Source organism: Dipodomys spectabilis, unplaced genomic scaffold, assembly GCF_019054845.1.
Source record: "Dipodomys spectabilis isolate Male_0828 unplaced genomic scaffold, ASM1905484v1 ptg000075l, whole genome shotgun sequence".
NCBI classification, from domain to species: Eukaryota; Metazoa; Chordata; class Mammalia; order Rodentia; family Heteromyidae; genus Dipodomys; species Dipodomys spectabilis.
In genome coordinates this window covers 6,519,498-6,663,676 of record NW_024870752.1, presented here as the reverse complement: position 1 = coordinate 6,663,676, position 144,179 = coordinate 6,519,498, and positions in this window count along the sequence as shown.

Below are 144,179 nucleotides of genomic sequence, written 5' to 3'. Positions count from 1 at the left end.
GTTGGTTCCATTTCCTCTCTTCCCATGCAGTCTTTTGCTTTAAAAAGGGGATGCTCCCTGTTAATAAACGAGTTCCTGCTTGGTTTGACTCCCGGCTGTGTCTGATTGTCTCCTGGGCTACTGGGCTAAGGGAGGCTGAGGAACAGGTGAGCAGCCGCACTTCACTTCGCACTTACCTCTCCTCGGACCCCGTCCATCCAAAGACGGACGAAGACCCAACATCTGGCGCCCAACGTGGGGCTCGAAAGGAGAAGATACCGGCCGAGGCTAAGCGGTCTCTCAGGGTAAGTGAAACCCTAAATATGAGTAATGTTATATCACAGAAGAAGGAGGAGGAGGCAACATTAGGCCTAGAAAGAGTACAGGAAGACTTGGAAAGTGAAAAGGAAAAGAAACAGGTCAAATTTGACCGGGAACGCACTATCTGTGCATGCAGGGGCGGAGGCAGCTACTCAGGTGCCCCGGAAGGTCCTAGGCCCCCTCCCTATTCCCCTGATTGGAAGGGAAGTACGGCGGCCTATGAGACCTGTGAGAGGGGCTTGCAAAACCCAGACCCCTACCCCATGGAGGGGCCAAGGGCTGGGGAAGTAACCTACTCGGAGACCTCCTCTGGAAAGGAAGGGCCACCCAAGAGCCCTGGAAAAGAAGGGCCACCCAAGAGCCCTGGAAAGGAAGGGCCACCCAAGAGCCCAGACTCTCGGCCACAGGATTTGCTTCCCCAAGTGTATCCGGTCAATGTGGCATCAGGGGCTAACAGGCCCTTGGAATGGTATCCATGGGAAGCTAAGGATCTTAAAGAGCTCCGCCAGGCAGTGGCGGATGGCCCAAACTCTCCCTGGGCCACAGCACATATAGGAGAAAGGACTAAACATTCGCAAGCACATTTTCTTCAATGCTTTACCACCTTAGGTCTACTAGCACAAGTTAAAACCTATAATGGACCCTGTTTTGTCAGTAAAGCAATGTCAGAGTTTTTGACAAATGGCATATTAATCATAGTACAGGAATTCCCTATAATCCCCAAGACCAAGCAATCATAAAAAGAAATCACCAAAGTCTTAAGGAGCAATTAAAACAAAAAGGGGGAGTTAGCCCCCTATATACAGTTAACATTTTCAATTTTTCAAAAGAGGCAACTGACTGGGGACAACTAAACCCTAATCCCCAAGTGAAAGTCAGGTAGAAGGACTCCCTGACACAACAATGGAGAGGACCTGACCCCCTAGTTACTGTGGGCAGGGGATTTGGATGAATTTTTCCCATAGGGGAGACAGCCCCCATTTGGATTCCTGCCAGGAACCTTAAATTTTTACCCATTTCTTCTATACAGGAGGATGCCTAAGGATAAACTAACCATCCCCAAGGGCAACCAGCCCTTGAGAAGCTCTTGTGTTCTTTAACAATGCAGATGGTGATACTCTAGCTGATGGCTGTCCTGACCTTCCCAGTCCCTGCAATGGCTACGGAATCCACATCAACCTCAACGGGTGACCTGGGCAGGGATCAGCACTGGCAATCAATAGCACCACAAGAGAAGCTGTCCCTTCGACCTGGTGGCCTGACCTTCATTTTGATCGTCACCCTATGTCATTACTTATGGACTGTTTAAAACATATTTTTGTAGGAGCTATCTATTTTAATGTTACCTGTTCTAATTGTTCTTTTACTAATTGCTTGTACAACCACCTTTTGTTATGCATCCTGTAAATATGTCTGAAACCTGCTCTAAAACAAGCCCCACCTCTGGACTCTAAAGTGGCAAAGACTGCTATCCCATCCCTAAAGTTAAAGGGCTAATGACATTGCTTGACCTGGGAATGCTTTTGCTGATGTTTTTTCTAGGCCTTCCTTACATTATACGTGCACTACAAAACTCTTATGAGCAGCCAGTTACATAAGATCAAGCTCCAAGTGAATAAACTTCCCCGGAGAGGAACCGCAGCCAGAGACGGGTAAGAGGGGGTGCCAGTCTGACCAACCTAAGACAGGGCCTTCAGCTTTGCTCTGAAGAAGTTCCCGATGACGGGTAAGACAGACAAGGCGATCTACCCAACCTGAGACAGGCGGGTTCCCTTCTTTAGACAAAGATGGGGTGTTGGGAGCTGTCAGTAAAGTTTAAAGGTCATCTTGACCTCTGTGCTCCCTTGAAGGCACGTACAAGGAACTGGCTTACTTGAAAGACATCAGGTGCCCGGGATTGCTTTGCTATGTCTGCACAGTTTGTTTTAAATTTTACTGCTTGGGACATTTCTAACTGTGGTGGAGCTGATGTTTATTATTGTGCTAGGTGGGGATGAGAGGTAACTGGGATGGGCCCTTCCAGACTTGCCTCCAACCTTGTGCATGGCCAAATGTAATCCTGTTAAAAAAATAACCTTTATGGAGGAGGGGAAAGAGATAACTAACTGGGAAGTGGATCTGCCATTAAAACAAAAAGGGTGAATATGTGGGGGATAGCAAAGATGGCCCTGAGAGGAAGTTGAGTGGGCAGAGCTGGATTTGTTTAGGTTCAGTGTGTAAACATCTCATGGAAGCTTAGGTGCATGATAAGGTGTGGCCTTTCAGTGATTGGTTGGTTCCATTTCCTCCCCTCCCACGCAGTCTTTTGCTTTAAAAAGGGGATGCTCCCTGTTAATAAATGAGTTCCTTCTTGGTTTGACTCCCGGCTGCGTCTGATTGTCTCCTGGGCTACTGGGCTAAGGGAGGCTGGGGAACGGGTGAGCAGCCACACTTCACTTCCCACTTACCTGTCCTCGGACCCCGTCCGTCCAAAGACGGACGAAGACCCAACATTTGCCAGCAGTGTTTGTAGAGCTATTTGGGAACTCTCCTCTGGATTATTCATTATCTGTTCTGTCCCCTGATTATCAAGATTGGGAATTGAGATACCCGGACTTGCCATTTTTCTTGTGTTTTTCCGGCTTACTCTGCCCATTTGAGATGAATATAGCACCAGTTTTGTGCTATTTTAAGGCAATCATCAACTATCTTAAGGCAAGCATCAACCAAAGTCTGAATTTGCACAGTCAATAGTCTACAGATACAATCTAGTTCAACAGATACATCTATTCAACATCAAACAACTATATGTTAATGGGCTACAAACCACAAAGAAGAATTTGGAAAACCAGAAATTATTTGGGTTAGGGAGAGATGTGGGTAAAAAATAGGAATAGATTAATGTGGGAAGGCACAGGGAGAGTTAACTAAGTCCTAATCTCAAAGCAGGAAGTAGGTTGGGTAGGATGAAAGTAGAGAGAGAGAAAAAAAGAAGAAAGGGAAAGGGAAAAGAAAAGAGACCAGAAAAAATAGAGAAGTAAAAATTAATAATATTATGCAGATTGAAAACAATCTATTTAGAGAAGAACGTGAATTTATTGAGAGAAGGAGAGGGATATAAAGGAGATGTGAAAAACTTAAAAATAAAAATGCTTAAAATATTATATAGGTATAAAGAGGTAGTACTGCTATTAAGGAATTTATGTCTCAGAGGTTTTGACTTGTGTAGTAAATTTGTGGATTAAGTGTGTACACAATGGGGGATAGGGTCTAATAGTCAACTACGGGTTTATCTGAGGATGTGCAGGACAAGAATTAAGTCACATAAAGAAGAACGAAAGAGAGGAAAAGGTGAAAAGGATAAGAAAGGAAGAAAAAACGATCAGACGTTCAGTGGAGCTAAACAAAAAACAAAAAGATAATTAAAAAAGAAAAAAAAAGAGAAAACAAAAAAAAAAGTAAGAAAAACGCACACTCACGTATCCCTAAAATAAAAATTATAAGAGGAAAAAAAGTTACTGGAAACAGTTTTTTTTCAAAAAAGGCAAAAATTAAAGATTAAAAAAAGTTTTAGAAAAGGAAAAAAATTTTTTTATATAAGGAGGAGAAGAAGAAGAAGAAGAAGAAGAAGAAGAAGAAGAAGAAGAAGAAGAAGAAGAAGAAGAAGAAGAAGAAGAAGAAGAAGAAGAAGAAGAAGAAGAAGAAGAAGAAGAAGAAGAAGAAGAAGAAGAAGAAGAAGAAGAAGAAGAAGAAGAAGAAGAAGAAGAAGAAGAAGAAGAAGAAGAAGAAGAAGAAGAAGAAGAAGAGTTTCTTGATTTTTTTGGGAGGGGTGGGAAAAATCCTGTATTTCCCTTGTGTCTGTAACCAGCCTCTCTTGGAGTCTCTGGTCTACTTGTGGTCCTCTGGCTTGGTTGGTTTCTTAAGTCAGTTTGTTTGAACAGGCAGAAAAATGCTCTGCTTTACCCAGGATTTTGCAATCCTTCTCCCAGGCTAGTTCAATGGGAGGCAGATCTGCTTTGAGTATCACAAAAGAGGGAGATGCAGTGATGAGGCTAGGTTCTGGGTAGAGTTGAGGCCTTTCAACAAACTGGCTTTTCCCGGGGGCTAGTTTATGAAAAACTCACAGAGCCCAGCCTGGAGCCATTCTCAGGGTTTCTGTTTACTGAATTTCAATTGATTGTGGAGGCTGCTAGAGGGAGGGACAGCCTCTGGCTCTGATTACCCAGTGAAGAAAGCCACTCCTAGGGCTGGCGCCCGAGCTGGGTGACTTTTCCCTGTGTGGAGCTGAGTCTGGCAGGTCACACCACCGTTAAGTTCTTGTGACCTGCTAAATGACTCGTTTTATTCCAAGGCTTGGGTTGGAGCTAGCAGCTCCGCTGAGCTTTGTTGGTATCCAAGATGGAGATCTCTGGAACTGGGGGGGGGAGGGGTGGCCTTCCCTCCTCTGCTCCCTGAGAAGGAGTGAGGACGTCAGGCTTCTACTCATGCCGAGTCTTGGTTCCTGGGTCGTCTCTGGTCTGCGAACTGCAGGATGAAGATGTCGGCTCCTTGTCGGTTCTTGCTGGTGTTGAGTAGAATCCGCATGCCGGCTGCATCTGGCTCCTTAGTCCTGGACTCTTTGTGGATCAGGTATGGCGCCTGCGGTCGTCACCACCACCGCTGCCGCCGTGGCGGCTGCTGGCGGCTCCTTGCCTGGATTTTCCCTCTCTGGCCTGACTCTGTCCTGTGATGGCACACTTGGTGTGATTCTCTGGCTTAGCACTGTTCACTGGAACTCTAAAACTGCTTTCTATTGCGAGAGCTTGTTTAGACTACAGCTTCTCCTCAGCCATCTTCCCGGAACCTGGAATACCATTTTTAACTGGACAAAATACCTTCAGATTTTCCATTTCAGATGCATAAGAGACAGTTGTGTTATGAGTAAAACATTCTCACTGTGGATAGGGCAAGGCATTCTTCAGTCTATGTCTCCCAGAAGCTCTCAGATTCTTATATTAAGCCATACTAATCACGGAACAAGTTGATAAAAATATCCTACATATAGATAAAACAACATAGTTCCATACAGGAAATAAATTCTAGCTACACAATGTAGATTTTATTCATTGATTGAGATGCAAATTTGCAGAAAACTCAGCTAGAAACTTAGAAACTAATACATACTAAATGCTAATTAAACAAAGTCATTAAATTTATTTGCCATAACTCAAAACATCCCTTAATTTAAATTGAGTGACAAAATAGTATCCAATATTTTCATTTTGCACTGAATAAAATGTCATATTAATTAAATCTCAATGGGAATCTTCGTTAACTATTTTGAATAGTTATCTGTATATCTGTATATATATATATATATGTATATTCTGAATGTATTTACCTACTTTCTGAACAATAACACTAATTTATTAGTGGAATAATGCTTAGCCTTTATTTACCACAATTTATATATAGAAATATAATATTTTAATTTTGTTGATTTCATACCCAGCTATTCAATTGCCAAAACAATTAACAATGTTTAATAGGGTAATAAAATTGTATACTTCATAATTCATTTTAGTTTACTTCATTTTGGTATACAAATGCTTGGAATTTTCCATTGTATCTTAAATTTTAACTAGATCTAAAAATAAGAAATTAAAGATAGGTCTAAAATATTAAAATAATTATTTTATTTAAAGGTAATGAACAGAAGGGTAACAGTTACATAAGCAAGGTCATGAGTACATTTCTTGTTGAACACTGTGACCCCCTTCCTCATTTTCTCTCACTTCCCCTCCCACTGAAACCCCTTCCCCAGTTATAAAGTTTATTTCCAACATAGGGTCTTGTGAGAATTGTTGCATTGGTTCACCGTTTGTCCTTTATCTCATTGTTTTGTTGCTCTCCTTCCCTTCCCCAAATCACATAAACATATATACAAGAGAAAAGGTACTAAAATCAAAACCAGTGACAAGAGGGGATATACCAAAGGGAGAAAAATGAAAACAGGATAGTAGGGAAAAAAACAAAGTAGGGAATAACAATGCTTAATAGGAAATGTATGCATTGCCTTACTCATGCAACTGTAAACCTTCTGTACAGTATTTTCACAATAAAAATATATATATTAAAAATGAAAGAAAAAGAATTCACAACAACAACAACAACAACCTCTTGTTTCCATATCTTGGAGTTCATTTTGATTAGTATCATTTTATATGGTCATACGTACAGAGCTATTGAGATCCTCTTCTAGGACTATCCTAGACATAAATTAATTATTACAAATAAGTGAAACCACAGTGGCAATGTTTCTTTGGATCTGGCTTAATTTTTTCCAAGTTTTTCTATAATCTTATGAATGGAGCTATGTCATTCTTCCTGATGGAAGCGTAGAATTCCATGGTGTATATATAACACAATTTCTTGATCCATTCATCTACTGAGGGGCAGCTGAGTTGATTCTATATCTTATCTATGGTAAATAATACTACAATGAACATAGTTATGCTGGTAGCTTTATTATTATTATTATTTTATGGCTTCTGGGGCTCAAAGTCAGGCTTTGGACACTGTCCCTGAACCTCTTTGTGCACAAGGCTAATACTCTACCACTTGAGGCACAAGGCCACGTCTGGTTTTTGAGTGATTAATTGGAGTTAAGTGTCTCAAGGGGATTTTTTTTGCCCGGGCTGGCTTCTAAACAGGATCCTCAGATCTGAGTAACTAGCAGGCATTAGCCACCAACACCCAGCAATGGTAGCTTTAGTTGGCCTTGTTTGTGTTTATTGGGTAAATGCTCAGGAGTGGGGTTGTTAGAACATAGGGAGCTCAATCTTTTAGGGGACCTCCATACTGCTTTCCAAGTGGTTGAACCAGCTTACATTCCTACAAACCATGTAGTAGAGTTTCCTTTGTTCACATCCCCTCCATCCAGCATATACTATTATTTGTTTTCTTGATAATGGCCATTCTAACTGGGGTGAGATGAAATTTCAGTGTGGCTTTGATTTGCATTTTTTATGACCAGAAATGTTGAACATTTCTTCATGTATCTATTGGCTACTCTTATTTTCTCTCCACAAAAGTCCCTTTTTTAAATTCTTTAGCTCATTTATTAATAGGGTGGTTGTTTCTTTGAAAATTTTTTATTGGGGGGTTTAATTTTTTGAGCACTAGGTATATCTTTGATATGAGGCCCTTTCCTGTTGCATACCTAGTGAAGATCTTCTCTCAATCTGTGGGCTTTCTATTGGTCTTGTTAGCTATGTCCTTTACCATGCAGAAGCTCTGCAGTTTAATATGATTTCACTTATCCAGCCTTTCTTTGATGCATATTAAAATTTTTACCATATAAGTGTTTCTTTAAAATAATTCTTTGCCAAAATTTTTTTGTCCTTACATGGTTGAGAGTTACTTAGAAATGAAACAAATAGCATGTAAATTACTTAAACACAATGAGACAAAATGAGGTCTCAATATCATCTGACACAAGAATGTATTGCACATTTCCTTTATCTATCTATTATGTGTTCTTGCTGTGTTCACACAGCAATATTTCAAGCAGATAAAACAATTTATTATAAAATTTTCAGAATTTGGTTGCTGAGTTTCCAGAAAAATTCTTAATTATCATAATCTCATATTATACATTTAGACAAATTGACACTTAACTTCATTTAAGCCTCTATTACTCAAACAGAATTGGTTCTCTTGGCTTGTGTTAAATCTCTATATAATGGATCTGCTCTTTTACATGACAGAACCTCTGCTCACCTGAGCACAGGCTTTCTATGGAAAAGCCAGTGTCCTCGCTTGTGTTACTATGCTTTGTTCTTGCTACTCATGAGTAGGACTTACCTTGTAATGTGTTCTTTTCAAATTATATTGTAGTTGTTAGATATTTACTTAATCATTTAGGATATCAATCGTATTTCTTATTTCGTGCCTTTGCTCACACAGTGATCTTTGAAGATAACCTTTCTCTCAATCTCTGACTTGTATGAATCCTATATCTTTTATTTCTCTTAAATGAGGGAAAGGTAGGACTGTTACAAACAATAGCAACAGCAAATTAAAAAAAAAAACAGGTGAGTGCTAATGATAACAACTTGTTGGTTTTTTTGCCTTTAGAATTGCTTTGTCTTTCTAAGCCTATGCTAAAGACAGTTAACATTGGTGCCTGCCTACTTAAGGGGGAAGTCTTATCTCAAAAGTTGTCTGAGTCCTCCCTTTTCCCCTCTCTTTTTGGTTTAGGATGAATTGTTCAGGGTGTTTACAAGTCTGAGAATTGTATGGTGGGATATGGCTGGTGAGGACCTGAATGGCTTCCCTTGAATTTAAACCAGCTCTAGGTAAGAAAAAAAAATGCCTAATCTCTTCATTTGCTTTTTCAGTTGGTAGTCCATATGAGATGGGCTTTTTAAAGCAAGGGGTGCCTTGCTTTAAAAAAATAGCAGTTACTGTATAATTATGTGAAGGCTTTATGGACAAAGTTGTGTTCCTTTCACACTGTAGCATTGCCTTCTGCTTTGATATTAAACAGATTGATATTTAAATATAGGACATAATCAGGCTTCAAAATGTAGTTGTTAATAAAGTTAACTTCATGTGCACCTCTGTAGGAGGATCAAAGTCCTTGCCTTCTTCCTGTTTGAGGATGACAGCTGCCACCAGAGTTGCAATTCTAGGTCTTAAAATGGAATTTTCTGAGATTTTGGAGAAGTGATACATGGAAGAAAGATTACTACTTCTCTCAATTTAAAACCATCTTTGACTACCAGCTAAAATATGAAATCAGCTGGGTACCAGTGGCTCATGCCTATAATCCTAGCTACTCAGGAGGCCGAGATCTGAGGATCTTTGTTCAAAGCCAGCCCAGAGATGAAAGTACGTGAGATTTATTTCCAATAAACCACCAGAAAACTGGAAGTGGTGCTGTGGCTGAAGTGGTAGAGCACTTGCCTTGAGCTGAAGAGCTCAGGGACAGGGCCAAAGCCCAGGGTTCAAGCCCCATGACTGGAAAAAAACAAAAAAGAAAAAACAAATGAAATCACTGTGCTGTAACTAGTAAGTAGTGAATAAATGAAGGATTGTTTCAGGCTGAAGATGATATAAGAGTATGTATAATTGGAACATGTGACTCATCTGAGTATATTTATAATATCTAGTCCTGGTATATTAATATAAGAAGAAATAGATAAATTTCAGTTTCATTAAAAATACTAGAATATAATTTAGCCAGCTTAACACTTGTACTACCTAGATGAAAATGTTTCATTTATGGTTGAATGTACTGAGTTATGGGAACTTATATTCAGAGTCATGAAATGTTATGGTGGGATCGTTTTTCTTCCTTTCACAGTTGGTATCAAATTTGCTGTGGGAGAGACCTGAAGATTCTGTTGGAACTGGGGTTGGGAAGAACTCATTTGAAAGTAATTGATTTTCAGTTGATGAGTGGCATCACATGTCTTTGGGAAGAGAATCAGAGCTAAAGTAATTAAAATGTTTTGTTACAGGTTAAAAGAAAAAGATGGAAAAGTATACACTCTTCTCATTATAAAAACATAAAACTTGTTCACACAAATCTAGACAAAAGAAGACCTATCATTTGTATTTCATTTTGTTTCCCATAGTAGGAGAAACCTGTTGAAAATTTACTTACATATAATTGTTACAGTTCTCAAAGTACTGTACAAGAAAATATAAAGGTCACACAAGTCTAAATAAACTTAAATATATAAAAGTATATTTACTCTAAAATAATGCTGCATTTTCACTTGTGCTTATACACCCAAATAATCCCAGTACATGGGAGACAGAGAGTGGTGGAGTCTAAGACCTGTCTTGGCTCCATAGCAAGTCAATGCCAGTTTGGTCTTTGTAGTGAAACACCGTCATAAACAAGACAAAATAATAATAACAACCACAACAAAATAACACAAAGTATTGTTTCCACTCTCATTCTCATCTAACTGTATAGTTAAATATCCCAGTTGATAAAGATGAACTGATATCACTGTCTAACAACGTAGGCTATACATTTGTATATCACCGTTTGGAATTTTCCAGTTTCAAATGAACATATCATGTATGTGTGTAATGTGTCTCAAAGAAACAAAAAGGGTCATCCCTTCTTTTAAATGTTAAATGGGTACAAAAACAAAATCCCAAGATAAGATTCTCTATGGGATATCTTTTGCTTCTGGATTTTAAAATTTGCAAGTTGTATTTCATTCTCTACATCAGTTGAGGTGTCAAGAATGATATATGTAGCAATTTGTAGAGTAGTAGACCAAACACTGATGAACTGACAGGTGTTAGGTATGTGCTATCTTTGTAAAGATACCTTATTGCCTCTGACTAAATTCAAATTTCTACTTCATCAGAATGTATGCCTACAAGGAGGGGAATGGAATATAGAATCGATATATTGAGAACTTAAAGTCTGTGAGCTCTGAGGTTGTCATTGCAGAGATGGAACGAGATTGGCTTTAAGAAATTATTCAGGGAAAGCAAAAACAAAACTGAGCTTATATTCAACATTACCACAGTTACCAAGTTGGGCTCAGTGATCTGCAAGCCAGAACACAGTGAAAGTTGTTTTTCATGTGTTCAGTCAGAATTGCAAACATGTTATTTATTGCAAAAATTCTGTGAATAGAGAAGGATGTGGGTGGTACTCAAAGCAACTTTTCAGTTGATTATGGAATAATGCCCTCCCTTCCTGCCTTCTGTCATGGTTGTCCTAAGCACAGACCCCATCTCTGTTAAGTAACATTATGGGACATGTTACAGTAAATGAATGTTTCCTCTAGTTCCTAGGTTTATTCGAACTTTACTGTCAGCTTATTTTGCTCATAATATCTTCATATTTTTATTTATAACTTGCTCACTGCCATCTCCAGATTCATACACTCACAGTTTAACAATGTAGGTGTGCATGCATGTCTCCTGGAATGTGAATTTACTCCCTTCATGGAGTTAATTATCTATAGTGTTTTCAGTTAGTTACCATGTCTTAAATTTTAGTAATATTTCATCAGAAATGTCTAATAAAAAAATTAAGGAGGTATTTTCTTTTCTAATTCTATGCCTATAATCTGTGTCTCTCCCATTAAATACTCTCCCATATAGTACTATTGATTAGTTCATCTTACATTGTTATACTACATAATGTAAGTTTATTCATTTATATTTTTATTGGTAATGACTTATTTTTATTTTGCTACAGTTCTAGATAATATATGACAATTATAACAAAAACCTACTTTGGAAGTTTCCATAAAGTTATTGTTGGATAAGTTCTTCAGAAGAAGGATACATTATCAATAATTGTGTAATAAAAGTTTCAGCTTTTTAGGTATCAGAGAAATGAAAATTAAAAGTACATTGATTATGACTTACCTCTACAGAATAGCCATAAAGAAATCCAAAGTTTGGTGAGAATTCCAGAAATAAGAAATTTTATAATTTTATAATCTGTATAGGAAAACTGCTATGAAAATCAGTAAAGAGGGTTCTCCTCTGGTGGCTTATGCCTGTAATCCTAGCTTTTTCAGGACACTGAGATCTGAACATGGTGGTTCTAACTAGCCCACACAGGAAAGCCCATGAGTCTCTTTTCTCCAATTAATCACACAAAATGCTGGAAGTGACCCTGTGACTCAGTCATAGAACACTAGCTCTAGAGGTCAGGGACAGCACCCAGGCCCAAAGTTTAAGATCCAGAACTAAAATTTTTTTAAAAAGACTTCAAAAACTAGAAATTGAACTACTGTAGTTCCAACTGTTTCACTTCTGAAAAAACTCCTGGAAGAATAAGTTTGCATATATTTGAAGAACCAGCCTATCTATGTTTATAGCCCTACTCCTAATACCTAAGTTATGGATCAATGTAGGTGTCCATCAACAGGTGATGTATAAAGAAAATGTTTATATTTACACAATGGACCATTATTTACCAATAAAAATAATTACTGGATCTAGTGAAACATCTGTAATTTCAGTTGCCTTGGAGCTGAAGATAATTGGATTTCTTTCTGAATGCAGCCAAAATTAGAAAGATCTTATCTTAAAAATTACAAGCCAGGCACTGGTGGCTCATGCCTGTAATCCTAGCTACTCAGGAGTCTGAGATCTGAGGATCATGGTTCAAAGCCAGCCTTGAGACTCTTTTTTTATATTAATATGTTTTTATTATTGTGAAAATACAACTACACAAGCAAGATAATGAGTACATTTCTTATCAAGCATTGTTGCCTCCTCCTTAGTTTCCCCTTAGCATCGCTGCCCTCCCCCCCCCCCACCAATGCTGTAAAGTTCGTTTTTCAACATAGCATTTTGTGCATCTCATTGTTGCAATGGGTCCACCTGTATCTCTATTCAAACGATTCCCCTCCACAAATTATACCATCAAATACAGTGAAAACAGGGGTTATACCATGGGGGAAGGACATACAAAGCAACAAAGAAATCATCTTATAAATAGTTAGAAACAATTGCATGAAAGAAAAAAAATTGAATAATTATCTTGGGGTTCATTTCACCTAACATTGAGAAGGAAAGAAAGAAGAAAGAAAGAAAGAAAGAAAGAAAGAAAGAAAGAAAGAAAGAAAGAAAGAAAGGAAGAAAGGAAGGAAGGAAGGAAGGAAGGAAGGAAGGAAGGAAGGAAGGAAGGAAGGAAGGAAGGAAGGAAGGAAGGAAAAAGGAAGGAAAGAAAATATGCTTGAAATTGTGGCCTAAGTTTCTGTGGCTCTGGCTACTTAAAATGTGCTAGAAAGGACATTAAATCTTACATGAGAAAAATGGAATGGGAGAGGTCAGGGGTGTGTAAGATTAGCACTACAAATTTGTTTGGTAGTAAACTACATGGGCCTAGAGAAACATTTAGAAGCAACTCAGCTTTTGTATTGGAACAACTGTGGGTAATATTCTACTGCATAGTTACAGTCAGAAAGCCTAGTATTAAACCAGCAGCACTGAATACTACCCTTGACCAGCACTGGAATATACTTCTCCTTGGTGAGAAAATTATCTCAGTATCTATCCTCCACTAGTACAGGGCATTGGGCCAAAACCCTCACAAAAGCCAAAGTTTGTGACTGCATTTTCTTAATTGTTTATTCTTCCTCTTTCTGGCTCTCTTCTCATTTTCATATTCTTATTTATACAAAAGCTAAAGATCACTGTTGTTTTGCTGTCCTAGTAAGACATGGGAGTAGTGTTTATTACAAAATTCACCTAAGTGCTATTAGATTCTTAGAGAATTGCCAGGAAAGTAAGTATGCCATTAATGTTTAGTTAGATTTCATTAACCTTTAGCTAAATAAATCAATTTTAAAAATTATTTATTTTATCTTTATATAGTTATAGAGTTCACTGCCATTAAATAAAATAATACATGAGTACAATGCATAAGAATACAATGAATCTTGATCAATATCATTCTTTCTTTCTTTTTGTTGGTCATGGGTGCTTGAATTCAGAGCCTGGGCGCTGTCCCTGAGCCTTTTTGCTCAAGGATAGCATTCTACCACTTTGAACCACAGTGTTATCTTTAGTTTTCTGGTGGCTAATTTGAGATAGGTGTCTCACAGACTTTCCTGCCCCAGTTGACTTCAAACTGATCCTCAGATCTCAGTCTCCTGAGTAGATAAGACTGTAGACATGAGCCACTGGCATCCAGCTAATGACATGCTTTCACCAGGTTCCTCACATCCTTCTGAATCCCACCTCTCCTGTCAGTTTTTTAATTTTACAAGATATACATTGAATTTTATATATTCCCATTTCCTCCCTTCGTAGAATTTTTGTATAGTTAGAACATGAAAATGAGAAGATAGCCAGAAAGAGAAAGAAAAATCAATTAAGGAAAATGCAGTCATAAACAAAAGCAGCACTGAACTTATTACTATAGAGATTTATGTGTATCAGGAATATAGAGATATATGTGTACATATACCACATATATCTAATTGATACATTGGTATGTAGTCCTGTATGTTAAACATATCCAGGTGACAAAATAGACATGTATATTTACATTCAAAGACATTATTATCGCAAAAAGAGAAAAAGCAGGAAAAATTATAATAGGTGATAATGTTATAATAAGTTAACAATCTGGAGAATACTATTTGTTCCCATGATCCCTAACATATTCATAACTTACAAAAATCTTTATTAAAACTGAAATCGTTAGTTCATCATATTTTCATTGTTCTCTTATTTCAGATAGTCATACATATATAACCACAGTTGTATACATCTGAAAATAAAAAAATATGTCTGTGTGTGTACAGACAAATATAGAGAGATGGACATGGGTTAATAAACACTGTGATCCTATTTCCTCTTTGAAGAGTACTTCTTTCTTCACTTACAGCATAAGGACTTTGTTCATGTTGAGTTATTCTATCCAGGGAGCAGCATGAATACATGGGCGGGGGCAGCCTTATTTCTCATGATCAGGGGGTTATGCTTCATGGCTTCCCACTGTGGCAAACTGTTCTCAGCACTGTGCACCAGACTCTGGCTTGCTGACTCAGTTTTATTCTCATATCACTAAGGTTTTTGTGTGGTTGTCCATTCTTTCCCACACCCTCAGAGTGCTTCAAGGGCATCTTGGAAGCCTGTGGACTGGCTACACAGAAAACAACCTATAGATTACCCTTCTCATGTGTTCATTATTAACGAAGTTAGCATGACATGTCAATGTTAAAATTATAACTGATATCTATCTATCTGTCTGCCTATATAAACACATATATGTACAAATATACATATATTTCCACATATAGGTATGTATGAATATATCTTGGTAAATATGATAAGAACAAGATAAAATGGTTCTATCAGTTTATCTCTGATTGTTTTTAACTTAGTCACTTTTACCTTTCATTTTGCTTTTGTACTTGACATCTTCCATTTTCCAAGAAGTTGTTAGGAGAAAGCAAAAGTAAATGATTATTTTTTCCATACAGTATTTGCATGCAAACCTTTAATAACACCACCTCACCTATCGCTATGGTTTTACCAGTGTAGTTAATTTTTTTTTTGCAGACTAAGTAGTCTGTCAATTATGTGTATAATATGCATGTAATGGGTAAAAATGATTGTGTGTAAAATATATTGTGTTCATCCCTCACTTTTTTTTTTGTCAGTCATGGGGCCTGAACTCTGGGCCTGAGCGCTGTCCCTCAGCTGTTCAGCTCAAGGCTTGCACTCTACCACTTGAATCACAGAACTACTTCTGGTTTTTTTCTACTTATGTGGTGCTGATTGAACCCAGGGCCTCATGCATGCAAGGCAAGCACTCTACCACTGAGCCACCTTCCCAGGCCATCTCTTTCTTTTTTTATAGGATGCATTTATTAAAGTTTCAGTTCCATGTACTCTGTTATCAGATAATTTCTAGTTGTATAAATATACATGCCAACTGTTAAATAAGAATACTAATAATGGTAAAGATAATAAAACCAGATGAATATTGAATCCACAATTGGTTTTAATATTTTAATGTATATTCTGACTCAGTGCTCCATAAATGTAGCTAATTATTGTTTATTGTGTTTCTGGCATTATTTAAACTTCATGTCTTCTAAAGTTCATTTCTACTCTTCCTCTACATTATATTGGCTTTTTGCCTTCATCAGTAAGCACACATACTATAAAAGTACTCAACAATCCTTTTAGCTCTGAAATGTTTCCATGATCAATTTCAAGAGCATTTCAGCACAAATCACTCTATTGAAAGTTCACCTATGACCTGAACAGTTCTAAATCAAATTGACTGTTTTTTTGCCATGTTTGATGACATATCTTATCTAACACTGTTACATTTGAGTTAACCTTTCAGGCCCATAATAGCTAGAAATCTTGAAACTAGGAAAATGTGAAGTCAGAGCTTCAATTTCTAGTCTACAATACACATAGGGATTTGACACAGTCTGTTGCTGCTTGAATTACAATCCTATTTCTTTTAGCTGCAAAGCCATGGTTTTTGTGAATCAAGCACAAAATTAAATGAGGTAACTAACTGAATTAGGGTACTCAAATTAGTATAATACAGAATATATTGTACAAGCAGAAGCATGGACCTGAAGTAATTTGAATACAGTTAGACAAGCTAAGTAAGATTGTTGAACAACTTGAACCCTTAATTATCCCCACAGCCTTCCTTGTAGAAGGAAGTTTTCCACTTATATTTGATAAGGATTTTCTAAGGTTTCTTGAGTCTCCTCAGGATCTGTTTCCATTATTCTATGGAATTTAGGATGGTATGTAACATACAATATAAAGTTAAATGGCTTCAGCATTGGTTTTTTGTTTTTGTTTTCTGTTTTTTTTTTTCCAACAGAGCCCTGAAGAGCATGTGATGGGAAAAGTAGAAGGAATATAAATATATATTGCCCACTATTATTTCTTCTTCAGAGAAATCTCTCTCTAAGTCTTTAGCTGATTTATTAATTGAGTTGTTGTTTCACTGAGATTTTCTTTTGGGGAGGTTTAATTTTTTTTGAGCTCTGAGTATATTTTAGATATGAGGCCCTTGTCTGATGGAAAGCTACTAAAGACTTCTCCAAAGAAGAAATAAGATTGGCCAATAGACACATGAAGAGATGTTCAACATCTCTGACCATACAAGAAATGCAAATATAAACAACATTGAAATTCTACCTCACCCCAGTTAGAATGTCCATTATCATGAAAACTAACAATAACAGATGCTGGCAGGGATGTGGCTAAAAGGGAATGCTACTACAATGTTGGTGGGAATATAAACTTGTTCAACTATTCTGAGAAGCAGTCTGGTGGTTCCTCCAAAAATTAAATATAGAGCTTTCCTATAACCCAGCAATTCAACACCTGGGCATTTATTCAATGACCACAAACCATTTAGCTACATAAAGCCATCATCATGGCCATGTTCACTGCAGCTTTGTTTATCATAGGAAAGATATGGAATCAACCTAGATGCCCCTCAGTGGAAAAGTGGATCAGTAAAATGTGGTATATATACACAATGGGAATGTATGCTTCCACCAGAAAGAATGACATTGCACCCTTTGCAGGGAAATGGAAAGACTTGGAAAAACATTATAGTAAGTGAAGTAAGCCAGGCCCAAAGAAACATAGGGTACATGTTTTCCCTCATTTATAATAATTAGAATGTGCCTTTAAATCTACAAATAAACCTAGTGGATAGTAAAAGACAAATAATTATACCTGGACATGGTTAATTAAACAGAAATATAAATATTCACGCGATGAGAACAAAGGAAGATATTCTTATGAGAGAATAGCAAGGGTTCAATAGCTTTGTGCATAAGATCATATAAAATGATGCTTATAGAAACAAAGTCCCCAGAAATGTTAGTAAGAGGCTTTTATTAAACTGTTTGTGGTTCTTTTTTCTCTCTTCTTCTTTCCCTTTTTAATGGTTAATTCCCTTCTGTTGCTATTTGTGATTTCTCTACCTTTGTCTAGTATATAAGTGTATCTGATTTGGGGAGGAAATTGGGAAGCACAGAAATGGTGAGACAAAGGGTAAAAACCGACTCAGAAATGAAAACCACTAGCCATTATGTTGGAAATGAACTATACAACTTTCGGGGAGAGAAACTGAAATCAAAAGGTAGTCTAATTTTAATGGAAGTCTCGGGTCAAAACCTCTCTAAACTACTGAAAAGAAAGACATCTTGTAGCCTAGAAAGGCATGAGATCACTTTATTGAGATTGTGATAAATACATTCAAGAAGAAAGCCAAAACATCAAAAAGTTTTGTGCTTATTCTTTATATCTTGAGAATATTTGTGAAATATACTACCCTTGACCTGGGCTTTAGAATTTAGTATGTCAAAGATGAATAACACCTATGACAAAATGATCATCATTATTGTAACAGACTTCACTGTCAAAACACCACCCACAGATTTCACCCACAGATATCATGTTGATAGATAATGATGATGATGATGATGATACTGATGATGATCTGGTGGACGTATTGAAGTGAAAAATTTCTAGGTTCAGCAAACACAAATATGTCTTAAATAATGTCATTAAAAAGTTGTGATACTTCCATCAGTCCTTGATTTTGTCAGTTCTGGAATCTGAAGCTTCATAAATGAAGAGAAGGCTATATACCTTTCTCAAAGAATCTATTAAAATGTGACACATTTAAATGGATAACTTTCTGATAGTAATTTCCAGGGAATATGAAGACATTCATTGAGGATTATAATGGGTTACACAAGGGAAAATAGACTTTAGATGAGAAACGGAACACTGACTTTAAACTAACCCTAATGCCTGATGATGTAGCATGACTGTATTCTACAACCTAATGAAAATGTAGTCTTAGAGCAACTGGAAAGATGTATGCGGGCAGTAAGGACTTGAAAGATTTAAATAAGATTAGTTCTAATATATAACTACTAAATCACCTACATAATCATGTACTGAAACAGATTTTAATAGTTATAATGGATTCTTCTAACAGTATGGCAATAACTGAAGATATATGGTTTTATAGAATTATTTGAATTTCTAAATCAAGTTAACAGATTTGGATACTACCTCATATGCAACTATTGATCTAGAAGCATCTTAAATTTTTGTTTACTATTTTACCTCTTATTAGTGGCTGTCGGCAGAAGGTAGTCTTCAACAGGAAAGGTCAAGAAAACAATTACTATCTTTTATCTGCATGAGTATTAACACTATAGCTTTATGAAGAAATCAAGTAAAAAAGGAATGGATGCTTTTCTACTTCATAAGCCAATGCAGTTTTCCAATAATTATCACAGAATATGATGAAGTATTAGAAACAACTACTGTAGGCATGGCCATAAGACATATGCCAAGTAAATCTCACAACACCTAGACACTGATTATTACAAATACATTTCTATAAACTCATGTCATAGTAATATACCAATTCCATAGAAAACAAAAATAAACAAACAAAAATGTCCCCATTGGTTCCTCAGTCCTTTTAATACAACTTAGAAAGCAGTACATTTCACAGTCTGTGGATTTTGGTAATAAAATGTTTTTCATTTGAGCAATCTATTGCTCTATTTCATTTGAGAAAATTTAGTCATTCTATTATTTCATTTTACTTTTATTTTGTGGCATTCATAATTAAAACTAGATGCTTACATATAACATGTAATCTTTGTTCTACTTGAACAGCATTCTATGTCCTTTATTTATATTTTGTTTTGGTTTTTGAGGCATAGCCTTATTAGCTTTGTCAGAGTAGGCTTTGAATTCAAACTCCTTCTGTCTCTGACTCCCTAGTAGATAAGAAAGACTACAAGTGTTTCAACACACCTCATTTTAGACAGCTATTTTATCAAAGATTTCCAGATTTGTGTAGGCACAGAAGAAGATAAGTCTCTTTATAAAAGGTCTGAGAAGGCAGGAAGTTTGTTCTACCACTGGGACCATGTAACTAAGCCAATCTGATCATGTGTGATGATGTCTAGGATTTTTTAACAGCCACATAGCACAAGGCAGAAATACTGAGTTTGGATTTCAGAATTTGAAAGCTGAGATGCCACACTAAACTCTTGTTCTGTCTCAATTTCTGCCAACAGCTCAGAACAAGGATACATTTTGAACCCAAATAAGAAACATGAGTTCCCACACACCACAACTGATATGACCACTGCCACTGTAAAGTGTCCTATCTGTGAACAGCAGTTATCAACCCTGAGACAGAGTTCCTGTGTCTACTGGCCAGATGCATGTTGGCAGGTTGATATATTAGACCAGCTCCATCATGGAAACTTTCTTCTGAATTAAAATTATTATCACTGAGATAGACACATTCCAGAAAAGAATTTGTCTTCCTTTCCTCAATGCTTCTGTCAAATAACTATTTGTGGGCACACAAAGTGACTTATCTCTTATCATTTTGTTATACACAGCATTGCTTCAAAACATGAGAGTCATTTTTCAGCAAATGGATTGGAGAAATGAACTCAGACTTATGAAACTCACTGGTTTTACCTTGTTTCCCATCATCCTGAAATGGCTTGGCTAATAGAATTCTCAAATGGCCCTTCCAAGGCTCACTTACAGCGACAACTTGATACCAGTAGCTTGTGCAATTGGGTCAGTGTTGCCCAAAATAGGATGCATGCACTAAAGCAGTGATAGATACAAGATAGATAGATAGATACATACATACATACATACATATATACTATGTAACATTATAAAGAACATATATAGATAGAAAAAATTGATATATGATATCCATATACATCATTTACCAAATATATGCCAACAGCTCAGATGTGATGTATATATGATATATATTATTTGTCTTCTATCATATCTACTTTTCATAGGCTTGGAAATCAAGAGGCAAAAAAAAAATTTTGTTGTGAAAATACAGTACAGAGGGGTTACATTTACATGGGCAAGATAATGAGTACATTTCTTATCAAGCATGGTAGCCTCTTCCTTTATTTCCCCTTCCCATCCCTTCCCATCCCCCCCCCCCGCCCCCACCCAATTCTCCCCGTGTCGCCCCCCCAAAGTTGTAAAGTTCATTTTCGACATAACGACTTGTACATCTCAGTGTTGCAATGGGTCCACGATTTGTTTTTCCCCTTCCCCTCCACAAATTATACTGACATCAAATACAGTGAAAGCAGGGGTTATACTGTGGGGGAGGGACATACAAAGCAACAAAGAAATAATCTTATAAATGTGTTAGAAATAATCACATGAAAGAAAAAAAATTGAATACATATCTTAGGGTTCATTTCCCTAACAACACCTTATCTAAACTTTTCTGCTTGACTCAGACATATACTAGATATTGCAAATAAGGGAAACCATGGGACCTATGTTTCTTTGGGCCTGGCTTACTTCACTTAATATAACTTTTTCCAAGACTTTTCATTTCCCAACAAATGGGGCAATGTCATTCTTTCTGATAGAGGCATAGAATTCCGTTGTTATACATACCACATTTTCTTGATCCATTCATCTACTGAGAGGCATCTGGGTTGGTTCCATATCTTAGCTATGGTAAATAATGCTGCAATAAACATAGTTGTGCTGGTAGCTTTAGTTTGGCCTTGTTTGTGATCATTGGGTAAATGCTCAAAAGTGGGATAGGGGTCATAGGGGAGCTCTATGTGGAGTCTTTTGAGGAACCTCCATACTACTTTCCAAAGTGGTTGAACAAGTTTACACTCCCACCAACAATGCAGTAGGGTTCCCTTCTGTCCACATCCCCTCCAGCATCTGTTGTTATTAGAGTTCTTGATTTTAGCCATTCTAACTGGAGTGAGGTGGTATCTCAATGTCGTTTTGATTTACATTTCTTTTATAGCTAGGGAGGTTGATCATTTCTTCATATGTCTTTGGGCCATCCTTCTTTCCTCTTCAGAGAAGTTTCTTTTTAAGTCTTTAGCTCACTTATTTATTGGGCAATTGTTTGAAGATTTGTTGTTGGTGGATTTAATTTTTTGAGTTCAAGGTATATTTTAGGTATGAGACCCTTTTCCGTTGTATGGCTAGTGAAGATCTTCTCCCAATCCGTGGGCTTTCTATTGATCTTGCTAGCTATGTCCTTTGCCATGCAGAAGCTCTGTAATTTCATGCAATCTCATTTGTCCAACCTTTCTTTGATTTGTTGTGTTTCTGGGTCTCTATTAAGAAAATCTCAGCCTGTGCCAACAAGACCTAGGGTTTCTCCTATTCTATCCTGTAATGTTTTCAGGATGCTTTGCTCCAGGGTCTTTGATCCATTTGGAGTTGATTCTGGTGCAGGGTGATATATAAGGATCTAGCTTTAGTTTTCTACAAGTAGTTAATCAATCTTGCCTGCTCCATTTACTGAAGAGGCTGTCTTTCTTCCATTCTATTTTTTTTAGCTCGCTTATCAAATATTAGATGGCTCTAGGTCTGTAGGTTCATTTCTGGGTTTTCAATTCTATTCCATTGGTCCTGAGGTCTGTGCCAGTACCAAGCTGTTTTGATTACTATGGCTTTATAGTAGATTTTGAAATTTGGTATTGATATTCCTCCAGCAGCGTTCTTTCTGTTGAGGATCATTTTTGCTATTCGGAGTCTTTTATTGTTCCATATGAATTTTTGGATAAGAGGCAAAAAAGTTTTATTTGTCACTCAATAATCACACACAACAATGTATGAATTTTGTACCTTTAAAGTGATATAGACACTGTTATTTCCAAAGTGAAAATATATTGTGGGAATCTAAGGGATTTTGACAATTTAGGTAAACTTCAAATCGTTCCCATGCAATAGGGTTAAGGCAATATGTAAGATGTAAAAAAAATATTTGCCACTTAATGTTTTCATATACTGTGTCTGAAATCAATGGACATCATAATATCTGAGTTTGACAGAATGTGGATTTGGCTCTATGGATTAGACTTGGGTTATCTTAGTAGGTAGCAGACTACATACTAAGATTCTCTCTAAGGACAAAAATATGCAGAATGGGTCATAGTAGGAGCTAGTTTAAAAAAACTTTATTGCAACCAGAACCACAATAGTTTAGCTCTTTTGATAAGAATGTCTGCCTGTATGTGAATATATGTTTAAGAATTTCCTTTTCTCTTCCTCTTACCAACATTTAAAAAAACAAATTAATCATAGTTGTTTTCTGTCTCATATATAAGTTTAAAATAGGATACTGTGATTCACATAGAAATAAAATAACAACAACAATGACAACAACAATAAAAACACAACCAAAGTCAGAAAAGGGATTTATTGTTTTCTCTTTGGAAAACATGAACTTGTTTTCAGTTGTATATAAGATATTTGCAACATATCTGTTAGAAGAATGAGTCTAACATGATCTTCATTTAGAAGTGAGAACATCCTGTTTGCATGCAGTATTTATGAGAATTGTGCTGGGTGGACTTCCTATACAGACAATATTGGTTGCTATTACAGTTCGAGAATGCAGACAACCATCTATTTGCTCAGCTCATTGACATGACAAGGTCATCCTTTCCTCAAAATCAGTTCTGAGGCACACTTCAGATTTTGATAACGTTCACTATATTTGTTTTATTTTGCAGCTTATTTTTTTTTAATTTTGCTCAGTTATTTAATTATTCGTAGTGTAAAACTGATGTACAGAGAGGTTACAGTTACATAGATCATCTAAGAAACATTTTTCTTTTGAAACAGTATTACATCTTCCCTCATTTTCCACCCCCCAGGCTTTCCCTCCCTCCCCTCCTCTCCCACAGATTGTATAGGTCATTTTCAATAAAGGGTCTAGTGAGTACCGCTGCTGAATTAGTTCACACTGTCTCCCACTATGTGCTTCCCCTTACGGGCCTCAAACCAGATAAACTTACATTCAGATAAACTTACATTCTATAATATCTATCTATCTATCTATCTATCTATCTATCTATCTATCTATATATCTTCCACATTCTCTTGATCCATTTTTCCACTGAGGGACATCTGGGTTGATTCCATATCTTGACTATGATAAACAACTCTGAATTGAACATGGTTGTGTTGGTGGCTTTAGTGAGGTCTGGTTTGGCTCTATTGGATAAATGCCCAGGATGGGGATTGCTGGGTCACAGAGGAGCTCTATGTTTAGTCTTTTGAGGAACCTCCTTGCTGCTTTACAGAGTGGTTGAAAAGTTTACAATCCCACCAACATGCAGTAGCATTTCCTTTTGGCGACATTCCTGCCAATATCTGTTATTGTTAGTTTTTTTGATAATGCCCATTCTAACTAGAGTGAGGTAGAATTTCACTGTTGTTTATTTTTGCATTTCTTTTATGGCAAGAGATGTTGAACAAATCTTCAGGTGTCTATTGGCTGGTCTTACGAAAATATCATACCTTATGATCAAAAGGGATTCATTCCAAGTTTGAAAAACTGGTTAAATATAGTCAAGTCAATTAATGTAGTGCATGATATCAATAGAAGCAAGGACAAGAACCAGATGATCATCTCAATAGATGCAGGAAACAATGTCTGACAAAATTCAACACCCCTTTATGATGAAAGCTTTGGAGAAGCTAGGAATCCATGTTACATTCCTCAGTAAGATAAAGGCTATATATGACAAATGTAGAGCCAGCATTATACTTAATGATGAAAATTTAAAACCATTTTATTTATGATAAGGAATGAGACAAGGATGTCCAATATCTCCACTACTCTGCATTACAGTACTGGAATTCCCAGCAAGAGCAATAAGGCAAGGAAAAAACAAAAAGGTGATCCAAATAAGGAAAGAAGTAAAACTCTCCCTCTTTGCAAATGACATGATCCTGTATTTAAAGAGCCCCATAGACTCCTCTCCCAAGTTGCTTGAGCTGATCCAAAACTTGCAAAGTAGCAAGTTATAAAGTTAACCTAAAAACATCAGTAGCACTGGGCACTGGTGGCTCACACTGTAATCCTAGCTACAGGAGGCTGAGATATGAGGATCACGGTTCAAAGCCAACCGGGGCAGAAAAGTCTTTGAGATTCTTATCTGCAATTAACCACTAGAAAACCGAAAGTGGTGCTGTGGCTCAAGCGGTAGAGTGCTCGCCTTGAGCTGAAGAGCACAGAGATGGTGCCCAAGCCCAGGTTCAAGCATCACGACTGAGAAAAAAAAAAAAAAAAAAGAAAAAAAATCAGTAGCTTTTCTGTATGCCAATAATGAGAAGAGTGAGACTAAAATCAGGTAAGCAACTCCAATTGTAACAGTGTCAAAATAAAATAAAAGACTTAGGAATTAACCCAAAATGTGAAGGACATCTAAGTGGGTTTAAAAAATGGAAAAACCTTCCATGCTCTTGGATTAGAAGGATTATTATTATGATGATGTCAATACTGTCCAAAGCTGTTCAATGCAATACCCATCAAAATCCCTACAACATTCTTCAATGATATAGAAGAAGCAGTACAAAAATTCACATGGAATAAAAGAAGATGCAGAATAGCAAAAAAATTATATATATATACACATACACACACACACACACACACACACACACACACACACACACACACACATATAAAAAAATCTCCTTAGCAGGAAGACAGTCTTGGAATAATATCAATACCACACTTCAAACTCTACAAAACTATAGTAATAAAAAAAAAAGCGTGGTACTGGCACAAGGGTAGGCCTGAGGACCAAGGATTAGAATAGACGACCCAGAAATGAATCCACAGATCTATGACCACCTGATATTTGATAAGAGAGCCCAAAATACAGGATGGAAAAAAGACTCTTTCTTCAACAATTGGTACTGCCAGAAATGGCTATACACTTGTAGAAAACTGCAGTTAGATCCTTATATATCACCAGTATTGATTACAAAAAGATCAAAGACCTCAATGTAAGGCCATATACCATCTAGCAGGAAGGGATGGGAGAAAGCTAGGGTTCCTTGGCACAGATTGAAACTTCCTAAAAATCCAGATAAATGAGATTGGATCAAACTGAAGAATTTCTGCATAGCAAAGGACATATCTAGCAAGATAAATAGAAAGCACATAGAATGAGAGATATTTTTTTAGCTATACATCAGACAACAGGCTCAGATCTAAAATATACTTAGAGTTCAAAAAATTAAAATCCTCAATGAACAATAACCCAATTGGTAAAAGGGCTAAAGGCTTAAAAGGAGACTTCTAAGAAGTAAGAATGGCCTTGATCCCTTATATTCATCTTCATTTCCTAACTACAGCCTTCAAGATTCAGCACCACATGAACATAAAATCAAAACATTACTGATTTTTGTACGTTTTTTATTGTTAACATACTGCACAGAGGGGTTACAGTTACATGAGCAAGGTAACGAGAACGTTTCCTATCAAGCATTGTTGCCTCCCTCTTTCCCTCCCACCTACACAACTACTCGTCCCCTTCTCCTCCCACCCCCCCCAACGAAGTTCTAAAGAGTTCATTTTCAACATAGTGTCTTGTACATCGCATTGTTACAATGGGCCAACCTGTATCATTATTTAAGCATTTTGTTTGTTCCCTTCCCCTCTCTGAATTAGAGAAGTGTATACACAAGATGCAGGGCACCAACATCAAATACAGTAAGAACAAGGTGATACCGTGGGGGAGGAACATACAAAGAAACAAAAAAAAAATCACATGGTACATTATAAATGTTAGAAACAATAGCAAGAAAGACAAAAAGAATATTTGTGTCCCTATCTTGGAGTTCATTTCACTTAACATCATCTTATATGGTCATATATGCAAAGCTTTTGACCTTTTCTGCTTGTCCTACACATGTGCTGGTTATTGCAAATAAGGGAACCATGGCTTATGTTTCTTTGGGCCTGGCTTACTTCACTTCATATAATTTTTTCCAAGTCCTTACATTTCCTAACATATGGAGCAATGATTACTGATTTTTTTATAATAATAAATTGTTGAATCTCTGCAATCATACCTCTATGCACTATTCTGCTTTTCTACTAGAATCTTGATTGGTATATAGACTTTTCAATAATTGGTCCACATTATAAAACTTATACATTTTACATAGAAATGTACAAGTTCATGTGTAGAAATTGGTCCATAGTTGAAACTTTGCATATGGAAGTGGTTATTTACATATGGAAATTCAATATGGATTAGAAGTATCATTTCAAATTAGTAGAGAATTTAAAACATACTGTGATGAGGTAACTGGTTAGCTATTTAGGAAATAAACTAAAACCAGATTTATATGGTATGCTATATACCATAATTAAATTACAAATTGACTGGGAACTTAAATTTGAATGAACAAGTTATAAAAATACTGGAAAAAATACATATATAAACTGAGTTATTTTCATGGTAATATCACAGGAATAGAAAATGATTTCTAAATCTGTATTAAAAATCCATTATCTATGAGACAGTAGTTAAATAGATACAAATAAATAAATATAGTGCCTTATTTGAAATCTTTGGAATCAGTACTGTTTCAAATCTTCTTGGATGTTGGAATACTACTTACAGTATTTTTAATGGATTGTTTTGAAATATCACCTAAATTAATTTTGTATTAACTATCTTACAAGTATAGCTTCAAGTGGCAATGTAAGATAAAATCATGCAACTGAATTTTGGCTGCAACCCCATGCATGAGGTCCTCTGTGGATTTTTTCCTATGGCATAACATTATTTTAAAGTTTGAAGCCTATTGACTTTTATACTTTCAAATAAGGGATGCAAATCTTATATGGAGGTGTCCAAGAATTTTAGTCTGAGGAGAACTGAGTGAATATACAAGTGAAAAAAAATCTGTCATTAAAAACCATGACTGGGAAAGGCATAAACATATCTGCTTTGAAAAATGACTAGTAGCTGAGGGGCCTATATGGATTGTCAAATAAAAATCAAAGATTTATAATAAACTGTGATAACATTTTGAAAGACATTGAGTAGCTTTATGAAAAGTAGTTAATTATAGCCACTCAATGGAAGATCCACATTTTTAAAAACATAATTTAAATTCTCTAGTAATGGCACATATGCTAATTAAACCACAAGTGATATCATTTAACTCTCCTGTTAATCAACCACACTTTTCCTATTTTAATTATAAATGTTTCATATATCCATCAACAAAACAAATTATACTTTTGAGCTTAGTGACGTGTACAAATTTGAAGTTAACATACTTTCTTAAACAAGTTTAATGAAGATATATCATTTCTAATCTCACCAACATTCTACTATGTTGTAAAAGTACACTAAGGAAAAATACATTACATTCTCTCCTTCAAAATGATGGTATAGCCAGGCGCTTGTGGTTCACAAAGCCTGTAATCCTTTTCTACCCAGGAGGCTGAGATCTGAGGACCACAGTTCAAAGCCAGCCCGGGCAGGAAAAGTGTGAAACTCTTATCTCCAATAAACTACCAGAAAACCGGAAGTGGAGCCGTGGCTCAAATGGTAGAGCGCTAGCCTTGAGCTGAAGAGCTGAGGGACAGAGCTCAGGACAGAGCTTAGGGCAGAGGTCATGCCCCATGACAGAAAAAAAAAAATGATGGTATAGTTGCAAGTTTTCCACCTAAACATGTAAACTATTACAGACAAATATAGACATGCTTCTCATAATTAATCTCTGAAAAGGGACTTAAAAACAATGAAGGGAAACAAATAATATATTGCTTCATATAAAGTATCATAAAATCCTGAAGAACTCCACAAGGTAACATACCATATTTTGAGGGTTTTGTGTGTCAAAATTTTGAGTTGGATTTTTATTTTTCATATCTATTTTTAATAATATAAATAATTTCAAAGTACATTTATCTACAATGATTTGTTTAATTTAATTGCTATATCAAACACTGCTTTTTAGAATTGTGTATCAAATGATTATGAACATGATAATTTTACTTGAAATGATATATCAGCTTTATGCTATTCAATAAGAGCTTACAAGCAGTTGGTGGAGAAGAGTTTCATAGATTTGGAAACAATGGACATAGTTCAAGTTACTTTAGTGTATTTTGGAATAAGTCTTAGGTTGATAAAGTTTGATTAACCAAATATCATGTATTCTCTATTTAAAGTATCAGTATATATTAATCCTTAAAATAGACAATTATATTATAAAAATTGGTTTTATTAAAAAATAGTTTTCTATATCTATAAATTTTTCTATTTCTAGTCAAGACCTTTCACAGAAAGGATACTTTTGATATAAATTCTCCCTGAGAATATGGTTGAGATTTGTCTACTTCCCTTGAAGGAGTTAGAATTTTCTGAAAATATGGGAAATCTTTTCTGAGACATCAAGAGTTGTACATATTTCCTTCATCTACTTGTGAGAGCCTAACTTATTAGCATATAGCTTTATTTATTTATTCTATCTGGTTATAACCAGAATCTGGATGAATTAAACTTTGTATTTAAAATCATTTGAAGTAAGAAACAGACATTTTGCTATTTAATGTTTCCAGAAGTTTCATATTCCATTAAAACCATTTTATAATTACACACTAAATACAAAACAGCTATATGGTTACAATGACTTTCCTATAAAATACTTCCCCTGTGTTAAAACTTCAAACAACTAAAAGAAAAAAAATGAACACCCGTAAGTCATTTTAATTTGTAAACATTCAACTAAAAATATCATTTTTCACTTATAGCAATTAAAAACAGATTAATTTTATAACGCATATTAAAGAACATTATACCTGTTCTTTTATTCTAAATTATTTTGCTATTTTATACATAACATTTTTAGTTGTAATGTATTTCCAACACTTCTACATCTTTTATGTATAGCTAGATGCACAGAGAGAGATAACATAAGTTTCTCTTATTTAATGAGCAACTTCAAAAGTATAGAGTTGATTTATATTTGGACACACACAAATGATGTGTATAATATTGTTTCAGGAGAACATAATTCAAAAATAATTTCAGAGTTTGATATTAGTAAAGGATAGTAATTATGTAATAATATATTTAAGAAAATACAAAATATACAAGTGAAACATTTAATTTTTTCTAGGAACTGGTGAACATGAGTTTTGGAAGCTAAGTATTTCAGATTTATTCTGATTTCAGGAAGGTTGCTTTTAGCTGCCTTCGCACTGTTTCTCTGTGCTAGATTAACTGTCTTATAGGTTAGCTTATTTCATACATAAAGCTATCTATGAAAATCTCTGTTGTTAGTGAGGGGTGTGGTCATGTGTGAGATTGCCTATCAAGCACCAGGCTTTATGCTCCAAACATCGTGGCAAAACAATACAAAAACAAAGCAAAACAAACAAAAAAGGCTTTACATTCGTTTTAGAGCACCATTGGCTGAAACTGTCTTCCAATCCATTTCAAGATCTTTCTGGAGAAATGAAGTCCAATGATATGCCTGTTTCAGAACAGACAAAGGACAGAAATGGTGACAAATACACAGCCATTCCTCAGAAAGCCTTATAGGGGAAAAAATGTTCTCAGGGAGGATTTTCTTTCACAAAAAATAACAGCCTCAACAACAGTGTATGCGGCACATAGTTAATTCAGTTTTAACACGAAGTGGACAGTTATACAAATCTTCTCAAATTATTTAATCTGCTCACACCCATTTTGATACAATCCACTCAAGTACGAGTGATGACATTCCCACTGACAAAAATTTAACGACTTTGTGAGGAAGCTCACGGAAAAAGAAAAAGGAGTGAAGAAAATGCCAGCTTGTTTTCTGGGCTGTCACTGTTTTCATTCCCTAACACATTTGCTGACAGCCAAAATTGAAAACATACTGAGTGTTCTCAGCACCTGATGTTCCAGAGATACCACATGTCACAAGCCCAGATCCTATACAGCCAAGTGGATAGTGGTGTGGGAAATAGAACAGAGACATCTGAACCCAACACGACTTGTCTAATGCTGGGAATATTAAACAAAGGTGCTGAAGACCATCCATCTGACCTAGAATGCGGGACCCTCAGCAATCAGTCCCTGTGATATAACATGCAAATCAGAGGAGAGCACTACCAAAGCAAAGCATGGTAGTTTTCAGATTTGTCATGGGCAACAAAAGGGGTAGGTGGGATTGACTATAAGTAAGTAAGTAAATAAATAAATAAATTGTAGAAAAGGTATTTGGAAATTAGTAATTCTAAATATTTGGGGAGTGTTGTCCAGATATAGGATATTGTCAATGCTATTGAATTATACATTAAAGAACATCAATTTTTATATTTTTTCCAAATATATACTAAAAATAAAAAATATAAACTTTTGGGGAAAGCTAGAGGTCATGCTATCTGTGCCTCAAGGTCATTGTTACACATGAAACAGATGCGGGGAAATTATTTTTCAGAAAAAAAAGATAATTTGATTTACCACAAGCCAAAGTTGTACCAAAGTACAGAGGGCCTCTTCATTTGCAGAACTAAGTCCCCTAAGGATCAATTCCCTGACAGTAACTATTTAAGGAGTTTCTGAAATGTGTGGGTTGGAATGCCTATGCAGGTTCTGCATTTCTTTCCACGAGGAACTTGTAGAAAATCAGGGAGAAGTTGTCAGCTTGATCAAAAAGAAGAAAAGGCTAATTTAAAAGCCGGGCGCTGGTGGCTCACACCTGTAATCCTAGCTACCCAGGAGGCTGAGATCTGAGGATCGCAGATCAAAGCCAGCCCGGGCAGAAAAGTCTGTGAAACTCTTTTTTTTTTAAAATTTATTTTTATTTATTTACTTATTTATTTTAAATTGTGAAACTACTGTACAGAAGGGTTACAATTATATGGGCAAGATAATGAGTACATTTCTTATCAAGCATTGCAGCCTCCTCCTTTGTTTCCCCTTCCCATTCAATCTTGCCCCTGCCCCCCCCTCCAATCCTCCCCCACCCACCAAACAAACGACTTGTACATCTCATGTTATATGTGTAAATCACATATTATACCAACATCAAATACAGATTATTTCTTTGTTGCTTTGTAAGTCTGTGAAACTCTTATCTCCGATAAACCACCAGAAAACCAGAAGTGGCACTGTAGCTCAAGTGGTAGAGCGCTGGCCTTGAGCTGAAGAGCAGAGGGACAGCGCTCAGGCCCAGAGTTCAAGCCCCATGACCCACCAAAAAAACACCAAAAAAACAAAAACAAGGAAAAGAGAAAAATCTGTTTGAAAACAAGGAGAAAAGCAACCAAATGTGTAATCTCTAGATGGATTTTAAACATCACAATTGTGATGCTTCTGAACCCATCAGATGATGGCCAAGATGGTTGTAATAGAACCCCACTTTCTTTCCCCATTTTAGACTAGATACTGGAAAAGACAATGAATGTGTTCTCTACTTCATTTCTAAAGGCTGTTTGTGGCATATCTTCATCAGCATACTTCTGTTCAAGTCTTATTGCAGCACTAAGAAAGCAGTTGCTACAAAGTTGTAGGATCCCTGGTCAGAATCTCTACTGTCACAACTCAAGGGTGATATCAAAGTGCCTGCAGAAGGGAAACATAAAATGATTTAATTTTAGCAGATCCTTCTATTTATATTGTACATACGTGCTGCTCCACCAAAAGATGCATGTTAAAATAATTTGGAATGCGTCATTGAGTCCCTAGTCTCAAATGCTAAAACTATTTTCTAGCTTACTATAAAAAGAATTATGTGTAATGTTCAAGAGGCTGACTATTTAAATATCCTTCTAATGAATGAAATTAAGGAAGGTGTTTGAGACAGAAATATATTTTTTTGCTATCACAAGCCCATATGTAGTTCTAGCCTTTCTATCATGAGAAATAATGGTTAAAACATTTGCAAAGATGGTTGTCTACTATTGGTTTTGTTTCTTTCTTTCATCATGAAAATAAATCAATCATAACAATAAAATGATTTGCATCTAAAGGTAATTGTTAATAGTTTATAAATATTAATGTTTTGACAAAGTTCTGTTGACTCGCTTATGTTCTGCTTGCCAAGCAGGATAGATGGAGGTTTCTGATACATATATTTTGAGAGCGGGGGAAAAACTTGTAAAGGCTTGCTTCTATATTCATGTTTGAACCTCATACTCATTATTCTTTATGAAACTTAGAAAGCAAAAGGAAACTCTTCAGGGGGAAATGGTCAGATCACACATGTACAAGGCCAAGTGTAAACCACACAGCAGAAAACCCATTCTTCAAGAAATGTTAAGCTAAATAAAATACTCAGATGTTGAAGATGGCAAAAAGCAAAGGTTATTGCTTTGTGGAGGCACATTTCTTAGTGGATGTGACAAGGGCTTGCCAAGTGTAGAAATATTGATGTTTGTAACATCAGTACTTAGTGCCATTATTGAAACCTAAACAATTTAGTGTTAGTTTTGGATTATTTCAGCTCACATTTGTGAAGTTTTTTTATTTGTGTCGGTTAGACATTTAGCTTATCTCACTTATTAGGATTTGGGCTTTTAGCTCTCTGTTCAAAGGAATATTTACTGGAAGAAAGAGGTATGTGTTAATACTAAGTGAGTTGGCTTTTTTCTGGCTTATTTTATTCTGGCTTTCTGAACATTGAGAGAGGCTGAGCACAGACCTCTTCAAGTCTAAAAACCTCATTAAAACCTTCTCACTTGAACTCAAACCAAAGTACTCTCATTGCTTCTTTTCCAAAAGTTCAGAAAAATATAGCATCAGTTCACACTTTTAATAATGAGAGAGGAACATTTGCCTGTTCTATAATAACTGGATTCAGTGCTTATTCTTTAATGGTATTTCAAATGGAGTATGTTACAATAATGGATATGATACTTTTCATGGACACTGTATTCATAATTCATATTCATAATTATTAAGTACACATTCAACATTATTAAAATTTTCTTCCTGAAATTGAAGACTTGCATGTTCTGCTCTATCAAATGCATAGCCTTTGAGCTGTATCATAAGGGTCTCTGTGTATGCAAAGAGGTACAGAAGCAGGAAAAAAATAAATACATATGTAATGAAATATATAAAATAGAAAATCTCTCCTTCTCTCTCTATATGTGTATATGTATGTATAAATGCAAAAATGCATGTAGCTCTCCACTTTCTACTTTATGTGCGTATGTGTATATATATATATATATATGGTAAAATATACATACACATGTGGAGAGAAAGAGAGTCAGAAATCTACAGATACATATGCTTTTTATACTAAGGTATGCTTTTTATACTAAGGCAGGCATGAATTCTAAATGAAACTGGTGCACAAGGAACTTGGAGTACTCATGTTTTAGTAACTGATCTGTCCTCTTTCGATACAGTACAAGTTATGTTTTGGCAGTCAACCAGTATTATCTCTTTGCTAACATCTTACAGACTCTGAATTTTACTTCTTAATAGTAATTCTTAATATCCATTTTTTTATACTTCTTGTACTTGGACTCAAGGAAGGTCAACTATATTCATTCAGCAAAATGAATTGAGCCAAAGACCTGTGTTCATGGTGTCTAAATAAAAAATTACCATTTATAACTTAAAATAGTTGAAATAAGGAAAACATGTCAATAATAACTGACACATTTACCATTTGATCTTGGAAAACAGAAACTTGTCATGTTAGCTTTAATTATGATCTACATTTCTGACTTGAGCTTCCATCCTATGAGAAAAAAATTCAAGGATAAAATTTTGGAATTTTCTCAATAAAATCATATATTCTAAAATTTCTTCAAATGCTATATTTAAAAAATAAGTCTTTCCTAAAAACTCTTTCCTGCTATTTTTGTTGACCTTATACGTCTGCCCTTGAAATATGTATAAAAATCCAGGTTAAAAAACCAGAGGGAAATACGTCTTCAGGGCTGATAAACATTACCATTCTAATAAAGTTACCTGTTAACAAATACAAAAGCAAACATAAAAACAATGTGAGGACACTAATTTAATAGGCAAAATCTACTTGTTTTGGAAAAACATTGTTTGCATCATTATTGTGATTTTTATATAGCAAGGATTACTGGAATGAGTTAGTGTATTTCTGTATTTGATATCAATCATGTGTACCTTATTTTCCCCCTAGAATTTTGTTAAACTTTGCTTAGCTTATTTTGAAGTTACTTGGAATTCAATTTGATTGCCTGTGACATTATATGTTGTTTGTAATATATGTATCTTTTTCTTCTTTGCCTCTAATAATTGCAATATGTTCATAAAGCAATAAAAATGTGGATGAAAATGAATGAATGGATCAAGAAAATTTATATATTGTATCTCTTTCTCACACACACATACACATACACACATGTACACACACACAAACACACATGAATTCTATGTTTCCATCAGAAAGAATGATACTGCCCCATTTGTAAGGAAATGGAAGTACTGGGAAAAAATCATATTGAGTAAAATAAGCCAGACCCAAAGAAACATAGGTCCCTGGTTTCTGTTATTTGTAATAATTAGTATTCATGCAGGACAGTATTAACAGATGAGTGATAGCTCAATAGCTATGTACATATTACCGTACAGGATGATACTAAGTGAAATGAACTCTAAGTCATAGACATGAGAGGTTTTTCTATGTTGTTGTTATTTTTAATGTACTACATCATTTCTTTTTCCTTTTGTGTTCTCCCCCTGCCCCATGATATATCCTCTGTTATCTCTGTATTTGATTTTAGTGCCCTGTGTATTATATGGGCATTTACCTGAATTAGGGAAGGGATGGGGAATAAAAGATGGTGAGACAAATGACAAACTGAAAGCCAATTCAACAGAGATTCTCACAGACATTATGTTGGAAATGATATGTACAACTTGGGGGGAGGTGAAGTGGGGGGTAGGGAAAGAGGAAGAAAAATGAAGGAGTGGGTAACAAGTTTGGCAAGAAATGTACTTACTACTTTACTTATGGAACTGTAACCCCTTTGTACATCACCTTGACAATAAAATTGTAATTAAAATAAAAAAATGAACTCCATCTGGTGTGCCTCACCCCCCCCCCTTTACAGAAAACACCAAATATGTAGTAATGGTTCTGAAGACAAACTAGTTTTTGATTATATCATTATGAGAATTTAAATATTTTCTATAATATATACATATATATATGCATGTGTAGGCATAGTTAAATATTACATACCATATATGATTGAGCTTGCAAAATATTTTAATTCATTTTAGAAAGACCTAAACAATTATGTAAGCTGAAAATAAAAAGCTATTGAATATTATGATTTCCTAATGAATTTCTAAAACCTGCTCACTTTCTGCATTAGATGGTCTGTCAAAACATTTTCCTATGAACAGTGGAAAGAAAACAAAGAGAAACAATATTTGTTAAATCAATCATAAATAAAGCTTGTGGCAAAAGTAGAAATATAAAGTTTTCTAAATGGCTTGAGGCTACATCTTTCATTGGATTTGAGTGTTTAACATGTATGGTAGAACCCAAGATTTGGTATGTATTGATTACTTATTTTAAATAAATATCAAAAAACTTTGATACTGGCATTCTCATACTTAGGAAGGATAACTCTGCTTATAACTATGTACTTTTTAAAGATAAAAAGTACAACCCATCTCATTATCTTGTAAATAGATTCTGAACCTCAAGATAGTAGGGTTTTGTTTTAACAATAACTATTCTATTCCTCATCCTTCCCACAAATAAGTATTCACAAAGCATGTTTCTATGCATTCCAGTACACCTTCATCTAGAAGTGCATGCTGCCACATTGTTGCCGTAAGAGAAATGTTCCACTTTCTCTTCTTGGACTCTGGAAACTTGCATTCTGCAAGGGGCTCTCTGATCCTTTTCACTGATGATGAGGTATATCTTGTCTTGTTGGGTAAGAATGTAAGTCACTAGGCTTTGTCATAGCCCATGGAAAATAAAGGACTAGGCCTTGTCAGATGGGAATAAATATGCAGTGAGCTGGTGGTGGACATGTACTTGTGTGTCAAACGCGGGGGATGCCCAGGCTACTTGGCCTTCTCCAGTACCACACAGCAGAGAAGCCTGAGCTCATCAAAGTCCTGAGACATCCCATTTGACCTTTGCTTGTGTGGCTAAGAATACGGCCTCCAGTTTTCATGCTACTTTTCTATAATAAAGTCTTTATTTCCCAGAAATCTTTTTGTCTTAAGGTTCTTTTTTTCCAGTCTTTTGGTTTGTATTGAAGCTTTTCCTTTCTTCTCGGGCTCTCTGTATTTGCTGGTGTCTCTGGATTTATAGGTTCTGCAGTTCCAAGGACCTGTGAGGCAAACCAGGAAAATTTCCAGAATTTCGCCTTAGATTCTAAGCTCTCAGAGTTTTCACCTGCACTAAGAAAAAAAAAAAAGGAAAAAATATAGATGTCTGCGTTATCATTGTGGAAGCAGACATCTCAATGAGCAGAGCCTTTAGACAGGTCCTGGCTTAAGCTAGGACACAGCATGCAGGCCGGCACTCTTCACAGGAATGCAATTGTATTTATGGCACTGCCAGTGCAGCGAGAGATGTACAAAATATTCCCTTGGCATTGCTTGCAGCACTGTGCCTCTTCTGAACTGAACGGTAGCAATGCAAGTAAATCAGGAGTTTAGGATTGCATGAGTCATATGTATGTGTATGTGTGTGTGTGTGTGTGAATATATGGGTGTTTGTGTGTGTGAATGTTAACACAACAATGTTAAAGGATGCAAGTAATCAGGAGATGGTTACTGTAGAGGCAGAAATTTGTGGTCCTGGGAAAAGTCAAAACATGGAATTCTGTAGTGAGCATGTAAGATAGGTAGAGTCCACATAACATTTCACAGGCCAAAAATAGAGAAGGAGGGATTCTATGATGAGTTAGGACAAATGAATTCCACAATGTGAAGACTGAAGTACGGACTTTGAGATTGTAACATAGAAACCAATGTTTATTTCAAGAAAAAAAAATCATTTTCATCCCTAGTCTTTTGCCATTCTGAGAGGACATGAGCAAACGTGACAAACAGACAGAAAGGTAAATGAGGATAGTCAGTCAGGCATCATGTGAGGAGAGCCTGGAGAATCAAAACTAATATGATCAAAGACCTCGAAGTCAAAGCAGACACTCTGAAAACATTACAGGATGGAATAGGAGAAACCCTAGGTCTCCTTGGCTCAGGCCAAAATTTTCTGAATAGAGACCCGGAAACACAACAAATCAAAGATAGGTTGGAAAAATGGGATTGCATGAAGTTGCAGAGCTTCTGCATGGCAAAGGACATAGCTAGCAAGATCAATAGAAAGCCCATGGATTGGGAGAAGATCTTTACTAGCCATTCAATGGACAAGGGTCTCATATCTAAAATATACCTGGAACTCAAAAAATTAAACCACCCAACAACAAATCCTCAAAGAAACAACTGCCCAATAAATAAGTGGGCAAAAGACTTAAAGAGAAACTTCTCTGAAGAAGAAAGAAGGATGGCCAATAGACACATGAAGAAATGCTCAACATCCCTAGCCATAAAAGAAATGCAAATCAAAACAACATTGAGATACCACCTCACTCCAGTTAGAATGGCAAAAATCAAGAACTCTAACAACAACAGATGCTGGAGGGGATGTGGACAGAAGGGAACCTTACTTCATTGTTGGTGGGAATGTAAACTTGTCCAACCACTTTGGAAAGCAGTATGGAGGTTCCTCAAAAGACTTCACATAGAGCTCCCCTATGACCCAGCAATCCCACTTTTGGGCATTTACCCAAATGTTTACAAACAAGACCACACTAAAGCTACCAGCACAACTATGTTTATTGCAGCATTATTTACCATAGCTAAGATATGAAACCAACCCAAATGCCCCTCAGTAGATGAATGGATCAAGAAAATGTGGAATATATACACAATGGAATTCTATGCCTCCATCAGAAAGAATGACATTGCCCCATTTGTTAGAAAATGGAAAAACTTGAAAAAAAATATATTAAGTGAAGTAAGCCAGGCCCAAAAAACATAGGTCCCATGGTTTCCCTTATTTGCAATATCTACTATATGTATGAGTTAAGCGGAAAAGGTCAGATAATATGATGTTAGGAAAATGAACCCTTAGATATGCATTTTAATGTTTTTTTCTTTCATGCATTTGTTACTAATGCATTTATAAGATTATCTCTTTGTTGCTTTGTATGTCTCTCCCCCACTGTATAACCCCTGCTTTCACAATATTTGATGTCAGTATAACTTGTGGAGGAGATGGGGAATAACTAGTCGTTTAAGGATACAGGTGGACCTGTTGCAACAATGAGAAGTACAAGTTGTCATGTCGAAAACGGAAAACGAGCTTTACAATGTTGGTGTGGGTGGGGGGTGGGGCTGAGGTGGGGGGTGTGGGGATGGGGGGAGTGCGGGGTTAGGGGGGAAGATTGGGTGAGGGGGTAGGGGGGGAGGCTGGGAAGGGATGTGAAGGGTAAACAAAGGAGGAGGCTGCAATGCTTGATAAGAAATGTACGCATTATCCTGCCCATGTAATTGTAACCCCTCTGTACAGTATGTTCACAAAAAATAAAATTAAATTAAAAAAAAGAAAGTTTTGTTTTCAGGCAGTTTACTTTTGTTTTGTAAAATAATAGAATGAGTAGTTGCTGACAGAAAAGATACAATAGGTAAAGTGTTTAAGACATACATACAGAAAAAGTATTCATGGAAGGTGCTAAATATGTGAAAAAGTAGCTGAAGCCCTGGAAGCTAAGCCTATGGCAAAAAAACAAAAACAAAAACTTTCCATTCATCATAAGGGAATTAGGAATATAGGATGTAAAACCATTTAATGATGGATGAATACACTACCATATTTTATTTTCCCAGTGAGTGATGCGATAGCTCAACTTCTGAAAATAAGAGCAAAACCAAAAGTGTATGAGAAAGTCAGGTAGAAATTAAGATGTGTGACCTGACATAGTAGCTCATATCTGCAACCCCAAGGGAGGGAGGGGCCGGGAACCATGAAGCCAAGGATGAGTTTGAGGCTAGCCCCTGCATTATAGAGAGACCTCAGATCAGCAAAAATTGGAAGAAAACGGGGAGAAATATAAAAGCGGTGATTTACATGTTTTGTACTAAATCTTTTTTCCTTTTCTAACTTTTTAATTGATGTTCTTGTATATTATATATATATATACATATATATTTTCTTTTGGACTACTGTTTGAACTGATATATTAGGTAAGTGCTCAACAACATGAGCCACTTCTGAAGCCATTTCTGCTTTCGTTATTTTTCTCATAAGTTTAGATGTTTTGTTCCACGACTGGCTTAAGACAATAGACAAATGTCAAATGCCACTATATTATTTTATGTTTCAAATAGCAACCATAGTAGCATATAAGTTTTAATAATTATTATATTTATATTATGGTAGCCTCTGGTGTCTGGTTCATTAATGGTATAACAGATATGCTTTGCTAACTTGTTACAAATCACACTTAATGATCCTCTGTGTTAGTCTTTGCATACCAGCAATAATAGTTATGAACTCAGTAATATGTATTGAGATAATAAGTATAGAAACCTCCTTTCAGTGTAGAAATCTGTTGTTTTAAGATCTTGCTTGACCTCCTACAACATGTGTTTGCAAATCTCTGAATACAGGTTTTGTTTTCCATAAGCTTTTGCATTCCAACAAGAACAGCTGGTGAAATTAAGGGTACTGTCCTAAATTTCAATTAGGATCTATTGGAGTAAAGCTATTTTCAGGATCATTTGCTTGGTTGTGGAATGAGTTTCTTTTAGCTAGAGATGCATTCTTACTTTGTTAATGTGCATATTACAGATGAAAATAATCATAGTTCTGATGCATAAGGTATACACAAGGGTATTTGTTAACTTTCTTCATAGAAATTTGTGCAGCAATAATTTTGGTAGTGTTATCTGTTAGACTATAGGTCTACTTTTTATTATTGTTGTTGGTGGTGGTATTCATGGCCTGAATGCTGTCCCTCAGATTTTTTGTTCAAGGCTAGCACTCTGTCACTTTAAGCCACACCTCCACTTCTGCTTTTTTTGTTTGTTTGTTTGTTTGTTTTGAGGTTAATGGAAGATAAGAATCTCACAGACTTTCCTGCCTGGGCTTCCTTTGAACCAAGATCCTCAGATCTCAGCCTCTTGAATAGCATGAGCCACTGGTGAGCAAAAGAATGTAGGTTTTTAAAAAAATATTTATTTGTTGTTTGCTTAATTATTTATTTAATATCTACTGTGGGGTATGGCTTGACTTTATTTTCATTTTTAGGAAAGGCTTTTATTGAGATTTGTATAAAATGTCACAAATAAAATGAACTACATACAGTGGTCATCTGATCTACCCCTTCATTTTACATATAGATGTTGGATAATATAATAATTAGTAAATATAAGTTATATGTGGCTAGTGGTCAAACTTCATGGTGACAAACTCTACACTAGAATTTGGTTTTGACCATAATAATATTTGCCTTTTCCAATATGATATGGCTTCTTTTAAAATTAAAATTAAGAAAGTAACTATCATGTAAGTAAATACATATGCATATACATGCACGTACACATGCATTCAGAGTAACACAATTTTCATTTATTTCTTATTTCTACCACAGTTTACTTTAGTTTTGACAAACTATTGTATATTTGATTTTTTCCTATACAAACCATCAAATTTTTAATTTAAGAGCATTATTTAAATTAAAAGTCATGAGTCAATGTTATTATTTTCAATTGAAATAAAAACTATATCATAGTTTGATTCTAAAGTACAGTTGAAGAATGACATTAAAATTTGGAGCACATATGTTGTTTATTGATTGGATAATGTTGCAAAACTTCTTTTAATGTTTGATCATTTCATTGAGTAACATGAATTCTCAGAAGCTTTTAATCTTTCTAAAAATAATTCAGTAAGTCAGTTGCATATTGAATAAACTGAAATTGAGTTTATTGACTAAATCAAGTTCTTTCCTGGAGTTCAAAATATTCTTACTTTCTCTTCATTTGTTATCTATAGTATGAATTTCATAACTCCTTAGAATTGTCTTTCTTTTTGATATAGTATTATGAATTCTTAGGTTTTCAAATATGTTTGAAGTTATGGTCAAGAATCTTTTCCATAAAAGTAATGTTTAGCCAGGCACCAGGTGGCTCATGATTATAATCCACACTACTGAAGAGACTGAGATCTGAGAATAGCAGTTTGAAAACAGCAATCTGCAAATTGCTTCACATTTATCTCCCCATTGGCTATAGCAAGAATCTAAAATGAGTAAGTTAATACTTATATTTCCAATACATAGCAACTTTCTCTAGAAGGACTCCTCAAAGTTATCTTGCCATTTAGTGGATGACTGACAGTTACTCCAAGGGTTTCTCTTGTGTTCTTGCAATTTTTTATAAGCCTACTGTTGTCAACATTGATATGTTCTATTTGTGTACATGACATTTTCTTGTTTGTTCCTGTTACTTGTTTTAATTTTTGCAAGCTTATGAGTAGAGACACATTGATATCAGCTTCTTTATCTGATTCATTTATTGCAAAACTAATGTATTTTATTATAAGATGTACACAATTCATATAATTTAGTTTGATTTTTTGTTGTTCCTTATCAAATTATCCTGGCCCCTTCCTGGTTACAGATTCCCACAAACACAATGTGTTTAGTTTATTTTGGCTTATTTATTTTTCCTTTTGTATTATTTTCTTTAGGTGATAGTACAAAGGACTTATCAAGTGGTTTATAAATAGAATCTTGATCAGGGTTACTCCTTCAACATTCCCACATGTCCCTGTGCTACCCAACCCTTCCTTCAGTCTTCCTAATTATATAGAATATACATTGGGTATTTTCTGCATTTCCCCCTCTTCTCATCTTCATACCTCTACCTCTTTCCCCTTGAACCCGAACCACCCCTTTGGAGTACCTAATTCCTGGCATTTTTTTTAACCTGAACTTTAATTTTGGCTTCCAAGGAATTAGACTATTTGCAATTACTTGGAATCTACTGTATAGAGTTGCATACCACCCACAATCTTTAATTACGTATTTGTAAGCTAAATCTAGCTTCCACATATATGGGAAGACATGGATCCTTTGTCTCTCCAGGCTTGACTTACTTCACTTAATAATGTTTTCCAAGTCTTTCCATTTCTTTACAAATGGTACAACATTATTCTTTCCAATGAATGAGTAAAATTCCATTGTGTATATATACTGTTTCTTTCTTGATCCATTTGTCCTTTGCGGGGCATCTGGGCTGTACAACCTGAAACCATCACTATTATAGGAAAGAGTAGGGGAAACATTAGGGCTCCAGTTTACAGGCAGAAACTTTCTAAATACAGCACAGAAAATCAAAGAAAGACTGGGGTTATGGGACTGCATCAAACTAAACAATTCTCCACAGCAAAAGACACAGCCGAAAGCTGAAAAGAGGGGCTTAAAGAGTAGATTTTTGCCAGCTACCCATCAGATGATGCCTAATATCAAGAATATATAGAAAACTTAAAAAGATTAAACCCACAAAAAACCAACAACCCAACTAGTAAGATGTCTTCTCAGAAAAATAAGAAGTAAAAATGGCAATAGAAATATGAAAAAACACTCAGCATCTCTGGCCAAAAAGGAAATGAAAACAATATTGAGATTCCATCTCACTCCAGTTAGCATGGCCATTATCAAGAAAACTAACACTAACAGATGCAAGCAAGGATGCAGCCAAAAGGGAGCCCTATTATACTGTTGATGAAAATGTAACCTTGTTCAATCACTCTGGAAAACAGTATGGAGATTCCTAAAATAATAATAATTAATAATAATAAATCAACGTACTATATGGTTGAGCAATTCTACTTCTGGTCATTTAGCAAAAAGTTTACAAACCAGAATACAGTAAATTCACTATTGCAAACATGTTGGGAGCAGTCTTAATAAGATGATAGTTGCACATGTCTGAGAAGGTGTTTTACTGACTCTGGATCACGTATTTCAACATAAAACCTGGAGTTACAAATATATTGACTAAATGAAACCTTTCTTAAACTCTGATCCTTACTAATTACATTCTTTATGGCTGGCAATACCCAACCTCCTTTATCCTAACAAGGCCTTAGAGGAAAATTCTCAAATTGGTAATTCCTATGTGTATGCAACCATAACTTATATATTAACAACCAGTACTGGAAATTTTCAGTTCACAGTGAAAAATTGGATATGGTTCAAAATGCTGCAAATCAGCGTAAGTGCATCACAAGAAATATGTCTTTGTTCTTTATTAGGCAAAATAGGATGAATCCTAGCCTGAGCATCAAAATTGATAATGATTATTTTATTGTTTCTTCTTCCTATATGTGCTATCTTTTAAATGGCTGTAATCATGAAAATAATCTTTATGGTTCCTTTTGCAGTGGGTATTATGTCATTTTATGCTATATTTCTAAGGCTAACTATCAAACCCTACATATGTTAGAATGATTCTATCCCTTCTGAAGCAATTACATCATTTCTTAATAATTTATCAATAAGGCTATCATGATTTCCATATTTAAGTATGGAAATGAGACTGGAGAAAGAAAATAGTTTATTTTTTGGTTTTTGTTTATTTTTTTTCAATACAAAAATGCTGACTAGTAATCAAACCCTGACTGGAATCTCTTGTTCTATATTCATAATTGCTTGTTTCTCCTTCTTTCTTTTGGCAGTGTACTTTTAGTTTCTTATAGAAAAAAATGAATATCTTGGATTTCAGTTTTTGATTTTTTAATTAAAAGACAACTGTCTTAACAAATTTTGTTTATGTAAACCTAAATTAGGTATATTTTGATATTAAAGGGTAAGAGAGAGCTATAAATCAGACATAATGGTACATACTTGTATTCTCAGCCACACAAAAGGAATAAATAGGAAAACCATTACATTGAGGATAGCTAAGACAAATTAGCAAGTCTCAACCCAAAAAACAAAACTCAAACTGAGGTTGTAGATCGGTGATAGATTGCCTAGTATAGGCCAAGGAACCTAACATTAAGAGGTACATGTTCTCTATTACGTTTGTGTACATCATCCTTATTTCTTATCCTGCAACAAACTTTGAAGTCATATGTAGATATAATTTTTACTGAAGCACAAAGCAATTAATTAGCAATGGTTTACTGAAAAGCTTGAAATGATTATTTACAAAAGATATAGATAACTTTTCATTTAGTGAACACAAAACATAAGTAATTGAAAAATAACAAGTAATTTACCTGCAAAATAAATGAAGATTTCATGAAAAGTAATCTTCTATCCCTGAGTTTTACCCTTAAAGATTCTAATTTTACAGTTTCAAGATAGAAAACTCATTAATTGGTCTAGGAAGATGACTTAGGGGCAGAATGCTTGCCTAGCATACATGGGTTTGATTTCTCAGTACATAAACAGAAAAAGCCGGAAGTCGTTCCGTGGCTCAAGCGGTAGCCTTAAGCAAAAGACTCAGGGACAGTACCCAGGCCCTGAGTTCAATCCCCAGGACTGGCAAAAAAAACAGATACCTACTTAATTTTCTGTCTTTGGTAGTATTTCCTGTCTCACCTTGTTTCTTACTTAAATGCACTCTGTTAAGTGTAATTACTCTGTAGTGATGTTGAATTTCTTAAATATATGCCATAATTATCCTGCTACAATTACAGATTTATGTTCTGTGACATAGTATGGTATTTGTCAATGAGAACAGATTGATCAATCTGACAATGATTTACAAAACAAAGACTTACATAATTATTTTAATGTTAATATTAGAGTATTTACTTATTAATTTCATAAGCTATTAATTATATCTTTAATACATGGGATACAGTTCATGGTCATTTTTAAACCAGTATTTAAATTCTACATTAGTCATTATACATTGTCTTTCATAATTCTTATCCATAATTTAGCATTTGATTTTATGTTTGTCATAAGCATTCTAAACTTCATGAGTTTAGTAAGTCATACAACCTTGTACACCTGTAAGAACAAATCTGTGTCTAACCTCTGTAGTTATAAGGCTGACAAATTACCCCTGATTGATGACTCTAATTGAAACTGAAAAAAAAATACATTTCCACTATGATAAATGTTTGTCTCCTTTCGGCAATTCATAGTAATTTTTCTAGATTTTATTTTTGTTCTTATGTTTATAAATAGAGTATTTGCTTTCAATCCACTTTTAATTCTTATTTTCTAAGGAAAGTGTTATTACAGTGGTTAAAACATAGTTTAAAATGAAAGAAAATCAGTTTTTATTGTGTAAGATTTTCAAAATAAATATATGATATAATAGAAAACCAAAAAATTAAAAATATAGATGAAGTGAATATACATTTATTATTTAATGTGGTTTTATAACTTCTCCTGTATATAATGTAATGTTATTCCTACATGCATTTTGTAAAAACAAAACAGACTAAAATTAGAATAAAAACTTAAAAATATGTAAATGCAAGGATATTAGCGTTAAGAATACACTCTTCATTCACAAAGAAACAGTGTAAGACAACTTTATATGTATGTTTAAAATCATAGTTCAAATTGACCTGTTTTATAAAAATTAGAAGGAATCATCTGTCTTTCAAGTAATATATCTTGCTGTGTCACAGTACTAATATGCATTTTATTAATGTCTGATAAATTAAACTTGATTTATATTTAATGTCTAATAAAATATATTTGATTTAACTGTTCAGAAATTTTAGAATTTCTTCACAGATCATTAATGACAAAAGAACAATTATTGATTTGTTTGTGACAACCTCGGTCCTTCTATTTCTCCCTTCTCTCTTTCTTTCAGTAATTGTTATTGATAGACATTACATACTGTTTTCAAAACTGAGTCATATCAAATCAAACAAACTGTATAAAGTTATGAGACATACAAGCTCTGCTTGTCAAGGAACAATATGTGGTCATTGAACAGGATTATTTTCACGTGTTGTTGAGAGTTGTAAGTCATAAATAAAGTGGATTCTTTTGTAGATAAAATTGCAGAGTAGGATTCTTCATGTGTAATTTTCATTATGCAGCATCACATTAAGGTTGATGATAACAGCTCCTGTTCCAGATGTTTTTCTACCCTCCAACCAACAGGATAAGAAGAGTGGTGCATATTTTCCTTCCATTGAAATTTCTGCTTCTTATTGGTCACATTAACCTTTACTAATGTCTGTAAAAGAAGTTAATCATTGAGTATCACGATGTTGCATGCATTGTGTATTGCTGACTCTCCTGTATTATGCCACAAAGCCAAGTTGATTAATAAACACTAGTAGTATTTATAGTCCTTACTGTAGTTTAGGTATTATTAGTGCTAAATCTATCATTAACTACTAAATACTTCCTAGATTTGTGATTAATTACACAACAAATTTAAAAAAATACCCTTTTCTATATCAGTTACTTCAATAAACCTTAGCATTTTATCTGGCAATCTTAATGTTTTGTTTGGGATTATGTATTTTAGTAATTAATCATGGTAATGTCACAAATATTATTACATTTGTACAAATTCCACATTGTGAAAATGTTTATTTTTAAAGCAAGTCCTCGCCAAGCATTTAATCTCCAAGAACGATTACTGTGATTTAAACACGTGAAGAAAGAAAACATAAATCAATAAAGTTGTCATCCAGATGGATTAATAAAAATATTGTAATGATTCATCACATTTTCACACCATACTTTCTGCTTTATCTGTAGTTCTTGATTTTTGCTGTACATTAGGAATCAAAATGACTAAGGCAAACAGATGTAACAAATATCAGCTTAATGCACAAACTTGGGAATTAGAACAGCAGTGCCTAATCACTTAATATGAAAATTATGCTCAAAGTATTTTTTTAGTATATCATACTAATGGATTATTTCCAAAATGCTACCTTTTCATTTTCTGTGCATATTTTTGGGTGTTCTTTAGTTCAAAAAAGATGGATTGTATATCATAAACAAAAATTCTTATACAAATAACATATGCTATCTAAAAATGGAAACACATAAATAATGCCTATATGTGGTCAAAGTAAAAAAGCAAAAACAAAATAGTTACTCAGTATTCTTTTAAGCACTCTGTCAGTTTTTTTATATTAAATTAAACAACCTGGAAATTGAAACATTAGATTTTTTTATTATTTCTTTTGAAATATGCATTTAAAAAGCACTTAAAATAGTTCATGACATTAACTCAGAGAAGAAGTCTCCATTTATTTCCTCAATGTATTTCCTATTCATGAGAATTATTTAATTCATTATGTATTATCCAAATTGGAATAATTATTAAGTATCACTTATTCTACTTTCTCATGTGATACAGTTCACTCATCCTTACTGAGACATTTTGTTTCCAGTCACAGTGTGGTATAATTCTGTTTTAATTCTGTCTGGGAAAGGTTTTTATAATACAAACTTTATCATTGCAAACTCCAGGAACCTGCAGGTTTTTCCTGCTGTTATTCTGTGCTCCACTTTGGGGATAAACATTAGCTTCCATATGCTTAATGATCAGCAGACTGTGGTGGGTACTGACTCAACATAATCCACAGGCTTCCTTCTTCTCCCTGGCAACTAGGCCTATTGCAGTTATGTATGTCCATGCCGTGAGTTAACAGGGGTTGCATAAAATTCTAGGTGAACACTTTCAAGATATGATTACACTAATTTTTTGAGCAGATGAATGAGGTAAATCATTATCACTGGCAGAACCATAAAATGAAATGAGTGTCAGGACACAAACCAGCCATAGGAAAGATCCATAGACATACTTAAATAAAATATCTCAATCATGCTGCATGTCCTTTACCGTCTCCCTGTCAAGCCCCTTCTTACTAGTACTCAGGTCTCAGAAAGTATTTGCTTTACTTTCCTGTCATTTATTGTTTTTAAAGTATATGTTAATTATAAAAGTGAATCACTACATGACTACCTCACACATGCATATATTTTACTTTAATATTTTTCTTTAATTATAATGATCTCATTTATCCTCATTCTCTTGGCCCCCTGCAGTTATAATGAGTTGATAGATGTAGAAAAACACTCCTTAGAAATTCTTTCTAAGCAGGGCACTGCCTGTAATCCTAGCTACTCAGGAGACTAAGATCTGAGGATTGTGGTTCAAAGCCAGCTTGGACAGGAATTTAATCTCCAAATAACCACCAGAAAACCAGAAGTGGTGCTATGGCTCAAGTGGTAGAATGCTCAACATGAGCTGAAGAGCTGAGGGACAACGCCCAGGCCCAGAGCTCAAGCCCCACAACCCACAAAAAAAAAAAAAAAAATCTTTCCAAAGTAAGATTCAAAGAGATATTGTATGCATATATTAATACTTTGTCAGAAGATAAAGAAATATACAGAAATCTGTACATTATTATTACCAGACTTAAATCTAATCTGTTATTTGCAAGAGTTTTTATCCCACAATTATGAATAACCACAAAATACTATATTCTAAAGTTTTATGTAGAAAAATGAGTATCTAGTATTAAAAATACCCCTCACATAAATTCAGCCATATGGTATGGTGTGAAATATATACATGAAATATATACACACACACATGTGAGCACACACACACACACACACACACACACACACACACACACACACATATACATTCTGAAAGTCTCAGTCCTTGTGCTGTTTTATTAGCATCAAATTTTACCTGTCAGCATGAAAGCCGAAGTCTTTTATAGTTTATGGAATCACATATTAAAGAAAATAAACACGGTATTTATTACCTATTGTGCCAATCAAATGTCAGATTGTTAACTATGTAAAATGTCTATTATCTATGTTCTCCTCCCTATTTTTACCTATTATACTTTATCAAGCCTAGAAAACAGTTTTCTTATATTAATGTTAACAAGTTTTATATATATGTACATAATATGTACTATATATTATGAAAACATAATTTTTAGTAACAAACTAAAAAGTTAATTCATTATTATTAGGATGAAGCTTGTATTTGGTTATCTGAAATGAGACATTTTGATTACGTGTATGAACTAAGGCTCTTCTTAATGGACTATGAGAGAATTTCATCAGATTCAAAGAAAAAGGAAATAAGAGAAGTCAGCTCATCCATAGCTAGATTGAAATGTAAAACTTAGATCTAAGAAATGTCTAGAAAGTAATTAAATATTACAAAAGAAAATTTAGACAGTGTAAGAAATCTGTATACCATGACATAACTTAATGTTCTTCAGATGAATAAAATAATAAATGAATCACTGAAGGTAGGTAATAATACAATCTTGAGCTAAAGTTAGAAGATTCGATGTCTAATAGTACAATCTCAAATTTTAAAATATGTTAAAGTAGTAAGCAAATATTGATTGGGAAACACATATATATTTGATAAACATTGAGACACTATTCTTGGGAATGATAAGCACTACCCTGAATTACCCTGTGTAGTAATAGGAAAAAAAAAAGATGTACAGGACCAGTAAGAGTTATACCACATACTAGTTGCAACCCTATCTGCCTGTTCTACATTCTAAAATTATTGTCTGAGATAAATATACTAAGTCTAAAAATGTAACATAGTAAAATGCATTATAGTACAATAATCTTCCTGAGTTCACTAGCCACTTGAATTTTTTAGACTTGTGGTAAGGCCTTCATTGTGATTATAGAGCACTTATTTTTAGGCATGTCCTACTTTCAAAAACTGTTTTAAAACAGAAATCTATCCTCTTATTTATCTATCCATAACTTTAGGAAAAGAAAATGCATCTTACTGGTCATGAATGATTAAAGTACATGTCAGCCTCTAACTCAATGGTCTAGTAGTATTTACCCAAGGAGTAAAAAAAGCAGTAATATATACAATTGGTTTCTCAGGAGTCGATATTAAAATGAAACCATTCTGTATTGGACAAATAGACATTTGAATAGGAAACAAAGGCTTTGATGCAGTTCTTGATACCATCTCTCCTGAGCTGTGTTGGCATCACTGCTCCCCTAGTAAATAGCATGTTCAGTCTCTTTTTCTTTTTTTCATTTTTTTATTGTGAAAACTATACAGAGGGGTTACAATTACATGGGCAAGATAATGAGTACATTTCTTATCAAGCATTGTAGCCTCCTCCTTTGTTTCTCCTTCCCATTCCATCCCATCCTCCCTCCAACCCCCCACCCAACCCTCCTCCCCCTCCCCCACCAAAGTTATAAAGTTTGTTTTCGACATAACGACTTGTACATCTCATTGTTGCAATGGGTCCACCTGTATCCCTATTTAAAAGATTTGTTTTTTCCCTTCCCCTCCACAAATTATAGCAACATCAAATACAGTGAAAGCAGGGGTTATGCTGTGGAGGAGGGACATACAAAGCAACAAAGAAATAATCTTATAAATGTTTTAGAAACAATCGCATGAAATTATATTAAGTGAAGTAAGCCAGGCCCAAAGAAACATAGGTCCCATGGTTTCCCTTATTTGCAATAACTAGTGTATGTCTGAGTCAAGCAGAAAAGGTCAGTTAAGTTGATGTTAGGGAAATTAACCCTAAGATATGTATTCAAATGTTTTTTTATTTCAGTCTATTTTTAAACTTATAATAGCTCACATTGTGTTTCTGTCACTGATCATCTAAGAGAGTTAGCAAATGAGAGGTTGAAATAATACATCCCCAGTCAACTACTGTGTGGGGATAGATCCAGTATTGAAAACTAGATATACTCATCCACGAATACCTCTCAGTGATCCAAGCCTAAAGGTAGAATGTCAGTTAGGAGACTGTCACTGTATTGCATAAAAGAATAATAAAAGCTTGATCAGGATTAGTGGGGATAAAAACAAAGATAAGTTGACTGTTCTCAGACCATTAAAATTTGGCTTTGATAAGACTTTGTGGCTGTCAGCTGAAGGTTAGAGTAATAGAGGAAAAAGTCAAGGATCATATTTATATTTTTTTTCTGTCCAGAAAATTGGAACAGAATGTAATATAATAATACCATGCTACTAACTTGAAGGAAATAATATGTTTTGAGGAATGGCCAAATTAGCTCAAATGTAGAAAAATTAAAGAGGTACATATAATTTCAGTATAAGAAGAGGAGTTAAATTTGAAAGCTTTACTGTAGCAATTATCTATTAAATTGAAGCACATTGCTTAATTTCTCCATATGTCAATCACATTTACAAAGTAAAATTTGAAAACTAATATGGAATGTATAATTTAAAATATGCAAAAGTAGATAGTAGAAATTGATGTGTATATGTGTACAAAATGGCTAGATTATATTTTTCTGTCTGTTGTCCAAAAACCTTAGAAGCAGTTACATCCTCTACTAGTAAGTATATCTTCAGTTTAGACCTGGCTTAAAATTCCATGCCCTACTAAGAAGAACCTCATAGAAAATGGCTAATAATAGACTTAGGATAGGGAAAAATAAATAATCTTGAGATCTTGTAGAACTAAAGGAAAGGAAATATTAGAGAAAGACAAAGGGAGACAAAGACTCTGAGAATGTAGAGAAAAAAAAGTGTGAATATAGAATTGATCACCATAGCTAATGTTGGTGTCATAGAAGAAGCAAATAGTGTTTGGCTGTAACAAAATTGAAAATTACCTCTCCCCTGTTAGCAACAGTAAACCTAATAGATTGGTGGGCAAGGACAAATCTCCATAGGAAAAAAAAATCAAACAATGCAAATCAATTTTTCCCTCCTAAGTACTAGGCTCATTTATTTGTAAGTTTTATGTAGTCATTCACACCCTAAGTTAGAATCTGGAAGGGGATATAAGTGCCTTTTCAAGTGCAGAAGTCTAGAAAACATCTGCATAGTAAAATGATATAGGCTTACATCGCCGGTGATGCCATATAGGTTTTATGAGTTCCCTGATTGATGAGGTTAAACTGAACTTCACTATTGTCACAGAATTCCCATAGGGTCCTACTTAAAAGTCAATTCTTTTAGTCTAGTTTACTTCCTGGTTTTTTTTATTTTGCACCTGCAAATGTCATATGATTTATATCAACTAAATTTTGCTGGTGTCTTTCAGTAGATGTATATCTCTTTCAGAAAGCCATTAACTCCATCACAATTATGACTCCTCTTTTCTCTACCTTCCTCCAGCAGTGGACATGCACATAATGCCTACGATGGCCATTATGAGATTTTAAGAAAAGAGATATCACACTGCAATAAATTACTGTTACTTGTATAAATATTCAAAGGCAGGCAGAAATTAATTTCATAACTTACTGGTAGAGTCTTTCCCTGTTACACTTGGAAGCTGTTTGTAATTCCTCCAACACATCATGTTTATGCAACTGAGAATATGCACTTAATTTTTCTTAGCAAGTGTGAGATTCATAGTTCTGATCAGCAACCAGATGAAGTTCTAACATAAATTCATCTGTTGAGACTTTTAAACTTAAATGAATAATTTCCCCTTCTTTTCCTGCTTTCAGAGCTCCTCCATTACATTGTACATTATAGTTCTTCAGGCTTCCAACTAAAATAATTTGTTTGCCTGTGAAGATATAATGACACACTCACCTTAGCTCAGGCAGTAGAACTTCAAAGCTTATGAATTAAAAAATAAATAACATACATGCACATATATTCATACATGTATACATAGATACAACATAAAACAAAGAGCAAATTAACTAAATTTAACCATCACCTCCTGTTAGCTATTCTTTGTCTAATTGTTTTTAACTAATACTAAAAAGTTGTTGAATTAATGCTTTGTATTTAACAAATGCCCTAATTTCTAATAACATGACTTTATGAACTGTAAGAGAAAATAGGGACAAAAGTACTTGCTGCCAGAATGAGGTTAGGTGGGGTAGCTGTAGGCTATGTCTGTCTTGTCTTAAGATTGGGGTTGCTTTCTTATTTCCCTTATTAATGCATGGGTGTGTTTTTTAGTTTCTATTATCTTAAGTAATGGTACAAGGATGTATCATCGCAACATGCCAGTTTCTGAGTCTAGAGCTTCTGGATCCATGTCTCAACTTCCATTGTTGTTCCTCACATCTACCTCAATCCTACACATTTTTTCAAGGACCTTGGTTCCATTTTCACATATGTACACTGACAATTATGTCTTCATTGACCCAATCTTTCTTCCTTCACCCCCCCCACTCTCATCTTATCAAAGCTAACACGTTTGACTTCCCGCTATTCATTTCATTCAACTGTAAGTTGTTCTTCACAGGGGTTTCATAACAGCCAGCATGACCTCTGTGTGTAAGGAGCATGGAGCTATCAGCTGGGATCACAAGCAGAAGGCAATTAGGTGATAAAGAGCGAAATGGCAATGGAGAGGTTGGCTAATGTTTTCCTGTGCAAGTGCATGCTCCATGGCTAATTATCTTAGTAGCCCTGCTTTACAGATTCGCACCGCAATTATTCCCACATCTTCCATAGAACAGGGTTATTATAACATCTGCTTTTGTGAAGGTTTTGTTTATGTAAAACTATATGCTATTCCAGGTCCAGGTTGCTCAAATATGAGAATGGAAAAGCTCACGTCTGGGAGTTAGTGTATATACTGCTGCTGCTAAGATAATGCTATCTTCACTACAGTAGAGATTTGTAGTCTTGACAACGTAGGTTAAAGAACTCAGTATATAGCATGATTTTAGAATTTCCTTTTATTGCTATGTATATATGGATATATGTAAATTTAAATATAAAACAAACCTAGTGGTATTTAGAATTCAACATTGGTATAATCATTAATTCAATACTAAGTATTCAGATAAGATAGAAAGCAAATTAAAAGTTTTACATTATAGGACTATCCATTCATATTTTCTAACAGTAAATTTCCTTCAGTATAGTAAATTGGTGCCTTTCTTAATATTTATGTATTGTGATCCTAATATATATATATATTTCTACATCCAGCTACTCACAAAAATATCCGCACCACTATCAATATCAAAATTTATCAACCCAAATTATCGAAAAATGATTCAAATGTTCAAAGTAATTCCAAGTAAATTCCAAAGTAATTAAGTTTTTCATGAGTGTCTTTGAAACTACACATCTTCTGGTTTGTTTAAAATTGATCAAAGAATTTGAAACTTTGCGTCCCAGTACTAATCAATAGGTAGAGTGTAAATGAGAGAGTTTGGTTTTCATTGAGGGAAATGTCTGCAGACAGAACAAGTTGGAAGTGATCTTTACAACTCATTGGCAAGCTGATGTGCCCAGTTGCTGAGATTCAGGAACATCAACCTACAGAACATTTATTCTCCTCAACTATATTTTCCACTTTGCCACTTAAACCCATTTACTTTGTTTCATCTATGAATATACTTGATCTTGGTTTCCTGAACCTTATAATAATGGGGCAAGTCAGCTCATTGCTATAAATGGATTTCAAGAGAGTAATTAAAACTTATTATCTCCTTATTCTATGACTCTTAGATTTTTCTCAGTCTTCACTATTGATTAAAGTAATTTAGGTGCAAAGCCTCTGAGAGGACTGAAATACCCATTCTTGATGATGACACGTCTCTGGCCATCTTAATATATTCATGGCCTGTTTATTGTATTTATATGTGAGCTCCAGATATAGCCCACTAAGTGAGGACTTGATAACCCAAACCATTCCTACCATCCTGCCTTTTACCATCCTGTAAAAGCTACTCTGTGTTCACTGATTCTCTTGCTATTGTCATGATTACAAGGTTTATCAGGTTTTTGTGCTGGAGACTTTTAAGACAATTGCTTAAAGATGAGTGTTACTTTTTATGATATCATCCACAAAAGCATTCTACTTTTGGGAAACACACACGTAGAAGAAGTATATTGCTCAAAGTGTCAGGAATAGAATGTCCAATTTCCTATATCATCAGGAAGAGTTTGAGTAATCAGCCATCCTTTTACTTCTGTTTCACCAGTCATTAGACCTGGAATTGAATTTACGGTACCAAAATTCAGAAAAAGAAATTTCGATTCTAAGCCTTGACATATCTTTAGCAAAGTTCAAGAAAGGCTGACATTCCCAAGAAGAATTGCACACATATAACCTGACTTATGGAATGATAGCCCCTGTGTACAACTCCTTGAAAATAACAATGAAAAAAAATAAAACCTAATACAGATGAATGGGATCTTATAACTCAGAATTTATATAGTCTTTCTGTGTCTGTCCATTAAAGGGCATAATCTATTTCTATGTGAATCTGTGTAAAATAATTGTCCTATTCTTCCTTCAGAAGGTGTGTCAGGTCTAAGGAAGTCTGACCAGAGCATCACACCCCTCTTTTAGTAGGGGTGTTTATAACGTCATTTATAGTTGTGACATTTATTATTATTTTATTCTGCATTTTTTTATCGACACAAATTTTTACCCCTTAAACATGTTCACTTGTTGCTGATACGCTTTTGTGATTATTTTATTATAGAAAAGTACTAAGCTAATATTAATTTAGTTTTAGGGTTTGATTGAACTTCTTCTTGCATTATTGTAGTTTTAGCTATGGTTTTAGTGCACAGTGTTTCATGATTGTTGATATTCTTGTTGAGCAGATATATAGAAATTTAGGTCGTATAACTAAACTTAACCTATGTATTTTGGAACATCTTTTAACAATGTGGTTCCAATGCATATACAAAATGAAATGGAGCCTTATGTTAATTTGAGCAAGAAGCTATACTTTTGAAAGTATAAATGTAAATTTTATATCTAGGTCAAGCAAATGTTAAGTGGAACTGTGGGAAAAAATAAGAAACAAATGTTAGAAACAAAATGCATTCACAGTAGTTACAGGGATGCTAAAAAAAAATCTCTTCTCTGAAAATATAAATACCATTTGCTTCCTGCCAGCAGCTAAAATTCTTTAATTGCTACCAGGTTTAAAATAATTCAGGAAGAGAATAGAAATTTTTCCAGAGAATAAGTAAATACAAAACATTCCTCCACCTTAATTTGACACTATTTAAACAACTTTATCTATGCTTTACCAATGTGTACATAGTAATTTAAAGAAGGTAGTTTTGCATTTTGTGAGTATTCTTGAGGGAAAATATAGAACGGATTTATTTATTCAGGGATCAAATTAGAATTGAGGAGGTAGAACTATGGTTTTTATCAGTATTCATTATAATACAACCTCCTATAAAAATCCTACTACATAACCAATTTCAAATATGTTATCTTTCTCCTATTAGACTTTAGAAAATAACTTCTGTTCTCTCAATATTTTTCAAGGTTATATTTCATATATAAAAGCAAGTGTCTTCATGAAAAAATTGATACTCTGGCATTAATTGTATTAGAGTTCTAAATTCCTGGTTCCATAAAATATTTTAATGGGAATTACTATGAAATTGGCTCAATTTTCTATTTCCACGTCAGTTTTTTTAATTAAATATAATTGATATGCCTTCAGTTAATCATTCTGTCTTTAAAAGTATAACAGAAGTTAGATCTAAAATATTAAATACCTAACTCTGCAAGAAAACCATATCACCAGTCCTTAACTTTTGAAGAATTTCTGAAATGTTGATGGCATAGATGTTGAAATAACCTGCTCCTATCTCCCCTGCAGAGAGTAGCTGCTGTGTAGAGCAGAATTAGCTGACAGTCTCAGCTGCTGCACCTTCAGGATTCATTTTTGAGACTCATGGGCTGCTCCAGATGTGTAACTGGGCACAATTCAGGTAAGAAAGCTAACCACATCCTCTCCAATACACAATACCTGTAACAGGAATTCTCTGTTTTGGACTGATTAGTCAGCCCCACCCAAGTTTCAAGGAATTGCCTATCTATTTACCCACCCTTCCTTTTCTCTCCTCACAGGAGTCAAACCTGAATCATATACAGCACTTTTCACTTCCTCTTTCTGCACCTTTCAGAATTAAAAGGATTTTTTTTCACTTTTAATTTAGTCTGTTTCCTTGAAAACAAATCTGTGTTAAACTTTACATCTGAAGATACAATGAGGCATAACACAATTTCAAAGACTATTTGATCACCCATCAGTTTTCCAAATTGGGAAGCTCCACACAAGAAAAGGCTCTGGGGCTCTACCAGGGAACAAAAGGGGAAGGTTCAAGCAGAAGTGTATGATTTGCTTCCCACGGAATAGTTGTTGATTTGTTCCATCTTATGGAAAAGGTCATACTGATAAAAGTGTATACTAAATAATACTCAGTTTGGCTATCCTAAAACTTCAATTTTCTTTAAAACAAAGAGTTTACACAAAAGAATCATGTTCACTTTTGCTTATGTTTGCAAATCAGACAAGAAGATTGTGAGGCCCATACAAGCTTTATCTACTCAAATGTCCTTCAAACTTGGTCTCCATTTTAACTTCCATTTAATATCAAAACTGGAAAAACAAGAAAAATTTTCAGTGGTTTTAAACATAAGAAAATCAGCACATAAATACACCATTCAGGGACAAAATGAAGCTAAGAACAGAAATTGCTAACATTCATAATACAGTTAATTCTCTTTTCAAAAGTTAGTATAGTGTGTCAGTTCCTTATTTGCCAACTGTCTGGCTCAAGCATTTCAATCCTAGAGACTTTTCTTGATAATTCAATAGAATTATTATCCTGGAGAATGAAGGATATATTTCCATGTTTTTTTTTTAAAGAAAAAACTAGGATAGAGTCTTGCATGATGTTTTACTCTCAGGGTGGTCAAAGAACCATGTCTTCCAAAAGTAGAGTAACATACATAAATTAGAACACAGCATGTCCAGCTGTACCCTCCTTCTTCATTCCTAACTTGGATCATCAATTCTAAAATTCTCTGCCAAGAGAATTTTGTTCTTTAAAATCAAGTGAAAATAAATAATACTTTGCATTACAAAATATTTCAGAAGACATGTAAAAGAAAACTGGTTAAATAGAAGAAAATAAACTTAATTGTGGAGACATGGTTATTGTCATAAATACCCACAAGTATGTATTTTCTATAACAAATTTTTACTTATATAATGAATTCATTATGACTATCTCCTAAGAAATTATCAAATATAGCTACTGAGTTTTCTAGAATTAGAGAAAGAAATAACTGGTGTAGATATGAAGCTATCAATATAATATATTATTATATGAGATAATATATAATTATATTATATATAATTGATATATAGTATATATGACCATAGATAAAATTATAAATGTCATATACAATTATATATACAATATAGTTATTTATTATATGTGATATGTGTATATATGTAGGTATATTCATATATATGTACAAGCTTAACCTGATTCTGAAACAAAACTTTCTTATTTTTTATCTCACCAGTATTACATAATGCACAAATGAAGAAATGGTTTATAAATTACACAGATCAAGCTAAGGCTACAATTTGGCCTTGACTAAAGCCTATGAGTAATTTCCATGCTGTCTCCCCACTGTCTTGACAAAAAACAGGACTGTCAGATAGTAATGGTATCTCATATATCTCAATTTATGATGCTTCCTACAAAAAACAAGCTATGGGAAAACTTTCAGATTGTTTAAAAAATATCTTCTTAGATAAAACACAACTATTTTGACTAAAACTGTAAGATGTAAGTATAAAATATAAGCCTACTTTGAAACAATTATGGTTATGGGCAAAAGGTAGGATCACTTCCAACATGAGCTACATACATTACATTTTAAGTAATGGCCACCTCAAAGACTAGAACCTGAAGAGCAAAGATTATAGCCAGGAAGCTACATTATATATTAAATAGTGGCTACCTCAAAGACTAGAACCTGAAGAGTAGAGATTATAGCCAAGAACATCCCAAGGCAGTAGAATTGAGCACTTTTTTTTTTTTGTCAGTTGTGGGACCAAACTCTGGTCCTGGCACTGTTGCTCAGCTCTTCAGCTCAAGGCTAGTACTCTACCACTTGAGCCACAGCTCCATTTCAGACTTTTTTCTGCTTATGTGGTGCTGAGAAATCAAACCTAGGGTCTCATGCATGCGAGACAAGCATTCTACCACTGAGCCACCTTCCCAGCCCGAATTGAGCACTTATTAAGAAGTCCCTCTGATGGGCTGGGAAGGTGGCTCAGTGGTAGAGCGCTTGCCTTGCATGCCTGAGGCCCTGGGTTCGATTCCTCAGCACCACATAAGCAAAAATGAAGAAAGCCAGAAGTGGCGCTGTGGCTCAAATGGTAGAGCGCTAGCCTTGAGCTGAAGAGCTGAGGGACAGGGCCCAGGGCAAGAGTTCAGGCTCCCCAACCGGACCCCAAAAAAAAAAAAAAAAAGTCCCTCTGGACTTCAGAATTGCTGTTGGTTGGCATGGGAATACTTTTGCCTCCTTTCTGCCTTTTTAAAAATAGGAATGATCTCAGTGATTAATTTGATTTGTTTATCTTGAATGGTGAAATCACCAAGATAGACCCCATACATTCAGAGGGCTTCAGATTAAGATAAATCTGAGAAAATGGGCCCCAAATATTGTACCAATATGCTTCATTTGTCCCTGATTCTAGAACTAGATGATATGTTCTGAAAGCCCAAACCTGTGACAAGAGCTGAGAAGGGTGGCATATATTAAGCATAGAGAAGAAAAGCAATGCATAGTCAGAAAGAAAATTGATAGAAAACTGACCTATGTGACTGACTTTAGTCAATGGCAGGTCGCAATGTGACATTGTGTTTTTGTGATGTTGTCTTGGAAAAATCAACAGCTTCCACCTGGCTCCTTCCAGTGGTATTTTTTTGCCTGTCTTTTTTCTTGTAAGTAACTGTGAAACATTCCTTCATCAATCCTTATTTCATTCACAGTTAAAAAAAATGATTGAAAAAATTCAAAATAGCACAAATTATATTCCTTGATGTTCAATGAAATAAAATTAAGAATGTGTTGCTTGAATTCATTCACAAACTGCTTATATAATTAATTAACAGAATATGAAGGAGGGAAAGGTCATATTAAATTTGAATCTTTATCCAAATTTAGAAGATAAAGCAATTGTTACCTCTCTGCCAAATAGTCAATGACAATCCACTTTGCATATCAATGAATGCATGTGTGTTTCTAGACACAGGAGGGAATCTGAGGTGGACTGAGTTGATGTAAATAGACCTGAACTGGCAATTCCCATGCCAGTCAGAAACAGGAAGTGTTTGTATTCAGAATCACAAATTTCTAAACATTGTTTTTCTGTTTCTATTTTCTTAAATGTGTTCTTTTTAATAAATAAAAGCACAAGAATACAACTGAATTGCTACTAACTTATTTGACTGATAGAGTTCCACTTAAACTAATGGAGAGAATTTATAAATATTGTGTTTAATTCAGAGTCTGATAAAAAAAAATATACAGGTTGACCCATTGTAGCAATGATATGTACAAGACACTATGTTTAAAAATGAACTTTACAATTTTGAGGTGGGAGAGGGAGGAGTTGGGGAGTTGGGGAGGGAAGGGATGGCAGGGGAAAAACAAAGGAGGAGGTAACAATGCTCTATAGTACTCATTACCTATGAGTACCTCTATAGTACTCAGTACCTATGGGTACTCTATGTACTCATTACTTTACTCATGTAACTGTAACCCCTTTGTACAGTATCTTTACAATAACAAATATATATAAAAAAGGGAGAATAAATAAATGTTTATTTAGATAAATTTTATTATCATTTATTATATAAATAAATAAATAACATTGATGCATTCTCTGATCATTATAAACATTTCAAATCCTGCTCTTCTCCCAGAGAATAATTTACAATAATACATGAAAGAGAAAATTTTATGTTTCTATTATTGTCTTACATTAATTTTTACATCCATATTCTGAGATTACATAATGTTTAAATAATTTAAATTCTATCTCTACAAAGTAAGAAAACACCATCTAGTTGTTAGGCTCACACCTTGCAGCTCTGACAGATTTTTAAATCAGAAGCTCTTCCCATATATTGAATTATATAAAAATAGAAGGAAATGAGCAAAACTGTATAAATGTCCATTTTATGTCTTAATGTTAGAAAATAGGAACTGATTTCTCTAGGTTTGATTGTTTCCTTTCATGTGGAGAAATAATACTCCAGAGAAATGAAAAGATTTCTAGCACAAAGTAAGCAGCACGAGTCCATTCAACTGACCGCAGGATGCTGCTACATCTCTGCTGGATTAAAACTTCAAACCCATTAAACAGGGTGGAAGCATTATAGTTTGGAAAGCCACAAGTTCAACAGGGACTGTTAGAGGATGCTTCCCACCTCTAATTTTCTCTAATACCCGATGCAGTTGTCATCTCTCAGGGCATAGTGATCGATAGTTTCCGTGATTCCCTGTCCCAGGCTGGTAAGATAAGAGCCTATTTGCTCCATTAATTGGTAAAGCAGCAACAGGAATCTCAAGGCAAAAGAAATAAGTGAATAAGTAGATGGGTATGACTTTGAAATCTAAAGGGACACTTTGTCATTTGGAAGTCAGGAAAGGGTTTTGAGGAGGCAAGGAAGGTGGGATTGGTAGCCTTTCCTCTTTCTTTCTGATAAAACAGAGCTCTGAGGTGGGAACAAACAAATCAGTCCAATATTATGAGACTTAAACTTCCCTCACTTGACATGCTGTATAATTGCAGAGGAGAGGAAAGAATGCTTCCTAATTTTTCTAGCTAAGTCAAGCAAGCCACTCTCCAAATGTCATCATCTTTGATGACTAATTATTCAGATAATGTGATAATTATTCAGATAAAGTGATAGTGATCACAATGGGTGAGAACAAGAAATTGTCATTTATCTCTGTTTAAACAGTTTGGATATGTACATATTCTAAATGTATGTGTATGTACATTTATATGTGAGTTTTACATCTGCCCAATTAGGTGAAAGCCCTAATTACCATAACATATTATTGACACTATTTCATATAATGATATGAAATACTTGATAACATCTTTACAAAAGAAATTTGACCATACATAACCATAGGAACACCTCTGGCTGGGACTGTTTAGCAATTATGCATAGTTTTGCCATCTACCCTAACTTTTTTCCTGTATAAGTAAATTATACAGGGAATATATGGTGAACCTTACACCTTTTTTTCTCCCATAGTGTACTAAGTTACCACCAATCTCCTTTTTTCTTGCTTTCATCATTTCTTGTTTCATTATTTGGAATATTGCAAAAATGGTCTGGAGAGATATAAAGAAAACAAGAATTGGAGTTTGGAGCCTAAAATTCCTGAATAAGTCTTCTAAATCTGAGGAAACTTTCCCTAATTCCTAATTTTGATTAGGTAATATAAAGAGATGTAGTACAAATATATATATATGCACCATTTGTCCATACATATATACATTAACCAAAACACAAACATGTATACATGTGTATGCATATATACACATGGATATTCATGTATCCATGTATATATGTGTGATATGTGTGTAGATATATTTGCCCACACACATACCTATATGCGTATATGTACACACACATATAGTAACTGAATTACATTGGAATGATATTACTGAATATACCATGGTCATTTATTTTCAATCGATCCAAAATGTTCCATTGAACTGCATAGCTCTGGAAATATAGAATAGACACTGAAACTTACTAAGATTCAGGTTGTTTCTCTGTAATTAATATTGTTTTGAGAGTAGAGATGGAATTAATTTTTGTAGCCCTCTACACCTACACATGCATGCAGACATATAGTGTGTGCACATAATATTTCTCTGAACAGAAGTAAACAAGCTGTCAGGGAATACACAACAGGCTATTTTAGCATGGCTCTGCTTTCACAGCCCTTGCTGGTCAAGTAAGTGGAACCTGCTGTTTGCAAAGGTCTATTCACTCACAGGGAGGGTTGGTTTCCAGTTGATGTGTTTGATTGCTTTTCTGTATACAATTTAAACCCTGGAATTTTGTAGCTTTTAAAGGACAACCTAAGGTAGATTATGTCTTCCTCAGTAAGCCTGCCAATTTCAGTCTTTCTGAGAGGATAAGAGATAAGAGATAGGGGTAAGAACCAGGGGAAATCATCAAAGAAATGTAAGGAGAGCCAGGACAGAGAAAGGAGAGGGAAAAATAAGAGATCACAGGGAAAATATTCTTGTTATGCATCAGCAATTTCTTGAGTGGGTAAGTATGTTTTCAACTTCAAATCCTGTGTTGAATCAAATATTCTTCCTAGAGCTCTGTTTCCTGCTGATGATACTCTTGTTCCACACTCTTGCTCTTGCTGAGTGAGTTTTGCATTTTTAGAAAGTCTGATTATAAAATGAATGACCTTAAAACCAATGCTACCAAGGGATGGCTGCTAATAGCTTTCATCTGAGATAGAGTAGTTGTAAGAAAAGCAGACCCACTCAACCATGTGTTTACACCTCTCCCTGATTCATTTTATATCTTATTGATGAAATCAAATTAAAGTGTCAGGATGTACAGTAAATTATCTGGTATCAAGGCTTTTAAACTGCTAAATTTGAAAATACCTAAACTTTCAGATGGATATTATTTTCCTAGCAGATGAATATATGTTTACTACCATAGGTATATCAGAAAATGTGGGATTATTATTTTTTCTTAAAACTGATAAGATATTTTAATGTTGGTAAGGAAACTGAGTCTTGACAATTTCAGAATAAATAAAAGGCAGAAAGTGAACTCAACATGCCCACAGGCTATTATTTGGGGGATAAAATCCTGAGAGGTATGCTGGTGCCTTCTAGAACATGGTTCACAAACTTGTCTATTTAATGATCATGCTCATCTACCTTGTGAAGGGACAGGAACTTATACCATTGCCTATTACCTGTTGTTTTTATTTATAGTTGCTCTGAAGAAATCCTAGGGTTGTCCTAGGGAAGTAATTATTCAGACCAAAATGGAAACTTATCCGGCCAACATGAGCCACTGGTCAGCAGCAATAGTGGGATTAGGTGGATGGGGGGGGGGGGGGTCGGGGAGCATGGATGAAGTAGACATAGATACTCCGTCCTAGTACCTGTGTTTCTGACAGTGGACTTTCTGGAGAGCATTTGGCTGGAATTTGGCCAGGTAATGCTGTCCTCTGGAATGTGAGTTTCTGACAGACCAGGTGGGGATTTCTGGATCAATATCAGAAATCCTACGAGGTAAAAATTGAACACCTAGATTGTTTGCCTTTCTTATTAATGCCCATTTTTTGTGTGTATAAAACCCAGGATCTCCTGTTTACATTTGCCATTTGTGAGCATGCAGAAATGTCTTGTCTACAGCATAACAAAAAACACATGTGCTGCAAACCAAGAACATATAGAGACCATCTTTCTTCTATGAGCAACTGGAGACTCTGAAGACTTTCACCCTCATTACCCCACAAACACTCTGTGCCAGCAGCAAGTAGCCAGAAAAGACCTGGACACCTTTCAACCTTTTATACCTTTATATACCTCCTCGGGGTCTTAAATGGTGGGAATTTACATTGTTCTCATAACCCAAAGCTGCCTTCATGGCCCACCTACCCCCACCAAGCCTCAGGCCATTCTTGAATTCCCAGCCCAGACCCTGTCCAAAAGTGTTTATTGGCCAGGGCAGGGACCTTTGCTGCAACTGCCTGATTTATTTCACAACCCATAACTTCCTTATTTGACTACACCTAAACCTTGGACACCAACCCTCTCCCTCCCTCCTTTCCTTGCCTCTTGTACCTCTCCAGGGATGATTAACTCCTGATGTAAACTGTTGCACTTTTCTTTCTTCTTTCTCTCCTTTCATCAGCTGGATGTTCCCTAACAATGTTTACTTGCTGATGTGCCTTCTTAAGACCTAACCCTTAATCCTCTGCCAGTTATTTGTAAAGAAGATGCTAAATATATACTAATTCACTAACTGAAGAAAACATTCACTTAAAACGATGAGGATGTGATTTTGCAATCAGTGGAGTGATAAGTCTTGTGAGGAATGACTAGTTTTGATTCATTTTAGAGTAGAGATTACATAATTTCTTCACCTAATGGTTAATGCTAATAAGACCACCTCCTCTTTGTTTGTTTGAATACAATATTGCATTGTTTCCCATAAGAAGTTATTTGGATGAGGGTAGACACTTTCAAATCTTGCTAAATTACTTCTAATTCAAACTCTTATCAAAAAATGTCCTACCTATTCCCATTCTCCTTTCACTTGAGTTTGATAGTGTTTTCACATGGATTTCCCTAATTGCTTCTAAAGTCTGGTTCAAGAGAATCCAGCATGTAAAAGTAAAGCTCAGAGTTTCTTCTCAACATTTCTATTCACTGTAACTGTACTGTTGTTTTCATTTGTCCCCACTCTGTTATTTCTTCAACTACCTATACTGAAAATTATACCCTAAGTCAATAATTAATGGTGAAAAAAATGCTTCCAGTAAATCTTTATTGTTCAAGTAGTGTGTTGCTCATAGCTTTTTTAATACCAGGGTATTATACAGATCACTTTGCTTAGGTAACTTTCAATGAAGCTTAATAGTTTTTATTAACTTAATGTTTAATTAAGTATTATTAGCTGTTCTTCAGCCTAGATAATTTGTGGGGTAGGGTCATGGTTTTAGCATGTACACAGTATTTTTCTGCCTTCATTTCCAAATATATAATGTATCTCAAATGAATTTTCAGGTTTATGTTTGTGGATTAATTTTTCTTTAAATGCTTAAAATTTTGATTTCCCTTAGAAGGCTTTCAACCATAAAGACAGAGCTTCTCTCTCCCTCTCTCTCTCTCTCTCTCTCTCTCTCTCTCTCTCTCTCTCTTTGCCAGTTCTGGAGTTTGAATACAGGACTTGGATGGTCTCTGTCCCTGAGAAGCTTTGTGCTCAAGACTAATGCTGTACCACTTGAACCACAGCATCACTTCTGGCTTTTTCTGAGTAATTTATTGGAGATAAGAGTCTTATGGACTCTCCTGTCAGGGCTGCCTTTGAATAATGATCCTGAGGTCTCAGCCTCCTGCATAACCAGGATTGTAAGTGTGAGCCACTGGTGCCCAGCTAAGATAGAGTTTCTTAATTTTTCTCTGAAATTTAGGTAGTTTTTATAACAATTTAAACTAAAGATAAGACATTGGAAGATTTCTGTGTCCAAAAGAGTCTAATTTTCTACTGTCAACAAAAAGCTGTGATATATATATATATATATATATATATATATATATATATATATATATATTCATATAGACATGTAATAGAATGTATGGGTTCCTATAACTTCAACTTGAACTAAGCTTAATAGTTTTAGCTTGGCAAGCTCTTTTCCAATCCATATCATCTATCTAGACTACTCCACCTATGATATTAAATCTTCCATGAGAAAATTCTTACACCAAGATTCAGCTTGTTTTAAAAATAAGAAAATACCATAATGGCATAATGGTAGATCACCTATTTAATATCCTCATTTGTTCAAATACCAGCCTATTACTACTTTATGTAGTGAAAGAAAAATGTGATCACCTCCAAAAATTCACAAGTTGCTGCATTCAGGTCCAGAAGGGGAGAGAGAGAGACAGAGACAGAGACAGAGACAGAGAGACAGACAGAGACAGAGAGACAAAGAGCTAGAGAAAGAGGCAGAGAGACAGAGTGATAGACTGAGAGAGACAGACAGACAGACAGATAGACAGAGACTGAGAAACAGAAGACAGAGAGACACACATTTAGAAACAACCTATAAAAGGTTAGTTTTGATAGTGAGATGCATTACCTAAAGTAGTTATTATTGCTAAAACTTTTTGCTTTGGCACCTGGCTTACATATAATTTGGGTAGCGGAAGGAAAATATTGTTGAAATAGGCATACAGGTTTACCCATTGCAACAATGAGATGTACAAGATGCTATGTCGAAAAACGAACCTTACAAGTTAAGGGGGGGGAGTGTAGTGGAGATGGGAGGGAAGGGATGATAGGGTACAAACAAAGGAGGAGGCAACAATGCTTGATAAGAAATGTACTCAGTGACAGCAGGGGTTATACCGTGAGTACCTGCTCTCACTGTATTTGATGTTGGTATAATTTGTGGAGGGGAAGGGCAAAAACAAATCGTTTAAATAGGGATACAGGTGGACCCATTGCAACAATGAGATGTACAAGTCATTATGTCGAAAAACAAACTTTACAACTTTGGTGGGGGTCGGGAAGAGGGAAGGGAAGATGAGAAGTGATGGGAAGGGGAAACAAAGGAGGAGGCAACAATGCTTGATAAGAAATGTACTCATTGGTCTGGAAAGGTAGCTCAGTGGTAGGGCACTTGCCTTGCATGCATGAGGCCCTGGGTTCGATTCCTCAGCACCACATAAGCAGGAAAAAAAAGCCGGAAGTAGCACTGTGGCTCAAGCAGTAGAGTGCTGGCCTTGAGCTGAAGAGCTGAGGGACAGAGCCGAAGCCCAGAGTTTAGGCCCCACTACTGCCCCCCCCCCCAAAAAAAAGAAAGAAAAAGAAATGTACTCATTATCTTGCCCATGTAATTGTAACCCCTCTCTACGGTATTTTCACTATAATAAAAAAAATGAAATATACTCATTACCTTTCTCATGTAACTTTAACCCTCTGTACAGTATTTTTACAATAAAAAACTTATTTAAAAAAAGAAAAAAATTCAACTAGGAAAAAAAATCTTTTTGTTTTTCTCTTGGAAGATAACATTGAGAATTTTTTGTTTTCCACAAATTTGATCTTTTCAATTTTGTCACTTTTCAATATTATTTATTTCTGAACATGTACTGGTTAAATTTTTTGAATATTTCAAATTTGTGTATTTTCTTTCCATCTATCTTTTTCTTTTTTTATTGTGAAAATACTGTACAGAGGGGTTACAATTACATAGGCAAGATAATGAGTACATTTCTTATCAAGCATTGTAGCCTCCTCCTTTGTTTCCCCTTCCCATCCCTTCCCATCCTCTCCCTACCACCCCCCATCCATCTTTTTCTTAGCAACATACTCATGAATAAAATTGATGTTTATTCCACATAGTACTTAATGTTCCCTCTTAATAGAATTACCTGGGCTTCAGATATTAAAAAAGGACTACATAATTAGTGTTCATCTTTTATCTCTGCATTGTTGTAGCTCAGCAAGCTCTCAAGTTTTTGTTTTTTGGTTTTTTTTTTAGCACCAAAGGCTACAACTAATATTACTCAAAATTTTTGCCTGAGACTTAGGACAAAAAAATAATGTATTTTCTCTCCCATGAACATCCAAGAAACCATGATTTCTCTTGGTTTTTCAAACACTGCAAACTAAATAAGTGTCTCTTTTTGCTATGTCTTTACAGCTCCAGGAAGGAATAGTTCTGTCATCTGAATTAATATGCAAGTCATTCGTTTTCAGATAAGAAACTTGACAAAGTAGAAGTGTCCCTGAAGAGCAAATTCAGTATTCCTCACTATTTCAAATGCTGCCTCATTACTGCTATAGCTAGGAAAGGTAAGCTTGATCTAGTTCCAAAAATGTTCACTTATCTTCCTATAAAACCAGTTCCTTTTTCTCCATTTTTCCCAATAGCACTATGAATATATTTGTGATTTCTGGTCTTGAATAGGAGCAATTATGATTGTCCTACATGAACTTGTCTCACATATGCCATGCTCCTTATAAAGAGCTTGCTTTTCTGCAAATACAACAAAATGTTATGTCTAATCTACAAAAACACTTTTAACTCAAAGACTCTGAATCCTTGATTCAAGTAATGATAAACAGCTCCATAACAGACAGCAATGATATAGACAAAGAGAAATTTCTCTCCAAGTAATAATGTAACTTAAAAGCATACATAAATTCCAAAATGTAGAGTTTAGCTATTTCAAATTCTAGAAAAAGGAAAGAAGACTTTAGATTAATAATTATTTATGACTGAATGTCAACTAAATTTTATGTAATCATTTTTAATTTATCTATCTGTTTTTACTTGTAATAAAAGTATATTTTGCATTCACATGGAACAATATATTTCATATATAAATGAAATTATTTTCAAAAGATATACAGTTGATTTATGAGAATTTAAGAATTTATCTTTCTTCATTAGTTCTTGTGCTCTCTTTTCTTTTTTATTTTATGTTATTAAGAATAACTAGCTTCAAAGTAAGGATACTGAAGTCATAGAAAACCAGACAATATTAGTCATTCATCTTTGTTAATAAGACTAATATACTCTGCAGACTTCAGTTTTATATGCACAGGCTGGCACATGCTGTACTGTGTTCCTCGTACAGGTTGAAAAACTACTTAGCAGAAATAGGCTTTCACTTGCTGAGAATGTTTGTTTAATTTATACCATAAAACATAGCCTATTTGGTGAGAGGTGCATCATTTAATTTTCCTGTAAAGCAAAACTTGTGAGAATCTGAATTTACTGGCACCGTGTATGTAAATTGTTTTAGAGATGTATGGATTGTATCCTGGACAGCCGCCTGGCGGGGTGCCCTGAACAACACAGCTCTTCCTCATACCATCTTCTCTGCTGGTCTTTAAGCCAGGCCACTGGATATTAATCGCTCAACAATTCTACAAATCTGTATTTGATTTCCTGCCTTGTGAGCCCAGCTGGTTGTTAAAAATTGAAATAAATCATTTTGCCTAAATTAACAGCGTTCTTGACAATCTGTTTTATGATATTTACCCCTGAATCCCACTATGCTTATAAATTGGAGAGGGTTGATTTACACTGACAAGAGGAGGGAGGGAAGAAGTGGTGAGGAGATAACTCACTAGCTCCGAGAAAAGAAGCATTTCTAATCAATGTCCAAAGCTGAAGCCACCAGAGACTCAGAAGCCTTTGACTTCTCCAGTTAATTATTTCAAGACTATGGTTTTCTTCTGTGCTTTGTAAGAATCTTTGGACTTAGGATGTATCTGTGAGGGGGGAATTAATTTGAAGAAGAGACTTTTACAAAAGAACCAAAACTCATTGTTTTGCATGTCCTATCACTGCCAGAGAACAAATGCTGAAAAAAATAATAATTAATAGCTTTGTAGCAAAAAATCAAATCCAGAATGCTGTCAGGAGAATATGGCTTAGAAAAGAAACAGAGTGTGCACTTAATATCCCTTAAAAACACATCAGAATGATCAAAAGCAGGTATGTGGGGATGGATTTTGAATTATGGAGGAATGTCAAGATGATGTTGAAGAAATGGAATTCCTAAAAGTGGTATATGTGCATAAACATCTTTTCGTCCAGATGAAGTATGTGGAGAGGGCGTTGGACCTATGAAAGTCATCCTGCAGGAAGCAGGTGCGTGTGATCACTGAATGTGAGGAGTTTTAGAGGGCACATGATTTATAGGTACAGATCAAGGCCTCCTACTTGCTGGCCTGTAATTCAGAAACTGGAGTAGAGGAGGACTGTTTACACTGTACCTGGTACTGATAGAAAAATTGTGAAATGAATCCCATATGAAAAAAAAAAAAAACTACTTTTGAAGATCTGAAGCAGATGATGGCGTAACTTGCCTGTGGAGAGAAATTGAATTATTGAGTTTAGTAGGGAGAATGACTAGCACATCTGACATGGTGTCAACCACCGTCACTTCCTGGTATTCAAGCCTTTGTGAAATTCCCATCCCTTCAGATGGGGCTGGGTTGTCTCCTTATTACTAGCAAGTAGAATTAGTGCAGACATGGTTGTTACTGTTAAGATTTTACTATCAGAGCCTGGCTTTTTGTCTTGGGTACTCCTTTGCTTACATGTAGTAGTATCTGAAGCCACTTTTTGGGCCACATGCATCCCAGTGAAGAAGCTAATGGGAAAAACAGACAGAATCACATCATATGTGTGAGCATAGAAACAGACTCACAGCCACATGGGGTGAGATGTTCAAGCAGGACAGCATGCAAGCCTGGGGAACAGCTTGACTGCAGCCCTAGAAGGCTGCCTTTCAGAAGCACCCAGCTAAGCTAGTGCTGCTTTCCTCACACATAGAAACTATGTCCTGCTGAATGTATTCTATTTTCAGCCATGGAATGTAGGGAAAGTTGTTACCCAGCAACAGATAGATATATTATTTTATTCTTTCTACGTATTTTAATCACCCAATAATTCATATCCAGGTGTGTACACAGACACATCATCACTAGACGAGTGAGACTTCCTAAGTGTGAGTTACTAATATGGTCCATCAGTTCTCATATGTCTGACCCATGACTGAATTCTCTCATCTACAATTTTCATTACTATACACACCCTGGGTATTACATAGAATGATATAGGAACTCTGAACAGAAATAACAACAAAATGAATCAATGTTTGTCCAATAAGATAATTGTTGAACTTTTTAATTATAGCTAATATATAACAGAACTCTTCTGTGAGACAGCCTGGCTATAAATACCTGAATTACATGGGGAAACAATCAAAGACTTCTTACTTACAGGTTTTACTGATATCTAACCTAGCCAAGAGAATTGCACATTCAGGTCAGCTTTTTATTCCATATGTATTTACAAGGCAGGGACTGACACTAAAAGTTATTCAAAGGTGGGGGGAAAGTCTGCAGCCTGTAGCTTAGTATTCAAAGCTATTAGATGTTGTCACATTTAAAAAAATAAAGTATATTTCTCTTAAGGCATTAGAAAAGAAACAGAAATAGCTGGATTCATCAAAGAAAAAAAAACCATAGTCCTGTAAGTCATTAAAGCCTGTAAAAATCCACCTCCTCCCTTAGGAAGTATTATTAAGGTACTGCAAAACATTGATCATAAAGAGCAACCAACAACTATCTAAAATATCACCTGAACAACTAAAAAAAAGATACAACTAATATTTTAACAGGCTTATTTTATTAGAGTTTTCAGTTCATATGTCATGAATCCAGAATTGCAAAGGACCATTTTATAAGTCATATTCTGTTTTCTGTCTCTCCCTGCTCTCAAATAGCAACTTATACACTAATCCACAACCAAGAATGAATGAAAAGACTCATTATTAAAATTTGTATCATTATTTACGACAGTTGATCAATGAAACCAATTGAACTTGTTTTATTAAGGCATGAAAGGATGGATAGGAATGTTGGGGATGAATTTGTTCAGGGGATAATGTAGGCATGCCTGGAAATATCACAGTAAGTCTTCCTTAAATAGCCTGTAGATGCTAATAAAAATAGTTTAAAATGTATTCTAATTTTTAAAATGTCAATTTAAATGGAATACTTACCACAAGAAAGCATGGGGACAAATATGCTTTAACCTACTTATTATGCTTCATTTATTAAGTTTTGGTGTTAATCTGAGTTTTATGTTCTGTGTACTAATGGGAGTATGATGATTGATGACTTAAAACTCAAATATTCATCTTTAGACATGCTGAACAATGTTGAGATAGGTAAAATGGCTAAACTTACAAGAAAAACAATTTTTCCAAAGAAAACAATTATTTTGAAATATAATTTTTTGTGTGTGGAACTAAGAAATAACTGGAAGTTAGTATTTCAATATGAGATGGATTATCACCTGTTTTTAGCCAATGAGGAAAGATTTATCACCTGTTTTTAGCCAATGAGGAAAGATTTCCAACTGGAACGTTAACATTATTTTTTATTACTGTTACCATTATAAAGTGATAGGTTTGATCTTTATAAGGTTGCGGTGTCTACATTCAAACTTACCAGTGAAAAGAGCAGTTGCATTGGATATGGATAAGAAAAATACTATAATTATGCTCATTAGACCATATTGGTATAGCTTTTCTGAGCTTGCTTTCAAGCCAGAACTTGTTACTGCTGGTTTTATTCTCCAACTTCACTGAAAATGAGAGACCTCAGAGCTATCACCTCAGCCTGATAGATCAAAAGAGTAACATGGAAATTTTCTTTAGGATAAAAACCTAAAGGATAATATCAGTTATAACATATTTGAATTACTAATTAATGACGTAAAAACCTCATTTCACATTTTGTTATGCCAACAGTTTCATAATAGAAAAGATATTTTGTCATTGCCTCCAGAAACATAATTAGAAACATAATTGTTCCAAATAGATAAAGAAGTTTGGATTACATATTAAATTTCAATATAGTATACTTTATTAATAAAGCCTTAAGTTAATGCCAATTATTTTATTTAAGTTACTCCATAAGAGCAGTAAAAGATGGTTAATTATTTTTTTTGGGGGGGGGGGAGGTCTGGTCATGGGGCCTGAACTCTGGGCCTGGGCACTGTCCCTCAGCTCTTCAGCTCAAGGCTAGCGCTCTACCACTTGAGACATAGTGCCACTTCCGGCTTTTTTCTTTTTGCTTATGTGGTGCTGGGGAATTGAACCCAGGGCCTCAGGCATGCAAGGCAAGCGCTCTACTACTGAGCCACCTTCCTAGCCCAGTTAATTATTTTTGTAGTGACCTCAAAAATGTATTCAGAAGAGCTATTAAGCAGGAATTGCTTTTTTCTAACTTGTGCATCATTTTCTTATTTTGAATTCATGATTGAGTATAATGATACTAAATACATAAAAACAAATACAAATACATATTTCTTTCTCAGTAGATTAAAATTGTAGTGGGTTTCCATAATATTCACTTAATTAAAGTTTGTAAATTAAAGTTCAAGTACACAGACCTACTAAGCTACAAGGAAATTATGAATCCCTTTGGACAAGCCAAAACATGTTCTCTAATAAATCTAACAAAATTCTGCCTTTTCTCATTGATCCTGAATAATGCTTAGAAAACAATATTTCACAATGACTATTTGGATATACTTTTTCTAACCAGTCAATCCTGAGTTTAATAAGACATGTAATTTCCATAATTGATAGCTACTGTTTTTCTTATAAATTGTTAGGTATCACATCACTGATACACTTCAGGAATGCCTAAATATTGATCCTTTAAATATAATTTTAATAATTTTTATGTATTTTAAATTAATAAGAAACTCACAAATTTAATACACAATTATTTAACAATTTTAATATCTTTAAATATATTTGCTGATTAAATATAAATAAAATCAAATTTTTCCTATTCCAGTAAACAAATTTCTTCTAGAATTAAATATTTACTCAGTAGGCAGGTTGTGTAAGATTGGGAAATTTGTATCAATTCGTATGTCTAGGAGAACTATACACTTACGTATTTCTCAGGCTGGATTTATACCAGGAAATAAGCATAGACTATATTGGATTCTTTGAAAGTCAAGATACAGCTCAGATGAATACTATATGGTACTGTGGGGTTTTTTTTTTCCCCTGAGTCAGCCTCTGCTGAAATTTCCACAAGCTGTTCTACTGGCCTCTCTACAGAACTTGGCAGGGGTTACAGCTAGCAATCTGTGGTAGCTGAAGTCATTTCTCTTTGACAGAATCCATAAAGCCCAACACAGTAATAACTTGTCTGATGGAATTTTAGTGGTGAAGTTCTTTGTCTTGTTACCATTGCCATTTGCACTCAAACCGGGCCTTCACCTGTGGGAAATGATTATGACTCTCTGAGATCTCTCGCTCACCTTTGACCTCTGATCAACTAGAAAGTGGCAATTTTTCCTCCAAATTAATTTGATACTGGAAAAGCATGTAGTCAGAGGAAGTTCCCCTTCTCTGAGTACTAGGAGTTGTAGCATCTGCCTTAGAAGATAACAAGAGACAAAGTTTTGTTTTATTGGCTGTTTAATTTTTCTTGTAACCTTTCACATACGCACTTGGAAAGTATCATCTACCATGGCCACATACAATTTTAGGCTTACATGCTAGAGGGAAATAAAACATAATATGATAATGACTTTTTTTTTCCTGTTTCCCAGTGGGTGATTTTAGCATGGTATATGTTCTTCTTGTACTGTTCAGCAATGATTTGGACTGATTCTAAAATCTTAAAATTGTTTCCTGAGGAATCTTTATGAGTATTTGAAACTCAGAAGGATGACTTCTTAAAAATAGAAGCTTAGGATACTTCACATTTGAATAGGTAACATTCACAAGTGTAAGGTAAGAGTAAAGACCATACTACTCAAACTACCACTGTGTAGGTTGAAAATGTTGCTTTAGGCTTTGAATAATGTATGACATTGCAAGAATCTTTGTGAATTGAACTGGGGTAACCAAGGTGATAAAATAAAAGACCAGCATAAATTTTGGCTTCCTTTAGAAGGGATTACAGTGACTTATGTACATGACTTAAATAAATATATAGTATATATGTATATGTGTGTATATGTATACATATATTACAATAAACTATGTATAATTAGAGCATATGTTATAAAACAAACTCTGCTATTTTAAAAGAAAAAGAATGTTTGTTCCTGGTGACAATATTCATTCAAATATTTCAATGTTAATTAATATTTTATGAAGAGCAAAATTTAAATTTAAATTTAAAATGAAATTCAAATAAAATTAAATAAAATAAAATTAAATTAATTAAATTAAATAAAATTTAAATTTAAAATGAAATTTAAATTTGTAATTTATCTATATTTGGAATTATGAATATTAACTTAATTGGAAGTTATGTAACATTGAAAAATAGATTCCAACATTTTATGCATTTGACAATAAAATTCTAAATAAAATATATTACAATTTCTAAGCTTTGTGTATACGGCTAATGGCAAAAATGGATTTTTTTTTTCAGGGTTGTACTGGGGTTTGAATTCAGAGTTTCACGTGTGCTAAGTGATGCTGTACCATTTGAGCTAAGCCTTTAGCCCAAAATTTCAAATTATAAATTTAAACTTCATAATAACTGAGATTGATTCATATAATTTTATGAAGTTAAATGGTAACCCATATTGTGTAACATTGGAACATGAAAATATATGATATATGGCAAAATTTTATTTGTTAAACAACCCTCAAGTTTTATGTGGAGTTGAAGTAAATATTTCTTTTTTGTCAGTCCGAGGGCTTGAACTCTGGCCTGGGAACTTTCCTTGGCTTCTCTTGTTCTACCTCTTGATCCAAAGCATCCCTTCCAGTTTTTCTGTGGTACTGAACAATCAAACCCATGGCTTCCTGTATGCTAGGCAAGTACTCTATCATTGAGCCACATTCCCAGCCCCATGAAAATGTTTTGATTTAAATTAAACATAAATGGTAATGAAGATCTGAAATTCACATGTTGCTAAGATTGATAGGGTCTTTGTTAGTGAATAAAAGAGAAAGATCTAAACCAGGCACTGGTGGCTTACACCTTTAATCCTAACTAATCAGGAGACTCAGATCTGAAGATTGTGGTTCAGAGCCAGGCTAGACAGAAAAATGCCCATGAAACTTTTATCTCCAATTAACTACTCAAAAACTGGAAGCGTAGCTTTGGCTCAAAGTGGTAGCCTTGATCATATGAGCTCAGGGACAGTGTCCATGTCCTGATTTCAAGCCCCACAATTGAAAAAAAAAGATTACTTAATATTTGAAACAAAAACCAAAATTATATATTGTGTCCTGTGTCTGAACATTCACTAGTTTATTTTGAAATTATTAAATTACAATATTAAACAACATTGTTAGAACATTAAACTCATACATGAGTTAAACTCATACATGTGCATAAGATCATAGACAAAGATAATCTTTACATGGAGAAAATTATTATACTAAAAGAAATATAATAATGATGCTTCATTATTGTGAAAAAATAAGTAAAAGTCAAGCAGCAATTTGGTAAAAGAAGTAAAACCAGATCCTTGAACTCTTCCCTCCATCTTTCCACCTCACTTTATGAAGATTTTCAATGGTAAGATGGAAAATGATTAGCATAATTACCATGATATTTGCGAATGTACAAATCATGGCTTTCCTGGATTAATCTCTCGTGACCTTTAATCTTTTTTTTTTTAATTTTATTTTATTTTATTTGAGAATATACTGTACAGAGGGGTTACAATTACATGGGCAGGATAATGCATACATTCCTTACCAAGCATTGCATCCTCCTCCTTTGTTTACCCTTCACCTCCCTTCCAGCCTCCCCCCTCCCCCCCACCCAATCACTCCCCCCCTTCCCCCCCACACCGACATTGTAAAGCTCGTTTTTGACATGACATTTTGTACTTCTCATTGTTGCAACAGGTCCACCTGAATCCTTAAACGACTTGTTTGTCCCCATCTCCTCCACAAGTTATACTGATATCAAATATAGTGAAAGCGGGGGTTACACTGTGGGGGAGGGACATACAAAGCAACAAAGAAATAATCTTATAAATGCGTTAGAAACACATGCATGAAAGAAACAAAAACATTAAAATACATATTTAAGGGTTCGTTTTCCTAATATCACATTATCTGACCTTTTCCGCTTGACTCATACATATACTAGATATTGCAAATAAGGGAAACCATGGGACCTATGTTTCTTTGGGCCTGGCTTACTTCACTTAATATAATTTTTTCCAAGCCTTTCCATTTCCTAACAAATGGGGAAATGTCATTCTTTCTGATGGAGGCATAGAATTCCATTGTGTATATATACCACATTTTCTTGATCCATTCATCTACTGAGGGGCATCTGGGTTGGTTCCATATCTTAGCTATGGTAAATAATGCTGCAATAAACATAGTTGTGCTGGTAGCCTTAGTGTGGTCTTTTTTGTAAACATTTGGGTAAATGCCCAAAAGTGGGATTGCTTGGTCATAGGGGAGTTCTATGTGAAGTCTTTTGAGGAACGTCCATACTGCTTTCCAAAGTAGTTGAACAAGTTTAAATTCCCACCAACAATGAAGTAAGGTTCCTTTCTGTCCACATCCCCTCCAGCATCTGTTGTTGTTAGAGTTCTTGATTTTTGCTGTTCTAACTGGAGTGAGGTGATATCTCAATGTTGTTTTGATTTGCATTTCTTTTATGGCTAGGGATGTTGAACATTTCTTCATGTGTCTATTGGCCATCCTCCTTTCTTCTTCAGAGAAGTTTCTCTTTAAGTCTTTAGCCCACTTATTTTTTGGGCAGTTGTTTCTTTGAGGATTTGTTGTTGGGGGGTTTAATTTTTTGAGTTCCAAGTATATTTTAGATATGAGACCCTTCTCCGTTGTATGGCTAGTAAAGATCTTCTCCCAGTCCGTGGGCTTTCTATTGATCTTGCTAGCTATGTCATTTGCCCTGCAGAAGCTCTGCAACCTTATGCAATCCCATTTGTCCAACCTTTCTTTGATTTGTTGTGTTTCCAGGTCTCTATTCAGAAAATTTCAGCCTGAGCCAAGGAGACCTAGGGTTTCTCCTATTCCATCCTGTAATGTTTTCAGAGTGTCTGCTTTGAGTTCAAGGTCTTTGATCCATTTGGAGTTGATTCTGGTGCAGGGTGATATATAAGGATCTAGCTTTAGTTTTCTACATGTAGTTAACCAATTTTGCCAGCACCATTTACTGAAGTGGCTGTCTTTCTTCCATTCTATTGTTTTAGCTCCCTTATCGAAGATTAGATGGCTATAGGTCTGTAGGTTCATTTCTGGGTTTTCAATTCTATTCCATTGGTCCTGAGGTCTGTTCTTATGCCAATACCAAGCTGTTTTGATTATTATGGCTTTATAGTAGAGTTTGAAATTTGGTATTGATATTCCTCCAGCAGTGTTCTTTCCGTTGAGGAGCGTTTTTGCTATTTGGGGTCTTTTATTGTTCCATATGAATTTTTGGATTGCCTCTTCTATTTCCTTGTAGAATGAGGGTGGAATTTTGATAGGTATTGCATTGAATTTGTAGATAGCCTTGGGAAGTATTGCCATTTTCACGATGTTAATCTTTCCAATCCAGGAGCATGGGAGGTTTTGCCATTTTTTAAGTTCTGTGTTGATTTCCTTTTTCAAGATTTTAAAGTTTTCATCATAGAGGTCCTTCACTTCTTTAGTTAAGTTAATTCCTAGGTATTTTATTTTTTGTGGGGCTATTACAAATGGAGTTGCTTTCCTAATTTCAGCCACACTTTTCTCATTGTTGGCATACAGAAAATCCATTGATTTTGGGGGGTTAATTTTATAACCTGCTACTTTGCCAAAGTTTTGAATCAGCTTGAGTAATTTGGGAGTGGAGTCTATGGGATTCTTTAAATATAAGATCATGTCATCTGCAAAGAGGGAGAGTTTTATTTCTTCTTTCCCTATTTGGATCCCCTTTATGTCTGCATCTTGTCTTATTGCTGTAGCTAGGCATTCTAATACGAGATTGAAGAGAAGTGGAGAGAGTGGACATCCTTGTCTTGTTCCTGAGTTAAGAGGAAATGGCTTTAGTTTTTCACCATTGAGTATAATGCTGGCTGTAGGTTTGTCATATACAGCCTTTATTGTATTGAGGAATGTTCCATGGATTCCTAATTTTTCCAAAACCTTCATCATAAAGGGGTGTTGCATCTTGTCGAATGCTTTTTCTGCGTCTATTGAGATAACCATGTGGTTCTTATTCTGGCTCCTGTTGATGTGATGAATAATATTAATTGATTTGCATATATTGAACCAGCTTTGCATCCCTGAAATGAATCCTGTTTGATCGTGGTGTATGATTTTTTGGATGAATTGTTGAAATCGATTGGCCAAAATTTTGTTGAGAAGTTTTGCATCAATGTTCATTAAAGAAATGGGTCTATAGTTCTCTTTCTTTGATGAGTCCCTGCCTGGTTTTGGGATGAGGGTTATGATGGCTTCATAGAATGTGTTCAGTAGTGAGCTTTCTCTTTCAATTTCATTGAAGAGTTGGAGGAGAATTGGTGTGAGCTCTGCTTTGAAGGCCTTGTAAAATTCTGCTGTAAAACCATCTGGTCCTGGACTTTTCTTAGCTGGGAGGTCTCTTATTGCTGTTTCTATTTCAATGCTTGATATGGGCCTGTTAAGATAGTTTAACTCATCTTTTTTTAGTTTTGGCATGTCAATATTTGCTAGGAAGAGGTCCATTTCTGTCAAGTTCTCAAACTTATTAGCATAAAGTTTTGAGAAGTATTCCCTTATAATGTTCTGAATCTTGGTTGTTTCCGTGGTGATGTTTCCATTCTCATCTCTGAGTTTATTAATTTGGGTGTGTTCTCTTCTTTTTCTGATAAGATTTGCTAAGAGTCTGTCAATTTTGTTAAGTTTTTCGAAGAACCAACTCTTTGTTTTGTTGATTCTTTCTATAGATTTTTTGGATTCTAATTCATTTAATTCTGATTTAATTTTGATTATTTCTTTCCGTCTACTGGATTGGGGTTTATCTTGCTGCTCCTTTTCAAGGAGGTTTAGATGTGTCATTAAATTGCTAGTTTCAGATCTCTCCAATTTGTTGATGTAGGAGCTCAGAGCTATAAACTTGCCTCTGAGTACTGCATTTGCTGTGTCCCAGAGGAGCTGGTAATTTGTGTGTTCATTTTTGCTGAATAGCATGAACATTTGAATTTCCTTTCTAATCTCTTCCATGACCCACTCATGATTCAGCAGTGTGATGTTCAGCCTCCATGTGATACCTGACTTTCTTTGGTCGCTTTTGGTGTTGAGTCCTAATTTTATTCCCTTGTGGTCAGAGAGAATGCAAGGTATAACTTCAATGTTTCTGAATTTAGACAAGTTTGCTTTGTGGCCTAAAATGTGGTCTATTTTAGAAAACGTTCCATGTGCTGCTGAAAAAAAACGTGTATTCTGATGCTGCTGGGTGAAATGTTCGGTAAATATCTGTTAAGTCTAGTTGATCTATGCAGCTGTTTAGATCTGCGGTTTCTCTGTTGAGTTTTTGCCGAGTTGATCTATCTAGTGGGGAGAGTGGTGTGTTAAAATCCCCAACAATTAATGTGTTTGGATCTATATGGGATTTGAGGGAAAGTAGTGTTTCTTTGATAAATTTGGGTGCTCCATTGTTTGGTGAATAGATATTTAGAATTGTAATATCCTCCTGAAGGAGAGATCCTTTAATTAGTATGTAGCGACCTTCTTTATCTCTTCTCACGAGTTTTAATTTGAAGTCTATTTTATCTGATATTAGGATTGCAACTCCCGCCTGTTTATGGGGGCCATTTGCTTGGTAGATTTTGTTCCAGCCTTTAACATTGAAAATGTGTTTGTTTTTATGGGCAAGATGTGACTCCTGCAGGCAGCAGATTGAAGGGTTTTGTTTTTTAATCCAACTAGACAGTCTATGTCGCTTAATTGGAAAGTTCAGTCCGTTAATGTTAAGAGATAGGACTGAGAGGTATTTGGGAGTTCCTGCCATGTTATCCACCTCCTTGGGGGCTGCGAAAACTGGGTTCTTCCTATGGTTCTTGGATTCTCAGTTTGGGTGCAGTTTCTTGGCCTTTATTGCGGTCTTGTTGGTTTTCTATGTGTAGGACATCTTTAAGTATCTTTTGTAGGGCTAGTTTGGTGGAGATGTATTGTTTCAATTTTTCTTTGCCATGGAAGGGTTTTAGTTGGCCTTCAGTTATGAAGGAGAGTTTAGCTGGGTACAGTATTCTTGGTTGATAGTTGTTGTTTTTAGGGCATGGCATACATCATTCCAGGCTCTTCTTGCTTTGATTGTCTCTGCTGAGAAATCTGAGGTGATTCTAATTGGCTTCCCATTACAGGTGATTAACCTTTTCTCCTTGACAGCTTTAAGGTCTTTTCCTTGGTCTGAGTTGATCCTGTGTGGATTATAATGTGAAGTGGGATGTCCTATTCTGGTCTGGTCTATTTGGGGTTCTAAAGGCTTCTTGCATCTGAATAGGCCTATCTTTTTGCATGTTTGGGAAGTTCTCTGCTAGGATCCTGTTAAACAAATTTCCTAGACCATTAACTTCTGTTTCTAGGTGCTCCTCTACACCCATTATCCTTAGATTAGGCCTTCTGATGGTGTCTTCCAGGTGTTGGATAGATCTATCATATTTCTTGGACTTGTCATGGATAGTTGTATGTTCTTTCTCTATAATATCTAGGCTGTCTTCAATCCCTGAGATTCGATCTTCTGCATGGTCTAACCTGCTGTCAAGACTCTCTACTTTGTTTTTTATCTCTTTTCCTTCTAATTGGTCAGCTTTGATGGCTTCAAGTTCTTTGTTGAAGCTCTGTTTTAGGTCTTGTATGAATTTCTTTACTTCCTTAATTTGGTGTTCAGTGTTTGTCCTCAAATCACTTAGTTGATTGGTTATGGTTTCTTTGGGCTCCCATTCCTTCTTTTGGGTTCCATTCAGCATTCCCTTTGTGGTCTCCCTGACTTCCTTCAGCTCTTTGTTAATGGATTCCATGAATGCCTTTAGTGATCTTTGTGTGTTCTCTACCTGGTCTCTCAATTCCTGTATTACTCTTTGATTAGCTTCCTCCCGTTCGCGGGATTCCTGCAGATCTCTTTGAGTGTTCTCAGCCTGCTCACGCCATTCCTCCCTTTCTCTTTGAGTATTCTCAAGTTGTTCACGCAAATCCTGTATCAGTTTTTGAGTAGCTTCCTCACGCTTATGATATTCCTGTATAAACTTCTGGGATGCCTCTTCTCTCTCCCTATCACGCTCATACAGAGTCCTTTGTACGTTGTCAAACTTCTCATTTATCATGTTTGCCAGCAGTGTTTGTAGAGCTATTTGGGAACTCTCCTCTGGATTATTCATTATCTCTTCTAACCCCTGATTATCAAGATTGGGAATTGAGATACCCGAATTTGTCATTTTTCTTGTGTTTTTCTGACTTACTCTGCCCATTTGAGATGAAGATAGCACCAGTTTTGTGCTAGAACACTATCTTAAGGCAACCATCAACCAAAGTTTGCATTTGTACAGTCAATAGTCTACAGATACAATCTAGTTCAACAGATACATGTATTCAACATCAAACAACTATATGTTAATGGACTTCGAACTGCAGAGAATAATTTGGAAAACCAGAAATTATTAGGGTTAGGGAGAGATGTGGGTAAATAATAGGAATAGATTGGTGTGGGGAGGCACAGGGAGAGTTAACTATGTCCTAATCTCAATGCAGTAAATAGGTTGGGTAGGATGCAAGTAGAGAGAGAGAGAAAAAGAAGAAAGGGAAAGGGGAATGAAAAGAGACCAGAAAAAAAAATAGAAACGTAAAAATTAATGTTATTATAGAGATTAAAAGACCATCTAGTTAGAGAGGAATGTGAATATATTGAGAGAAAGGGAGGGACATCGAGGATATGTGAAAAACTTTAAAAAATGCTTAAAATATTATATAGGTATAAAGAGGTAGTACTGCTATTAATGAATTTAAGTCTCAGAGGTGTTGAATTGAGTAATAAATTTGTGGATTAAGTGTGTACACAATGGGGGATAGGGTCTACTAGTTAACTACGGGTATATCTGAGGATGTGCAGGACAAGAGTTAAGTCACATAAAGAAGAACAAAAGAGAGGAAAAGGTGGAAAGGATAGGAAAGGGAGAAGAAAAGATCAGAAGTTCAGTAGAGCTAGACAAAAAACAAAAAGATAATTAAGAAAGAAAGAAAAAGAGAAAGAAGACAAGAAAAGAAAAGAAAACGCACATTCACGTATTCCTAAAATAAAAAATATAAGAGGAGAAAAAAAAAGTTACTGGAAAACAATTATTTTTTCAAAAGAGGCAAAAATTAAAGATTAATAAAAGTTTTAGACAAGGAAAAAAAATTTATATATATAAGGTAACAAAAAAAAAAGAAAAGAAGAAGAAGAAAAAAAAATGTTCTTTGATTTTTTTTTTTTATTTTGGGAGGGGTGGGAAGGATCCTGTATCTCCCTTTTGTCTGTAACCAGCCTCTTGTTGGAGTCTCTGGTCAGCTTGAGGTCCTGTGGCTTGATTGGTTTCTTAAGTCAGTTTGTTCGAACAGGCAGAAAAATGCTCTGCTTTACCCAAGATTTTGAGATCCCCCTCCCAGGTTAGTTTAATGGGAAGCAGATCTGCTTTGAGAATCACAAAAGAGAGGGATGCAGTGATGAGGCTAGGTTCTGGGTAGAGTTGAGGCCTTTCAACAAACAGTAGCTTTTCCCTGGGGCTATTTTTGAAAAAACTCACAGCGCCCCGCCTGGAGCCATTCTCAGGGTTTCTGTTTTTCAATTGATTGTGGTGGCTGCTAGAGGGAGGGGCAGCCTCTGGCTCTGGTTACCCAGTGAGGAGAGCCACTCCAATGGCTGGTGCCTGAGCTGGGTGACTTTTCCCTGGATGGAACTGAGTCTGTGAGGTCACTTCGCCGTTAAGTTCTTGTGACCTGCTAAATGACTAGTTTTATTCCAAGGCCTGAGCTGGAGCTAGCCGCTCCTCCGAGCTTTGTCGGTATCCAAGATGGAGATCACTGGTGCTGGGGGGATAGGGGTGGCCCTCCCTCTTCTGCTCCCTGAGAAGGAGTGAGGATGTCAGGCTTCTACTCACAGCAAGTCTTGGATCCTGGGTCATCTGTGGTCTGCAAACTGCAGGATGAAGATGTCAGCTCCTTGTCGGTTCTTGCTGGTGTTGAGCAGAATCCGCTCGTTCGCTGCATCTGGATCCTTCGTCCCGGACTCTCTGTGTCTCAGGTATGACCGTGGCGGTGGTTGCCCCTGCGACCCTGCCGCCGCCGCTGCGGCGGCTGCTGGCAAGCGCTCAGATGTGTCTCCTTGGCTTCCCCTCTCTTGACTAACTCTCTGTCCTGTGATGGCACACTTGGTGTGATTCTCTGGCTTAGGACTGTTCACTGGAACTCTAAAACTGCTTTCTATGCGAGAGCTTGTTCAGATTCCAGCTTCTCCTCCGCTATCTTCCCAGAACCTCCTCTGCCCTTTAATCTTATAGAGAATTCTAGCAATACCAAACTTGATTTTTTTTAGAATGATATCCTTATTCTTACACATTAATCTTCCAAATAGTTGATATTTTTATATTCTTCACAGGCCCTTCAGTAACTACTTATTGAAGTCAATCATTTGTAATTTTGAAATCTTGACCTTGAATATGTCAGTAACAAAAAATTCCAATTTCTTCTTTCTTTAACACTTTACATTTAGAATGAGGAGTACAATGCATTTCCTCCAAGGTCTATAGAAGTAGCCTAAGATATTTTTCCACTCCATTTGGATCAACTAAATTCCTTCCTGCATACAGTACATGCCTACTGTAGCTAGATAACATTTATGACATTAACTGGAAAAAAAAACTCAGATACTGTTTATTGTTATTGTTGTTTGCCATAATGGGAATTGCACCCAAGGTCCCGTGCATGTTAAGAGCTCTGCCTTTGGTGCCATGTCATAGCCAATGTATTTTGATTTTAATTTTGTGATAGGATCTTGCTAAACTTTCCCAAGCTGACCTCTTCCTTGGGTCCTCCATGAAGTACTCTGTAATTGATATTCTTCTAAGACAATGTAGGCATTTGTATTTCAATCAATTTAACATGGCTCAATTCACATTGCATCATGGTATATGACAGGTCACTTGCTACTTGTGTTTAATTTTCTTGCTGCTTTCAGTTTCTAGAACAAAAATATGGATTAGGGATGAAGAGAGGGGTTTAATCAGAGGTATTTGATGCCATATTAAGATTTATGCCTTCTGATTTCTGAATAAAAAAGGTTTGTTATTGTTTTCCTCTGTGAATTTAGAAGTCTAATACCTAATCACATTATCTTATTTCTCAATGTTTCCAGTGATTCTTTTGTTGAGTTATCTGAACATTTTAATTTAGGTGTTTTTTTGCTTTTATTTTTCCATAATATAGTAGCATAGTTTTTGTTTTCTCATTGATGTTGATATTGTTTTGCTATTGTAGTGCTGAAAACTAGTTTTTATTTTAGAACTATTATTGTGTGATCATATTCTTTCTTAAGTATTTAATATGCTCATTCTACTTAGAAATTCATGTGTTTCTCCCTCAACATATTATCATCTTTGTCATTTTCATCATTGGTTTTGTTTTGTTTCTCTTTGTTTATTCAATAGATACTTTGCAAGATTATGATTTTGATAAATATTTCTGTTATTCTAAAAGTTCATTGCCATGAGGTCTAAATGAACAACTATTGGGTCCTCTTCCCACTTCCTCTATTCTGAAACAAAACTCTTTTCTGGGTTTTCCTTTTTTAAATTAATTATCTTTAAGTAGTTGTACAAAATAATTGCATTTAGCAAAGCAGATTATAATGCTTGTTAAGTATCATCCCTTTCAACATTTGTACCCTCAGCCCCAATTTACCTTTTATCTTACTTTTTAAAATTTTGCAACATTATATTGAATTAATGACTTCATTCTCCCTGATTCTCCTCTTCATTCATCTGTCTCTTATGTTGAACCTTACTTTTTTCCCAGTGTCCTTATTTGTATATGATATATTTGTCTAAATTATCATCTAATAATATTTTTGTTTTTTATACCAAGTATTTCTTCAAATTTCTCTTTTTGAAAATTTGTATTCATATAAAATAATGTTTACTGAAGTGAACTCCAAGAAATGGAAACAGAAGGTTTCCTGTTATTTGCTCTCTTCTCTCTCCTTCGTCAATATTTTAAAATTTTTCTATACTTTTTGTCTTATATGTAAGTTCATTTGTTTTGAGAAAATAAGGGGAAGAACAGAAAGGGATGAACAAATCCAGTAGTAATACTCAGTAGACCCTATGTTGAAAATGAGCTAAGAAGTAAGCTTGTTCAAAACAAAATATAATCATTACTTAGTTTATGTAACTTTAACCTCTCTGTATACCATCTGTTTATAATAGCAGTATACAATATAAAAATATTCTGTTTTATTTCTTACTCATTTTATTTATTATTCTTAGGTTGTTTAAAATTATTGATTCATACTGCTTTTTTCATATCAACAAGTATGCTTACTTGAGCCTATTTAATACATCCTAGGATGATTTTATAGTTCCATACCCACATCTATGTATTTGTTGTGTCTTAAAAATCAATTCTAAGTTCAAGTGTTGTTCTAGTGTTTAATGTATTTTTACCTCTGTGTCCCTTCTTCTCCACACCCTCTGTCTCCAGAATCCCTGAAATTACCTGTGAGTGGATTCATATTTTTGTCATAATTTATGGATGTTTGTTTTTATACAGGATTCTTGCATTGTTGCAATATTCGTACATAAGAAATTCTCTCATTTCTTAGTACCCTGAAATTATGAGTGTTGTCACAGAGGAAATAGAAGATGTGTACTTAATTTCTATTTTTCCATTCTTGCAAGTCATTTAATGACTGCCTCTTCCATGCATTTCTTGTCATGTCTTAGTTAGCTAAATATATCTCACATTTCCTATTAGCTATGCTCTTTCTGGAAATGTTATGTCAAATGATTGCAGTTTGGAGTTATACTTCTCTTTTTAATTCTCTTCATTGTTGTCAGTATTCTGATCTCTCAGGACCTTTAAATTATTTGTTCACATTTTTTCATGCATGTTTTCTCTTAAAATGATTTTAGCTCAATTATTGGCTTTCTGCTGTCTAAAATTCTCTTTAGTTTCACTTACTAGTTGTTTAAATTTTTAACTTGCTTTACATAAATTTAAGGAAAGAGATAAAAAATGTAATAATGGCTAAGTGATCTTTTTTGTCAGATTCAAATTTGCTAGCATTTTTTCTTTCTTATATCAATGCATTGATTTTTATGGCATAATTTGTATTCTTGCTTGATATATTGTTTACATGATGCATTGGATATTCATATTTACAATTTCATTTTTCTTAGTTTTTGTTTGCAGTGAAAAGTAATGATGGATTTCAATAACCACCTGAACATTTTGACATTTCTTGTAACCAGATCATCTAAGAATAATTACAGTAAGAATACAGAACAACAACAAAGAAAATAAATGATTACAGTGGATAAAGGCAATCATGGTTACCATCTTGAATAAAGAATGAAATAGAATAACAAAGACAAAAGTAAGAAGCCACGAAATTTCTAACTGTACCATTATCTCTACTGTTTCTTTAATTTTTATTGTTTTTATAGACGTGATATACGAAAGGGTTACCATTCCTGAGTCAGGAAATGAGTGCATTCATTTTTGAACCATGTCTCTCCTTCCCTTGATCTCTCACAGAGATATTGTAATGGTTATTATATACAAGCTTATATATTACACATATACACATATATGCATATATATGTTTATGCATATATATGAAATATTTAACAAAATATCCTCTAATATGAAAGACTTCTATTCACCGAGACTATTTAATGTTATGTCTCCAGTCTGTGCAGTAGGCATGAGGTTTTACAATGACAGAATTTGGATTCCTGCCTGCATTTCACCTCTAATATTCCACACTGACAAAGTACCTCTCTTTAAGCATCAAAATGTAAATGGAATTTGTGCTTGTCTCAGAGCTCTTCCCTACTTTACAACTGTATCTGAGAAATATGCTTAGAGTTTAATCACCTACTTCTGAAAGGAGGAGACAGGTGCTCTGAAGGTTGTAAAGCATTTAAAATAGAGCTTATGCTGGACTGTGTGTGAGCATATTTTAACTTTTATGTTTTCATGAGGCAACAATTTTATTCTAATCTCTCACAGAATACAATTGGATACCCTGAATGTTTCTATTCACCTTGCTTGATTTCACATTATGTTCCCAGTCCCTGACATAACAAAATATACAGAGCCCTTCTTGAATACTAAACAAATACTTGTTTATTGTTTAGTATGTGACAGACCAGTAGGCTTTAGAAAATGAGTTTTATGCAGAGTATGATTTGAATATTCCCCCCATTCCTCAATATGTTATTCTCAACAAACTAAGTTTTCTGAAATCAAAGTCTTAGCTCTGTTTTTAACATTGAAATATTCCATGATCATTTAATAATCACAAACACTACATGTGACTAATAAAATGAGATATTCAATATATAAATACCCTCTGTCATGATTTATTTTATAAAGATTTAAAATATATTTCTATGATTTTATTGAGATAAAAATCATAACTAAATTTGGATAAATATATATATGTATACATACATATATGTATATATGATCTTTCTTACATTAAAATACAGTTACAACCAGGTTGGGAACTTAGTTCATTGGGAAAACTTTTATCCAGGTTTAATATGAGTATTTATTTTGCCTGTCGTGGGGCTTGAACTCAGGGCCTGAGCACTGTCACTGAGCACTCTACCAGTTGATCCACAGCACCACTTCTGACTTTTTCTGGTTATGTGGTACTGAGGAATTGAACCCAGGGCTTCATGCATGCTAGAAAAGCACTCTATAACTGAGCCACCTTCCCAGCCCCAATATCAGTATTTTGAAAAGGAAAAAAAAAACCTAGAAATCAAAGAGACAAGGTTAAAGTTTAAAATAATAAGTAATACTACATATTAATAGTTGTATTCTAATTGAGGAAAATGGTAGTGAATAACATTATCCAGTAATCATCTCTCTCTAGATCCATCAGACAGTCTTTCAAACAAAAAAAAAAACAAAAAATGTGGATATATTTTACCCTAAATTATTTTCTAATCCTTGCATATTTTAAGAAGCATAGATCTATATTATCAATAATATCCACTTATTTTAAACCATTAAAAAGTAATAAAAATTAAGAAAACAAAGAAATGGACATAGAAGGTAAGAAGTAATGCAGATAGGTAGATTGGACATAAGATCTTAAGTATGCAGCACATATGTGGTTAATTTATCCTTTATTGTATCCTCTCAAAATGTTGCTAACATATCTGGACAAACACAAGGCATTGTGAAGGAAAATCACCCTGGTAAGATTGACATACATAGTGAGCTAAAAATTATACTGTATAATAGGGTGCTAAATCTAAAATATATATATACATATATATATATATACACATATATATATATATGTGTATATATATATATATGTATATATATATATATATATATATATGAAAGAACTGGCCAATCAAGGAGTAATTCAAGAGCTGAAAAATGCAAATGGAATGTAGGGAATCCTAGTATGAGGAATGTGTGTTTAGTCCTAATGTTTTTCATGGGTGGTATGATCTACTAGGTAGTGAAAAGAAGGGATACAGTCTTCTCCAAGATCTACAGCTTGATGTGAAACAATGTCTGAGCCAGTAGAGACAGTAGAAGCTGACCTTGGTAAGGCAGAGTGAGGCATTATTTCATCTTGGCAGACTCTATGGTAGCTGTCATGATCCTTTGCTCAAATCATGACTAAAATCCTATCAGAGCTCATATGAGAAGATGAAAGTGCCTCATAACATTTCCAACTCCCATTAAATTGTGCTTTTGACATCTGGCCAGGGGAAAGGCCTAGATCACTGTGAAGTTCACCTGGTTTCTTCATTACTTCATGTAAAGTTAGATGTTCATTTTTTGTATGCATGTGCACACTCTATACACATTATATACATAGCATGCATGTAGATTCACACATTTTATTTATTTACAAAGAGTTCACTCTCAATGCTTTTGAAATCCCCTGAAGATGGTTCAAATTTCCTTGATGATGAGCATGAGGATGAGACTCTGGGAGGGCCAAAGGAGCACAGAGATCACAATGAAGTAAGTAGTATACTGGCACATTTGGAGTTATTTCATTAAAATGAATATTTGTGTCTCTGCAATCCATACACTCTTGTAAAAACAGAAGACTGTAAACATATCAAGCCTTGATAAATAATCCAGTGTCTTAAAATGAGAGAAGTTTGGTGAAGGGGACCTTTTACATTTGGATAATTTCCAACAAACCAGGTGGTACAGGCACATGTCTGGATAATGTCTTATGACTTATTTGTGATATCAACATACACAAATGATTTAGGTTGTTAAACTTTCAGATGTGTTGCATTAGGTTATATGTCTTGGCCAGGAAGGGGTGTTGTGGCTCAAAGCGCTAGAGCACTAGATTTGAGCAGAAGAGCTGAGGGACGGAGCCCAGGCCCAAAGTTCAAACCCTGCCCCATGACTGACAATAAGAGCAAAAAAAAATCTAACTGGCACCTTTGGCTCAAGCCTGTAATCCTAAGTACTACGGAGGCTGCAATATGAGGATCACAGTTCGAAGCCAGGTTGGGCAGGAAAGTTTGTGAGAATTTTATCTCCAATAAACTAATCAAAAAAAGACAAAATTTAAAAAAATCTTGGAAAACAAATTCATGTCACCTTTATCTTTTAGAGGTTATCACCTAAGAATAAATGTAATGCTATGTACATACTAAGTACAAAGAGAACAGACCCCCAATGCCACAGTATATTGTTTGGTTGGTTAGTTGATTTGTTTTGAAGTTTGAGAATATAACACAACTAATGATATTTGTAAGCAGTTTGATGCTGACTCCAGCAGTTGTAATTGGTGGGCTGTAGAAGCTGAGTACTATGTGCAACTGAAATGGTTGAAAAACATGAGTATACTAGATCATAATTAGCTTGGATCTGACTCCTCTTGATCTTTGTCTATTGTATTCCTGGGATAACAAATGGTTACTATGCCTGACATCTCTACACTATGTCAGTGCAAAAGCACTGTTACATCGTCTAGTTGCATTAAACACTCTATAACTTTGTGTCATGTTGTCCAACATTTTAATTTTGTGTAGACTTTGCACAAAATAATGCCTATTTTCTCTATGGATCTTTACTATTTTTTCTCTTACAATTCCAACAAACCAGCAAACAGTAGATACTGTAAAAGATAAAGATGTCAAATGACTTATTTTCTTTGGCATCCTTGGTTTCCTCATTAACAATTCAAAGAGAGATTTTTTGTACAGATATTTAATTCATTTCCTTCATGAAAGTTGGTATGAAATAAGCACAATTACTTTCTAAAAATTTCATTCTTTCCTTACTGCTGATTTCTGAAGAAAGTGATCCATATAAACTTTCCAAGCCAAAATGCTTTCGGTTAGCTTGTCAGTATTCACCCAGGGATAATTCAATTATAAATGTCTTGCCTTATCTCTAGTATACTGGAAGGGAAAAAGAAGATTGTGATAAAATTAAAACAATACATCCTGGGATCTATGCCAAAGAAAGGTTCTAATTATAATATAAAAGATAAAGCTTTATAATAGCATTTAAATTGGGGGAACTAATCAACTAATCGGTATTAAAATGGCATTCAAATAAGAAAGAACAATTAATTGCCAGTTAATTGTGTTTTTCATATATTGAAAGCATTCTTATAATGGTGTGATTCCTTACAAAGTTCCTGGTTATTGTTTAGACTATGTAAATATCGAACATGAGGTTTGTTTCTTCAACTAACACTTATGAACACAATCATGATTTCCAGATAGAATATTGAATAAATGGAAATAATAAAGTTGAAGTTTGAGAGCAGACTTGACTGTCCACAAGTTTTAATCATAGAGAATGTGTATCACTCTGAGAAAGTATTCATTCTGAATCCATATAGGTTGGCAGGTGTTACAAAAGGATGCAAAAGCTCATTGATAATCCTGATACTACACAGACGAACTTTACATTGGGACTCCCATTGTGCATTTTCACATCTGTTTTTTTTTTAAAAAGGGAATTATTAATCAAAAATTCCATTCCTTCTAGGACTTGAGATAATATTAGAAGTAGTATAGTTTGATATTATATTAGTAACTTAAATCAAACTGCCACAAAGTTCTAATGATGGGAAAAAGCAAAGATTGAAATTTCTTGTGAATGTATTTTTTATAAAGGTTGTTTTATTTTTGAACTAATATACACTTATTTTATGGGAGAAGGATTTATTGTGATACATCCACACACAAGCTACTTTTAACAATTGCACTCCCTCTTCTTATTGCTTCCCCCACCACCCGACATTTTTTTAAGTGTTTGGTGGCTTTTCTTACACTGGCTTTATAGGATTTCCTAAATTCTTGGATTCTCTCTGACAGTCTGCCTATAAAAAAACATTAAAAAAAAAAACTGTTTTAGGGACTGGGAAGGTGGCTTAGTAGTAGAGTACTTGCCTTGCAATGCATGAGGCCCTGGGTTTGATTCCTCAGCACCACATAAGAAAAAAGCCGGAAGTGGCGCTGTGGCTCAAGTGGTAGAGCGCTAGCTAGCCTTGAGCTGAAGAGATGAGGGACAGCGCCCAGGCCCAGAGTTCAGGCCCCACAACCGGACCCAAAAAAAAAAACCCAAAAACAAAACTGTTTTGTTCCCTTATCACGAGAGTCTACTGCAAAAAACAAATATAAAAAGAGATTTATTACTTAATAAATTGTTTCTATTTTAATCAAAATAATTGATTATATTATAAATATCATTTACTTCCCTGGTTTTGCATGATAGCTTGTACAATATTTATTTAACCTATTTTAGTAATGTGATTATTAATTTATTCCTCCATAAGATATTTGCATTTATAATTTATGTCTAATAATTTGGTATTGAAATGCAGTTTTATTCAAAGGCACATTCTACATTTTCCTATTCACTCAAATTAAATGATATTCTATGTAGGTATATCTGACAAAATAGTGACACATTGACCAAAATAATTAAGGAAATGTAGATCTTTACTAAGTTGATTCATACTTACTTATATTGTATCAAAATATAAAGTATATATTGTATATGAAATTATTATTTTAAGCTATCTATCTCATTTTAAATAAACTTACAGTCATAATGAAAAAGAAGTTGTGCTATAAAATAGCTAAAACCTTACTTTAAGAATATTTAATTAAAGAAGAAGATCTCCAGGAAATGGGAAGGAAAAAATGGAAAAAAGCAAAGGAAGGGTGGCAAAATGGAAATATACTCATTACCTGACCTATGAAACTATAACCCTTTCATTATTTAAAATAAGACTACATAATTAAAATATGCTTATATAATTTTTGCAAATCTTTCCTGAAAATTATTTGTTTTGCTTAAAAATACACAAAATTTAATTTTAAAAATATACAAAAATTACATTTTAACATATATAAAAATATAAAATTTGATAGGAAGTTATTTAGCAAATGAACTTATTAATATTAACAGTATTCATTCAGACTTACAACACCATGGGGCAATTTTTTTTTTTTTATCATCTGACTTTCTAAAAGACTCTAAAAGGTACATAAATGACTGTTTTCACCTTATTAAAAAAAATGTCTAGATGAACAAAACCACAGATGTACAGTGAATCTATCCATCACTTAGATGTAAAAGAGAGAACACTATTAGAACTGAAGATAACAGTCATTGAATGCAAGTGGTATTGCTTTTCTACAGGAACTCAACAATAATATTTTGTTTCTTTGTTTCGGCATTACATAAAGGAATCCACATGTAATTTTGTATCTCCTTTTCTGCTCAGTATGTTTTTGAGTTTCCTACATATTCTTAAGAGCAGATGCAATTTTCATGATTATTGCTTTATACTATCTTATGGTACACATATAGTAGAATTTATCCATTTCCTATTGATGCGTATCTGAGTTATCTTTAGCTTTGGTCCATTACAAGTTGTGATTCTATGAACATTCTAAAGTGCTTATGTTAGAGTGCTATTAAATACTAAGAGACAGATACTAAATACTGAGAGGTAAGATTTATCAAAAACCACTTAAATGCTGGATTTATGGATAGATAAATACATACTTAATATGCATGTGTCATTCTGTTTCTAGTAGAGATAACAGTAATGTGTTCATTCTACATATCGTTTTTCTAACAACATATTACCTAGGAACACACAAATTTTGTTTCTGTTTTGCTTTGGATTTCTAGGACTCTAGGTCATAGAGATGTACCATGATAGTCCACTTAAATCTTCCCAAGTCTTGAAAATCCCATACATGCTGTATTTCCATAAGCAGAGTGACAGATCTTTACCAGGCTTAAGAGAAATAGAAAGAAGCAGAACAGGCATGTCTGACAGTGGCCTAAGTTTCCATGAAATAAAACAGATGTAATCTAGATATCCTGCCAATGCTCACAACGTATGTGGCAGTTGCATGAAATGACGCCATTTGCTCATTTAATAGTATTTGTAAGAACTTTCTCTTGCACCATTAATAACATCAGGTATGTATGTTTTCAGTGTTATACAATATTTAATGAAATACAATATACTTGCCAATATTCTATGGTTTGAACATTTTTTCCCCCAATGAAAATCATATTCAGGAATCTTGATCATCATTGTGTTGGTATGAAGGTAGGGGAACCTTTCAGAATTGGAGTAGGTAATTAGATCAGCATGACATCAACCTTGTGAATGAATTAAGCTCTTTTGAAGGAGTAGGTGTGGTACCTTGAAATTGAATGACTTCTTACGAGAACAGGTTGTTATTAAGGTAACTCCATACACACTCTGGGTCTGTCTGGGTATGGCTGGTTCTCTTTCTGTTTCTCTGCCACGTCATGGCATAACCTGGCATCATGTTACCTGTTTCATAAGTATGGCCTAAATAAACTTCTTTCCTACAAAGAACACAACCTCAGTTAATTTTATAGCCACATAAATAGAATACATTAGATTTGGTTGAAAACGTGTAATATATTTCATATATCCCATCTATCATTTTAGTTAGAACTGAGTCATTTCTAGATAAAGAGGAGTTGGAAATCTTCATAAAATATAGATAGTCATCATCCATCAAACACAATTATTTAACATGTATATATTTGCTAAGCTTTCCTTTCTTTAAAATTTATTGCCAAGGTGATGTACAGATGGGTTACAGTTACATATGTAAGTAGTGAGTACATTTCTTCTCAATCTTGTTACCCTCTCCCTCATTTTTCTCTCACTTTCCATCCCTCTGACCCCTTCAAGCTACACAGCTCATTTCCAACATAGTGTCTTGTGAGTATTACTGTTGCATTGGTTCCCCCTTGTCCTTTGTTTCCCCTTCCCTCCCCTAATTCAGATAAACACATACACCCAGAATACCAAAATCAAATACAGTGGCAACAGGGGATAAGCCATTGGGAAACAAAGAAAAATGAAAGAAGAAAAGAAATCACATAGTACGTTAAGAACAACAACAAAAAAGCTTTTCTCTTTAATATATCATTCAAGTGTAACAACATTGAAGGTTCTGACAGTTTATTTAGATTAATTCTTGATATGAACTAATGTATGTCACGTGCTGTAATTGGTGATTATCAGGAAAGAAGTAATGGAGTATAAACCATAGGCCTATAAAACACTGTAACACAAAAACATGTATATTTATGCATTTATATTCTAAAAAAGAGAGGAAAGTATATATTGTTAACTATATAGATGAATGCTATAGAAAGAAATGCAGTGTGATATAATCAGGTAATTCTCAATTCATTATGACCATGAGGATATACCCCTATATGTTTTAATTATAAATTAAAATATGTCATTTGGTTGCTGTAACCTCAAAGCTACTCTATGCCAAGCTTTTAATTTTTTTCACCATATCAGTGCATATACATTTGATGTCCATTCGTCAATTTTGAGAATTTGATTAAAGGTAATGTGTGAGCAGAAATTATCGCAAAAAGTAATCATTTCATAAAACTTTATTTACCATTTCTTTTATATTTTGTTTTCATTAAAAAAAATCTATTCTAATCACACTCAGCAGCAAGTCAGAGGCAACATAATCACATACCAAATCGCTTACTGTGAACCGTATGATTCTCTCACCCCCTGCTTCCATAATAGTCTTCCCACTCTGCAAACCTAATCATTAATCAGCATGGATCTTTTCAAAATTACCTGTTTACACTAGTGGCTATTGAGCTACGGCGTGTACATTCCATTAAGGTGACCCTGAGTCACAGCCAAAGAGAAAAATCAGTGTGGTATGGTCCAAGAGGGGACTGATGAATGCTTGTCCAGACACCTGGGGAACATCAGCCTCCGATGCTACTTATTAGATAAACTCCACGACATCAACGATGGCTCTAATAATAGCTCTGACCCACATAGAGCTTTGTCTTTTCAAAGGTGACATGAATGTATCATTGTGAAAAATGTATCACGTGAAAAAAAGCTGCCTCTATATCTTGAAAGATTAGTCTGTGTCTGTCTGCTGACTCTTACTACCTCTCTACCCTGTCACTACAGCTGCCCACTCTGGCAGAGCATGCTTTTCCAACCCATGTTGAGATTCTAGAACTAGGATTCAAAGAAAGAAACTACTTTCTCAATTTTTGATACACGCATGTGGACATACTTGTGAAGTAAACTATATGTGTTTTGTCTCATTCTAGATGTGACTTAGCTTAGAGAAAGGGGAGATGTTTCACATCTGAAGTTAGGCACACTTTCAATGATACATTTATATCACTTTTGAAAAGACAAAGCTCTACATGAGTTAGAGCTCTTATTAGAGCTATCATTGATTGATGTCATAAATTGATATCTAATAAGTAGCATCTGAGTGAATCCAACTGGACAGGAAAGATAAAAAAAAAAAAGATCAGAAAAACCAAAGGAGTTGATAGTGGAGTTGTCTCTAAGGTCCAAGGTCAGATCTATATGTGCTGTACTTCCCTTGGGACAACTCACTTGTCAGAGCTACACATGCTCTAAGAGGTTGTTTGGGTTTTGTTTGTTTTTGTTTTGTTTTGTTTTCCCTACAAAAATGATCTAACTACAAAAGTAATGCTTTGGGACAATATGGGTGGGAATGCTATTCTCAATGGAAGCAGAAATAGTAGTGAAGAAAGACATAGTCAGCCCATTTAAAAAAATTGGTAAGATTGGTGTACACTGGCAAATGTAGCAATAGAAATATAAGGAAGCAAAGAAATTCTTAGAAGTCCATCCAATTTTGCTGAACTTAATGTAACTAAAATATGAATTAAAAAGGATTGCTTTCTAGAAAACAGCATTCTGATATCTAAGCAAAAATAAACAACAGACAGAAAAGTCAGTTTTGTGGCATTTAAAAACCAAAACCAAAGCAATAAATATATATAAGCATCCAAATAGATAAATCTGAAAATGGAGTATCATACATAATATATTATTTAATATATTATCATACACAGTAAAATTTATGTCAAAAACTTTGCATAAGAAAAAAATGAAATATTTTATTGTTAAATGCTACATTTCCAATGTGCTTGGTATGAAAATTCATGGTTGCTAAACCTAGCTTCAAGGTAGGTAGTGATCTTTAAGACAATGGTTCTGGACAATGGTCCAGAAAGAAAGACTTTAGAGACACCATCTCCAAAATAACCATAAAATTCCAAGCTAATGGCATTATATATTAATAGAGCAGCAGTTAAGTATAAAAAAGGCCCTGAATTCAAACTCTCATACTGTTTAAACAACCAATAACATTCTGCAGTTAAAACATGTATCTGTGAAAAATACGATTGAAAAATATTCTTAAAGCAGAGGGCAAAAAGTTCAATGGTTAGGAATATAACAAAAAGTAGATTTTAATTAATATAATTTATTTAAACAACTTCACAAGTTTTGTTTGTTGGCTACTCAAGGAGTTAAAACATCATTTATTCTTCTAGACTAATATAATTTATTATAAGGCTCAGTAGCTATCCAGAAATTTTAGTTGTTTAAATATTTTAATGCTTGTCAATTTATTCTCTAGTAGGATATTCCTTCCGTTGTTGAATTCTATAAGTCATTTATGTTAGGAAAATCAATGTTTTGTGCAATGTTCTCAATTGGAATTATATTTATGACCTTTTATTTTAAAATAAGTTTTTATTGTGAAAATACTGTACAGAGGGGTTACAGTTACATGAGGAAGGTAATGAGTACATTTCTTATCCAACATTGTTGCCTCCTCCTTTGTTTTTCCTTTACCCTTCCTTTCCTCCCACCTCCTCAACTACACCCCACCCCTGCCTAAATTGTAAAGCTCGTTTTTTGACATAGCATCTTGTACATCTCATTGTTGCAATGGGTCTTCCTATATCCCTATTTAAATATTTTGTTTTTACCCTTCTCCCCCAAATTATACCACCATCAAATACGGTGAAAACAGAGGTTATACCATGGGGGAGAGACAAAAAAAGCGACAAAAAATCACATGGTATCTTATAAATACGATAGAAACAATAGCAAGGAAGAAAAAAATCACTTGTGTCCCTATCTTGGGGTTCATTTTGCTTAACATCATCTTATCTGACCTTTTCTGCTTGTCCCAGATATACAGTAGTTGTTGCAAATAAAGGAAACCATGGGACCTATGCTTCTTTGGGACTGGCTTACTTCACTTACTATAATTTTCTCCAAGTCTTTCCATTTCCTAACAAATGGGACAATGCCATTCTTTCTGATGGAGGCATAAAATTCCATTGTGTATACATAGCACATTTTTTTCATCCATTCATCTACTGAGGGGCACCTGGGTTGGTTCCATGATCCTTTATTTTTAAAAAGGTAAAATAAGTTAATGTTATCAATTATGTTTTTAGCAATTTACAGTTTAGAAGTAGAGATTCTACTCCCAATTCATGTAATTTATGTATGACACAAGGCATATATTATTATGTTTAGAAATGTAATCATGCTTTGGTTATAGCAGAGTTGTAGACATGTCACTCATATATTGAAGACCTCTGATCATTCTCAGAATTGAAAAAAAAGGAAAACAAACTCATAATTTCATGATTTTATTTTACTTTCTAACACCTTTAATTATAACTACTGATTAAAATCACCATTGATTTGGAATTTGTTGCCACAAGCATCTGGGTCGATTTTGTGGAGGTTATGTTTCCTTCTAATATTCTATTTTGTCTAGATTTAAATCTAATCTTTGTTAATCAAAACTAAATTTGAGCCAGACAATGTGGCTCATGCCTCTAATCTTAGCTATTCAAGAGGGTGAGATCTGAGGATTACAGTTCATAGCCAGCCCAGACAAGAAAGTCCTTGAGACTCTTATCACGAATTAACTGCCAGTAAATTGGTAGTGGCTCTGTGGCTCACAGTAATACAGCATTAGACTTGAGAATAGAAAGCTCAAAAATAGCTCCAAGGCTCTGAGTTCAAGGCCCACAAATGACCAAAAAAACCCCAAAAAACAAAAAACAGCAACATTTTTTAAAAAATCTAAATTTGATTGTTATTTATATATAGAACATTTCTATTATGTTTATGTCTAAATATTTTAATTTTATAATGGTAAAACACATAGTATTTTCTTTTTATTAAATTTTGTATAAAAAGCCAAGTATGTAAATAATTTTAAGGCCTCTAACTCCATGTTTTATTTTTATAGCAATTTTTGTTGATTTTTGTGTGCTAGATTAGTACATAATATCACACGGTTTAGATGTAGTATACTGCCTTCTCTCATTTATTGTTATGTACAGATAAATTCCTATTCTAGTTTTTAGCTAATGTGAGTAAGACACAATAAAATATTTTAAAATACACTTTTCCTTATATATTTAGAAATTGAATGTGGTGGGACCATAAGTCAAATATGTTTTTAATGTTATGGGGGAGAAACCCCACACTTACTTCCACAGAAGTAACACTAGTGCACACGCTCATCTAAAATTCCTCTCATTCCCACAACTTAGGCAATATTTTTTTGATATTTATTTTGTGTTTTATTGCTGGTAGCCTCTTTTAACTAGAGTGAGATGAACATTTAAAATAGTATTTGAATTGCACTTTTTAATAGATAGACAAGAGCACGTAATGCTGTAAACTAATCACAATTGTTAATATTTATTTATTCATGATTTTATTTTCTTTAAGTATTTTGTACAAAAGAGAAATCTCACATACCCATTGTAAAATTTCAATTGCACAAACTTCATATTTATTACTAACAGCTCTTTTCATTAGAAAGAAGTCTAGTAATCTATTAACTCCATAGAACTATATAAAATTATCTCTCCTCATTTTTTTTTCTTTCTTTCTTTTTGTTGTTCTTCGTGGGGCTTGAACTCTGGGCCTGGGCACTGTCCCTCAGCTCTTCAGCTCAAGGCGAGCACTATACCACTGGAGACACAGCAACACTTCTAGCTTTTTCTGCTTATGTGGTGCTGAAGAATTGAACCCAAGGCCTCATGCATGCAAGGCAAGCACTCTACCACTGAGCCACCTTCCCAGCCTCTCCTCATTTTTGATGTTGGCATAATTCAGTGTTGAAAAACATTGATAAAAATCAAGCCCCTTTAAGCAGGGCATTTCATCTTGTTCTAGCTTTTGTTCTGTGAAAAATAGTCCCATGTGGATTTTTTTTCTTTATCTTTTCCTATATGTTTTGTTTTCCTTGGAATAATCCATTAAAATGAAGTCATTGAACTCATTGGTGAATATCTGTAACATTGAGAAATATTATCTGATTTCCTTTAGATTTTCCTAGCATTTTATGAAAGAGCTATATTCTCACATTTTCAGATTTTTGCCAACTAAGCAAATGAAAGTTGGTTTCTAATGTTTTTACAACTTATTTTTTTTTCTCATAGAAAGATGAGGAACTTCAGACTCAGGTGAGAAATACATGGTGTTGCATTTCTTTTCTGTATACTGCTCTTGTATTGCCGTGGTCCATTCCCTCATGGGCTAATAACATTGCTGTGTTCTAAATTAGGAAGGTGTTACTTTGGTTGTCTGTGATAAATGTCGCACATACATCTTTCCACAGATAGTAATTTCTGCCTACAATTTTTTTCATAATGTTTAGAGTGTTAATTTGTTGAATTTATGTACAATTCTATTTAGTGGCTCTGGATTTTAATACATCGTTATGAAAGATTTTATCTCTATTTAAAATATATAGTAAGTTATAATAAATGTGATCTGAATCTCAGTGTTTCATTCCTTTCCTGAAAATAGTAACCTTATTCCTTTCTTGTTCAATTGGAGTTAACTAAAATAAGCATTAAATCACTGGCCAAATTGGTTGATACAAACTGGAGTGGAAGAAAACAACAAAAATTAAAAAAAAAAAACAAAAACTTTTGAACACTTAAGTCCTACCTTTTTTCTTCTCTACGAGTCCAGTCAACCTGGAACAGCTGGTTTGTTGATGAGAGACACATTATTTCAGATGATGTTGAGTCAACCTCCAGACAGAAGATAAGTCCATCTGGAACTACTCTGTTCTTCAACAACCTAATATCTATAGTGATCAGACCAAATTGAGACAATCTATAATCAGTCCAGGCAAATTTTTTAATTACTACTATTTAATAGGAAATGATATGAGATTATTACTTTTCAATTTCACATTTCTCAGGAAATAATATTTTTTATTCTACACTAACAGCAACAATTAATGATTTGTTCCTTCCCTTCCTTCCTTTCTTCCTTTTTTCCTTCTGTTCATATATCCACATTTTGTGCTATACATAAAAGATATAGAGACATAATATATTCAACAATTTTATAAACTTGAGTAATAATGAAATTACTTTAAATGAAAACCAAGAACCCATAGCAATATTCAGGCTAAATTTTATTTTCACCTTATCGTTTAACACTATGGTACTTCTAATACCTATAATGGCATAGAGTTTTAGCTATCCAATAAAGTCAGTATGATTTTGCAGGTGCATTTAGTTTACTTTCTTTTTTTAGTGAGAGAAGTCCATTTTATATAATACTTTCACAAGATTTTTTCCGCCACAATTATATTTATAATCATTAGTTTGTGCACAGATAGTGAAGAGGTTATTAGGTAGAATGAATAGTTTTACAATAATGGTTCAGGATATAAATAGTCTTCTTTGGTAGGCTTAGATACAAGCATTTTAATTCTACACCAGATGGTATAGACTAAGCCCCATGACAGTAATTATAGATGCGTTTTCTACCATTATGGGTAAGCAAACAAGTATTAAACAGCTTCAACAATACATTTGTGACAAAACAGGAGCATTTCCATGCTAATGTGTCAGTTATTACACACAGAGCTTGTTGCTGCTAACAATAAAATTTTGGATTGATGGAACTCTGTAATGTGACAATGCCAATGCGCAAGGGAGTGATACCACATATTAATCTTGTGTAATGATAGAAAAGGGGAATTCTGTACTGATTCTGAATAACATTTGTGAAGATTTTTACTTTCACTATACTCATTTCCCAAACACAGAAAACAGCTGCATTTCCTACCATTCTCAGTAAAATTATATTTTATCGGAAATATCACTAATAAACAATCTAAAATGCTACTCTGATGAAACACAGTTGTATAAACTTACTAAGATTCAGAGTGAAACTTGCACAAAAATAGAGTCTAAGCAAATGTAATCCTGTTACCTACCAGAGGCAAAGAGATAAGGATTAATTAGACCCTAGAGCATTCTGTGATGGTAGTCTTGTTGACACTTAGATATTGGACTTCTCTCTGCCAATATTCTGTGAGAATAACTTATGTTGTTTTAAAGCACCTAGTTTTTCACACGTGATCACTAAATTCCTAGGAAATCTATCTGATTTCCAAGAGATTTTTTAGGAAAAATATTTTCTTCATAAAAAATAGTAATAATCATGATATTGCTTACAGCTCTAAAGATAAGATTTGCAATTATTGTTAGCATTGGGTTGATTTTCAAGGGGCCAGATGGGAAGAGATTTGGGCATGGTTTCATGCCTTCTAACATTATAAAAATTACTATCATGATTAAAGACAGGTTTTCATAATCAGAAAAAATGTATATTATCTTATGAAAAATGTTAAATTTATAAGTTAAAAAAAGAGATGAGAGAGACAGACAGACAGACAGACAGAGAGACAGAGACAGAGACAGAGAAAGAGTGAGAGAAAAAGATGAATTCTATTTTACAAGGTCTCCCAGAAGTCTCAGTAATAGTGAGTGGAGGGAAAATTTCCTGCCATGGCATTTCATAATATATATGTAGGCTTTCTTCCCTTCTATGTCTTTCATCTTCTTCCTTTCCAATCACCCAAATAGGTTACTTGTCTGAAGGCCATTATGAGGTCTCCCAAATTAGGATACCTATTGTGTAGTTATTCTCTTTTACTATCATTGTCAATCCTTACTCTACTTTTACCATACGTCTTTCATTTTGAAAAAGTTAAGAGAAAGTATTGATACTTGTGGGAGTACTCTCCAGCTCATGTCTAATATGCTCATTTCTTTCTATAACAAAACTTGGAAGTTATAAATGACTATTCTCTACCTTTCTCTTTTTAAGCTTCTTTTTTAGTCTTTATCTTTTCTCTTTTTAATCTTATTTAAAGATTTTGCCCATGTCACTACATTATACGAAAATATTTTACTTAAGGACACAATTTCCCTCTATTGCTGAAATTAGAGGGTAATTCTTTATTTCTTTTTGCATAACTTTAGCCTTAATTGAAAAAACACAGTCATATTTTTGTATTTTTAGTAGGCTGAATAATGAACCTCCCCAATTATACCAACCTAAATCATCAGAAACTGTTCATGTTAATTTGTTAAAAAATGTTTTTCACAGATAAGATTATTTGATCTTGTCTTGATGTGGAGATATTATCTTTAATTATCCAAGAAAGCCCTAAATCCTATCACAAATATTCTTGTATGTGCACGTATGTGTGTGTGTGAGAGAGAGAGACAGAGAGAGAGACACACACAGAGAGAGAGAGACAGAGAGAGAAAGAGAAAGAGAGAGAGAGAGAGAGAGAGAGGGAGGGAGGGAAAGAGGGAGGGAGAGAGAGAGAGAACTTTTGCACAGAAAAAGAGAGTCTGTTATGAACTCTCACAGAATCTACTGCTCTGGATACAAAAAAAGCAAGCAAACCAAGGAGAAGTTCAAAAATTTAAGGACAGATTTCCCCCAGAACTTTGAAAGATCAGAGTAAAATAAAATTAGAATTAGTTTCTGATCCCCACTACTGTGAAAAAATTAATTTCTGTTGTTAAAAATTCTCTAGTTAGTTTTGTCAGAGCAACTACTTGAAATTAGTTCATTGAACCTCCACCAATTCAATCCATAGTCATTTTCTTGATCCATTGTAGGGCAACTGGGCTGGTTTTAGGCCTATTAAAAGTGAAATGGCAATTACTTTTTCACTTTATCCATTCATCACAGTATTTTTTGTGTATTTTGTCCTCAGGTTTTTTTAATGTTAAAAAGAAGCTTTAAATATAATTTATTTGTTTTATTTTTTACTCCACACTACAAAATATATTTGACACAATGGCCTACATGTATTTTTAATCTCTTCACTCACTGGCATATTCACACAATGCCTTGAACATAACAGACACTTGATTGATATTTGATGGAAAGAAGTAATTGATCAAGGCAATGAACAAGCAACAGCTATTAACACTTCCATTTCTATATGTCATGAGTACAATAATTTCAGTCTATTTCTGGAGTGTGACAAATATTTTCACTTGGAATTTTATTACTCTTTTAATATTAAAACTTACAGACTTAGAAACCTATTTGATATATACATTTAAAAGCAGCAAGTTATATATAACATTTATTACTGGACATTATTAGAGTACATTATTACTGGATTACATTATTAAATATTCATTGTATCAAAGGATTAATTATTCAGCATTATGCTCAGAAATGCTTCTCTCAGATTTTGCTTTTTTTTCCATTAAACTATCAATTATTACTAACCCTCTTTTCTTCATTTATATTGTTCAATTATTTGAGCCAAATCGTATTACCTTGAAATCAATTATTAATTTTAACCATGTCTGTTTTATCAAATATCCTTGTAATTTGTGGTTCCATTAACAAGCAATTATTTTTAATTGTCTACTGATTTTTTTATTTTTGTTTTTATTTATTTATTTAGTCTGTTGTGGGGCTTGAACTCTGGGCCTGGGCACTGTCCCTGTGCTCTTCAGCTCAAGGTGAACGTTCTACTGCTTGAGCCACAGCCCCACTTCCGGTTTTCTAGTGTTCTTTTCATTGGAGAAAAGAGTCTGATGGCCTTGCCCGGGCTGGCTTTGAACCTCAGATCTCAGCCTCCTGAGTAGCCAGGATTACAGGTGTGAGCCACCGGCACCCGGCTTGCCTACTGATATTTTTATTGTTACAGAAAAATAGTGCTTCTTACAATTCAAAATGTTTACCCAGGGTATCTAGAGATGAGACTCTTCAAATGTTTGGAATTGGGACCAGCTGTGTAAAAAAATAAAATAGAAAATTGTAAAGACTGATAACAAAGACTCTATATAGTTTGAAGTGTTGTTTAGGAGAGGTTTCTTTAGTTTTATATATATATATTTTTATTTTTGGTTGTGTGCTTTTGAAAACTTTGAAACAGTACACTGGTTTGTTTATGTTTTGGAATAGTGCTTTATTTTCATCTATCCATGTAATTCAAATTCATGCACATGTACTGTGTCTGGCCTGAAGGAGTCAGATCAGTGATTGCCTTTCTCCAGCACCACTGAAAAACGGGTGAGCAAGCATTTAATATGATCAAAAAGAGTTAGAATCTTCTGTCATCTTTAATGACATTATCCACTACTCTATTTTCCAGTTCCTTAGTCTCAGCCATTGTCTACACATTTAATATTAAAGCAATGTAAAGGAAAGAACTGTCTTTGTTTTTGATCAATATCTGTGGTCAGTTTTATCTATGGTAATACAATATACCCGGACTTTATCATTGCATATTTTGATTGAACAAAGGACTTATCTACATACCTGAGTTCATAATATTACTTTGTGTGTACATGACTTATTTTCATTCTAAGATTATATACCACAGTAAAATAAAGATAACAAAGTCACAAGCTACAAAAAATGTAGAGAAATCAGACTTCTTAGATATTAAAAATATGCATCAAACATTTACTATCAACAAAATACAACTACCTGCTACAAAATGGAGGATGATTTACAGAACATATATCTGGTAGGTTATTGATGCCTAGAGTTTATGGATAAATAATGAAGTTATTAACAACACAGAAGTGTTGTGATGTCTCATGACTGCAACTCCACTTATGAGGCAGATAGAGGTATGAGTGTTGCAGTTTAAAGCCAGCCCAGGCAAAAGTGTTGCTGACACTTAATGAACAAGCCAAGGTTGATGGTACATAGCTGTAATGCCAGCAGTGCAGGAAATGCAGGGTGGATAACCAATAGTTATCTGTGGCCTGTATTAAGAATATTTTAAAAAATTCTACCTAAAAAATTGCTAAAAGCTTTGTGCCTCAGTGGAAAAGATGTTATCCAGTAAGAGAAATGCTCTGAGATCACATCCAATGATGACCAAAATAAAAGTTCAAAGGACTAGGGGGCAGAGGGAGGATGGGAAGGAATAGGAAGGGAAAACAAAGGAGGAGGCTACAATGCTTGATAAGAAATGTACTCATTATCTTGCCCATGTAATTGTAACCCCTCCCTACAGTATTTTCACAATTAAAAAAAAAGTTCAAAGGACTTAAAAACAAATTATTTAGTGATAGGAAGAAGAGAAATTCAACTGTCATGAATGAATTTGGGGGACAGTAGAAATCTCAAAGTGTATTGTGATGATGATGTTATGAATCTGTATTGTCTGCAAACTGCTGATTTAAGCATGAGTGAACCAACTAAATGCAAAAAAATACCTCCATAAAGCTAGTAAAATAAAAAACATAATTTGTCAGTCTTTTGGCTAAGGACTATTGAAAACTAAAATGCAAAAGATAAGAGTCTCCTTAATGAATGTAGTTATAATTAATACATCATTGTTGAACAAATTAGTGACATGTACTGACATAAAAATATTCTGTATATAAAAAATTATAATGAATGATTCTATTTTCTTGTTTTAGATAGGCTCCTGTAACAAATGATCAAACATGTAGGTTTTAAGGAAATTCTTCTTTATTTGAATTATCTCCTATTAATAAGCTGAGGGTGTTATTCTCATCATAGATGCATATATGTGTTCCATCTGCTTCAAACAAGTTTACACCTCCTTTATATTTCTATTCTATTCTATACTTCCTCCAGGCAGAAATTTACTCTTCAACATAAGACTAAGTGGTGGTTAGAAGACCACAAGCTAGGCGCTATTATGGCCAGAGGCGCTCCGAGAAAAATTTTGTTAATGTCTCTCTTGATAGTTTTAGCTGCTGATGGTCCAGGATTTCCTCCACTTATTGCAGAATACTGAACTCTCTGACTCCATGAGTGTATAAACTAGTAACTCTCTGGTTCTCTATGTATAATCTCTTTTTTTTAAATAAGTTTTTAATTGTGAAAATACTGTACAGAGGGGTTACAGTTACATGAGGAAGGTAAAGAGTACATTTCTTATCCAGCATTGTTGCCTCCTCCTTTGTTTTTCCCTACCATCCTTTCCCACCACCTCAGTTACATCTCCCACCCCTGCCTAAATTGTAAAGTTCATTTTTCGACATAGTATCTTGTACATCTCATTGTTGCAATGGGTCTACCTGTATCCCTATTTAAACATTTTGTTTTTTTCCATCACCATCCCCAAATTATAGCAATATCAAACACAGTAAAGACAGGGGTTATACCATGGGGGAGGGACAAACAAAGCAAGAAAAAAATTCACATGGTACCTTATAATGTTAGAAACAATAGCAAGGAAGAAAAAACCACTTGTGTCCCTATCTTGGGGTTCATTTCGCTTAACATGTCTTATCTGACCTTTTCTGCTTGTCCAAGACATATAGTAGTTATTGCAAATAAGGGACACCATGGGACCTATGTTTCTTTGGACCTGACTTACTTCACTTAATATAATTTTCTCCAAGTCTTTTTTTTTTGGAGGAGTGGGGTGGTCCGGTCGTGGAGCCTGAACTCTGGGCCTGGGCACTGTCCCTCAGCTCTTCAGCTCAAAGCTAGCGCTCTACCACTTGAGCCACAGTGCCACTTCCGGCTTTTTTCTTATGTGGTACTGAGGAATCGAACGCAGGGCCTCAGGCATGCAAAGCAAGCACTCTACCACTGAGCCACCTTCCCAGCCCCTTCTCCAAGTCTTTCCATTTCCTAACAAATGGGTCAATGTCATTCTTTCTGATGGAGGCATAGAATTTCATTGTGTATATATACCACATTTTCTTGATCCATTCATCTACTGAGGGGCATCTGGGTTGCTTCCATATCTTAGCTATGGTAAATAATGCTGGAATAAAAATAGTTGGACTGGTAGCTTAAGTATGGTCTTGTTTGTGATCATTTGGGTAAATGCCCAAAAGTGGGATTGCTGGGTTATAGGGCAGCTCTACGTGGAGTCTTTTGAGGAACTTCCATACTACTTCCCAAACTGGTTGAACAGGTTCACACTCCTGCCAAAAATGCCCTAGGGTTCCCTTCTGGCCACATCCCCTCCAGCATCTGTTGATTATAGCCATTCTAACTGGGGTGAGATGGAATCCCAATTGGTCTTGATTATAGCCATTCTAACTGGGGTGAGGTGGAATCTCAATGTTGTTTTCATTTGTGTTTCTTTATGACTAGAGAGGTTGAACATTTCTTCATGTCTATTGGCAATTCTTGTTTCCTCTTCAGAGAAGTTTCTCTGTAAGTCTTTAGCCCACTTATTTATTGAGCAGTTGTTTCTTTGTGGATTTGTTGTTGGGAGATTTAATTTTTTGAGTTCTAGGTATATTTTAGATATGAGACTCTTGGAACATTGATAGGCATTGCATTGAATTTGTAGATAGCCTTGGAAAGTACTATCATTTTCACGATGTTGAACCTTCCAGTTGAGGAGCATAGGAGGTTTTGCCACTTTCTAAGTTCTGTTTTGATTTCCTTTTTCACGTTTTTAAAGTTTTCGTTGTAGAAGTCCTTCACTTCTTTGGTTAAGTTAATCCCTAGGTATTTTATTTTTTTGTGGGGCTATTACGAATGGAGTTGATTTCCTGATTTCAGCTGTGCTCTTCTCATTGTTGGCATTGTTGGTCATTGATTTTTGAGGCTTAATTTTATGCCCTGCTACTTTGCCAAAGTTTCAAATCAGCTCCAGTAATTTGGGAGTGGAGTCCATGGGATTCTTTAAATACAAGATCATGTCATCTGCAAAGAGGGAGAGTTTTACTTCATCTTTCCCTATTTGGATCCCCTTTATGTTTGCATCTTGTCTTATTGCTGTACTAGGCATTCTAATACTAAATTGAAGAGAAGTAGAGAGAGTGGACATTTTTGTCTCATTCCTGAGTTTAGAGGAAATGGTATAATTCTGTATATATGCAGTATAATGCTGGCTGTAGGTTTGTCATATACAACCTTTATTGTATTGAGGAATGTTCCGTGGATTCCTAATTTTTCCAGAGCCTTCATCATAAATGGGCATTGGATCTTGTCAAATGGTTTTTCTGCAACTATTGAGATAACCATGTGGTTCTTATACTTGCTCTTGTTGATGTGATGAATTATATTGATTGATCTGCATATATTGAACCAGCTTTATATCCCTGAAATGAATCCTGTTTAATTGTTGTGTATGATTTTTCGGATGAATTGTTGAAGTCGATTGGCCAAACTTTTGTTGAGAAGTTTTTCATGGATGTTCATCAAAGAAATGGGTCTATAGTTCTCTTTCTTTGATGAGTCCCTGACTGGTTTTGGGATGAGGGTTATGATGGCTTCATAGAAAGAGTTCGGTAGTGAAATTTCTCTTTCAATTACATTGAAGATTTGGAGGAGTATTGGTGTGAGTTTTGCTTTGAAGGACTTGTAGAGTTCTGCTGTAAAATCCATCCAGTCCTAGGATTTTCTTAGATTATTGCTGTTTCTATTTTGGTGCTTGATGAGCCTGTTAAGTAGGTTTAACTCATCTTAGTTTAGTTTTGGTATGTTGATATTTGCTAGGAAAAGGTCCATTTCTTCTAGGTTCTCAAACTTATCATCATAAAGTTTTGAGAATTATTTCCTTATAATGTTCTGAATCTTGGTTGTTTCTGTGGTGCTGTTTCCATTCTCATCCCTGAGTTTGTTTATTTGGGTGTGTTCTCTTCTTTTCCTGATAAGATTTGCTAAGACTCTGTCAATTTTGTTAAGGTTTTCAAAGAACCAACTCTTTGTTTTGTTGATACCTTCTATGATATTTTTGGATTCTAATTCATTTAATTCTGATTTAATTGTAATGATTTCTTTCCATCTACTGGGTTGGGATTTAGCTTGTTGCTCTTTTTCAAGAAAGTTCAGATGTCTCATTAAATTGTTGATTTCAGATCTCTCCAATTTGTTGATGTAGAAATTCAGAGCTATAAACTTGCCTCTGAGTATGGCCTTTGCTGTGTCCCAGAGGAGCTGGTAATTTTTTTTTTGTTGTTGTTGAATATCATGAACATTTGAATTTCCTTTCTAATCTCTTCCATAATCCACTGGTGATTCAACAGTATTTTGTTCACCTTCCATGTGTTACAGGACTTTCTTTGGTGGCTTTTGGTGTTGAGTTCTAATTTTATTCCCTTTTCGTCTGAAAGATTTCAGGGCATAACTTCAATGTTTCTGAATTTGGACAAATTGGCCTTGTGACCTAAAATGTGGTCTATTTTGGAAAATGTTCCATGTGCTGCTGAGAAAAACGTGTGTTCTGATGCCGCTGGGTGAAATATTTGGTAGATGTCTGTTAAATCAAGTTTATCTATGCAGTTGTTTAGATCTGCAGTTTCTCTGTTTAGTTTTTGCAGAGTTGATTTATATTGTGGAGATAGTGGTATGGTAAAGTCCCCAACAATTAATGTCTTTGCATCTATGTGAGATTTGAGGGACAGTTGTGTTTCTTGGATAAATTTGGGTGCTCTGTTGTTCGGTGAATAGATATTTAGAATTGTAATATCCTCCTGAGGGAGAGATCTCTTAATTAGTATGTAGTGACCTTCTTTATGGCTTCTCAATAATTTTTAATTTGAAGTCTATTTTATCTGATATTAGGATTGCAGCTCCTGCCTGTATATGGGGGCCATTTGCTTGGTAGATTTTGTTCCAGCCTTTAACATTGAAAATGTGTTTGTTTTTATGGGCAAGATGTGACTCCTGAAGGCAGCAGATAGAAGGGTCTTGTTTTTTAATCCAACTACACAGTCTATGTTGCTTAATTGGAGAGTTAAGTCCATTAATGTTGAGAAAGTTAGAATTGAGAGGTGTTTGGTGGTACCTTCTATGCTATCCACTTTTTTGGGGCTGTGGCAACTGGGTTCTTCCCATGGTTCTTGGATTCTCCATTTGGGTGAGGGATCTTGGTCTTTATTGTGGTCTTGTTGGTTTTCTATGTGTAGGACATCTTTAAGTATCTTTTGTAGGGCTGGTTTGGTGGAGATATATTGTTTCAGTTTTTCTTTGCTATGGAAAGTTTTTATTTGACCTTCAGTTATGCAGGAGAGTTTTGCTGGGTACAGTATTCTTGGTTGATAGTTGTTTGTTTTTAGGGCATGGCATACATCATTCCAGGTTCTTCTTGCTTTAATTGTGTCTGCTGAGAAATCTGAGGTGATTCTAATTGGTTTCCCTTTATAGATGATTGATCTTTTCTCCTTGACAGCTTTAAGGATCCTTTTCTTGGTCAGAATTGATCATATGGGGATTATAACATGACGGTGGGATGTCCTGTTCTGGTTTTGTCTATTTGGGGTTCTAAAAGCTTCTTGTATCTAAATAAGTCTCTCTTTTTGCATGCTTGGGAAGTTCTCTCCTAGGATCCTGTGAAACAAATTTCTAGACTGTTAACTTCTATCTGTAGGTGCTCCTCTACACCCATTATCCTCAGATTAGGCCTTCTGATGGTGTCTTCCAAATGTTGAATATATCTATCATATTTCTTGGATTTGTCTTGGATAGGTATATGTTCTTTCTTTATATTATCTAGGCTGTCTGAGACTTGATCTTCTTCGTGGTCTAACCTATTGTCAAGACTTTCTACTTTATTTTTTATTTCCTTTTCTTCTAATTGGTTAGCTTTAATGGCTCCAAATTCTTTGTTGTAGCTTTCTTTTAGATCTTGTATGGACTTGTTTACTTCCTTAATTTGGTGTTCAGCGGATTAGTTATGGTTTCCTTGGACTACCTTTCCTCCTGCTGGGCTCCATTCAGTATTCCTTTTGTGGGCTCCCTAGATTCCTTCAGCTTTCTGTTTGTGGATTTCATGAATGCCTCTATTGATCTTTGTCTATTATCATCCCGCTCATGCAATATCTGTATTACTCTTTGATTAGCTTCCTCACGCTCATGTAATTCCTATATTTCTCTTTGACTGTTCTCAGCCAGCCTGCTCACGCAATTCTTGAGTTTCCCTTTTACTGTTCTCAGCCTGCTCATGCAATTCCTGTATTGATCATTGAGTAGCTTCCTCATACTCAAGCAATTACTGTATTAATCTTTGGTTTGCCTCCTCTTGCTCCCTGTCATGCTCACACTGAATCCTTTGCAGGTTTTCAATCTTTTAATTCACCATGTTTATGAGTAGTGTTTGTAGAGCTTTTGGGGAATTCTCTTCTGGATTACCAATAACTGTTCTTTCACCAATATCATGAGTGGGAGTTGAGATATCCAGACTTGTCATTTTTCTTGTGTTTCTCTGGCTTGTTCTGCCCATTTGGTATGTAAATAACACCAATTTTGTGCTAGAACACTGTTTTAAGGCAAGCATCAACTAGAGTCCTGTAGCTCCACAGTCAAAATGGCTGCAGATACAATCTAGTTCAACAGATTCAATCTATTCAAAATCAAATAATTCTGGATTAATGGGCTAAGAACATCTAAGAGGTATTCAGCAAAGCAGTAATTATTAGGTTTAGGGAGAATTGTGGGGAAAGATAGGATTCGAGTGATGTGGAGAGGTAAAAGAAGAGTGAATTTAACCAGGTCCTAGTCTCAGAGAGGGAAATGAATTGGACAGAATGGTAGGAGCTTAAAAAAAAAAGAAAAAATAGAAAAACAAAAAGTTAAATTTAAAAAATGAAACACTTAAAAATTAAGTATAAAGAAATGATATTGAGAGAAGAAAAGGATAGGATGAGAGGAGGAGAGATATGAAAAGGAAAATAAAAACTAAAAAAAATTCTTAAAATTGAATTACTTGAAAATTATGTAAGTATAAAGAAATAATACTACTATTAAAGAAGTTAAGCCTAAGAGGTTGTGAATTTAGTAATAAGTTTCTGGATTAAGTATGTACACAGTGGGGGATAAGATCTAATAATTGAAATTGGATATATATCTGGGGATTAGCAGAGCAGCAATTAAGTCACACACAAAAGAAAGAGAGAAAACAAGAAAAGAAAAGAAGAAAAAAAAAGGGCAAAATAGGACCTAAAGGTCAAGACATTTTTTTTAAAACACACACACACACACACACACACATATACACCTAAAACAAAAATTATGAGAGAAAAAAATAGAAAATAATTTAAAAAATAAAAATTAAAAAAAGGTAGAAGAAAGAGTTCTTTGATTTTTGGGGGGGGGGGGTAGGGGGAAAATCTTGTATCTCCTGTGTCAGTAATCAGTCTCTTGATGGTCTGTGTGTTTGGTTTTCCTGTGGTTTTTTTTTCCTGTTGGTTTCTTATGTCAGTTTGTTTGAGCAGGCAGAAAAATGCTCTGTGTTACCCAAAACTTTGTGATCCTCCTGCCAGGCTAGTTCAGTGGGAGGAAGATCTGCTTTGAGTATCACAAAAGAGGGAGATGGCTATTTCCTCTAGTTTGGAGTTGCTGTGATGAGGCTAGGTTCTGGGTAGAGTTGAGGCCTTTCAGCAAACAGTAGCTCCTGAGATACTCACAGAGCATTTACTGAGTTTAAATTGTTTGTCTCAGCTGCTGTAGGGAGGGGCAGTCTCTAGCTCTGTTTAGCCAGTGAAGAAAGTCACTCCTCTGTGGGCTGAGCTTGCTCTGCCCGGGCGGGGTGACTTTCCTCTGGGTAGAGCTGAGCCTGGCAGGTCAGGTCAGGTTCCTGTGACCTACTATTGGCTCCAATTGTTTCCTTCCAAGTCCTGGGTTGGAGCTAGCTTCTCTGCTGTCCTTTGTCAGTATCAAAGATGGAGATCTTCAGCTACTGGCAAGTGCTCAAATCTATCTCGTTGACAAAGCTGCCTGGATTTTCCTCTCTGGCCAAACTCTCTGTACTGTGGTGGCACACTTGGTGTGATTCTGTAGCTTATGACTGTTCAATGGAACGCTAAAACTGCTTTCTATGCAAGCGCTTATTTAGCCTCCAGCTTCTTCTCCACCATTTTCCTCCAGTCTTCCCTCCCCGTCGCCGTCACCAGTGTGCTCTACTAGAGCCACCACCTGCAGAAGCCACTTCTCTTCAGAGCCAGTTAACCCCCCCATCCCTGCCTTTAGCCCGGATCCACTCGCACTGCAGGTCCACGTGGTGGCAGCGGCAACAATTCCAAACATGAGCCACCCCACTGTGCCAGCTCTGCTCCACTATATTCTCTTTTTAAAAGAACTAGTTATTAACTTTAGCATGCCTGGTAAGCAAGTATGATATGGGATTTGGATTGGGCATGGGTTTTGGAGGATCAGTTTTCAATCCATTATAGTAATTATATATCACTTTAAAAACAAGAAAGAATACTGTTTAAAGTACCGCATCAAAGTAGTCAATATGAAACACGTATTGAGTTATTTAAGTATCTGTCTAGGACTGATACATTTGCATTCTCCTAGACCCATTACACCTGTTCAAAAATAAGATTTGGAAAGAGAGATATCTGTGGATCAATGCCAGCACATTAAATTATTGACCTGTTTTGTTTTATGACCAAAAAGTTTAATTTTCTCAGCAACTTGAGCCAATTTATCTCTGCTGATAGCCAAACATTCACAAGCTGCTTCAGAAAGCATTTCTCACCCAGGCCACAGGAAATTAATAGGCATTTTGGGAATAATGGGCTCTTTAAATAAATACACTCAGAGAAAAGCTAGGTTCAAACAAGTAGATTTCTCTTCTGTCAAGCTTCAAATCACTTTAAAATTGCTAAAATTTTGATACTATTTTCATTAGTGGGATCAGTTTTATGTTTCATAATTTCTTTGATAATAAATTCTTTTTAGCTAGGCACCAGTGGCTCATTTCTGTAATACTAACTACTCAAGAGGCTGAGATCTGAGGATCACAGTAGTGAGGCAGCATGGGCAGAAAAGTCCCTAAGACTCTAATCTCCAATAAACTCAGAAAAAGCTGAAAGTGACACTGTGGTTCAAGTGGTAGAGTGCTAGCCTTGAGTAGAGAGGGGCTCAGGCACAATGCCCAGGCCTATAGTTCAAGCCCCAGGACTGGCAAAAAACAACAAAAAGAAAACAAAACAAGCAAACAAGAACAACAACAGGAAACATTTTTGAAAAACTATCACAGGCAATTATATGGACACTTTGCCAGTTTTGAACAAGTTTAGCTCCAGATTTGTAGTCCATATTGGTAAACTGCCTCCTCACTTGTGTCTAAATTGGTAGTTTTGCTGTCTTTCTATTTTCTGATGGTTATTTATTTTTTTAAATTTTTTACCCATTTTCATGTAATGAGAATTTATTACCCTGATACACTAAAAATACTTGGAAATTCTTCTTGTCACTTCTAAGTCTAAAAGATGTGTTATTCTAAGTCTCAAATTCTAATTCCCCAGTATCTGATGAAACTGGTCTTGTGTGTTATATTTCCTTATATTTTTATCTTTACTCCTTATCAGGAGAGTGATTGGTCATTCTACATAGCTGATACTTACATGTTCATTGATTGGTCCATCAGAGAAAGCTTGCTGTCGCTTCCACTGAATTATTTTATAATTGCCATCATTCATCTGTGAATTAATTACAGACAGAATTTTATATGTAGCCTAAATTAAATAAATTCCTAGTCAGTGAAATATTATTTTATTGTCTTTAAATTATGCATAAATGTGTCCTATCTGTTTAAATACCCAAATGTTTATGTATTAATTAAATGTAGTTAAATTTCAGAGGTAGGGAATAAAATGGTAACTTATATTTAATAAATATATATAATATACTATATAAATATATAGTACAGTATTATAGTATATATGAGCATATATATATATATTTAACATATTTACTATATATATATATATATATATATATATATATATATGTCCTAAGATATAGCATAGTATTATAGGATATATAAGTATATATAAGTATATATATCCTAACATATTTACCTCTCATCTCTCTATCTAAAGTCTGAAAGCATTAAAAATGTCACTGTGGTGGGTTGTGTATATTCTCAGCCACTCAGGAAAGAGATTGGGATGAGCTTCCTTTGTGGACATTTAGGCAAAAATTAATGAGACCCTCTCTTCCACAAAGCAAGCTGTTCTTGATGTTGCATGTGTGTAATCTAGTTATATATGAAGCCCCAGGCAAAACAAGCAAACAAATAAACAAAAAACTATGAAAGTCTATCTAAACTATTAACCTAAAGCAGAGCATTTAAACTATAATTTAAAGAACATAGGCAAGAAAGTCTGAAGGTATGACTCAAGTAATTGAGCACTTGGCTTGAAAATATGACCTGAGTTCAAAACTGAATACTGTCAAAAGGAGAGAGAGAGAGATAAAGAAAGAAAGAGAAAGAGAGAGAGAGAGGAAGGGAGAGAGAGAGAGGGAGGGAGAGAGAAAGGGAGGGAGGGAGAGAGAGGGACACAGAGAGAGTATGAGAGAGAAGGGTCATAGGCCAGAAGATTTGCATTGTTTTTCAAAATGAGGTACAAATTATGTATGTTCAAGAAGCACAATTTTCAATCAAATATTTCGTATTAAATGAAGTACTTGCTCATTATATTTGAGTGAAGAATACTTGAGAGTTAAGTATTCAGATTTTACATGTAGTAGATGTATGTTAATGAAAGATAAAATATTATCCAACATACAACATAAATTTTTAATATACAACTGGAGAGTTAAAAGTCTACACTCCTCTGTAGTGAATGCTTTGTTGCTAATTGACTTTTACTAAATGACAATCTTGTAATTGGCAGATACTGAAGCTCATATTTACAAAGGTCATGAAACCCCAGAGAATGCTGAGTGAGAAAACTTTCTCATAAGATGTAGTTATTTCAGAAGTCAGCATAAAACCAGGCTTTGTACTTTATCAACTTATGAAGTTTAAAGGTTATGCTAATACAAAATGGTTACTCATGATTATAAAAGAGCTTCTAAAGAGAAGAAAAACTCAAACACTACTTCATAGTGAGACGTGGCGAGGGGTTGGGAAACTTTAGATTATATCATCTTACTACTTCCCAAGTTTAAAATTAACATTAAACTACAGAACATAGAGAACTATTAAAATAATTTTATTATTCATTTGTTCATGGGGCAAAATGGTCTTTGTCAAATTCCACAGGGGATTAGGGACTATATCTTCAATTCATTTTAAAGTGTATTACCTCTTCTTTTACAAGAATACAAAGTCTTATCTACTTATAAGAAAAATGAATTCTATTTGCACTTGAAAAGGCAAGTGCAAACTTTCTTCCCTTAATCAAAAAGCATATTTTTTTTTTGGTGTAGACACAGACAGAAGTCCAGAGCCTAGACAGAAGTCATCTCTGGAAAATTTAAGGAAGAAGCCAGAAAAATCACTGATGGCCATCATCGTTGTACTGAGTGACATGTTTTCCATTTCCTCTCCTGTAAATTAAATCTTTTCATCTATTTCTCAAACCCATGTATAACCTAACTTTTATGCTATTAATCAATCTCAATGAAAGTTTTAAGTTATTCACAAACTCAGAGCTTATTGTGAATAGGCAGATAAATATTTATGGGCAGTGTAAAAATGTTTAATGAGGGGAAGGAGTAGTCTATTGTTTTTGTGGTATCAGAAACTGAGTCCAGGACCCTAATTCTAGGCAAAACTTCTAAAACGTGAGTGATGCTGTCATCTTCTAACAGTTTTAAATTTAAAAGAAAAAAAGAAAGAAAGAAGAAAGAAAGAAAAAAAGCAAGCAAGAAAAAAAAAGAAGATGTATTAGTATTAACTAAACACATAGCAATGTTTTATAATGGCCTAGGCTTTTTTCAGTGAAACAACTTGATAATTTGATACAAATCTCAAGTAAAACTAACCTAGTTATATGGTCAGGGACAATGTGTATGGCTTAAATCTTACGTTATTTACATCAAAATCATAATTACATTATGATGACTACAGGAACAGAAACTTTACTCTCAAAACTAATTGTGAGAGCCAATGTTTGAAATTTTAGTTACAAGGAAGACTTGTCACATTATCACATTTTGTCTTTCACCAGCTAGATAGGTAGAAAATCACCAATATATTTCTAATATATTCTAATGCTGATAAAAATATCAATCACAAATCTACATTGTTGGCTTCTTAGGGAGAATAAAAATTTTATAAAATATAAAGCTTAATTTAAGGCATTTGAAATGTCAATTATTCCAGCAATGTGTGCATTTTTATAAGGAGGAGGAAATAAAGTTAAGAAGCAAAAGTGGATAAACCACAGGAAAAAAAACACACACACACAAAAGACACATAATACATTATAAACAGCATCCCCCCCAAAAAAACCCTCTTGTTTCCATGTTTTGGAGTTCATTTCACTTATTTCTGTTTCTTAAAAGCAACTGATTTTTTTTTCTCAAAATGCGTCTTGCAGTATTTCTCCGAAGGAAATACTTATTAATATACTATTTTTGCTAATTTGTTGACCTTTAAAATGATAACTGCTTTCTTTCAAACTTCCTGAGAATTTAGTTGTATATGATAGTACATACATACATATATATATATATATATATATATACATACACATACATAGATGATACACAGTTTGCCTTCAACTCATAAATGTTTTAACATACAATATATAGGAACCATTTTTTGAAAATGTGTTGGCTTAAAGATTTATAATAAAACCTCATTATCATCCCTATTTCTTTTTGCCTTTAACCTATTTTAGCAAAAAGATTAGGTTGTACAATTCCTCTAGGAAGACATATCTAATTGCTTGTCTTCTTCTTGTTCTACAATTAAAACCACTTTCCACTGAAGTGAATCATACCTGCAAGCAATGAATATTATTGTTAGGGGATTTGGATAATTAACCCACAATTTTAGCTATTATAAAGTATTTTCAATTGTCCTTTTAAAATATTTGCTTCTAGTTATACTTTATGTACACTAAAATGTTCTACATTAGCACTGAATGGTATAACAAATCTTGTAAAAGCTGTGTTTATTTGGCTTTAAAAGAAAAACAACTATTCCATAGTGGAATGGAAATCATAATTCCAGTACAAGAGAGCTCCTTGTGAAGCTTAGGCCAAATGGCCCTTAGCGAAAGACCACCACAAACACACTGTAGTTCAACAAATTGCATTTGTTACTCTTTGTAGAAAGGCAACAGTTTACTACAGGGTCAGGGTCCCAGTAGGAAGGTGTGAATCTGTTACTGGATTCAGGTTCAAAGTAAGTTTGTCAAAAGACAGGGGCAATTTATGATTAGGGATAAAAGAAAAGGCTGCCACTGATCTGTGAGGAAGTTTTGTGTGTTGTAGAGCAACATAATTTTTGTTTGTGCTTAGATAAATCCATAAAGTGGCCTGTTGAATCTAATTTTACCACTGTTTTATCCTTTGTCTGAAACTGATGATCGATGAGACTTTTACATAGAAAAGAAGAATAATGTGATTTACTTGTATGTGAGTGACAGTCAGCTTTAAAAGTCAAGACTGAGGTTTTGTTTTGTTTTCACTATGGATACTACATGGAAAACACCATGATAACACTCAATAAGTATGTCAGTGGATAATGTTAAAAAATGAAAACAATTTTCAATGATTAAGGTCTTTTGTAGAAAAAAACAGTCAATAATTGGTCTTTCATTTTTATAACACTTAAGAATTTACAAACCTAGTACCTGAAATAAATAAGTTAAAGATAAATATAACTTAAATCTGAATTTCCCAGAGGTAAAAACATAAAATAAAATAAATTCTTTATTTTCATTACATAAAAGGAAAAATAAATTGCTGGGTTTGAGGGGGGTTGTTGTTGTTTTAATTTTCATCCAAAGTTATTCTTTCTCCTTATCCATCCTGCTCTCTCCTCCTTGTAAAAGCTGCCAGTAGGATCCCCAGATGGAAATGGCGTATAGGTTACATGTTTCTATGTCACTGGATAAAGGGAAATAATGCTGAGCTGATAGCTTCTTCCTTTTTATCTCTGTGTTTGTTTCCTGTGTGTTTCCAACTTTGTCTCTCTCTATGTCTCTGGTACAATGCTTATTGTTATCATTCTTTAGGATATGGCACTATTCATTGCAACTTTTCTATATCATCTATATCTTATTCCTATTGCTATACTATTATTATTCATATTATATATTCCTATCTATATTCTATTCCTGTCTATATCTATTATATCCTATCTATATTCTGCATAATATTTATATATTTCTACCTAGTTTATTTATTCCTATTTATATCTTCTCTAACTTATTCCTATGTAACTAATGAAACTCTCCTTCAAGTGTTCAAATTTGGCTTCTTAGCTGGTTTCTGCTATCATGCAGATAGATGGAAGCACAAAACATTATCATGCAATATATTCAAAATAAGCATCTCTCACATGTTGATACACCAGTTGATGTAACTATATGAGCAGCTATGTACTTATGTCAGAATAGTTTTTATTAATGATATTATAGAGAAGAATGGATAATTAAGTAGTTTATGGGTTTTTCTCCTTTATATGGGGAAATGATGAAAATATTAGAATTTTTGATTACTATGTATTATAAAGGTTTTACCTATGTATTATGAATAACGTATGCATCATCACTTTCCTGTGATCATTCTCAATCATACCCAGTGTCTCCCAAAACTCCAGTAAAACACTGGCGATTTTTTTCACATTTTATGAAATAGTTTATCTTTACTTGTATGAAAACATGCTGGGAATATTTGTTCCACCTCCAATTTTTATTGTCAGTTTCTGACACGGTATAATATTTTAGAAGATGCTATTGAGAAAAACGTGTTTCTTGTGATAACACAACTGATTTAAACCCAAAACAAAGTGTTGACAACACATCATTCTTCTGTTTTTTTCCCCCAACAGCCTCACATCTAGAGTTTCATAGGAACTGAGCCTGCACTCGGTATATGACAGCACAGTGAGGCTGGGCTACTAATTACTCACCAGAGACACTGGAGGTTATAAATGCACCATGTAACTTTTGTAGATACCTAGGAAAGAGTTCAAAATGTATGGCACGCCTTTTGTCTTTGTTGAATGATTTAAATCTAATTCTATCCATATGATTTAACTGTATTATTTTGGGTTGCGAGAGCACGGCTAACCTCAAATCCTCACCTTAATGCCTGGATTTTATACTCGCAGTTGGCACGCTATCACTTCAATCACAAATTCAGTCCAGTGGTTGGTTAATTGGAGATGGACTCTCGTGGACTTTTCATCTCAAGATGGTTACAAACCATGATAACTCACATCTGAGGCTACTGAGTGTTAGTTCTGCCTAGGAGAAACAGCCTCTTCCCCTACCTCTTCACCTTCTTGAAACCAGTAATCACCTGACTGCCTTTCACCTGGCTGTTAGTCAGCAAAGGATCCCAGGCTCTGATGTCACTTCCTCATCTGCTGAGGTCATTTCCTGAACTACCCGGGTCATGCTTCTCTTGGATAATGAGAGGTTCCCCAGGCTCTGAGATCACTTCTGCATCTGTTCTGGTCCTGCCTCCTGTCTTTCTCTATATAACCTGACTGAATATGATTCCTCCTCTCTCACTCTCTCTTTTTCTCTTCTTCCTTCCCCTTTTTCTCTGCATGCCTCCATCTCTTGTGAGGCTGCAGTTTGCTGTCCCTCCAATAAATTCTTTTCAGCCTGAACCATGTGGTGAGTTTCCTTTCTGGTGAACCTTACACTGAGTAACTATGATTATAGATGTGAGGCAACTCTGCCTGGCTTAATTATATTCTCTTGTTGAAAATAAAATATGTCAGCAAAAAGGTCAAAATAATTTAAAATAATGTGGTTAAAGCCTCTCAATGTACTTTTTTTTTAACCTCAAAGATTTTTCAATAATTTTTAACTGGAAAAAAAAATTGAGAGTCAAACCCACTAGAGGCTATACTGATATTCTGAGGAGGCAAAAAGCAAGTGATGAAAACTAAGTCATGCCATTTTCTATTTTCAAAAATAAAAATTTATTTCCAGCATCTATGGCCACTTGTGTGAATCACAGCTACAGCTATGGAAAGAGCACTGCTTATTCCAAGAACCAATCCTTCTCATCCAAATCTAATGACTGCTCTGGAGTAATAGAGCTGCTTTTCCTAAGTTTTCTTCACATGCATATGGACTGAAGTCTAACTTGTCTATGTATTCACTTTATTTCACAAATGACGTTTATATGATTACTAAGGCTTTCAAGGTGAAAATAATGTGAATGGATGCCTTGAAATTGTATACATAGTCATAAAACCCAAGTGATAGTTTCCCTCCTCCTCCCCCTCCTCTTCCTTCTCCTCCTGCTGCTACTGCTGTCTTTTTCTGCTGCTGCTGCAAGTCCTGGGACTCAAACTCTGGGCCTGGGCACTATCCCTGAATTTATTTTGCTCAAGACCAGCACTCTACCACTTCCCTACCACATCACCACTTTTGGCTTTTTCTGCTTATGTGGGACTGAGGAATCTAACCCAAGGCTTCATGCATGTTAGGGAAGCACTCTACCACTAAGCCACATTCCCCGTCTCCATATAATATTTTCAAAATTCACTTTTTTCAAAGTAGAAAAATCTTCATTTTTATGGGTATATGTTTAGTTTATTATTTGATGATATACGTAACTTTTTTTATCAACATGAACACATAACCATTAAGTACTTTTGTTGTTTCAATAAAAGGTTGACATATGACAGAAAAAGATTTGTGGGTTGTAAAAAGTCCTTTCTATTTCTATATAAAATATTGACTTTATGTTCCCTTTTGTCTTGTATATAAGTTTATCTGATTTGAAGAGTGGAAGGGCAAGCACGGTAAGGGTGGGACAAAGGGTGAAGGAATTCAGCAATGATGCTCAGTTGAACATTCAAATGTTTTTTCTTTCATGCGATTGTCTCTAACACATTTATAAGATGATTTCTTTGTTGCTTTATATGTCCCTCCCCCACGGTATAACCCCTGCTTTCACTGTATTTGATGTTGGTAAAATTTGTGGAGGGGAAGGGAAAAAACAAATCGTTTAAATAGGGATACAGGTGGACCCATTGCAACAATGAGATGTACAAGTCATTATGTTGAAAATGAACTTTACAACTTTGGCTGGGGAGCGGGGGAAGGTGGGGGTGGTGGTGTGTGTGGGGGGAGATGGGAAGGGATGGGAAGGAGAAACAAAGGAGGAGGCAACAATGCTTGATAAGAAATGTACTCATTATCTTGCCCATGTAATTGTAACCTCTCTGTATGGTATTTTCACAATTAAAAAAAAAAAAAAAAGAAAATGAACTTTACAACTTAGGTGGGAAAGTGGAGTCAGGAAGAGGAAATTGGGAGAAAATAAGAGAAGATGACACTGTTCAAAAATAAATTAACCCATTACCTGATTTATGTAACTGTAACCCCGTTGCACATCATGTTTACAATAAAATTTTTAGAAAAGGAAAAAAAATTCAAAGAATATACAGTGAATGAAACCAAGCAAAAAGATTGATATTTAAATAAAAATATTGGTTATTCTTAGAAAAATATAAGCAATCTAATTTATATATATATATATATATATATGTGAGTGTGTGTGTTTACATGCTTTTTATGTCTTCTACATTCATGCACAGTATATAATAAATACATTATACTTACAAATTCATGTGTTTCTATGTTGCTACACACATAAAAAGTAGGCACATGAAAATTAAAGTGCAAAGGCTTATACTGATCTCCAAAAAAACCAAAATAAAACAAAAATCTATTCCTGCAGCAATAGCTGGCAGGAGACTAACCTGCAACTGAGAAGAACTACAAAAGATGTATAAAATATTTAGAAATCACTGAAGGCATTTATAAAACAACAAAGGCTGCCGGAACTTGAGGGCCCAAGTGCTACAGGGCAGAAGAGTGCACTGGCTGCTGTTTCTTCCTTCTGAGCTGTTAGTCATTCCTAGGGCTAGGCCATCATTGCAAAGAGAGAAGCAACCCAGTTCTTGTATCATTCTCTAAAACTGAGAAAAGAAAAGCACTAAAATTTACTGCATATGAACCAGAATGCAGGACATAGTCCTAGGAGGAAAGAATACCATGGGGCAGTGACCCCTACTTCCTGAGTACCACATCTCCATAAGACATTTTTTCAACATTTACACTCTGTAAGCACAGGTGATGACTTAAGTAAAGAAAACATAAAAATAGCTGCAAAGGAATTGCAGAGAAAAGAGTTTCCACAGCCTCACAGTTCAAGAGAGACAAATTGAGTTCAGGGGCCACTCAAGAGAAGTCTTTGTAAACAGCCGGCCTTTCAATTAAGCTACTTGAAAGACTTAAGCTCAGTTCTAAGTACCAACTGGGTATTTTTCACAGTTAACTACATTAAAGGCATTTTCTTTTCAGGCAAATCTTCTTTCAAGGAAATAAAACCATTAAGACACTGTAAAATCAGACACATGAACAAAAGCAGAAGAAAATAAATAGTAACTCAAACCACCAAACTAAATTAAAGTTACAGAGGTTTGAATATTGAGAATACTAACAAGACAAGATATTTAAGCACAAAGGAAACAAAATAAATCAAATGGAAATTTTATAAAAGAATACTTCAGTACTAAGGTATAAATGTCATGAATTGGTTTTAAAAATGAATTGGAGACAATAGAAGACAAAAGAAATCCACTCAAGGTTAGATTAAGATGGATTTCTGACCTAAGTTGATTTAAAATTTATAATTATGTAAGGACATGTAGTTTGTAATAATAATAGTTACTTGATTTCTGGGAAAGAGAAGAATGATTAAGAGTCAGAAATAATACATCAAAAATGATGGACAATTATTTTCTCAAACTGATAAATGCAACTACAGCAAAACTACAATATTAAAAAGATCTAAAGTGGAAAACTGCTCCTAGACATAAGCAGTATTCACAGATGTCCGACTTTGCTAAGAACAGACAAAAGAAGATATCTTAAAAGCACAAGGAACAAAGCACTTATTATCTTTAAGGAAGCTATAATAAGATGGACAGCTAATTTCTAAACAGAAAGAGTAGAGATAAGAGAACAATAAAAATGTATCTTGCAAGCACTAAGAGGAAATGACTTTCAACTATGAATTTTTATACAAGAAATATATAAAAATGAAGATAAAGGTATTTTCAAACCACAACAGAAAGAGTGTAAAATAATCACCAAAAGGTACAATGTAGGAAGTTCTCAGGTAACTAGTTTGTATAAACACAAAATGATGATAAATAGGAAGTCATTCTGAAAGGAAAGACAAAGAGCAGATTTAATAAATATGTAATAAAGTAATTAGAGATAGAGCCTTTTTCCACTTAGACAAATTGTATAATGTATAATATATGTACTGAATTATTCCTGGAGTAATTCTATGAGTATTTAAGGTGGACTGACTCTTTAAAACATTAACACACTTTTTCTAAGCATCTTCTTTAGGATTTTAGAAAGAATGTTTCTTTAAGTTTATAATATTTCATTCCAGGTACATCTTTGACTTTGAGTCTTTGATGATTAATACTTTCCAATCAATATTTAAAAATGAAAGTATTTATTTATTTATTTATCTAGTTAGTTAGCTGTGCTGCTCCATGTGGTTTGGATTCACATCCTGGGCACTGACTCTGGGCATTGCTCAAGGCTAGTGCTCTATCACTTGAACTATAGTTCCACTTTTCACTATTTTGAAAGTTAATTGAAGATAGACAACAATGCTTGATAAGAAATATACTCATTATCTTGCCCATGTAATTGTAACTCCTCTGTACGGTATTTTCACAATAAAAAAAAAAAAAAAAAAGAATCTCACTGGCTGTCCTGTCCAGGCTGGATTCAAACTGGGATCCTCAGATATCTACTTACTGACTAGCTAAGATTACAGAAATGAACTACCAGATCATAGCTGAGAAAAAATGATTTTACCAAACATACTACTATGGATTTCAGAGAGTCAATACAATTTTCTTAAGAAGAATTAAAGGAGAACAAAATTGCATACTAGAGAACACAGCATGGCATTTTTACTAACTTTGTAGCCTCCTGCTCTTTACACTTTCAGGATAGACATAGCTTAGCTTCTCTCCCACTTAGAAGAGTATTACTTAAAAACCTTTTCTTATTTCCTGCAGTTAAAATGGAAGGCTATTCAACAATTGTTCTAGTTGAAAAAGGAACTCACATCATAAATCAGCTGGCAGGGAACGAAACTACTATAAGGATATAGAAACATAGAGAAAATAACACTGTCTACTCTAGATTAATTTAAACACATGCCAGAGAAAAGTGATTCTGGCACCAAGGTAAGATATCTTCATGAAGCACTCCAGGTTAGCAGGGTAGAAGTAATTTCTCTTGTTCTTCCAACTGGCAAATTCTGTCAATTCTTTTAGTTTACATTCATGAAGAGAGAAAAAAAGTAGAAGTTTGATTAAGTAAGGCAGCAAAAATATAATTATTTAAATGAAGTCATATTTTATTTCAGATTTTGACATCTTTATCCAATGCCCATGTTGGCCAAAATAATTATAAGCTGAACAACTATTAGTATAGTGAAGCATGTCTGAGAAGGGAGTCAGAAGTAAAAATTTGTTTCAGGCTGAGAAATTGAATGGGAATCAGAATTTGTCTATATAAATATTGATAATATTCAAATATATTATGCATAAAATAAATATAGATATGATATGAAAAATATAGGATATAGTCATAGCATATATGATATGTTATATATCATATAATGTAAATCATATACAATACATATCACATATATACGCCATATGTATCCTATCTATGTATTTATCTACCTATATGTATAATATCTATTTATCTTTCTCTCTTTATCTCTCTCTCTCTCCCCCTCTTTCTACCATTAATACCATAAAGAAAACCACCAAAGAGAATGAAACTAAGAAAGAATGATATAGATAGGTAATGAGTAATGAAAGGACATTATATGCATGCTTGAAAATATAACAATAAAGCCCTCATACCAATAGTTTATGTGAATGAAATATTTTTAAAATTATTGTCCAGAGATATTCTATTGAAAAGATTTTCTACCAATAGCAAGTTGTTCAGAATGTGGTATTTTTCTTGATGAAAGAGGATCTTGGCTAAATGTTGGTAAGGATTTATTGGTGACAGTCCTGGTTATTTTATCATGTAGAAGCTATGGCATTTTTTTAAATTGTGAAAATACCGTACAGAGGGGTTACAATTACATGAACAAGGTAAGCATTGTTGCCTCCTCCTCCTTTGTTTCCCCTTCCCTTCCCTTCCCATCTCCCCCCTCCCTGTGAGCCAAAGTTGTAAATTTCATTTTCGGACATAACATCTTGTACATCTCATTGTTACAATGGGTCCACCCGCATCCCTATTTAAACAATTTGTTTTTTCCCTTCCCCTCCACAAATTATACCAACATCAAATGCAATGAAAACAGGGGTTATACTGTGGGGGAGGGACATACAAAACAACAAAGAAATCATCATATAAATATGTTACAAAAAACAGCAAGAAAGAAAAACCATTTGAGTCCTTATATTGGGGTTCATTTGGCCTAACATCAGTTTATTTTATTGTCTAGGTGATGTACAGAGGGATTACAGTTACATAAGTAATGTAATGAGCACTTTTCTTGTCGAAGATTGTTACCCCTCACTTGTTTTCTCCCACTATCCCTCCCCTACACCTCCACCCCAGGTTGTACAGTTCATTTCCAACATGGTGTCTTGTGAGTATGTATCACTGTTGCATTGGTTCACCTTTCGTCCTTTCACCATTTTATGATCCCCTTTCCCTTCCTCAAATCAAATAAACACATATACAAGACACGGGGTACCAAAATCAAAAACAGTGACAACAGGGGGGAAACCAAAGGAAAAAAAATAACTACAATCAAAACTGTTTTGATTCTGGAACATATGTCTTGCGTATATGTTTATCTGATTTGGGGAAGGGAAGGGGAATGACAAACTGGTGAGATAAAGGACAAAGGGTGAACCAATGCTACAGTGATACTCACAAGACGCTATGTTGGAAATGAACTTTACAACTTTGGGGTGGGGAAAGAGGAATGAGAGGGGAAGGATAGTGTGAGCACAATGAAGGAGTGGGTAGCAATATTCAACAAGCAATATACTCATTACCTTATGTAACCGTACGCCCTGTGTACAGTGCCTTTACAATTAAATTTAAAAAAAACTTCACACAGTACATTAAAACAAAAACAAAACAAAACAACAAAGCCCTCTTGCTTCCATGTCTCAGAGTTCACTTTGATTAGCATCACTTTATTCTGTCTTATGGACATAGCTACTGAGCTATTGTGATCCTCTGCTAAAATTATCCTAAACATACACTAATTATTACAAATAAGGGGAAATAAACCATGCTGTGGGAATATCAGTGTCAAACTTTAAATTCTATTATAAAGCCATAGTTATAATAACAGCTTGATACTGGCACATGAACAGGCCTGAGGACCAATGGAATAGAACTGAAGGCCCAGAAATAATCCCATAGACCAATGGCCACCTAATCTTTGATAAGGGAGCTAAAAATCATCAAATGGAAGAAATGGACATGTAGAAAACTGTCAAAAGACAGGAATAATTTACTGATTTGTGAGAAAGTTTTGTGTGCTGTAGAGCAACATAGCTTTGGTTTGTACTTAGATAAAACTGTAAAGTGGCCTGTTGTGTCTAATTTTATCACTGTTTTATCTTTGTCTGAAACTGATGATTGGTGAGACCTTTACAAAGAACAGAAGAGTAATGTGACTTACCTGTAAGTGACAGTCAACTTTTCAATGTCAAAACTGATGTTATGTTTTATTTTCACTATGATACTACAAGGAAAACAACTATGAAAACTATCAATAATTATGTCAGTGGATAATGTTAAAAATAAAAAATACCAATTTTTAGTGATCAGGCTCTTTTGTAGAAAAAAAGTCAATAATTTTCCTTTCATTTTTTTTGGGGGGGTCTGGTTGTGGGGCTTGAACTCTGGGCCTGGGTGCTGTCCCTCAGCTCTTCAGCTCAAAGCTAGTGCTCTACCACTTGAGCCACAGTGCCACTTCTGGCTTTTTTTCTTTTTTGCTTATGTGGTACTGAGGAACCGAACCCAGGGCCTCATGCATGCAAGACAAGCACTCTACCACTGAGCCACCTTCCAAGCCCCTTTTCTTTCATTTTTATATGACAAGACTTTTCAAAACTAGTACCTGAAATAAATAGATAGATAGATAGATAGATAGATAGATAGATAGATAGATAGATAGATAGATAGATAGATAGATAGATAGATGGATAGATAGATGGATGGATAGATAGATAGATAGATAGATAGATAGATAGATAGATAGATAGATAGATAGATAGATAGATAGATAGATAGATAGATAGATAGATAAATAGATAGATAGATAGATAGATAGAACCTGAATTTGATTTTCCTGGAAGTAAAAGCATAAACCAAAGTAAAGTCCGTTATTTATTTTCATTACATAAAAGGAAAAATAAATTATTTTTTGTTTTGTTTTGTTTTAAACCTCATATATACATTTCAGATTGCTTTAAACCTTTCTTCTCCAGCTTCCTCAAACTTCTTTGGCTTCATAGAGTTATAGTGAGTGGCAGAAGTAGCTTGTGTTTAAGTGTGGTCAATATTTGATCTTGAATTAAAAGCATGAAAACATTTTCCATATCAGGTAAACTATATTTTGCTTTCATTCAAAAATTCAGAGACTAGCTGGGTGCTGGTAGCTCATGCCTATAATTCTAGCTACTCAGGAGGCTAAGATCAGAAGATCACAGTCAAAACCAGCCTGGGTATGAAAGTTCATGAAACTCTTATCTCCAATAAACCACTCAGAAAACCAGAAGTGGCACTGTGGCTCAAGTGGTAGAGAGCTAGCCTTGAGCTGAAGAGCTGAGGGACAGTACCCAGGCCCAGAGTTAAAGCAAAAAAAAAAGAAAGAAAGAAAAAAATTTCAGAGACTATCATAGGGTTATTAATTGACACAGTTTCAGTATTTCTGTGAATAAGCTTGTTGGAGAAGCAGGTAAAAGTACATGTATTATACTTCAGTTATTCAATTTATAACCACTTGGGTGCCACTCTTGTGTTTACTTCTAGATTTATAGGCACATTCTAGCTCCCTTAAATGAGGAAAACCATGCAACCTGTGTTTCCCTGGGTCAGGCATACTTTTCATGATATAATATTTTCCAAGTTTTTATCATTTTCTTAAAAATGGTACAATGACACTCTTTCTGATGGATGAGTGGAATTCTATTGTTTATGCATTCAACATTTTCTTGATCCATTTATCCATTGAGGAGCACTGGAGGGCGTAAATAGTGTAATTCTTTAGAAAGACTAAGTCTAAGCCCAACAAAATACATACCAGAGGATGGTTGCTTCCAAGGGGACAGGGGCAAAGGGTACATTCTACAAGAATGCATTGTATGTGCCACAATAATGAGGTAAATAAGGGAATGGGTGGGTGGAATGGGTGAAGATGTTGAAGGGATGACACAGATCAAGATGTATTATATACCTAAATTGCTTTGATAAATGACAAAAAATTCAACACATAACCTAAAATTTAAGAAAAGTGAGGGATAGAGTGATGTGGAAAGGGTGGGTGAGAATGTTACATGGAATAACATGGAACCAGAGGCACTATCTTCATAATCTTCTCTATTGAAAGGTAACTTCTTTGTACAACTACCAGCCAGGAGCTGGTGGCTCAAACCTGTAATCCTAGCTACTCAGGATGCTGAGAGCTGAGGACTGTGGTTCAAAGTTAGACGGAGCAGGAAAGTCCATGAGACATTTACCTCCAATTGACCCACTAAAAAACCAGCAGTGGTGATATGGCTCAAAGTGGTAGAGTGCTAACCTTGAGCAAAGTAGCTCAGAGACAGTGCCCTGGCCCCAAATTCTAGCCTTATGAATGACAAAACAAACAAACAAAACAAGAAAACTTTAAAAAATGTGTTTATTAAGTTCTTTATTGTATTATTGTATATGGGAATGGGCTTATGGTGTCTCAAAACAAATAACAATAGTAACATCAGCTGTCACCCTTCACATTCCTAACAGATAAAGGAAAACTTTGAAATATTTTTTGTGAGAATGTATGACTATATGAGAAGTGGAACAGATATATTTGGTCTATGCAGAGCTGATATAAACCTTGAATTTTTTTTAAAAGATTGCAAAATTGAAAGGCACCAAAAAGTAGAGTGCAGTAAAAACATGTACATGTGTAATACAATGCAATTTTGAAATTAACTGGATGTTGTTAACATAATCTCATTATTGATATAGAGTACACATCTGATGGATTTATAAAGATTTAAAGAACATTCATTTAAAACTTTAATTAATATTTTGACTCATATATCAGTACATTTTCTCTGTGACATAAGTATTCATTGATTACAAATATCAAATGTTTCTCTAGGCTTGGGAATATAAATTTTTAATTAAAATTTGATAGCATTAGTCTTGTAAATATTCTTCAATTAATTGAAAATTCCAGAAGTAAATAACAAAATTCCACTAAAGATATATTCTTCAATGTTTATTGAACATCTTTAGTTCTTGCAAACCTACCAACCACAACCAGAGAAACTACAAAATCCATTGTTGGCACTTAACAGCAAATCAACTTATTTAGCAAAATATACTTTAATTCTCAAATCACTCAGATAGAGATTATCATGACTTTTAGCTTTGTTAAGCAAAATGTAAATTTTGTTGATAAAATTGTGACTATATTTTTCTGTCAGCATAATTTACAGTTGTGGAGAAAGCAAAGCAAATATAATTGTTTTACCCTGTGGACATGCTGGATTACAGTCAGCACTTTCTAATTGTTCTTCCTCTGTCTCTACAAGATTTTGTGGTTTTAATTAATGACCATTTAAAAGAAAAGTTTTTGAGAAAATTACATGAGACTACTTTGTTCTGAAACAACATTCAATTAAAATTTGAAAAGACACAGAGCATTAGAAGCACACCTGATAAATATTCTTGCATGTGAACTTAATCATAAGTTTGACAGTAATGAAACAGTAAAATCATTCAGATGTTATAAAAAATAAATACAAATGTTTATTAATATATAGGATTCCCTTCAAGCATCTCATGTTTTATGTAATAATATTTATATCACCTTTGTAGTTTTTTTTTCCAGTCATAGGGCTTGTACTCTGGGCTTGGGCGCTGTCCCTGTGCTCTTCAACTCAAGGCCAGTGCTCTACCACTTTAGCCACGGTGCCACTTCCGGTTTTCTAGTGGTTCGTTGGAGATAAGAGTCTCACAGAGTTTTCTGTCCGGGCTGGCTTTGAACTGCACTCCTCAGATCTCAGCTTCCTGAGTAGCTAGGATTACAGGCATGAGCCACCAGTGCCTGGCAGCCTTGTAGTTTTTTAAAACAAGTTTTGGACAAATATAAATTGACAATCAGGTAGGACATATTATTTAAAATAATGTGTAGATATATTGAACATGTGCACTGTACTTAGAGATGGACTGAAGATAGATTATAAAGAGTATGCTTTCCAAATCATTTTTAATTATGGACCTTTCTACTAGTATTACTCTTACAACTAAGATTTCTGAGTACCATCAGTCATGAAGACTGCACCAATGAGATGTACAAATGTACAAGATGTTATGTCGAAAATGAACTATACATCTTTGGCGAGGGCGAGTGGAGGTAACAATGCTTGATAAGAAAGGCTCTCATTACCTTGCCCATGTAATTTTAACCCCTCTGTATATGGTATTTTCACAATAATATATATATATATATATATATATATATATATATATATATATATATATAAAGAAAAAAAGATTAGGAAATCCACATGTGCAAATCTTTAAAAAGGTATGTGTGGGTATACATTTATTGTGTACATAATCATTGTCACATATCATCAATGACTCAAAGTAAAAAAATCACTGACTGTTCAATCTTGCAAAGCTGACTGTCATGAAATCATGCTAATACTAGCAATGCTTATGTGCATGTGAAGGGGAACGCGGGTGATGAGAGGACATATTAGTCTCTTTTGCTATGCAATTTTTCTCTATACAGCACCAATATAACATGCAATATATACATGTATATAATGCATGTACATATACATGTATACATGTAATAATACTGTAGTTTATATGAATTCATATTGATATTTTAGTTTTACTCCCACATATTTCTTAATGTAACAGATAAATCAAGTTGTATTCTTTTAAACATATACATACTTAAAATAAAATGTTTCTAGCTCTATGATTAATATTTGTTTACCAGAAAAACATGAACCTTTAGGTTGACAATCATCAGAGGCATCTTTTTGTTAAGAACCAAGTTTATATTAATATTAGCTAATTCCATTTTTGTATTTTCTTTTGATTATGTCAAAACAAGGTCTTACTAAGCAGTACAGGGTGTACTTAAACTCACCAACCTTTTGAGTTAGGCTGTCTGAGCTGTGCCCAGAAACTATGTACTTCTTAAGCATCATCATATTTAATAGTATAAAAATTATTTTATGAACATTTATTGTGTTCAATCCAGAAGACAATCCCTAAGTTTGAAGGGTGGTAAGTGAATTTGTTAGTCAGCATCATTTTGTCAATTTCCAATCTTGTACTAGAACCTGGGTTACACTAAATGGAACAAGATCATCTAGTCTGGAGAACATCATCATTGCCTAAAATGTGGTGCAGAGTATTTAACAATATGGATATTGGAGGTAGAACGCATGGTTACAAACCCTAGAACACATATCTCTATAAATTCAAATACATTTCCTTATGAGCTATTCCCAAAATCAAACACAATGACAATTGAAATATTTTTTAGGTTTGATGTAAGAGTACTCAAAGGCAAGTTTTAACTTAATTACCTCAAAAACACTTAACATTTCTATTAAATCCATACCCATGTCATTTTATGCATATGTTTGAGTTTACATGCTGTTAATAGCTCTTCTCTTGTTACAGAATATACATTAGATAGTTCAAATCAATTTTCTCACATGTTTTGTATTCTCAAATGTATATAGTCCAAAAAATCCACTGAAGACATTTTAGACATCTCTTACTATTCTTTTGTACCGTTGGGGTAACGACTACCATATACTATTTTCAAGACAATTAAAATAATGTAGGCTAATTACTGAGTTCAGTGTCTGCCTCTTGATAATCATTCAGTCCATGGTAGCTCTCATTAACATGCCTCTAGTGTAAAAGCCACAACTGATGAAGAACTTTATAAAGGTAATCTAAGTAACTTCAAATTTCTAGCTGACACAGATCAATGCCCTACTTCTACTCTTTTAGTTTATTTCCAGCCTATGTCTATAAAGAAAATCATGCACAATAGAATAAAGGAAGATAGACTGAAATGCAACTTCTCTTAGAATCCAACTACACAAAATAGTAGCATATTTTCATTCTATGCAAAGATGCCAGAGCTGTATACTCTAAGACCTCTTACATTGAGAGTGGGGGTAGAGATTTATATTTTAAGGAACAAATAGAACATATGAACTTATTTGGGTGTTAGAAATGTGGCTCAGGTGGTAAAATAATAAAGTATGAACAAGAATGGTGATCTAGAGTGCAAAGCCCTAAATTAAAGCCTTAATACCAGCAAAACCTAAAGAAAGAAGGAAAGGAAGAAAAGAAGGAAGGAAGGAAGGAAGGAAGGAAGGAAGGAAGGAAGGAAGGAAGGAAGGAAGGAAGGAAGGAAGGAAGGAAGGAAGGAAAGAAGGAAGGAAGGAAGTAAAGAAATAAGGAAGGAAGGAAGGGGAAAGAAAATTTCATTTGATGGAAGGAATGTATTAAGAGAAAAATCAAACTTAATCATGCAACTTTTTCAGATATTTCAGGGAAAAATAATCAAGCTCTGAGCATGGTAACAATTTTTAGTAACTATTTGTACTTGTAGTCTGGCTGCCACCTGCTTGTGTCTTTGTGGTATTCATTTTCATGGAATATGTACCTGATTTTTTATTTATCATCAAGAGAGAAGGTCAGAAATTAGTTATAAGATCAAAATCACAAAAAGCAGTGGCTTTCATTTTGTATCCTGTCTTTTCTCTTCCTCTGCCTCTCAGTCTCTTTCTTGCTCTCATGTGACCAAGTTGCCCAGCTGTGAGCTGCACTGAGGAGATTGTCAATATGGAAAGATCTTAAATCTATAAGAAACTGAGGGCTTCTAGTTACCAACAGATGGCACTGAGTCCAGTTAGAATCTGTCTCCGTCAGACTTTAAGAAAAGACTATATTCCATTCAAAATCTCCTGAGAGATCATGAAGCAAATGTACTAAACTAAACAGTAGCAGAATCCTGGATCACAAACACTGACATAAAATGAATGTTTACTTTTGAAGCCAATTCATTTTGGAATAATATTTATGTAGCAATAAAAAATAAACCATTTAACTATAAACAAAATACTGAATAGCTTCTGCTGTAGAGATGAGTATAATATTCATAAACCTGGATAAGGATAAAAATAGAAAGTGAATTTGGACAGACCAACTAGAAATAATACAGAAGAAGTGAAGTTTTATCTGAGAATATATGAAGAGGAATATACTTATGGATGCTATAATGGAATGAAAATGCTCTCTAGATTTTATAAATTATATATATATGTGTATATATATATATGTATATATATATATATATAAACAATCTATGTCAATACAGTACCAAAATAAAATAATGCACAAATAATATTTTATAAAACCTGAGTATTATTAAAAATTACAATGGAGAGGGAGATGAGGTATAAATGGTTAATATATTTAACACCTGTTATATTGCAATTCATTTTCTTAGTCTTTTGTCATCAGAAATTCATCCAGTTATTCATAGTAGCTTTAAAAGATATGTACTAGCTTATCTTTCTGTACACATAAGAAAACAATAAGAATTGCCTCTCTACCAAAAACCAACCAACACAAAAAATCACTAAGAGCAAATACTGTTGACAGTGCCTTTCTTTTGAGCTGAGACTTGTAGAGTTTCAAGGAATGGCAAGGATACCAAAAAAAAAAACTATATATGCAGAAAGATAAAGACTAACAGATATTAAAATTAGCCTATCTTAAATGTGTGTAAGAAAGAAGCAAGGATTAAACCTTGTATTTACAGAGATCAGAAGTTTCCCTGAAAAGAGGGACCAGAACCCAGAAAATCCCTCATTTTCCCCATTTATTTTTATCTTTTACCTTCTTCTTTTAGCTACTTTGTGGAGGTTTATATTTTGGATTTGTTCTTTTTTTCTTCCCCTTTTATAGACGTTCCATTGTGTTAATACAGTGTTATGTTATATTATGTAATTATAATTATATAATATATTTTATAGAGAGGGTGAGTCTTCACTCTAGATCTATGGAGAGTGGCTATCTCAATTTTGATGCTCAGGTTCACAGCAAGAATCCAAATATAAGGGACAGCTTTTGTGGGAAGGACTCTATGTTCCTTCTGCACTGATGAACTTGCAAACAAGTTTCTCCATTACTGTGAATCCTGTCCATAATGGAGTACCTCAGGTGATCCTCCACATTAAAAGAGTCAAAGACAGCTAGAGATCTCCCTGTAATTAGCCTTTTTCAAATCCATGTCAGTCACAACTCACACAATACAACTTGAGAAGGGTAAAAGCTTTGGTTCCCAGGAATATAATGTGCTCCCCTTCCCCCATTCACTGGAATACACTGGTTTAACCCAAGTCCAGAGCAAAAAAAAATGTGATGGAAGCACTCTTCATTTTTATAGAGAAGAACAAAAAGAGGAAAAGCTGGCTTTTTGGTTTTTTTCCTCTTCTTTTTTTCTCACTGATAGCTTATTCCACCACCCTACTCTTTCAATTACTCCTATCCAGACTTTCCTTTTTCATGGGTGTGATATCTTCAATCACATATTACTCCAGGCCCATCATGCATACTCAGTTATCATTCTTGACCCTCACCCTCTCTCCTTTGCTAAATAATACCCACCACATAATTGTACTTTTATCTTTCTGGTCCTCCACACCACCACATATATAAGTGTGTAGATCCTCTGAAATTTGTTCTTTTAGTGCTTATATATGTCTCATTTGGGTTTGGAATTGAACAGATGAATTCATGAGAGCCTTGATATATCTTCTCCCAAGAATGAGAAACACTATATAACATCCAATCTTGTGAGAATACAGAGATCAATCAATGGATGCCTAAAACCTAACTACAATGAATCTTTAAATGAGTAATTATCACCAGAGAAATAGAAGAAATATGAGAAAACTAAGGCATGTAACACTTCTGGAGACCATCAGTCACTTAAAAAAGGATCAGAGTGATAGTGAAATTGAGGAAATAATGGAAGAAACATGATCAATGGATCTCAAAGGAGTAAGCACAATAGTGTAAAATGAATTTAAAAAGGACAATTATGAGAAACTTTTTGAGCACATAGAAAACTAACACAAGGAATACAACAACAGTACGGATAAAATTAGAATATTAAGCAAATACAATTAAGTCCCTAAATGACCTTGAAGAGAATTCAGCTAAACATAAGACTTCAAAAAAAGTACTCATAATAAGTCAATGGAAGAGATGTAAAAAATATCTCACTAAATAGAAATTTTGAAAAACAAGTTACGTTAAAATAGTTGAGAAGAAAAATACAATAGGAAGACATTCTAACAAAGAAGACAATTAAGAAGAAAAGAAATTCAATATTGTGGATCTAAAGCATACATAGTTGACAAAGTAGAAGAAAACACTAAACACTGATGAAGTAAATAGGAAAAGATCTTTAAAAAGTATACTGAAAGACCTTACATGGGCCTCCACATAATAAAAACAAAGATCTAATATATAAAGGCATAGGAAACAAAGTGATAGAAGAAAACCAGATCTTAAAGAGCAGAAGCCTATCCAGGTTCAGGAGTGCTTTAGAAGACATTGAAAGATCAAATACATACTATTTCAAAATGTACAAAAATAAGGACACATTATTGAAATCTAAAAGCTACATGTTTAAGTTTTTAATGAGGCAACAGAGATCAAATGAAATTAATTGACCTAGTCAAGGTCAGGAGTTAGGAATCCAGTGAAATTCAGATTTCCGAATCTCAGTTCTGTGTTTTTCTCTCATTTATTCTGAGTTATACTTTATAAGAATAGCAATACTTCCTTACTCTTCATCCATTTCTAAATAAAAATATGAACTTTAGGAACAATTCATAGCTTCAAATTTAAGTGAAATAGCTTACATACAAAATAGAATGTTCTGTGTGATACATATAATTTGTTGTTGATATATTATATATCATCTGTGTGTGTGTGTGTGTGTGTGTGTGTGTGTGTGTGTATTTGTGCTAGTCCTGGAACTTGAACTCGGGGTCTGGATGCTATCCTTGAGATTTTTTTCTTTCACTCAAAGGACTAACCAGTTGAGTCATAGCCCTACTTCAGGCTCTTGGTTGGAGGATATGAGTCCCAAGACTTCTCTGCTCTAGCTGGCTTTGAATTGAAATCTTCAGTACTCAGCCACCTGAGTAGCTAGGATTTCAGAAATAAGTCACTGGCACCCTAACAAATATCATTTTCATAACTGGAATAAAAAATCTTATTTGAGACCATTCTTTAATTAATTGACTGTCAAGCTTATTTAGTATTATTTGTTTTGATATTGGATTTGTTACTTTAATGTCTTGGTTCTCTGGAAAACTATTATGTTTTTCTTAATTGAATACTTATCATGGTAGACCAATAAATGGCCTTACATATTCAGTTATAATTTTATTTAAAATCCTCTCTATTAGTATAATTCCATGCTACTACTATTGCTAAGTTAAAAATTTCCTCACTCGATAGATTAGGTCTTCTATTGTAACCTTTCCTTTCATAGGAAGGAAAATAATGAGTTAAACATGAACACTATCAAAGTAATTAAAATTGAATTAAATTTTTTTGTTTTTAAAATTTCTAATATTTTTATGATATGTGAGTAATTATACAAAGGATTTTCCATTCAATATATGTGTTTGTGAGTATAATTCATCAAGATCACTATCACCTTTTTATTTATTTACATTTTTATAAATCAGTTTTTTATTGTGAAAATACTGTACAGAGGAGTTACAATCACATGAGCAAGGTAATGAGTACATTTCTTATCAAGCCTTACAGTCTTGTCCTTTCTTTTTACCCTAACATCCCTTCTCTCCCATCTCCACAACTACATTCCCGTTTCCCCCCCACTGCCTAAATTCTAAGGTTCATTTTTTTTTTTTTTTGCACATAGCATCTTGCACATCTCATTGTTGCAATGGGTCTACCCGTATCCCTATTTAAACATTTTGTTTTTTCCCTTCCTCTCCCCAAAGTATACTAACATCAAATACAGTGAAAACAAGGGTTATGCCGTGGGGGAGGGCATACAAAGCAACAAAAAAAAGTCACGTGGTACCTTATAAATATGTTTAGAACAATAGCAAGAAAGAAAAAATCCACTGTGTCCTTATCTTGGGGTTCATTTCACTTAACATCATCTTATCTCAACTTTTCTGCTTGTCTCAGATATATACTAGTTATTGCAAATAAGGGAAACCATGAGACCTATATTTCTTTGGGCCTGGGTTACTTCACTTAATATAATTTTTTCCAAGTCTTTCCATTTCCTTAACAGAAGGGAACCCTACTCCATTGTTGGTGGGAGTGTAAACTTGTTCAACCACTTTGGAAAGTACTATGGAGGTTCCTCAAAAGACTCCACCTAGAGCTCCCCTATGACTCAGCAATCCCACTTTTTGTCATTTACCCAAATGATCACAAACATGACCATCCTAAAGCTACCAGCACAACTATGTTTCTTGCAGCATTATTGACCATAGCTAAGATATGGAACCAACCCAGATGCCCCTCAGTAGATGAATGGATCCAGAAATTGTGGTGTATATTCACAATGGAATTCTATGCCTCCATCAGAAAGAATAATCTATTTATTTTTTTCATTTGCCCACTATATTTATGCACTCAGTTTATCATAATATTCAATGTATGCATTGAATCATGATGTTCAATGTATATATTTTAAAATGGAACTGGGACATTCTAATTTTTAAAATATATACATATGCATACACATATATAAATACATACATTTATACATATATAGACACATATAAATATATATTTTTCTATATTTTTATCTTTATATCCATGTATCTATCTATGTATGTATCTGTCTATTGATCTATTTGAAACTGTCCATCTGTTATCACAGTATAAGTTATTGTTTAGCTTTGTGTTAGCAGAAAATCTGGATTTTAAAATAGTTTAGCTAGTCTTAAATAGATTTATTCTTTAAGATATATTTTAATTTAAAATATTTTAATTTTTTATTTTAAAATTATCCTTAAGTAGTTGTACAAAATTGTACAAAGGAATTGCCATTTAGCAAAAGAGTTGTTGAGTACAATGCATCTTGTGCAATTTTATCCTTTCCAACATTCTCACTCATCCTTTCCCCAACCACTCTTCTTAATTTTTAAAAATTTTACTTTATTGTAAAGATGCTGTATAGAGGGGTTACAATTTGTGAGTAAGGCAATGACTATATTTCTTGTTGAGCATTGTTGCCCCTCCCTTGTTGTTTTCCCACTATGTTTCCTTCTCCTACCTCTCACATTCCTCCCCCTTTCCTCCCTTCTCTGCCCAAAGTTGTAAAGTTGATTTCCATTATACTGTCTTGGGATATCCTTGTTGCAATGGGTCATCCTGTGTCCTTGTTCTAATGTTTTGTTATTCTCCTTCACCTCTCTAAGTTAGACAAATGTATATACAAGATGCAGGGTACCAAAAATCAAGTACAGTGACTACAGGGGATATACCATAGGAGGAAGAACATACAAAACAAACAAAAACAATTACATAGTACATTAAAAACAAATTTATGTAGGATATTTATTGAGTTCTCGACTAAATTCTTCCCTCTTTTCGTCTTCATTCATCTACCTATTTATCTTGACCCTGACCCATCCCTTCCAAATACCAGCGTTCTAATTATGATTTTGTTGACTTGATTTTGCCTTTCTAAGGAATTTCACTATTTGTGTTTTTCCTCCTATCTGACATATTTCAGGTAATACGATTTGCATACACTTGTATACCATCCAAATATTTACTTATAATTTTATAAGCTAATTCTTGCTTCCACATATAAGGGAAAACATGGATCCTTTGTCACTCTGACTTAACCATATTCATTGCAGCATTACTCTCTATAACCAAGTATAAAATCAGCCTAAATACCTCTCAAAACACAAATGGATTAAGAAAATGTGATAACACACACACATATACAACATTTTCATATATATACATATATATATGGAATAACACACTCATGTATATATAAACACATATTCATGTATATAACACACACATATGTGTGCAATGTAATTTAACTTGTCCATTAGAGAGATTGATACTTGTCATTTTTTAAAAAGTAAGTTTTGAAGAAAATGTGGTATATATACACAATGGAATTCTATGCCTCCATCAGAAAGAAAGGCATTGCCCAATTTGTTAGGAAATGAAAAGGCTTGGAAAAAATTATATTAAGTGAAGTAAGCCAGGCCCAAAGAAACATGGGTCCCATGGTTTCCCTTATTTGCAGTATCTAGTATATGTCTGAGTCAAGCAGAAAAGGTCAGATAAGGTGGTGTTAGGGAAATGAACCCTAAGATATGTATTGAAATGTTTTTTTTTTCATGCGATTGTTTCTAACACATTTATAAGATTATTTCTTTGTTGCTTTGTATGTCCCTCCCCCACAGTATAACCCCTGCTTTCACTATATTTGATGTCAGTATAATTTGTGGAGGGGAAGGGGAAAAACAAATCGTTTAAATAGGGATACAGGTGGACCCATTGTAACAATGAGATGTACAAATCCTTATGTCAAAAACGAACTTTACAACTTTGGCTGGTGGGAGGGGAAGGTGGGGCTGGTGGTGTGTGTGTGGGGAGATGGGAAGGGATGGGAAGGGGAAACAAAGGAGGAGGCTACAATGCTTGATAAGAAATGTACTCATTATCTTGCCCTTGTAATTGTAACTCCTCTGTACAGTATTTTCACAATAAAAAAAAATTTTTAAGTAAGTTTTGAATTTTTCCCATAATAGATTAGAAAAAAAAGCTCCTTTCTTGAAATTGCTCGTTTAGTTCATAAACTTCAAATTGTGTTTAAACATGTCTGGAAGAATTTCAGTGGAGAGAATAAAACAATAAGTTAAGTTAGTGTAATAATCCTGGATGCCTAATACTATGGTGGAGGAAGATGATTTCCCCGAATTCTCTACCTCGCTCCTCCTAATGTTTTATATCCCAGCTGCCTGCTTTCCCATTGTGGAAAGTTCTGGTTGAATAAAGCAGTACTAAAAAAATATTGACACATAAACCATGTGTTGTTCTTGAGTTCATTAAGATCTAAGTTAGCTGCTAATGGAAGAAAAAATAATTTGTTGTTGAAAAGACCTCCTGGCGATTCTGAGTGCCCCTTTTACCACATGACCCTGATCTGCACTGTGAACTGTGTAGGTAGAAAAGGTACAGTTCTCAAAATGTAGCTTCTTTTCTAAGTTATACTACTAATCTACTTGCAAGTCATGGCAGAATGTATCAGGTAAGTAAG